At 33.8% G+C, this 144,179-nt stretch overlaps 1 protein-coding gene and 1 long non-coding RNA gene across 6 annotated transcripts; both read right to left on the bottom strand.

Annotated features, from left to right (window-relative positions):
- Nucleotides 1-49,412: 49,412 nt before the first annotated feature.
- On the bottom strand, nucleotides 49,413-126,685 carry LOC123545192 (guanylate-binding protein 1-like). 5 transcript variants are annotated; one of them, XM_053537680.1, is made up of 13 exons: nucleotides 126,501-126,685; nucleotides 71,868-71,926; nucleotides 66,019-66,148; nucleotides 62,395-62,500; nucleotides 57,974-58,039; nucleotides 57,439-57,626; nucleotides 57,003-57,145; nucleotides 56,147-56,256; nucleotides 55,476-55,900; nucleotides 54,954-55,234; nucleotides 54,187-54,405; nucleotides 53,849-53,939; nucleotides 49,413-53,435 (listed from the first exon to the last, which is right to left on the bottom strand). In XM_053537680.1, the coding sequence occupies exons 4-13, from the start codon at nucleotides 62,487-62,489 to the stop codon at nucleotides 52,855-52,857; spliced, it is 2,199 nt and encodes a 732-aa protein (XP_053393655.1). In that variant the 5' UTR covers nucleotides 62,490-62,500; nucleotides 66,019-66,148; nucleotides 71,868-71,926; nucleotides 126,501-126,685; the 3' UTR covers nucleotides 49,413-52,854. The 5 variants fall into 5 exon arrangements, with proteins under 5 accessions (XP_053393655.1, XP_045187465.2, XP_045187467.2 ...); XM_045331530.2 differs by lacking the exon at nucleotides 71,868-71,926; XM_045331532.2 differs by lacking the exons at nucleotides 71,868-71,926; nucleotides 126,501-126,685 and adding an exon at nucleotides 95,438-95,672.
- Nucleotides 126,686-135,346: 8,661 nt separating this feature from the next.
- Nucleotides 135,347-137,726, bottom strand: LOC128552834 (uncharacterized). The gene is made up of 3 exons (XR_008369188.1): nucleotides 137,637-137,726; nucleotides 136,038-137,137; nucleotides 135,347-135,875 (listed from the first exon to the last, which is right to left on the bottom strand). It is a non-coding gene; the product is annotated as an uncharacterized LOC128552834 (long non-coding RNA).
- Between the last annotated feature and the right edge of the window lie 6,453 nt (nucleotides 137,727-144,179).

Here is a 144,179-nt window from a genome sequence, read left to right as displayed (position 1 = left end):
TACAAACCAAATCTCAAAAAAAAAAAAAAACTAAGGCATAAAAAATTTCTTATTCATATTATAAAATTTCCCTTTTTTAAAAACAAATAAAAATTTTTAAAAAACAAAAACTTTTTAAAATCCCAGTACAAAAAAAAAATTTGGGCCCATAACAGAAAATCTCTGGGTAAAGGATGCGACAAGTAAGTTTCGATATTGAAAAAAATTGACGACAAGCACCCATAGAGGTATCAAAACAAAAAAAAAGAGCACCGGGGGATGGTGGGGATGCCGTCAAAAACGTGAAAATTTTTCCGTGTCAAACCCAACCCCGGGACCCCATTTTACGAAGTCCTTTATTCCAAAAAATTAAAGCAAAACGGAAAAGAAAAAGACAAGAGTGTCCTTTCTTTGATTTTTTGGTTTCGAAGGAAATTTAATTTTGTTTTTAATCAAAAAATTTATAGGATTGAAAGCATCTTTTAAAACAAAAAAGTATTTTCCAAAAAATCGGGCCCGGAATATTTTGCGAATAATCCTTCGCCCGTAGGTTACCATTGGATTGTTCGTTTTGGAAGGTTTCGTTTAGATGTCAAGGAGTAAAACATTATTACAATTTTTTTTTGTATTGTATGTATTAATATTTTTGTAGCCTTTTAAAGTAGAAATTTTTGTTTTTGTGTTATAAATTACATTAATTTTTCGTCATTTTCAACTTTCATTTTAATGGTAAATTAAAGATAGTTTAAAAAATATAGTTTTGTCAGGTTGAGCTATTTTTATTAATTCATAATCTTTACAAAGGGAACATACAGGTGAGTTTTAGAACTGAAAATTTAAACTATCGATTTTATTTTTTTTCTTTTTTTTTACAAAAAGGGAAACGTCCATGTCGAATAAAATTCATTTTAACACAAAGTTTATGTTGGCAGTCAATGTATGTGCACTTCAAATTAAACAAAATAGGGCAGTCATTTTTTTAAATAAAGTTGTTAAACAAAGGTAAAAAAATAACCAGTTAAAAAATAGTATAATTTTTACTTTTAAAACTTTTGGACTTAATTCAAGCAAAGATGGATATGCTTAGTTTTTAAATCTGAAAAACGGCAGTGGGTTTTGTTATTTATTTTTCCCAGACTGTAGAAAATTTTGTTGGAAACCCTGGAGACTAATTTTTTATAATTTAGGAAAAAAGGATCAATTTTAAGCCGTTCAAATTTTAAAAAAATAGAAAAATCCCGTTTTCCTGTTTTCAGTCAAATGTTTTTTTTTTTACCCTTTTGGAGATCTGAAAGTTATTAAAAATTTATATTTTGGGAAAGAACTCGCGAGTAAAATTTCCTTAGCTTCAAAAATTTTCATCTTGCAAGAACTTGAATAAAATATAATAATTTCAAATTTTGGCCAAGATAAAAGGGAAGTTTGTTTAATCCGCGAATGCGCACACACATATCGGTAAGAATATTGGATCAAGAAATTGTTACGAGCGCGCTTAAAAAATTAGGTTATTTAACAGGTTTGTACAATACGAAGATTATATGGCGAGTACCCCGGAAGAAACCCCTAGGTTTTCCCGGCGTCGGGCCAAATATGCCCGTTTTTTACAGTGAGGGTTTAAAAAACCTTTCTATTCTAATCTATTTTTTTACAGTTTAAATTAAAATGATTCATGAAATGTATTTTTGCCTTTTTTGATTTTTAAAAGCATAATAAATTGTAAAGAGCGTCTACTTTTTTTTCAAAAAGTTAAGCTGAAAGGTTTTTAATAAATTTGGGATTTTGGGCTGGAGTTCTTGAGATTTTTTTCATAATTATGATATAGGAGATAATTGAGGAACCATATTTTTAGCCTTGAACAAAATCCATCACATAATTAGGACAAAGGTATCAGTAAATCGAATGATGCTCCCCGATGCATGTGCTTGTCCCAATATGGGGGAACAATGGGCCTCTATCATTGTGTGAAGTTTCAATGAAATGCCATTAATACTTTTCAAGTAATGCCCGGGCATGCCTTATTTTGTATAATAAAGGGAGATAAATCTATGTAAGGTTTAGTTATGGTTCTTTGGACATCTGCCTTTGTTCTTAATGGTCTCTATTGGATTATGTAAAGGGGGGGGTTTTAATCAAATGCCAATAATACAAAGTTATACTCTGGACAAAAGATGTGACGGTTGGACAGACAAGCCACCGATATGAAGGAGGGGGCCATTTCTTTTGTTATTTTCTTGTATTGTATTGCGGGGCTTGGTCCTATAATCGATTGTAAAACGAATTGAAGCTATTGTTCTTCTTTTGTGCCATTTACATTTAGATGTCCCTCTCTCTATCTTTTAAGTCGCCGGACAGGACGGTCGGACAGACAAAGCGACAACTGTTAATGCTCGCCCTTCGGGGAGCATAATTTAAAGTTGACGTCCCATCAAAACCTTTAACCAAGAAACTGGATAAAAAAGTGATTTATAAACTTTGTATTATCAAAGAAAATTTAATTCAGACATTTAAAAAAGCAGATACATAATGTTAAGGATAATAACTAGAGACAGAGAGACTGATAGAAGGACAAACTGGAATAAACAGCGTATCCTATAATCTCCTATCCACTTACAAGGCAGGGGATAGGATACCAAATGTATTGTACAGAACGTTGCATTTCCCATACTTTGCACACTAACTGCCAAATACAAACGGGAGATTATGCATCTAGGGGACAGTCACTGTGGAAAACCCACTTCTTGACTTTATCATTGGTGTTCTTTAATATAAGACCTGACGGAAGCCTTGACTAGATTAGACTCACAATAGACAGTAAATAACCAAAGAGGCAAAGTTGGTGACTTTAGTTGGTATAAGATAGATATAATTTCCAAACACTCTGCCTCAAAGCTTTACTCCTTTCCTCTGTTGGGTGTCCAGTGAAACATTTTGTCATTCTAAATATGGGACACTTGTCTTAGAAATATATTATCTTGATTACATGGTACATGTACCTGAAAAAGAAAACTTTTTTTATACTTTTTGTCATGAAATAATTTTTATTATTTAAACAGTTTTCTTTGTGTATTAACTAAAAAAGTAATTTTTCAAGATTTTTCATGTTCGAATTGGATTGTGCATTATATACCGGTACTGTATTTAGTGAGTATTGTAAAAACAAATATTTTACGCTGGTATATTTAGGGTATAACAGTAAACATGGAACCACTGTTAGGACATAGAACCCAGGCTTCCTATCACACAGGTCAAGGTCACAATTTTGTCAAATATTATCGTCTGGACCTTGCCCCTCCCGTTGTAAATTTAACATGCATGCTTGTAGTCAGCTCCTAAATCCAGCATCTTTAAGCTGCATCTTCTGAATGGGGCAAATTACGTTGTTTCGGGTTATCTTGCCCTCATGAGATCGAGTAATTACATTTAAATAAAGAACAAAATTCTAAATAACTTTTTCAATAAAAAAAAATTGCTAATGCTAATACTCTCGGGGCACTTTTGTACGATATAAATAAATGTTATACTAAATGATAACTTTACACAGATATGTTAATAACGATGAAATAGCTACAGTTCAAAAGATATAGTAAGGGTAGCTTTCTCGGAAGCACAGGCACCTTTAAAACACAGCCTCAGAACACAAGTGTGGAGGGATCTTTTTGTGTAAAAAAATGATTAAAATTATTTAGTAATGACTTTATTGCAGAAATTCGGAACATGTATTTTAAATTGGCACTAGACCTGATAACCAATATTAAACTATAGTGCGGCCTTATATCATTTTGATATGTAAATGGTGTAAGGTGTGGACCCACGATTTTAGTTTAGAGTGGGCGCTCTGGGGCCTATAGAGACACGAATTCTCAGAAAAATCGTTAGCAAATATACAGTTAGTTCAAACTGACCTATATCTTACAAATATGAAGCTTAATATTTATAATTTGTAAATTCAAAAAAGCAGTTTGGTCAAAATTTCTAATCCTTGTTTATTTATTTATTTTCTTTCTTTTTTTTAGCTTCAAAGCCTGTTGTATGCTGGAAATGCATGTCTTCTTATTTTCTTAGAATCAGCCAAGTTTAAAGGCAATGAAGGACAACAAAAAAGAATGATTTAGGTATCCGGAAATACCCTTTTTAAGAAAGCTTTGAAACTTTAATTACTGACCGACGATATGTTATTGTAAACACATGAGAATTAGTTGATTTGTTATTTTAATTTTTTACATGAAAGGGAAAAGCATTTGTAAAGCTTTACTCGAGGCAATAAAACAACTGCCGTAATTTATAAATATATAGAGGATTATTACATGAGTGTCTTTTCATATTGAATTATTTCATGAGTTGACTAAAAAATTAATAAATGCGAGGCTTTGTCGAGATTTTATCATTTTCATTCAACGAGTTTATAAATTCATTGTGGGAAAGTCACATATGTAATATTCTTTTATCACATGTTAGCCTTTCCTGTCAAATTATCAAAAAAATCTACTTTCTTTTTATATAATAAAAAAAATCTACTTTCTTTTGCTATATGAACGAGTCAATTTGACCAACGTTTCCTACACTATAAACGACGTCGACGTTCAAAGCTACGTCAAGCTGTGATAACGATATTCTAACAGGTGTTGGGAATACTTGTTCCTCCAATGATAGCTCGCAGGTCAGTTGAAATCCATTATGTTTATTTATTGTTATTGATTTGGGTAGCAAATTTTGACAATTCTTACAAATACTAATGTGCATTTTTTTTACTTGTTTAGAAGATCATTGTGTTGGTAACTGTACTACTCTTGCATAATTTCATAGGGTCGGAATGTTTTATCCATTACGTTTTGGACGTAATGATTTTGTTTACTATTATATCTGGTCAGTTATTGCTCAGGAAAAAACATGTTCCTCCAATGTATGCAATGATAGCCTCGCAGGTTAGTTATTATGTTTATTCTGTTTGTTATTGATTTGGTTTTTTTTAGGCAGAAATTGTGACAATTTCTTACAAATACTTACTCTGCATTATTTACATATTTAGAAGATCATTGTTGGTAATCTTTACTACTCTAGCGAATTTCATAAGGTCGGAATGTTTTATTCATTACGTTTTGGTCGAAATGATTTTGTTTAAGAAATAATATATCTCATCCAGTGTTTTTAATTTGTCGTCGAATAATTCATTGTTGGGAGTTCAGATGCGAAGTATTATTATCCGAGGCGCAGCCCGTGTGTTTATAATATATACGCATCTGAACGTCAACAATGATTTATTCAAGAGCAAATCACTAAATGAGATATATGATTTCGATTCTTACACGTTACCAAGGATTTTTAGTACATCCTTGACGACATTCATTAATATTTGCCCGTTTCGGATCGGGTTCTTTTTCCAGTTTTCTTCCTTCTTTGTGTAATAGGAAAAATGAATCGGATCGTGTTAGAATTTACTTTATAACTGGTCCAGATATTGCGAAGTTTCCACAGATTTTGAATAGTATGTTAACCGTAATCTTTTGTTATTGTTTTCGATGGAACTTTCATTATTGTTCAAAAAATGTATTTAGATCTACTTTGTTTTTCTGGTAGCAATATTGTTGTTGTTTTCAACCTTAGATAGTGGAATCACAGTATCAGATTTGAACTTAATTATTTTGTTTATTTCAGTAGTCCAGTCATTTATTACGAAAATGATTATTAGGCTAATGATAATTTAATTTGACGATGATTCTACACCTGTTATCTTACGGTTATTTGAGTCCAGAGATGCCGTTGTTGATTGGCATGAGTTTTTTTTAAATGCTATGAATATTTTGAAAATACTTGTAAAACATGTTATTGCGATGCAGTTGTGAAAGAGGTATAAATACTCAGGAAAAATGCCTAAAAAGGAGAGGACTGAATTTAAGTAGTGGACGGAATCAGGAGGGATGAAATCAGAGACTTAGAATTGTTTAGGATAACTGAAACGGCCCAAAATTCAGGTTAGACAGAGGGTTAAGGATTATGGAAGATTTAGGAAGGGTTAACAGGTTAGACAGAGGGTTAAGGAATATGGAAGATTTAGGATGGGTTATCAGGTTAGACAGAGGGTTAAGGAATATGGAAGATGTAGAAGGATATTCGGTTAGATAGAGGGTTAAGGAATATTGGAGATTTAGGAAGGGTATTAGGTTATTGTAACATTTTTTTTAAAAACTTTCGGTTAGAAGTACAAGTTATTTAAAAGTTTGACGTGAGACACCACACTGTGTAAAATTGCGGATATATTTATACCTGGATCCATTCATAGATATTGTTCGTCTTGTAAATAAATCCTTGTTTGTTAAAAACTGCTGACTTTCTTAATCTATGCAACCTACCAAAGGAGGCGTGTGGTGTTACATGGATCGTTTTCAGTGGTTCGTTTTGGTGCAATGTGATCAGGGAATTTCCAACAGAATATTTTGAAACGATCAAAAATTTGTTCGAGGATATCCAGCGAAGTAACTAAAATGGAAAAATGGCATGAGAGCTACATTTGAATTGTATTGAAGCATCAACGTAGAGAACAGAAATTATAGGGGAAAATATAAAATCTGAACTGTTTTTCTTGCAAAAATATTAGAACATCAATGACGGATAGAAAAATAACAAAAGACGTGATGAAAATCAAACAGTAATATCATTACATGGGTAATTTTTTGTCTCAACATGAACAAAAAGTTCAGAAGCAAGACAACGCTGTTTAAAAGTATCAGGCAGTCTGAAGACAGCTAAATCCCCCGCCACTGTTATGGATGGTGAATGGGTAAACCTTTGACCCTGAGCTGTGACCATTGACCTTGAACTGACATGGCTGACTCTGAATTCTGCACATTGTCTTGATGAGGTGATCATTTGAGCCAGTTGATGAAAAATCCTTCAAGGGGTTTAGAAGATACAGAGAGGACACAAAATGGAAGGCTCAAACTTTGATCCTAAGTTGAGACCTTGACCTTGAGCTGACATGGCTGATCATAAATTCTGCACATAGTCTTGGTGAGGTTGATCTTTGACCTGAGGTTTCATATGAATCCTTCAAGGGGACTTAGGAGATTACAGTGAGGAACAAATGGAAAGCTCAAAATTTTGTCCCGAGTTGTGACCGTGACCTTGAGCTAACATGGCTGACTCATAAAATCTGCACATCGTCTTGTTAAAGTGATCATTTGACCCAAGTTTCATGATAATCCTTCAAGGGGTTTAGGAGATACAGAGCTGGACACAAATAAAAAGGTTCAAACCCTTTGACCCTAAGTTGTGACCTTGACTTGAGCCAGGCATGGCTGACTCATGAGGTTTGCACATCGTCTTGATGAGGTGATCATTTGACACAAGTTTTTATAAAATTCATTAAAGGGGTTTAGGAAAATTCAGAGGGACACGAAATGAAGGCTAAAACTTTTGACCTTGAGTTGTGACCTTGCCCTTGAGCCGGCATGGCTGACTCATGCGTTCTGCACATCGTCTTGATGTGATGAGGTGATCATTTGACCCAAGTTTCATGAAAATTCTTCAAGGGGTTTAGGAGATATGGAGCGGACACAAGTGTTACAGATGCACGGCATTCCTATCACCCCCACCACCACCACCACCACTCATGGCGAGGGGTTAAAAAAAGAAAAAATGGGGGGGGGGGGGAGGGGGGGAGACTATTATGAAAAATATGAAACTACAGTGGGACTGAACAAGGAATAGTGGCAGGTTAGTTAGGAATTCTTTTATTTATCATTCTCCATTCAGTATTATTTTGAAATTACTTGTAAACAGGTTATTGTTCAATGCAGTTTGTGAAAAAAGGTATAAATTACTCATGATAAATGCTTAAAAAAAAAGAGAGATTGAATTAAAGAAGAGAGGGTGTAATCAGTAGGGTAAAATCAGCAATTAGAAATGTTTTTACAGAATGGAAGAGGGTATAACTGAATAGCCACGAGATCAGGTTAGACGAGGTAAAGATGCGAAGTTTTAGAAAGAATTGTTAGGTTATTGTAAATAAATTTTTTCGGCTTAGAAGTATAAAGTTATTTAAATAGTTTGATCAGGGACAAAAACCACTGTTAAAATTAAGTGGACGTTATTTACACCTGGATCGATTCTTTTAGTATAGTTCATCTTGTAAAGAAACCAGTGTTGTTAAAAATTACTGACTGTCTTGTCTATGCAACCTACAAAGAGGTGTGTGGTGGTTACTTATATCTGGAGTTCAGTACCTTTATAGCATGGATATGATATAAGGTTGCAAGAGTTCTAGTCTTCTCAGATTGTTTTATTAAAGATAGAGAAATTTTTGGAAGCCGCCACATTCTTTAAGTTCTTGCAAAGTTGTATCACCAGAGTTAGAGCAGGTTCCAGAAAAGTGACAAATTAGTTAGTATAAAACCAATAACAATTGTTCAAGATATATAAAAAATAATTATAGATTACTCAATATCAATACAGAAACAGTTAGTATCCTATCCAAATGTTTATGAGACAAAAGACAAATCACAAAGAATAGAGATCTATGAAGATTTAGTTTCAACACATTTTGCAATTTTTTGCGATATGTCATTAATTACTGAATTAGTCTTGTGCAAAAATGACACATTCTTCAATGATTTATCGCAAAATATTGCTGCATTTAATGAATATATGTGACTGCAAAGATCTTAGTTTGTGTTATTGTCTTCCATCTTATAAACCATTGGGATGCGAATATCACCAAAGGGAGTCAGTCCACGGGTGACACAGTGGTTAGCAGGTTGGACTACAACGCCAGCGGTCCAGGTTCGATTCCCGGTCGCGGCTGATATCCTGAAGAGTGTTCAATGCTGGATGATTTACTTAAATTGGTAGTTTCCAGCAGTATTCGCCTTAACTGTATGCTGCATGGGAAGGTAAATATGACGCCTGCTGTGGGCTCTGAGCTGAAAATAAGTTGTTCCATCCATTCTAGGTAGGGATTTTCGTCGACTACCAGCAAGAAACTAACTTTTACATATTTTGCATTATTGTTGTTGGTTTTATAGCTTATTCTAGCTATGTATAGCTAGGTTTAGCTATACAGCCACTGATAGCTATTTGTGACTTTTCTGGGGCCTATATACTAAGAATGCTATTAAGATTAATAAGCAAAGAGTTTGAGATAAATTTCATTCATTCCTGACTAAGCTACAGAAGCTTTCTACTTGACACTAGAGGTCAAGGGCAGTCTCTCGTAAAATTGCTAATGCCATTTTGCTGTATCGCCTGAAATATTTCTCCGCCTAATAAAATCGACGTGATGTGCCACCATTAATAGAGAGAAAACTCTAAATGTCTATTTACTTACTAGCGTTGTGAGATCTTTATCATCTGTTCTTGTTCTTTTCGTTTTTATATCGCTCAACAACAACACACGGTTAATTCCAAACACAACGATTTATGGCGGCACCAGGATGATCCCCACATCTCGTATTCCACGTGATCATGCACGGACTTCATGCGTGAACGCTGCTAGTAGCGCATTGTTAGCCAAAACCACGCTGCAAGGAAATTTATGGTGAAAGTCCAAAGAAGTATAAAATATTTTTATAGCTCTTTTGGAAGTTCTTAAGAGAGAATCACATGCATGGACTATCAGACCTAGGACGTGAAATATGCCATTTGATCAGCGACAGGACTGATTAAAAATGATTAAATTAATAAAAGCGCCGTTTTCATAAAAAAAAAAAAAATACAAGTGAAATTAGTCTAATTGTACGGGAGCTCGCGATATTGTGTTTTTTTGCAATGTTCATTATCTCTTCTCCGTAGAGGTCAGTCACAAGGTAAATGTCTGTTGACTGCTGTCGGAAAATTGAGACGACAGTGAAAAATATGCGACGCATTCTCATTCGGTAATATGTGGAATTATGATATCTTTAAGATAAATCGTATGCGTAGCATCTCGTTCAGTAGATTGGAATCGGTATTATCTCACTATTATATTTTCTTTTTGTTTTTGTGAAGAAAGCAGGTTTTAATAAATCCAAGGACTTTATATCAACCAATCAATCAGGCTAATCCCTTTTCATCATGCCATTCTTGTGGATATATCAGCATCTTTTCGCCCCGAAGCGGAAGCTTTTTTGTGGGAGGGGTGTTTTCCTTTTTCGATCTGATCATATTTTCATCTTCAATTCAATATTTATTTACTGTCGGTAAATAATATAATGCGCAAGAAATAACGAAATACACTAGATCAATTCATGCTAGTGCTGGGCGAGGTGGTACCGATGATATTTCAATGCCTTTCCCAAACTCAGTCAAACTGAGTCTGTCATTAAATGTATTTTGCTTGCTTGCGTTCTGTGTTTCCAAAGAGTCTTGTATTCCAGTGACCATAACAACATTCTTTGACGGCTGTACAAAATCTTCCCATACTTGACTACTGTTTGTTCTTTCAGGTCTTATCACTATATCATTCATGTATATCTGTATAATAGAATACTGCTAAAGTCTGATGCTAAGGTTGATTATTATTATTATTTTTAATTTGCAATTACATAGATCACAAACATTAGCACATATTATATACATAGGATCTTCAATTTATTTGATGCTAACATGAATCAATTTAAACAACTTTCTAACTGAATTGATGCTAAATGTTCGTATACCGGTTATTTCTTCCGAAGGTTAAATTGATTAAGCTCTCCAAATAATGCGGATCTCTGAAGATATGACAGCGAACAATTTGTTGTTATTGTTATTGATGTTGATTACTGAAGTCAAATAAAATTCCTTTTCTTTTCTGAAATGTGTTTATAAGCGTTCTACAAAGTTTCCCGACAGAACGGCAGTCGGTAAAAATTGATAGAAAATAATCGAATTGCATTCAAGATGATTCAGCGGCTTCGGCTGTTATCATTGCTGGCGCTTTCTACACTATATACTGAAATAAAAATCGCAAAAATTCGGCCAGAAGTCTGAAGACCGTACTAATGAAGGAAACCAGGAAGTCTTAGTTTGAGTAAATTTTAACTTTTCTTCAATAGATGTAGCAAAGGGCAGAATCTGCGCTTCATCCAATGGTGACTCCGAAGTTCGAATCTGGACGCCTAATCGGGTCCTGTCCGAATCTCAATCTTTTAATGAAATGTCTTACGTTATTGTCAGAATTTAGATAGTAAATACTCTTCAATGTGGGTTTGAGGAGAGAAGGAAGGGCGTGCGGTCTGTCGGTGTGTAAGCATGTAAAAATGCTCATTTGCTAGTGGTTATAATTAAGGTAGTATCAAAGAAAAAAAGTAACAAATTAATTCTGAAAACATTAGCTTTTTATCTTATTCTTAATCACTGCAGCGTATAATTGAAGTATTTATTCAGCCATGTTGTTATAAACGTTAATTCTAACTGAGCTGAACAAGGTTAGAGTTTAAATAAGTTTCCCGGTAATCATATAACTTTTTCCGCATTTCCACATCCAAAATGACCGGTTTTGGTGCCCTAACTGAATCTATAGTAATGGTGAAAGCATTACTTTTGTAAGGCTAATCAAAAATAAATTTGATGTCTTAATATCATTGGCTGTGTAGTGATTGTATAAAGGTATTTCTGTTGAGTCAGCTTTTTAAAGATGTAGTTAAATCGAAGACGAGCTCACATGCACAGAAAATGTTCTAAGAAGTGAAAATCGAACATAAGCTGCCTTTAGGACACTGGACAGTACTAAGTTCCATTGATGTCACTGTGAGTGAGTTAGAAATAAATAGTACGTTCCACTGACACACGAGACTAGAAATTGTTAGTATGTTCAGTTCATGCTGGAGACTAGAAACTGTTAGTGTGTTCATCTGATGCTGGCGACTAGATCGTGTTAAGTATGTTCAGTTCATGCTGGGGACTAGAAACTGTTCATATGTTCAATTGATGCCAAATACTTGAAACTGTATGTTCAACTGACGGTGGATACTAGAAATTGTTAGTATGTTCAATTGACGCCAGAATCTAGAAACTGTTAGTATGTTCAATTGACGCTGGATATTAGAAACTGTTAGTATGTTCAACTGATGCCGGATACTAGTAAAATTGATGACGGACATTTGAATCTGTTTGTATGTTCAATTGATGCCAAATACTAGAAACTTAATATGTTCATTTGACACCGGATACTAGAAACTGTTAGTATGTTCAATTGATGCCTACTTGAAACTGTATCTTCAATTGACGGTGGATATTAGAAACTATTAGTATGGTCAGTTGACGCCTAGATCTTTAAGGTTTAAGAGAGAAGAGTGTAGTGATTGTTCCTGGGACACTACCAACTGCCTTGCAGTTATAGCTTTTCACTGATGTGGTTGTTACGGGTTTGGAAGTTTTATGCGTACCTTTTTTGTGGTTCATGCCTGGATAGTGTCCTTGTTGCACACCCCAGAGATGTTTCAGCTCCAAAAATACTATAGCAAGTGAACAACAGATTTTAAATAGAGTACATTTACATGATAACCTACCCGACTTTTAGCACTGTACCAGATATCAAGCATTGAACAGGACCACCTTGTAGGTTACAACCCTTATTCTTGCAACAGAACTGACTGCAGGGAGGTGTGTTGTACATTTCATTACCTCACATGAACAGACTAAATCAAACCGAGTTTGCTAGTATTTTGCTGGTTGTGTTCAATAATTTCAAAAGAATCTATTGCAGATTTGATTAAGGGGAGGTAATAGCATAATTTGTTTGGTCTACTTAGTTGGTTTATGATAATTATCCTTTAAAAGACTGTAGCAGGTATCAGTAAGTATCTTCTAGTAGCATCAATTTTCATAGTAATACACTGGTCAAGAAAAAGCCATTTTGATACATTTACCAGGTGAATACATGTTACAACTTCAACTGCAATTACTTTATTAATGACGAGATAAAGTTTGTGCGACCAATGCACCAACATTGTTTCTCTGTGTAAACTTCATGAGAATCATTTTCACAATTCTGGTTTTGGGAATTATAAGATGTTCCATTAAACTGACATACAAATCGTTACACTTCTATCCAACAAACTTCTGAATTCATATTCTCTAAAAATTCTTTGATTAAGAAGTAATGATAAACAGAACCATACTTTAATTCATTCAGCCAGAAAGAAACTATACAGCCTGCATAAGAATTATTCAGTGCAGCTTATAACCAATTTGGCGAGTTTAAATTAATTGAAATATGCTTCTGCTATACATCATTTTCATTCTAATACATATTATGTAAAATACTAGATTATTTAAACATTGTGGCATTATTCCTTGGACCCTGTCAAACAGGTAAGTAGATGCAACCTCATATTTAAGGTGGTGTATCAATAATAACAATGGGCAGTTTCTGTGCGAAAACATATTCTTGCACGATATTTCCACATCCATCTGATAATAGGTAAGGGTAGATTTCTCGGAAACAGCCACAGAGCCACACATTTGCAAAGTAGGCCGACAACAAAAAGAATCCGTAAAGGAAAAATATAGACGAGCTGCTTCAAATATCCAACAAGTCTACATATTAATTTTATGCAAAATATAGAAAAAGGGGAATGAAGGGGTAGGGGGTAGAAAAGGGGGTTGGGCGGTGAAGGGGAAGTGCAACAAGGATGAATATTCAAAAGGGAATGCTACGTTCTTTAATTACAGTTACCCTACAACGTAAACCAAAGCAGCGCAGACACTCATGTATAACAGTGAACTGGAAAATGCTGAAATCGCATACTAGGACTGGAAAACGGAATAATTAAGGTGATCCATGCACGTATTTTTGTTATAAAAACTTTACAACTATATACAATTTCTTTCGTTCTAATCTCTTTTATACTTGTGTTATGTTTGCATACATGTGAAATGATTTGATGTATATTTACGAATAAAAGACTTAAGTCTAAAGATTTCCCAATACGGATTTTCTGTAGCAATACCTAGAACAAAGTAATACTGTTTAAGGTAAATAAGCCTGTCTGAAGAAGGTGCTCTCTTCTATAATATGCACTATAACTATTTCAGTTCAAACAAATCTCATTCGTTTTCAAAATGTTTAATTATCTTCGATGTCAGTTAAACTTTTATATTTACATTTGTATAGAAAGAAGTGTGTTTAGTTTCGTATAAACAACATTTGTGAAATAATAATGGCGAAACTTTCAGCAAGATTACATGCACCATCTGACGTCATTTACAGAAAAAAATGGTGACAAAAAAGTTTTAAAAGTGGACACCAAAATTTAAAAAAGAAGTAAGTATTAAAACTGGGGACTTTGTGCTACTCAATGAATCGCGCTAGCTCTTCTTTTATTCTTTGCAAGTAGCTCCAGTGTGGTTTATAATTGTATGAACGGACAAAAATAGCATTTGAGTCTTAAGTAGAACCACCGACCTTCCGTCAGCAAGCTGGATGACTTCCTCACGTGAAGAATTCAACGCCCGTGAGGCTTGAATCCATATCGGTGTTTGGCATGTGATTCCAAGTCAGCAATGTTAACCACTCAGCCAAGGAGGACCCTGCAAATGTACGTATAACGAAACTTTTCAATTTATGATTGAGCATCTCATAACAACTTGAAATGATGTTTGTTTTGCAATTATATGATTGAATGAGAAAGTACAATAAAGCAAGATATGGACAATAATGATTGGGTAAAACTTAGATATCTAGATGAGATACTGAACAATAACTCCAGATGATAGTTTGTTGAAGATTATGAAACAGAGATTTATGGCACACAGCCATCTTAGTACCTAGACAAAAATATCTCTCATACATGAGTGTATTATTAACAAATCTTCACCTCTTTTTCCTATGAAACAACATGCAAAGGTTTTGGTACGCATTGTGTTGAGGTGTAACTCTGGATATACTACAGTCTAGTAGCTTGTGTTTGCCGCGGATTGTCAGGTTCTGATAGGATAACACTGCAGTCTAGTAGCTTGTGTTTGCCGCGAGATTTCAGGTTCTGATAGGATACACTACAGTCTAGAAGCTTGTGTTTGCCGCGAGATGTCAGGTTCTGATAGGATACACTTCAGTCTAGTAGCTTGTGTTTGCCGCGAGATGTCAGGTTCTGATAGGATACACTACAGTCTAGAAGCTTGTGTTTGCCAGGAGATGTCAGGTTCTGATAGGATACACTACAGTCTAGTAGCTTGTGTTTGCCGCGAGATGTCAGGTTCTGATAGGATACACTACAGTCTAGTAGCTTGTGTTTGCCAGGAGATGTCAGGTTCTGACAGGATACAACTACCAAAGAATCGATGACTATAGGCTTGAAACATGGTGGGGGTAAGAGTGAGGTTAGGTGCACTATAAACCGGTTTAAACTCCCCAGTGGTGGTTTTGCTACTGACCGTTCGAAGGCGGCGCCCAACTGTGTAAATTGTATTTGTTTGTTTTGTCCTTGTGTGTGTGTGTGTGTGTGTGTGTTTGTGTGTGTAGTGTGCGAGCGTTGTTCTTGTGTGCCTTTGGGGAGGCTGCGTTTTTGGAACATGGATTTCCCTGTTGGATATTCTTCCTTGTTGTTTTTTTTTTTTTTTGAAATAGGTGTTAACAGAAAGCTTTGGCAAATGAGCACGGTCATAATGGTTACAGGTAGTGCAAGGGGAAATTATAAAAAATCAACGCGTATTTCATATGAAAGGGGGCTTAATGAGTGTGACGTCTTCTTATATAACACACCAGACTGAATAAGGTCATGAGCAAACATGTCGTAAGCACGTAGGTTGTAGATCAACAAGATTAATGGACATAATCTGTCTTTATAATGATAAAACAGTTCTCACTCTATTTAATAGTATATGGAATCCATAATTACTACAATGAATGTAAGAGGCTTAGGAAACTCTAGTAAAAGAAAACAAGTTTTCCAATGGTTAAAGTCCACAAAAGCATCAATATTTCTGTTACAAGAAACTCATTTACCTGAAAATAAAAGTAAATTTTTGGACTTAGACTGGAATGGAAAAGCATTTTTCAGTGGAACTAGCTCTAATAGTGAAGGTGTAGCTATCCTTCTAAACATATCAGAACCATACAAAATTATAATCTATAAAGAAATAGTCAAAGGTCGTCTTGTGGCACTAGATATAAATTATAAAGATCAAGATATTACTATTATCAACATATATGGTCCAAATAATGATGATGAGCATTTTTTTCAAACAACTTGAACACTTTTTACTTGAAAATGGCGACAAAAATTTTATTATTGGGGGAGATTTTAATGTTGTCTTAGATCCGTTAATAGATAAAAGGAATGGCCGCTTACATACACATACTAAATCTAGGAATAAATTGAAAGATATCATGAGGAATTGTTGTTTAACGGATATATGGCGAAAATTGAATGGAACCTCACACCAATATACATAGACCTCAAATACAAAACCCAAAGTATACTGAAGACTTGATTTCTTTATTGTTTCAGAGTACCTTTCAAATTTAGCGAGCAAATGTAACATAATAACAGGCTTTAAAACTGATCACTCTTCAGTTAGTCCAAACTTAAAATTGGAAAAAAGTAGTAGGGGACCAGGTTATTTTAAGCTGAACAACAGCATTCTACTAGATAATGAATTTAAGACAACACTCCAAAGAAATATCATTAAAAAAGCTGCAATAAACTCAGAGGCTCAGCCAGACACTCTTTGGGAAATCATAAAGGGAACAATAAGAAACACAGCTATTAGATATTCAACCTTCAAAAAGAGAAATGATAACATACAAGAAGTGACATTAATAAAGGAAATAAATGAATTAAAAGAAGAAGCTGAACAACTTATTGACAACAACAACAATAATAATAATAATGACAATAATAATAATGACAATGATAATAATAATAATAATAATATAACGGATAGAATTTCAGAAAGAGAGAATGAACTGGAAAACTTGTATGATAAAAAAGTTAACGGTATTCTATTGAGATCCAAAGCTATCCATATTGATGGAAATGAAAAGAATTCAAAATATTTTGCAAATTTAGAGAGAAGGAGAGCTGAGAAAAAAATATTTCAAAATTGATTATAGATGGAGAGGAAATTACTGACAATAATGCAATACTGACACAAGAAGTTAAATTTTATAGATCACTATATAAAGAAAAACCTCAAATCCAGTCAGATATAAACTTCTTTAAAGAAGATATTATTAAATTATTTAGATTATCTACGGAAGAACAAACTTCATGTGAAGGTTAACTCACAGAAAACGAATGCAAACTTGCACTCTTTCAAATGAAAAATCAGAAATCTCCTGGGTGTGACGGATTGACTACTGAATTTTTTAAACTATATTGGAATGATATTAAAACCTATTTTTTGAATGGTATAAATTTTGCCTATAGGAAAGGTGAACTCTCAGAATTACAGAAACAAAGTATAATAACACTCTTACCCAAAACAGATAAAGATCAAACAAATCTCTCGAATTGGAGACCAATAAGTCTACTAAATATTGACTACAAAATAGCAACAAAAGCAATCTCTAATCGAATAAAAAAAGTTCTTAACAAGATCATTACTCATGAACAAACAGGCTTTATCAAGGGACGCTATATTGGAGAGAATGTCCGTCTAATATTTGAAATCATAGAACATATTGAAAGCAAAAATGAATCTGCCTTACTCTTTTTCTCAGATTACAGAAAAGCTTTTGATAGCTTAAATCATGAATTTATCATACAATGTTTGAATCATTTTAATTTTGGTCCATTACTTATAGACTGGGTAAAACTCTTCTATAAAAATATAAGCAGTATTATGATAAATAACGGATATCTGACAGAAAATTTCCCTATAAAACAAGGTGTAAGACAAGGATGCCCTTTATCTTCGTCCTTATTCATAATATGTATTCAACTTCTTACAAATGAAGTAGCCAGAGACACAGAAATTAAAGGAATAAAAATAAATAATACAGAGATAAAACAAACCCTTTTTGCAGATGATGCTACATATATAAATAATGGAGAAAAAACTTCTTTTGAAAAACTTATAAAAGTTATAAATGAATTTGGTAAAATATCTGGATTAGCATTAAATACATCAAAATCAATAGTATTAAAACTGGGAACCCTTAAAAACACTAAATTGAACTATGCAGAAAATATGAATTTTACTTGGACATCAAAACAAGCAAGAACCCTTGGTATAATTTTTCATACAGATTTAAAACGCAATACTGAACTTAATTTAGAACCAAAATTACAGGAATTTACAAATTGTTTAAAACAATGGCAGCACGGAAAACTTACTCTGATGGGGAAGGTAACAGTAATCAAAACATTTGCTTTACCTAAACTTATATATCCCTTCACAGTACTTGAAAATCCACCAGAAAGTATTGTCAAAGATATAACAACAAAAATTTTTAAGTTCTTATGGGATGGAAAAAATGATAAAATCAAAAGAAACACTCTCTTCAGTAATTACAGTTAAGGAGGCCTTAAGTTAACGGATATTAATACTTCCTAACTTCTATTAAAGCATGTTGGGTAAAGCGCATAATTTCGAATGAAAATAATGGTTACTGGTCTTTTATGGAAACGTACTTAACAGGTTTGGTAATACTTTCATTCTACAATGCAATATGAACCAGAAAGTTGTATCAAGAATATGCACAGGTCACCCTTTTCTGAAAGATGTACTTGTTTCATGGTTTTTAATAAACAGTTATTATGCTGAAAACAATGAATTACAAAAACATATAATATGGAACAATAGCGAAATTAAACTTGGAAATGATGTAATCTTCTGGGCAAGATGGCATGAAAAAGGTATACAATTCATTGATCAACTTTTTGATCTTAGAACAAATACATGGTATCAATTTAAAGACGCAAAACAAATACTTGATCTGAATGAGACTGACTTTTTGAAATATCATCAGTTAGTATCAGCAATTCCGAAAAATCTTAAAGACCTTATTTCAATGCAATTTCTTTATGGAAGCAAAACCAACCACCTTACTGAGAAACTGAAATCAAGTAAAACCCCAAACAAGTTTCTTTATAACCGTTTAATGAGTAAGAAAACATATGAATAACCAACAGCTATATTCAAATGGGAAAACATTCTTGCTGATAAGGAAATTGATTGGAAAATAGTTTTTAAAAACCCATTCAAAGCCACAATGGATAACAATCTTAGAAGTTTTCAATATAAATTGTTAATGCGATTGCTTCCGACAAACAAATATCTTTATAAATGTAAATTGTCTCAAAGTAATTTATGTGATTTCTGCTGCATGAGTAATGAGAGTAAAGAACGTTTAATTTGGGAATGTCCAAAGGTACAAATTAGCTGGAACAGACGACAAGTCTTTCTGGAAAATAAGGGATACAATGAGTTAAAACTAAATATAAAGAATGTCTGTTTTGGTTACATAGGTAACACAGATAAAGAATATATCCTAAACTTTATCATTATTCTTGGTAAATTTTTTATCTTTAAAATGAAATATACAAAAAATGTTCCTTCTTTTGATAACTTTTTTTACATTTTTTAAGCAGAGAATTAGAATTGAAAAAGAAATAGCAATGATTAATGCCAGGCTCCATAAATATGAAGAAAAATGGTTACATTTTACTGAAGTGGACTAATAATGCAATAAGCCAAGCCTCTCAGCTATACAATACAGTACCAAATTATCAATTATGAAAAACAGGAAATGAACAACACTATCCTTTAAAAATATCATTCTTCTTGCTTTTTAGGATCATGATTCCAAGTGACATAACTCAACTCTTACTCTTCTCACTCTCCCTTCTCATCCTTCCATTCTTGCCTGAATGATTATTATCTTTCCCACTGTCCTTTCACTTCTAAACTCGTTAACATTTATTTAAAACTCTTAGATATAAACATGTAAATCTAGTTGTATTATTGTAAATTCTGTCTTCTATGTACTTCTTTTTGTGCTTTGATACTTAAAATAATGTTTCAGTGTAATTTGAAATATAAACGATTTGTATGTTTGTATTTATGTTTGAAAAATAAAAGAGAAAAAAAAGATTAATGGACATGAAGGTACACATTACAATGACAAGTTGTACGTTACATATATGCAAGTTGTAATATGTCGGTATTGAGTATTCGATGCCTTGTTACTTTACATATGAGCAGTATGCGAGTGAGTATTTCACAACGTAGTGTTTTGAAAATCACGTATGAACTGATAACAAAGCGATACGACGAAGTTGCTAAAAGACATATTACTTTGCAAATAAGCAAAATGTACAAACACAGCAAATGTGTAAATGGCACTATGTTGTGCTTACAAACAGAGCAGGTTAGAAGTGACAAAAATGCTCGCTGACAAATGATCTAAAGATACTGCTCTGTTTTCCTGAAAATATGGTTGATGATGAATGAACAAATGTCACTGCGCTACGTTGATGAAGAAATACTTCATTGAAAATGAGTTTATGAAATGCCAATATTAATGTTTTGGTAAGTTATTACAAACACATATTATCGTGAAAAGACCAGACGGCTGAAACGAAAAAAACAAAAAACATATCGTTTCTGCTATGATTTTATGGACGTGAGTTGCATAGGTAGCTAAAAGTTGTATTACATTTACTACAACGACCAGAGTATCTTATCAATAATGTAAACGATATGTCTGATTGGAGAATATTTCTTATGTGTTCGGATATAATTACAATATCCGCTGTCTTTCCTCCTGAACATTTATCATATTGAATATCTTGTTTTTTATAAAAGGTCTAAAATAGAACAGTAAGTATCCTTCATTGAACGTCTATACCAAAGAACAACTGATTGGTTTCAAGACTAGTCCAAACAGAATGACGGCAAATCACATCCATAACGTCTCCACCAGGCGAATATCATAAGAATAAGTTGCGTACCAAACTTCCATTAAAACATTATGGCGTGTATGACCTTCCATGAATCTAAGATAAATATCTAATAACAAGTGTTTATTAAGAACTATCTCCGTTTCACCAAAGTAACCGACGAAAACACATGACTAGTAATTTTTGCTCGAATGTTATGACCATCTGTTAACATCGTTCGCATGGACACGTGTTAGATGTACTAAATAGTGTCATACATACATATGAAAATACTGTAGACGCAAGAAAAACGATCAGTTTTGAAAAGAAATATAAAAAAACACTTTTGTTGTCTTAGACAAGCCTCAAGCCAAGTCACATGCCTAGTTTTAAACCCTATCGTTATTTTATTTCAATTCTTCGCAAAGGTGACGCTAACGTAAAACATTAAAACAAAGTATGCTCATTTTGAACATTATTAGACACAACAGGGAGGACGAAGAGTCTTTTTTGCTTTTTAGAAAAACAGACTGAAATAAGCAAACATGTGGAAAGTCTGGCCCAGAATTAAATACATTCAAATTTCAACCTTAGTGTTGCATGAAAACGTGATTTTTCATAATTCGCAAAAGATCTGTGACCAGTTTCACAGAGTGCGGTATCCTCCGAGAAAAGTAATGTTTTATCTGTTACATCAGCTACAGAGCACACAAACTGTTTTCAAATATATTTCCATGTTGTGGCGTGTACGATCTTCCACGAATCGACACGTAACTATCTAATCATATTTTGTCCGTGAACTTTCTTCGTTTCATCAAATTACAGACGGAGAATGTATGAAAAGTTATACAAATGTACTTTATTGGAGTATTTTTCCCGTTAATTATATGACCCCTTGTTTACATCTTCACGCTGTTAGCATGTGACCCCCTTGTCTACATCTTCACGTTGTTGGCATATGACCCTTTGTTTACATCTTATCGTTTTTTGGCATATGACACACTGTTTACATTTTTACGTTGTTGGCATCCGACTCCTTGTTTACATCTTAACGTTGTTTGCATATATCCCATTGTTTACATCTTCACGGTGTTTGCAACCGAGCACTTGTTTACATCTTCAGGTTGTTGGCATATAGCCCCTTGTTTACATTTTCAGGTTGTTGGCATATGACCCCTTGTTTAAATCTTCGCGTTGTTGGCAAATGACCCCTTGTTTACATCTTTACGTTTTTCAAGTGCGCATGCTCAAAGGAAATGTACAAACAATTTCATTTTCGTGGGAAAAAAATAGAAAAAAGGGTTTTAAAACGTTTTAAAGGATACTTTTACCTCATAGACTTACATGTTTTAGTGATATGAGACAGTTTTAATTCATCAAAACCTCAAGACTACTGAACAAACTGTTTTTTTGAAGTTTTTCAACAGTGATCTGGATCTATAAACGCTTGTACATTTGACATAAAGCGCCTGCGCGAGTGCGAGTGTAAACAAAAACAAAAATGAATCCGCTACAGTTGTTTATATGGATCTACCTCACAATCGGCAAATGTGACATTAATCCCGAACTGAGACACGCAAATCTGCAAGATGCTATACACCTGAGCACGCACGTAAGCAAATCAAACATTGACTGTTATAACATTTATACACATGGGCCTGGGGAAATGTACTATCATACTATTAGACTAAGAAAAACGATGCGCTACATGCATTTTAGAAAAATATACAAACTGTCCCTAATGCTCTTAGCAGGGGACATTGCAACGAACCCTGGACCTGTACAATTCCCCTGTGGAATTTGCAGGCGACCTGTGGCAAAAAACCATCGCACCCTCCTATGCGACACATGTGAGATATGGCACCATATCAAATGCGTTAACATATCTCCAAAGGAGTACCACTTGCTATCAAACTCGGAGGAACATTGGTTCTGTAAAATTTGTAAGGAACAGGACCAAGCCCCTCATAGGGGCTCCATCAGGGATATAAACTGTTCAAACGGGCATACCAGTTCAAACTGCTCAATTTCCTCAACCAGAACAGAAAACCAGCCAACAAACCCTGAAAAATAGACATTCATGAAAACGATTATACAAAACACTACGATGCTGGTGCCACAGAGGCTCAGATACATACACTCTCAAACGTGGAAAGGGAGACAACTTGTACAAACTATACAAATACAATAAATGACAGTTACTGCCCATCGACCGATGAAGAGGAGGATTGGAGTGATCTCCCCTCGGCGTCACAAAATGGCAGCGCCCACAATTCAAGTGATTCGTTTACTCGTCAACTGTTTTGAACGAATCTACTGACATTTTTCAGGAGGAAAAAATCTTCAGAAATATTAACAGAAATAGGCCAGTGCTGGGTCATCTAAATATAAACAGTGTTAAGAATAAATTCCAAGAAATAAGACCATTATTTGACCAAAAACTTATTGATATGTTCTGTATAACTGAAACGAACATGGCATTCCCTGTTTGATATTTTCTTTGTTTTTTGACACTACTTTTAGTGATAATCTCTTTTCAGTGCCAGGATATAAACTACATAGAAGAGACAGAAACTCTAAAGGTGGAGGGCTCATGACCTTTGTAAGAGCAGATCTACCTATAAAACATAGACCAGATATGGAAAGTAAAGGTTTGGGGTGCTTATGCTTTGAATTAAATCTCCAAAAAAGAAAATGGGGGGTTCTGTTTGTTTATAGACCACCATCACAGTCAAATGTTATTTTTGATACAGAGATGACAAATATGCTAGATAAATCATTATAAATAAATTTTGATCATATTATCACGGTTGGAGACATGAATTATGATATGAAATCCGATAAAGGCAAACCAGTAGGAAATCTTTTAGACACTTTTAACTTAAAAAATATGATAAAAACACCAACTTGCTATTCCAATACTGAAAACCCGTCAGTTATAGACCTTATTTTATTAAACTCACCAACTTTACTTTGTAACACTACTATAATAAATTCAAGCATAAGTGACTGCCATAGTATGATTTTTACTAGCCTCAAGGAACAAGTAAAAACAGTTCCTAAACAAAAAGTAATCTTCCGTAGTTACAAAAACTTTGACGAAACAGCACTCAAAAATGACCTACTTCAAGCTCCATTTCACATAGCACATATTTTTGATGACGTAGATGATATATATTGGGCACACAACACCATGTTTGTAGACATCCTTAATGAACACGCACCCATAAAAACAAAATACCCTAAAAAGATCCGCCACCATACATGAACTCACAATACAGAAAAATTATTTACATTTACAAGACACGCCAAGAACACAATAGATATTTAAAAAATAAAAGTCCAACAGACTGGGAAAATTACAGAAAATTAAGAAACCACAAAACATCTATAAAGCGAGATTCAATAAAAGTATACTTTGAGGGAAGGTATGGCGGTGGACCAAAGACTAAGGACTTCTGGCCTACAGTCAAACATTTCCTGTCAAAGAAATCCATAAATAAAAACAGTAACGACATTATCATAAATTAAAACTACACACATATCAGACCAATCAAAAGTATGTGAATTATTCAATGATTTTTATGTAAATATTGCAAAAAATATTGGAATAAATTCAAACTCTAAAATAGATGACAACCATAAAAGTATTCAGGAAATTCACAATAACATCCCAAACCCGCCCAACGTTAATTTCAGTGAAGTAAAACCTGAGAATATCGAAAACCACTTAAAATCTGTCGACCCAAGAAAGGCTACAGGATATGACGCAATACCACCTAAAATACTCAAATGCTCAGCTAATGCAATTTCAAAACCCATCAGTAATATAGTTAACATCATGATAAAAACAAATGATTTTCCAAATAGTCTTAAGGCAGACCAGGTTACACCAATTTTCAAAAAAGATGACCCATTTACTCTTAAAAACTACCGTCCTGTAAGTATACTTCCTACCATGTCCAAAATCTTTCAGCAAATTATCAATGAACAACTAACTGAACATTTTGAACAAATATTTCATGACTTCCTTAGCGCCTTCCGAAGAAAATATGGTTGTCAGACAACTCTATTACGTCTTGTGGAAGACTGGAAGGAGGCACTGGATAGAAACGAGTACGTAGCAGCAGTACTGATGGATCAACTGTCTCCCACATGACCTCATCATAGCAAAACTGGAAGCATATGGCTTATCAAAAGATCCATACAGTCTAATAAATAGATACCTTAAAAACAGGAAACAAAGAGTAAAAATTGGTCCAACCAACAGTTCCTGGCTCGAGACCATTAAATGCGTTCCCCAAGGTTCGATCCTCGGACCCCTAATCTTCAACATCTTTATAAATGATATATTCTATTTTGTGGAAAAAAATCAAACCTTTATGATTACGCCGATGACAATACCCTTTCTTTCAACCATCCGAACCTAGAAATTTTAAAAACTACCTTAGAACAAGACAATGAACAATTAATAAAATGGTTTGAATTAAACAAATGCAAGCGAATCCAGAGAAATTCCAAGCCATAGCTACAGGTAAAAACACAAATTCTAAACTATCAACTATTACCATTGAAAGCAACAACATTACATGTGAAGAATCTGTAAAACTTCTAGGTATTGATTTAGATTATAGCCTAAATTTTGATCAGCAGATAAAAATAATGTGTAAAAAAGCTGCAAACCAATAAAATGTTATACTAAGACTAAGCGAATTCTTAAACTTTGAGTGCAAATTACTTATAAACAAATCCTTTGTAAGATCTACTTTCAACTATTGTCCAGTTATCTGGCACTTCTGCAGTAAAACAAATACAGACAAACTAGAAAAAATACAGCACAGAGCCTAAAGGATCGTCTATAATGATTCTGACCCATCATAAAGTGAACTCCTCAATAGAGTGAATATGCCAACACTTCACCTTGGCAAATTAAGAACTTTAGCCATTGAAACTTTTAAGTGTTTGTACAACCTTATCTACATGATTTAGTCACATTCAAAAACTCTAAATATTCTTGCAGGTACAGCAACACAGTCGAAATTCCAAACGTAAGAACAACTACCTACGGTAAGAGATCTTTCCGGTTTGAAGCAACCCAGGTCTGGAATAGTCTGCCAAACAACATACGCCAAGAAGACAACTACAAGGAGTTTGTTAGGCTGATCTGGACATGGGTCGGCCCAAGCTGCAAATGTTCAATGTGCCACTAGTTATTTATTCCTGTATTTTCCATCCTCAGTTACATTTCATCTTAATGCCCTATTGCATGCTTCCTTTTTGCCTGATTTTTAGTCCTTTGTTGCAATTTTCAGTTCCAGTTTTGGTTAGCTAGCCAGCATGCCAATAGACTATGTATTTTTTAACCTTGTCTTATAATGACTCAGTCTTTAGCTCCAGCTTTTGTCAGCTAGTTAGCATGCCGCTAGACTATACTATGTACTTTGACTCTCTGTGAAATATTTGCTGATCAGTTCTTCACAAATGTAATTTGAGGGGATATTTGATTTCTTAAAACTATTTTTTTTCCTGTCGCACTTTTGTGCTGGTTTTGCAAATTCAGTTTCTTATTTACATGTAGTTTTAAAGCAGCTTTCAGGCCATTGGTCAGGATCAGCAGCTTTCCCACAGATTTTAAATTTTGAATGTGCTTAAATGTGCTATATGTCATGTGCTTTTAGATTATATGTGTATGTATATTACCGGTATATGTGTGTATATGTGTAGGTAAGTGCATACATGTATACGTATGTACGTAAATATGTATATGTATGTATGTATATATGTGTATGCATATGTATGTGTATGGGTGTACGTGTAAATATGTATATAAAAATAGTGTCTTATATGATTAATTTTAATAATTTATTATCTTACTTATGGACCCTTACTTTGCTTGTCATGTTTCTTTTAGCCCTTATGCAATGTTTTAAATGTATATGTATATGTATTCTATAATCATAACTTAATCTTTTAGTTACAGGCTGTTTGTTATTTCAGATGCTTCTTATGTTTTTGTATCATAGTCGGCAAATAGCTTATTACTAATGCTAATGTTATATTGTTAAAACATCCGACTCAAAATAAAGATTCTTGTATCTTGTATCTTTTTGTCGTATGACCCTTGTTTACATCTTTAAGTTGTTGGCATATGACCCCTTGTTTACATCTTTACGTTTTGACATGGTGGGAAATAAACAATAAAGCAACGACAACATTCTTTGATCAAAAGTATAAAAAGGTTCTAAAACAAAATGTTGTCGTCAGCCGTTATCTAAACCTCGTCAATGAAAGACGTTGAGACGTAGTAATGCATCATTCAGAGATTCTAGACCTCTCAATATTTTTGACTTAGATGATGCAAAAAACAAAAAAAAACAAAGACAAATACACACGGTACTGGAAAAGGTGTACCGAAACGGCACTTGATGTTTCTGTTTTACTTCCAACCATGTCAGCCATGCAAGATGGACAATGGTATGAGTATTACCCGATTTCGGCTTTTAATAATTCAGCTCCCATTAAATTTATTATTCCTCCACAAACAGAAAAATGGACTGATTTGAACCAATCCTATATGTACATCAAATTCAAAGTGCTCAAAGCTGATGGAGCATATCTGGAAGGTGACACTGAAACTTCTCTTGTCAATAGCCTATTTCACAGTTTGTTCAGAAGCATTGATCTGTATTTGAACAATAAACTGATTTCGAGCAACTCGCACACCTATCCGTATAGAGCATACATTGAAAATCTCCTGTCCTACAACAAATAATGTAAAGAAACATAATCTCTGGGATAAAGAAAACTCAGGAAAAAAAACCGATAATCAAAAGAAAGCATCAGAGTATGCGAGACACTTTAAACAATGGTGTTGTGGATGAACTTCAAACACTCATCTTTAACTTAGTATATAAGAACATTTTTTGGATGATAAGTAGACCATCCCCGTCAATAACAGCAATGTTTACATCAATCAGATCCACCTGTAAGCTGGATGAGTATATGGGCAGAACAAGTGAAAGACGCCTGGAATCATGAATACCCATGCACTTCAATACATCTTGGATAAATCGTTTGAAATGGGAACACTCAATGGAGAAGTGTGCCCCAAGGATAATCTACCAAAACAGAAACGCTGTCATGTTAAACCTTACATAGGGAGATACCTGATTCGGATCAACCAGATGAACATTGGGTGGTAATTTACTTCAGAGAATATACAGCCATCAACTTTAACTCTTATGGACTAACACACTTTGAAGAAACTTTTCGACCTTTCTCGGACACCAACAGTTAGACTAGGAACAAAATATGACTTCAAAGTGGAATATGTTTAGTGTTAACTGTAATTTTGCTCTAGGCGCTTTAGTTAGATTAGCGATTTATAGACTACACTGACAATCAAATTTTGTTCAAAGTCTAGATATTCGCATCTCAATGACAAAGACGTTGAAACTTGTATGCAAAAAGCTAGATAACTACCTAAACAGGAACACCATCAGTGTAGAACAGCAGATCAATCTGATAAACTTGCATGTGTTAGATCATGATTATATGTATCCTTAATGTTTTTATAATACAGTTACTTGTTAAAAAACGTGTACGCACAATATTCATGTTTTATTATAGTAGTTATAGACTTACCGATTTTAGCGTTTTGACCCCACTTGACCTCTTATCCCTATTTTATAAGTGCACTTTAACCTTACCCTAAACTTATAATACTAACTCGGTACACTTGTACCCTGAAAATCTTTGGTTAAACCAAATGAAAACCTCCGGTTAAACCAAATGAAAACATCTGATTTGATGGACGTAAGGCTGAAGGGACCAAGATTTACTTACACAATTAAAAAAACCCGGAAGAAATATTCATACACTGAAAAACATTTATAATAGTCTTGTCCTTATTGATTAATTACGCATGGTGGTGTTATATTACGCTTTACTACTTTATTGGATTGCACAAGTGCAGTGTTAAACATATAAGGAAAATTTTCAATACGTTTAAGTAGGTTGCGACTGTTACATGCTACGTTCAGGAAGGCTTAGTATGACTCCTGCTTTGTCTGTTTAATGGCAGCTTGATTGATTCAGAGGTTCGGTATTGGGTCTGTTCCACCCGCTTGATGCCAGCAGCTGTGACTATTACAAATTGAAGGTTGTGCGCATAATAGATATCTTCCTATAATCTGTAATAGCCACCGGGCTTGTCTTACCTCGTTCTTGTCTCTAATTTCTAAGGTTTCGAGAGACAACAAACAATGGGGTTAAAGACGATCCTGCTGCGAGCCAACAGGTGGGACGGCTTAAGAGGAACCAATGCTTCACTTCAGGTGAACCAACAGGTGAGGTGGCTTAAGAACGGCCGAATGTTCACCCCGGCATCGGGCGCGCACATAATTGATATTACCCGATGTCGGGGTTAAAAGTAATGTGTAGCAGACGGGGCTTTTGCACTTTTTTTTTTTATAATTTTCTACTTTAGCTCAATGTAAAGCGACACTGATGTCGTTTTATTGGTATTTACTTTCATTCATATAGCCGATATGTTTACTTTGTAGTACAATCCCGTTTAAACTTCCCTGTGATCACTTTATGTTTTACAGCTGATTTAATATAAGTGTTCTATTAAATCTTTACGTTTTACAGCTGATTTAATATAAGTGTTCTATTAAATTTAAATACATATAATATAATGAGTTTGCAGAATAAAATATATTGTTTGAAAGAAAGAAGATTTACTGATAATATAAACCCTCATTATGCTACAGCAAAAAACGGGAGAAAAATGATAATGGCTTACTGTTCGTCTTGTGGAAGAATGAAATCAAACTTTGTTAAAAGTACAGGAGGTGCAATTGATATTCACAAAGCAATGTTACCTTTATTACCTAAAAAGGGGTTAACAATTCCAGGATATAACTATTGTGGGCCTGGAAACGCTTTAGATAATGGAGAACCCATAAATGAATTGGATACAGTATGTAGGGACCATGATTATTGTTATAGTTCAAGAATAAGTAAAAACAAATGCGATAAGCAAATGCTTTCCGACTTAAATAACACTAAATCAAAAACATTTGGAGAAAAGATTGCAAAACATTTAGTTGTGAAACCTATAATTAAAACGAAATACAAACTTGGGTTAGGACGAAAGTCAAAAAACGGGAAAAGGGGGTAGAGTATACCCCCGAAATCACATGGAGCGATGAATTAGCAGAATAATTACACAAACCAATTAAAAGAAAATTTAGGAAACGAAGAGTGGTTGTCCATGACATTGATGATACTTGGTCAGCTGATTTAGTTGACATGCAAGCTTTTTCAAAATATAATAAAGGAGTAAAGTACTAGTTAACCGTTATTGATATATTCAGTAAATATGCTTGGGTTATTCCATCAAAGAATAAAACTGGAGAATTTGTTACTTAAGCATTTAATAAAACAGTTTCAGAAGGTAGAACACCAACAAATTTATGGGTAGATGAAGGAAAAGAATTTTATAATAAAAAGTTTGAATCATTTTTGAATAAATATAAGATTAACATGTACCATACATTTAATGAAGGAAAAGCTGTAGTTATTGAAAGATTTAATAGAAGTTTAAAAAGAATAATGTGGAAATATTTTACAGCAAATAATACTTATACTTATTTAGATAATTTGCAGGAAATGGTTGATAAATATAACAGAACAAAACATTCTAGTATTAAAATGACACCAATCGAAGCCAGTAAAAACTTAAATAAAGGTACTGTTTACTTTAGTTTATACGGTAATTTAAAGATACCAAAGAGCAAAGCAAAATTTAAAATTGATGATCGAGTTCGCTTAAGCAAACTGAAAAGACGTTTTGAAAAAGGATATACACCAAACTGGACAGAGGAAATATTTATAATTTATAAAATTGATAACACAAATCCCAGAACATACACTATAAAAGATTTAAATGATGAAATAATTCAGGGTTCATTTTATGAACAAGAACTTTTACCTACTAAATAAGAGGTTTTTAGAATAGAAAAAGTTATTAGACGAGACTATAAGAAAAAACAAGCTTTAGTAAAATGGAAAGATTACAATGAAAAATTTAATAGCTGGCTACCATTTAGTGAATTGAAAGAAATTTAAATTGAAAATATATTATATAAATGAGTGATAAAAATCTAATCTCTAATAATGGAATAGGAACAATAGATCAATTTATTATCCACTTAACTAAACTAGTTGCTGCTTACACAAAAAGTTATAAGTTTTGTGGAAGAGTAAATACAGTATTACAGATTACAGCAGGTATTTTTGGTTGCTCGGCTGCATTAGCACTTGTTCCAGTTATTCCTATATTTGTAGCAGTTGCTGGCGCTGTTCCATCAATAATTACTATTTTTATTAATAGACTAAAAGTTGAAGACAAAAAAGCTATTTTAAAATTGCATCACCAGAAAATAAAACAACTAATAACAAAAGCACGGATCGGAAAAGTAAATAAAGAAGATCCAAATAAAGTTATTCAGGACATTTTTACAATACTGTTAGAAATGCAGAAAGAAAAAACCTATTCAATGCCTTTTGAAACGTATATGAAAGAATTTAAACTTAACGGATATAAAAGTAAAAAAGAAGAAGAGTAGTATTAAATTTTACGTGCGTTTTTAGAGATTTTTTTATATTATATATAGATGGTTAATAGAAAAGTAGATAGAATGATTATGCCAAAATTGTCTAGTATTTTAGGAGAAAAAAGGAATCCAGACAATAATTCATATAAAAAAGTTCTTAAAAGAAGAAACGTTATTAAATCAAAACTTAATCAAATAGTTAGCGATGAATATAAAATTCATGTCATTGATAAATAACAAAATGTTAAAGATCCTTATCTATTAGAAAGGAATTTATTTGAATGGGACTGTGGTTGTTTAATGTCAGTACCTCCGGTAGTGCCTTTAGCAGAAGAGGAAAGTAATGTAAGATTATGTGATTGTCCCAGATCAAATAATCATCGAAACAACCCTAAAAGAGTTATTGCAACCGATTGTGACACTAATGAAGAAAAAATATATAGAAGCACTTACGCAGCATTTAAAGATCTTGATATTAATTCTGGATTAATAAAAATGTGCTGCGAAGGGAAAAACAGAGTAAAAAGTGGAATATCAAAAACTAATGGAAAAAGATATAAATTTAAATATTTTATTTCTTCTTAAACTTTATTTATTTTATTATTTTTTTAATCCTTTTTGCTTAACGATTTTTTTTCTAAATATAATATATAGATGGAAATTGAGTGATCAAAAAATCAATATTATAAGAAATTTGAAATTAAAATTACATATAGACAAGATCCAAAAAATCAATTATATTTAACTATAAACGACTCATTTGATATACTTAAATCTGAACTTAAAACTTTAAAAGGTATAAAAATAAACGTTGTTTTAAAAATAACTTTTGTAAAAATGGATAAAACAGATACAATATATAAATCAGCTTCTTTTCAATCAAAGGCTTTAGAAATTATTAATACAAACGAAATAAAAAGCACTTTACGTCAAGCTTTTGATGAAATAATAAATAGAATTGGCAACTGGATTTCAGAAGGAAGTGGCTGGAGAATAGAGTCAGTTGATGTTCATTATATAAATAGATATAAATATACACCACTGGCTGCTTCAAGTTATTTAGAATTACCAAACCGTTACAACATCCAATGAAAGGATTAATAAATATAAAGAATGATGATAACGAATGTTTTAGATGGTGTCATTTAGCTTACAAATTTCCTGTTGAAAAAGACCCTCAAAAAATTTCAAAAAATAAAAAACATATAAACGATCTTGATTATACTGGAATTAAATTTCCTGTAACATTAAATTATATTTGGTTATGAAGAACATGCGGGTATTTATCCATTGTACGTATCAAAATATCAATACGAGGAACACTGTGACATGTTATTAATCAATAAAGATAAGATAAATGGCGACTGTAAGTCACCAGGGACCCCGGTCCATCATTATGTTTGGATAAAAACTTTAATAGATTAATGACTAACAAAACCAAAGACCAACATAGAAAATATTTCTGTAAAAGTTGCTTACAACATTTTACTCAAGAAAGAATATTAAATGAACACATACCAAACTGTTTAGCTATTAATGGTACCCAAGGCGTAAAAATGCCAAAAGAGGGAAGTAATGTACAATTTAAAAATCATGATAAAGGTTTAGCAGTACCTTTTGTTATTTATGCTGATTTTGAATCAATAATTAAGAAAATTTTAACTGCTTTACCATCACCTGAATCTTCATTTACTGAACCATATCAAAATCATATACATAGATTGTGGTTACGGCTATAAAGTTGTATGTTGTTATAACGATAAATATACTAAACCAACCCAGATTTATAGAGGACCTAATGCAGTTTATAAATTTATTGAACAAATGCTTGAGGAAGAGGAATATTGTAAAGAAATATTTAGAGTTAACTTTAACAAAGAACTAAGAATGTCTAAAAAAAGACGAAATTGAATTTAAAAAACAAAAGTTTTGTCATATCTGTGAAAAAGAATATATAGAAGATTCAATCAAAGTACGTGATCATTGTCATATAACAGGAAAATTCAGAGGAAGTGCTCACTCAGAATGTAATATTAATTTTAAACTAACACACAAAATTCCTGTTATTTTTCATAATTTAAGAGGTTATGACGGTCATTTTATTATGCAACAAATAGGAAAGTTTAAAAAAGAAATTTATGTTATTCCTAACAATATGGAAAGATATATGGCATTTATGATTTCCGACTTGGTCTTTATTGATTTATTCGAATTTATGTCTCAATCATTGGATAACTTAGTAAAAAATATTCCAGAATTTAAAATTTATCTCAAGAATTTGACAAAAGTAAACTTAATTTATTAAAAACAAAAGGTATTTATCCATATGATTACATGGATTCATTTAAAAAATTCAAAGAAACAAAATTACCTCCTAAAAAATGGTTTTATTCAATTTTAAATGAAACACACATATCTAATGAAGAATATGAACATGTAAAAATGTTTGGAATAAATTTAAAATTAAAACAATGGGAGAATATCATGATCTATATTTAAAAACTGACGTATTACTTTTAGCTGATGTATTCGAAAATTTTAGAAAACTATGTTTAGAGTACTACAAATTAGACCCTTGTCATTATTTTAGTAGCCCTGGTTTAGCTTGGGATGCAATGTTAAAAATGACTGGAATTCAGTTAGATTTAATAACTGATATTGATATGTATCTTTTTATTGAAAAGGGACTGAGAGGAGGAATAAGTAATATTTCAAACAGATACAGTAAAGCAAACAATAAATATATAAAAGATTATGATCCTGAATTAGAATCTAAATACATTATGTACCTCGACGCCAATAATCTTTATGGTTGGGCCATGTGTCGACCTTTGCCCTCTGGAAACTTCAAATTTATATCCGAAGAAGAATTCAAGAAATAAATTGCAAAAGGTAAAACTAACTTTATAGTTGAATGTGATCTTGAATATCCAAGGAATTACATAAAACCCACAACGATTATCCTTTGGTTCCTTAAAAAATTAAAATACCAGACGAATGGCTTTCTGAATAGTAAAAATATTAAAACAGAATTTGAAATAGGAAAAAGTAATGTAAAAAAATTAGTTCCAACTTTAATGAAAAACAAAATTATGTTGTTCATTTTAAAAATCTTGAACTATATACACAAGCCCGCCCGCTTAGCTCAATAGGTAAGAGCGTTGGTCTACGGATCTCGGGGTCGCGAGTTCGATCCTCGGGCGGGGCGTATGTTCTCCGTGACTATTTGATAAACGACATTGTGTCTGATATCATTAGTCCTCCACCTCTGATTCATGTGGGGAAGTTGGCAGTTACTTGCGGAGAACAGGTTTGTACTGGTACAGAATCCAGGAACACTGGTTAGGTTAACTGCCCGCCGTTACATGACTGAAATACTGTTGAAAAACGGCGTTAAACCCAAAACAAACAAACAAATGAACTATATACACAATTAGGGTTAAAAGTAACAAAAATACACAAAATATTAACTTTTGACGAAAGTCCTTGGTTAAAAAATATATTGATTTTAATACTCAAAAAAGATCTAAAGCCAAAAATTCATTTGAAAAAGACTTTTTTAAGTTAATGAACAATTCTGTATTCGGTTAGACGATGGAGAATTTACGCAAGAGGGTTAATATTACATTAACTCATGATGAAAACCTTTTATTAAAATATATTGCCAAACCTTCATTTGTTAGTTCAACAATGTTTAACAAGAATTTATTTGGTATTCATAGAATAAAAAAAAGCTTGTTATTAAACAGACCTTGCTATGTTGGAATGTGCATTCTAGATTTATCAAAATATTTAATGTATGATTTTCATTATAATTATATTACGGAAAAGTATGAAAAATCAGCAAAGCTTTTATTCACTGACACTGATTCATTATGTTATGAAATTAAAACCAAAGATGCATATGAGGATTTTTATAAGGACAAAGATTTATTTGATAATAGTGATTACGATAACAACTCAAAATTTTATTTCGACAATAATAAAAAAGTAATTGGAAAATTTAAAGATGAAGCTGCTGGTGTTCCAATCGTTGAATTTGTTTGATTACGTAGTAAAATGTATTCATATTTATTAGAAAATGAAGTTAATGTTAAAAAATGTAAAGGAATTAAAAAAAATTAAAAAATGTTGTTAAGAAAACAATAGTTCATAAAAATTACAAAGATACTTTGTTTAATTCAACTCAAAGTAATCACACCTTTATGTTATAAATAAAACATCTTTATCATGTTATGACGATAAAAGATATATTCTTGATAATGGTATTGATACATTAGCTTATTCTAAATTAAATCTTAAATTAACTCTTAAATTAAAGACCCATAAATTGTTAACTGAATATTCATAACATTTAAAGAATCAATATAAATTACATCATTCATTTTAAATTCATTAGCATAATTAAAAGAAATAGATTCATTTTTTCTGTTATTTTTTACATGGTATCTTTGAAGAAATACATTTTCTTTATTTTTTAATTCTAATTTAGCTTCTCCTTTATCTAATTTAATTGCATCAATAAGAATAATTAAAATACAATTAAAATTAATTCTTACATTATTACCATTTTGAACTAAACCAGGACTAGCATTTACAGTTTTCCATTGAAATAATCCAGCAACATCTTCTGTTGCAGATGTTAAAAAAATGGAGGTTTTCTTATTAATTGTCTTTCTATTTTACTTACTTTTTCGTTTATATAATTGAATATTCCCATTATATTAATTATTCCAGTTAAATAAAAAAGCAGAAATTAAAGTTTTAATTAAGGTTTTAATTCAAAAGTTTACTTTCTTTATAATTCATATATTCCTCCAATATGTAGAATTTGACATAACTACCCGGCAAAAGATAAAATCCTACATCATCCAATAATGGATCGCTGTTATAAGGATTAATGTCAAACATTGTCTTTTCTGTTAGATAAATTTTGATTTTTTTCTCATACACAGATACTGACGGATTGTTGTTATTGAACATATATACTATATCAATGTCACTATGGTCACTGATGTTACTGATGTCACTAACCACGGGTGTTATATTTACACTCCCGGAGGGAAATTCACCAATAAAACCCTCTCGCCACCACCTAAAAACTAAATGTGATATTGGGCATGTTGCTTCCCCCTTTCATTTGACCTAAGATAAAACCTAGTATCTATTATATAAATTCCGGCTTTTTTGACTGAAAACACATTTTTTAAAGGTACATTCGGTACAGCTAGATTATATTCTTGGTTTATGTTTATAAAATCTTTATAATCTACGATATTTCCATATTCCAAATTAAATAAATCAAAATAGCCAACATTAATCATGTATTTCCTTTCGGCATAATCCAAATCCAACAAATTATATAATGATAATATCCAGACACTGTGGTTATCATAAAACTTTCTCATTGATATTAATATGCGGGTATATATTTTAAGGCCACTGTATGATATAACATGATCATCTTTACTTTTGTATTCATAAAGAAACACTTCACGTTTTACCTTTTCTATTTCTTTTTCCAATTCTTTTATTTTTTGTCTTTCATTTTAAGTTTAAGAATTACTTCAGCTAAATCATCAACTCGTTTTGTTGTAACTTCACCAGAACTTTTAGATTCATGATATAAATTCTCTATTCTTCTTTCAAAAACAACGTCTTGTTTATCATATGCACCCAGCTGATCATTAACTGTGTTAATTGCTTCAGTATTGGTAGAAATTGCTTTGGTATTAGCAGTAATTGATTCTCCTTGTTTAGCTGATATTTCAACTGCAGAGTCCAGATCATTTATTATTTTTTTAATTTTATCATTAAATTCATTAATATATTTTTGTAATAAACCTGTAAGTGTACTTAATTCCGCGTACTTTAAATTGTGACGTGTGTCAACAGTACTAATTAAGGTTCGAAGTTGTTTCTTAAAATTTTCTAGCTGATCATTAATTGTGTTAATTGCTTTAGCATTAGCAGTAATTGATTCTCCTTGTTTAACTGATTTTTCAACTACAAAGTCCAGTTCATTTTTATGTTCTTCAACTTTAGCATTAAGCTGCGTCATATCTTCTTGTAATATTTTTGTAAGTTTACTTAAGTCTGCATACTTTAGATTGTGACGTGTGTCAACAGTACTAATCCAAATTCGAAGTTGTTTCTTAAAGTCATCTATTTTAGAATTGAGCTCTTTTATAAAGTCCTCTAATGCTGTGTCATGGTCATCACCTCTTTGTGAAGCTGCCTTTTCCAGTTCAGATTTATATTCTGCAAATTTATTTGAAAATGTATCGAGTAAATCTTGATTCCCTTTTGCCATTTCAGTGTTTAATTTATTTATTTCTGTTCTGATTTCTAACTAATACATATTTTGTAACTTTTTCTCAGCTTCAATAATCTTGTCTTTTAGTTCTTCGTGTTTAATCATACTATCATTTATTTCCTGAACTTGATTGTATAACTTTTCAACATTGGTTCTAAATACTTCTTTTATGTTGTCATCTGTCGAATCAGATTTTTCTTCAAGTTCTTTAATAGAATCAACCATAGCTTTCATTTCTTCACCAATTTTACCTTGTAATTGAATTATTAATAATTCACTCTTTTTAAAATCTTTTGTTAATTCTTCAATATTCTTTACTTATTCTTCTAATGTCTGTTTTATAGATTTGATGTCTTCAAGATTATAGTCATCTATTACACTTAGAACTTTTTTTATACATAAACAGTCTTGAAACTGCATCGTTGGGTTTATCTGGATCTCCTAGGTTTATAAGGTTATTACCTCCCATATCTAATGCTCTGTTCATTGTGTTATCAAGTTCCTTATTTCTGTGAAGATATGATTCCGTTTCCTTTTTAAGCTTTTTAAATTGTTTTTAGTAGCATAATCACTTAAATCAATATCAAATTTAACTTTACTTATACTGTCAGGTTCACTTATTTGTTCTATATTATTAAAAACTCCCATTATATAATTATTATATAATTCCTGTAAAGTTTTTTCTTAAAAACTTCCTTGGTTTATTTACTTCACAACAGCGGGTGTTAAGTGCTGTGTGGCGGCCGTAAAATGTCGCCCCGACTTCATCTCAGTGTTATTATATTTTCTGGTCCTTCGTGATCATTGATTTCAACTCATTTAGATTTGAAGATTGAATACTGCTTTTGAATACTGCTTAAGCCGGTGCTAGGGGGCGTGGGCAGTGTTGCATTTTCCATTACTGCCCATGAACAGACTCAAACAAACCGAGTCTGCAATGTTCACTATTTGCCTTGTTCTCTGTGCTTCCGAGGGATCTACTTTCCAGATTTTATTGTTAATATATAAGAAATCATATTTTTGTTTTGTTGCATTAGCAAAAGAGTTAGGGTTGATATTTTGTTCTTTACAAATCATATCATTTTCCCGTTTACTTGGACTTTCAAATAAAATATAATGTGAACAGTTAATCCGAATATCTTTTGGTACTTTATAGTAAGACTGACTTAAATAAATAACACAACAGTTTTTGTGACGTCCTTGAATAAAGTACTTTGTTATTTCATTCTGAACCATTTTACCTTCACATACAAAATCATCAAATATTACTACTTTTTGTTTTTCTGATTCAAGATTCTCACAAGGTTCAGTTTGGCTGGGATCAGCCGAATATTCGAGTATTTCATTTGGATCTACTTTAATTTTTCTTTTTGCAATTTGACTTAAGTCATTTATTAAATCCTGATACTTAGATTGTTCTAGGTTTTTAGCATATAGGTATAATTTATCATAATATATAAGAGGTTTCCGTATCATATGCATTAATGTATTTGTTTTTCCAGATCCAGAAGATCCACATATTAACATTCTAAAACATGAATCCGGCATAAAAGGATAATGTTGTTTAAAGTTATTGTGCTTGGCATTACTTTTTGTATCATAATTTGGAATTTCCATTATATAATAATATTACATTATCTTACATTATTTTACATTATCTTACATTATCTTACATTATTATATAAATGCAATCAAAACTTAATTAAATAAGAAAAAAATTAGTCGGGCAAAAGAGGAGGGCTCTTAGAGAAGAAATAATGAGAGAAAAAATTTAAAAAGCTACAAATCGGGATATCTACACTGAAATTTATAAACCAATTACTGAAGGAATAGAAAGTCACAAAGAAAAATTAACAAGTCAATTAAAAGCATTACCTAGAATTAAGGAGCAATTAGCATTACTTCCAAAAAGGTTTGTTGATAAAATGCAAGAACAAAGATTGGCAGAGTTATTGGAAGAACCACCACCCCCGGAACTACAACAATCATTATTACAACCATTACCACAATATCTAAAAGAAGATGAGTATGATACAACTGAAGAATCAGAAGAAGAACTGGGAGCAAGACCAAAAGAATTTACAGTTGATCTTAATAAAGAAATTGATTTAGATCTTTTAGATGAAAAATATAATACACCACAAGAAGTGTTCGAATTATTTCACAGCAAATCTAAAGAACCAGATGAAATAATGACTAGAAAAGAAGTAGAGAAGGTCATAGAAAGAGTATCAAAAGATATATGAAAATTGGGTAATGACTCTGGTGCAATAACTCAAAAGAAAAATCCCACAGATCTTGAACTAAAGCAAAAGGAAGCAATTATAGCTAAGTCAGATAATTATAAAAAACATAGAAAAGTAATCGGTGATATTCTAACACAAGGAAAATATATGGGAAAAGGAATAAGATATCATAATCAAAAACAAAGTTTTCTTAAAGAACCAAAGGTTCTGAATCCGTATAAAGTTTCACAAAATGGACATTATGGTAATTTAATTATTAACTTAAATAAACTGTACGGACAAAACAAATTAATTGCTAAAGATAGAATAACTGGAAAAGAAGTAATTAATACTAAAGTAGATAATGATTTGATTGATCTAATTAATAAAAGATATAACAATTATAATAAAAAGCATTCAATTCATTCTAGAAAAATATTTAAAGAATTGACAGAAAAGTCAGGATTACCTATCAATAAAAGATCTATGAAATTTAAAAAATGTAATTAGAGGACAGGGTTATGACGTTTATCCATGTAATCCAGAAGAATTGGTTAATGGCTTGGAGTTAATTTGTGGTTCAATTAATGCTGGAAATAATAATGAAGAACTAAAAAATGAAGGTATTAGTATAATTGATGAATTATTAAAAATGAATGAATTGTTACCAAAAGAACATGAAATGTTATATAAAAAATATTTTTCTTGAATTTACACTTCTATTAAAAATATTAATAATTATATAAATGGAACAAAAAATAGTATTAAGTTCTGAAACAGTTAAAGATGATAACAAAAATACTGCAAGAGATTTTACAATTAGATTTAGTCGTTCTTTAATTTTAGATAAAAATAAAACTTATGCTGTTGGTTTGGATAGTATTAACACTATGACCTATTCTTGGCATAATATTAGTGATGAATATGACAATAAAAGAATTCGTTATAATAATGGTAAAGAATGGAAAGATATTATATTTCAAAATGGTTCTTACAGTTATACAGACATTAAAAATTATATAAGGGAAACACTAAAAAATAATGATGATTTTAAATTTGATAAATCAGACATTGCTCCAATAAGTTTAGAATTTGATTTAAGTAGTTTTAAGATTTTGATTTCAATTAAAGATAATTTTATGTTGGATTTAAGAATGTCAAATTTTCATACATTGCTTGGATTTGAGAAAAAAGCATTGAGAAATACTGAATGGGGAACTACAACACCAAATATAACGAACAATTTATATTCATTGTGATCTTATTGATAATTCACTTGTTGATGGTAATTTTAGTGATATTATCTATGCTTTAAGTACTGCAGATTTAACAAGAGCTTATCCATGTACAAAAGAACCACAAAGAGTTGGATATTCTGAAATTAATAAAAATATTATAAATTCAATAAGAATATATATTACAGACATATTTGGTAGAATAATTAATTTTAACGGGATTGAAACAAGTTTTACACTAATATAAAAAGGAATATGAAATTATAAATTTTAGTTTTATATAATGTACAAAAAAGTTTATGATAAAAATAAAGGAATATTTATTTATGTTGATGCTCACACAGGAGAAGAAAATATACATGGTAGACCTGAGGTCTCCGAGGACGCAGTCCTTGGCACGGGTATCTTTGAAACTTTAACGAAATTGCTTTCAAGTAGAGTTGCATCTTCAATTAGCACAGCTGGAAAAAAAGGCTCTGGAAACAGCAGGAAAAGCCACGCTAGAAAGTGGAACAAAAAAGGTTGGAACGGAAGTTAGAAATTTAGCTGCTAATAAAATTGTTGAAAAATTTAAAAAGAAACCTGCTCTGGCAGTTGGTAATTTAATTGCTAAAGAATTACAAGAAAAGAATAACAGTAAAAATAATGAGAAGGAGGAGGATATTAATATAAGAATAAATAAAATATTGTCAGGATCGGGGACGCGTAAACGTATTAACAGATTAATTTATAAAAAATAAAATAATATATAATATACATGTTTAGAACAAAACAATATTGTGAAAGATACGAACTAACTCCTATTCAATTAGATACAGCTTTAATATCTGCCTTGGGAAATAATGTTAAGCAACAAAAAAAAAACGGATATCACTTTACAATTAATGATAGAAGCTCATATTTTGATTGGTTTAATGGTTATTTTGAAGTAAGTTTTAAAGTTAATAAGCTTGCTGATGATGCTAATTATGCTGACGGAGATCAAATTGCTTTAATTAATAATGCAGCTTCAATAATTGATCATTTAGTAGTTAAACAAAATGGAAAAATTGTATATGATTGTAACAATTTATATAAGGTAGTAAATATAAAGGGTTTGGTTGAATTGTCTAAAGATTATGCAGAATCAACTGAAACAAATGAATTTATCTATTTAGACGTTAACGCTAGTGCTGAAAGCAGAATAGACCAAGCTGGATATAATAAAGGTTTTGCTACAAGGAAGTTATTAATCCAAGGTGGTAATGAGGTAAATGCTAAAATTCCATTAAATAATCATTCATTTTTTTAGGGTTTAGAAACTAATATTTTACCTCCAAGTCAAATTCAAATAACACTGCAGCTGACGGATGATGATGAATTAATTTTTAGAGCTAATGCTGCTGATGCTGGTAGAGTAATTGTAACAAAATTAATTCTATGCGTTCCGCGTTTAATTCTCAATGATTATGGATTTAATTTAATTTCTGAAAGATTGACAAAAGCAAGATGGTCATACCTTCGGGAAATGATAACACAATCAACAGATATACGCCAGACGGACATAACCTTTAGAATAACAGCTGGTGTAACAAAACCACAACATGTATTTGTTTATTTACAACGACCTGCCAAAAGTAATGCACAAAGACTGAATCCGCATTTATTAGATACATTTTAAGCTAATTCAGCAGATAATGATTGCACTTTGAGCTTCTGTCGTCTTGAAGTTGGTAATGGTGTTTTTTATCCAGAAACAGAATACACAAGTATATCAAGAATATATGATGATGTAATTAATTATTATTTTAAACAAAACAATAAGACTACTGGGAGCCTCTTAAATAGATTTAATTTTCAAAATTTGTTTGGATTTGTTCATTTTAACTTGGAATATAAAAAGGAAGTAATTACAGAAGATCCTAAACACATTACATTAGCAGCTAAATTAAATGTTCGGCCGACAGAACATGTCCGTGTTTATGCAATTGTATTGTATAAAGAAACAGTTGAAATAAGTACTATTGGAAATGAACTTGTTATTGTTTAAATAAAATTAAATTAAAATAAAGTAAAAATTAAAATAATTTTTTAATATATAATGACATCAAATTATATTGAATATAAAGTTAACCTTACAGATGGACAAAAGAAAAATTTAGCACAGGCTTATAATAATAAGATTCCACATACGTTTAGATTAAAACATGAACAATTACGTGGGAACTTCCCTTTACTTTTAACAAAAACACAAATTCATCAAATTGAAAAGTCTATTAGAAATAACAAGGGATTAGAAATTACAATTTCAAAAAAAACAAATGTCCAGTCAAGGTCAAAATGGTGGATTTTTAGGAGCTTTAGCTGGTTTGTTAGGAAAAACAATTCTTCCAATGGCAGCAAAAATAGCTCCAAAAATATTAGCCCCTCTAGGCATCGGCGCTTTGTCTGGGCTTGCCAGTACTGGTGTAAGTAAAATACTTGGAAATGGTATGATTTCAGTAGCTAATAATAAGAGAAACATAATATCACCATATCTTACACCTAATCAAAGAAAGCAACTAGTAGGATCTGGAGTGATTAAATTAACACAAAAACAAAAACAAGACGGTGGGTTTTTAGGCATGCTGGCCGCTAGTCTAGGGATACCTTTGATTATATCTTTGTTAAGTGGTAAGGGACATGGTCAGGGTATACAGATTGATTCTCAACGGAGACCTTACAGACGAATTCCTATAGTAAAAAAAAATAAAATTTATAAACAAACCAATATCTAACTTTGAAATTGAACAATGGGTAAAACAATTGAAAATTAAGAACTTTAAGGGTGTTTTCAGCAGGAATAATTTACCAAAAACGAAAGAAAAGGTTGAATGTGGAATTATAAATTTAAATGATTCTGTTGGGTGTGGAACACATTGGGTTTGTTACTTGAATACTTTGTACTTTGATCCATTTGGACTTCCTCCACCAGAAGAAGTAATTAAATATATACCCGGAGTCAAGTATAACAACATACAATAGAGAGTTTGAGATTTCAACCTTCGCCTTCCCCTTCAACGTCTCTTGCGAAGTTAACGTATGAAGTTGAAGTTCGATTAAAATTCCTTGAGATTTCAAACTTCAGAATGAACCTTACTTCTTTTAATCCGCCCATTCAATTTATCCGTAATTATGATCGTTTTTTTTCGTGCATTTTGATACTAATTGTCCGAAAGGGCAGGAATTTTACAAGAGATTTTAAAAAGTGAAAAAATGAAAATTAAATATAAAAAAAACATTTCAGTTAATATAATCATCGCATGGATAATAGAGCGATTATCAAAAAACAAATAAAAATAAAATAAAACGATAAAACAATGTGAACAATGTAAAAACTCGTTAGTGTTGCTCCAAACATTTAGGTTTTATATAAAATTATGTCAGTATAGTCAGTATACAATGCACGGTTGTAAATCATACATGAGAGGAAATAAAAATGATAATTACATACCTAAAATTATTTTCCATTGGGTTTCAGTGGACCGCGATCGTGCAATATTTTTCCATATCATGGCGTTGAACGCTTTCATATCGGACTAGTCCCAATCCGTTACTCTAGTTACCTCCCCTGACGTTCTGTCCATTGCGGATCTCGTTTCTTTAGATTTTTGATGCTATTGTGTGTTTGTTTAATTTGTAATTTATGCAAAATTTTGTTTACTTTTACACTTTGATTAATCTAACCTATTAGATACTGTCACGCAGTAATTTATCAGACTGAAATGAAATGAAAGTTATAATTACGTCATGAGTTGGACTAATATAGGACGTGGAATGTTTTCTTAACGTTGTAATGGAAAGAGTTGCGTGATGTCCATGGCGTCCACGCGCACGTTGCGACAACAAGTTGACGTCATTTTCGCGGAAAATATTAATACGCGTCAGTTTGATTTGTTTATTGCGTTTTCGGAGAATATTTTTCCGTATTTTTTCCTGTCTTTCGTGACAGAACGATAATTTAGATATAAATTAATCATTTGATTGTGGATATGTAATAAAACGGTTATCAATTTTGTATGTAGATATATGCACTCGTTCTTTCGCGGACAATATTGCGCTCCTAAAGTCGCGCAATATTACCGCTGCAGAACTCGTGCATATATCCACATACAAAGTTAATAACCTATAATGATCATATCAACGTGATAATGACACTCTGTATGACTCTGTTTAATGCCAAACTCTCAGACAGCACAATATTATTTTAAAATACTATTTTATAAGTAAAGCATCTGCGGATCCAGGAATTTTGGATAGAGGGACACCAACATTAAAGAGGGGGTAGGGGTAGGGGTAGGATAGGGTCACGCCTAGTTTCAAGACCGACTTTCATTGTAAAATGTAAGAATCAAAGGGGGAATTAACCCACAATGTCCCTCTGCCAGGCTCTGGTTCCGTGCATTTAAAGAATGGAGTTATCCCATACGGCAAACAGGAAACGTCTCTCATCATGATATCATAGATCTGAAATTGTCTGATACTTCAGAAGAATTTTCCGTATTACTAGTACCATTTTATGTTTATAATTAAAATGCAATTGTCGTATTAAGTGTCCGAAAATAAAATGTTCTACCAAATGATAATCGCGCGTAATTATTTATTTTTCAAGTAAAATGACTGTCATGACATGTGCCTCCATCCAGATTTCAGTCTTTGGTGCCGAGTATGTGGACAGAGTAGATGTAAAAAGAATGAAGTTTCGACTTTCGTGATATCACATCTTCGGACGTTCAAAACTTCACTTCATACGACAAAAAGGCCCATCTGGTATAATCGATACCGCCTGGGGACACGAATATGCCGTAGAAGTTAAAGTTTGAACAAAATCTCAAAGTTTCTCAAAATCAGTTGATAACTTCATACTTTCAGGTTCAATTCAATGTATTTAGTTAAAATCATTAGCCATACAAAACTTCATTATTCTTATACCTATTGATAGTGTTTCGCATCAAATTTAGTCTTATTATATATATGAATAATCAAATAACTTAATAAGCAGAAATCCTGAAACTAAGCATTTTATTTCGCATAGTAATAAAGAGAAGTTTTAGGCTTACGTGATATTACATGGAAAACTTTAGTAGCAACGTGTGATATAAATAAAATACACGCGTATCGGTGACGTTTTACCCAAAATATATATGAGAGACGTTGACGGGGAAGGCGAGGTTTGAAATCTCAAACTCTCTATTATCAAGACAAAACAAGTACACTCTGTGGTTACTATTGTTTATGTTTCATTAAAATGTTACAAGATGGAATAAACATTTATGATTTATTGTATAAAACACTGAGAGTAAACAATGTAAAACAATTATAAATTATTTTAATAAAAAAGGACATGTAAATTTTTCTTCTGTCTTTTTTTTTCATTTTTAAATATATGTTTTTTCATTTGGTTAAACCGGATGTTTTCATTTGGTTTAACCAAAGATTTTCAGGGTACAAGTGTACCGAGTTAGTATTATAAGTTTAGGGTAAGGTTAAAGTGCACTTATAAAATAGGGATAAGAGGTCAAGTGGGGTCAAAACGCAAAAATCGGTAAGCCTATAACTACTTATTATTCTTTTTCTTATCTAGGGGTAGTATTAAGGTGCCATTAAATCGTCTAAAAACATAGAAAACTTTGTTCCTTTTTTTTTTTAACTTAGCCATGTATATAGATGTCGACAGTAAAAATTAAAAAAACTCATTGGCAAAAAATTGATTTTCTGTCTGGTCCGCGCGATCCCAAGATAAGCAAGAACATTGACCAACATTCTGTCATCAGTTCGCAATGGAGTCCATTCCGAGCAAATTTAAGACAATTGGAAACGACTTGAAGCCAGAGCTGCTGTTCTTCAAAAAGAACCGTTCTAAGTACACTTTGTAGAGAAGAAGATCGGTGGAGGGAGACACAGCGAATGACGAATAAGACGATCCTTAAACGATAGAGAACAACGGAGGAGGACAGAAAGGCAGAGAATGGATGAAAGATATATGGGTGGACGCTACGTAAAGGTTGTACGACTTCACCCCTAAGTCCGAAGTGTCCCTGCGGATAGCACCACTAACTAGAGATACTACTCAAACACAACGACCCTTTTCAAGTCCACTTCATTTCTTAACTAAAAAAAGCACCTTCCTTATTGTCTACATTTATAAATATGTCACTTCCGATGAGCTAGTACCGGTTGATTTTGTCCTGGGTGGCGATCTGGTGCTGGATGGGGACCAAGTACTGGATGATGAACTGTTACTGGATGATGAACTGGTACCGACCAGGATCTTGAGCTGGTATCATCCTGGATGATGATCTGGTACCGCATGCAAAAACTCGATAGGATACTGAAGACTCTGCAGTAATCTTTTTAAAGTCACGGTACAGGGATCATAAGTCTTTACTACTCTCGTTATTGGATCCCAAAATTATACAAAACTCTAATTTAAAGCTTTATACATTGCTTATTCAACGCTATGTACTACAAAATATTGTCTGCTTTGACTTCGTATGTGACAGCAAGAAAAAGGTCCACGTGCAGAGGTATTGCTCTAAAGTATATACAAGTTTTGGTGTTAATCTGTTTCGGTCCTGCTATTGCGGAACCATCCTTTTGTTGCGAGATTCTGTGAAGCGTTTCTTTTAGATTTTACAAACTGTATTTTTGTCTTGCAACTTGCCTTATTGTGTTTTTAAAAGCTATGCTCTTAGTGCTTTGATTTCAGAAAAGTTTTTGAGTGTACTGATAAATCGGACTGACCCTAACAGCTTGGTATTTTGTCACTTCTGTTAGAGGTTATCCAGGCGGGGATTTATTTTAAGTTTATTGTCTTGTCTAACTTGTTAAAAATAGTATAAGTGCGTGGTTGGCAGGTCCTAAACAGGTTAAAAAGCCCGGTTACCTCTATATAGATTACTGACCATTTCCAAGTTTTGCTCTTTTTTAAAATGCTTTTTGTCCTCTTCTTTTATATGGTATATAGCCTTTCTTCACCCCCCTTTTTTACTTACCCTTTTTCCTTCAACCCCACCCCTACTCACCCCCGCTCTCCCAACACAGACACACTTTCAGCCCATTCCAACTTTATATCTAAAATATGATTAAGATTTATTTATTGATGTTTATTCGAAGTAAACCCACTACAGTTTCAATCTGTGGATGGCTAATTTTAAAATGAATGGCTTTGGCTGTCTTTGCTGAGGTCAATGTTTCCAAAGAGTCTCTCTTCTCCTTCAATAAGACCTCCTACACGGAAATGCTAAGGAGGCGACCATTTGAATTGTGCGGGTTGGACGGGGATGGGGAATGGTGCTGATATTTGTCTTGGAGCCAAAGGTTTCCTTTCTTTTCAATGAACCCTTTGGTTATAGAACTTGAAGGCCAGACATGGTTTTTAAGTGTAAAGCAACGACATGTTTTTTTTCAAAATATTTATTTGCTATACATTTGATATCTAAAAAACTAATAAGCGAGATACAGATATACATTCCATACTGATTAGATTGCTTGAGTACATGAAATAGCTTTGTAAACCTTTTGTCTTATATTTCTTTGATTTAGTTTTCAAAATGAAATAGATTGTGCATGGGTGTACAGGCGTACATGTGCAGGTAACCCTTCTTTTTCTTTGGTAAGCGAAAGGTTACCCAAAGTCACTGTGAAATGGTATTATTTTCTGTTAAGGAGACTCAGTTTTTCAAAAAGTGACAGGTATTTCATCTATTCTTTGGTGTCCGAATGATACAAGCTGATACACTACTTTTATCTCTATTTTGTGTCAGATATGGTATAACAGTATCATATCATTTGCTTAAGAAAATAAATTCCTTAACAAAACAAACGAACATCAGTATAGAACAAATCTGACTCAATAAAATATTAAATTTTTGAATAGGTCATCTGATATCACTATTCAAATTGATATAGATATATCAATGCATATTCCTAAGCCCAAATACAAAGCTGATAACTAAGACATGCATATTTAGAATACATGATTAGTATTTACAAGCTAAAGCAATAAGGCTCTGATGTACATATTGTATTTAGAATCACATTCTTAAGCAAGAGTATATCATATAAGGTAAGAGAAAACAACAATTCAGTTAGAATTCTTACTTTGGATCATCAAAAAATTTCGAGGATTTCAGACTAATAATATGTTAAAGACAAAATGATTCAACAAGGAAAAGCAGAGTTACGAATAGCAAATAATGTAATCCGTAATTAGGAACAGAATATTTACAAATTAGTTATCTAGGTAATGGTCACAGAATACAATTATAGGTACAATATAAAAATAAAAACGACAATATATATTTCTAATAACAGTTATGTGTATCTCCCCTGAGCCTACTTTTTGCAATATCGACAGACAGCTATTCGCAAAAGAAATCAAGACATTCAAGCAAACTTTTACCCCTTTCATTCATATCAGTTTTATAAAACTCTCCTACTTCCAGAAGCAAGCTCAAAATATCTAATTTCAACGAAATTTTTCTATCATAAATGAGGGAATGCTTTTCACACGGATACATTTCCTTAGTCGGGTAACGAGGGACAGATAACTGTAACTAATTAGCTAATTATAATATTTCATAGTTACTGTTAATAAGTTGAATGTAAAGAAATGTTCCATATATAATATTTGTTACTTGTATATACCAGAATGCGTAATTATTTGTCGAAACTACTATGCCCAAGCGATAACTTGATGTTAACAAACATGACTTTAAATAGATTAAAAAGGAACGTAGGGAATTCAACATTTTTCTAACATGTTAAAATATAGATATAGCAATTACAAATTAGCTCAGATATAAAGCATACTGTCCATGTTAAACAGATCTTTTGCCGTGTGGCAAAATACAAAGCATCAAAGAAAGAAAAAAAGATATGGGAACAAAAATGAAAACGAATAGGAAAAACAAAACAAAAATCTGAAAAAAATCATAATGATGGTTCGAACTCACAAAACGATTTGCTTATATCCAATTGTTATCTTCATTTTACCCGACTGTTGTTGCAGTATACTAACTGAATAGTTAAAATGAAACAAATACTTATATTTACTTGTCAAGTAATATGCAAGCATTATGAATTGTTATTTTATCAGTTATCATGGAATGAACTTGTCCTCGCGTTTCGGCGGGAATCAGGTTATTATTGGGGATTAGTTTTTAAATTGAAAATTATCATATATGTGTATTTATTTTTGTGTATCATAACATGAAATTCGTTTTTGCTAAGTAGCCACCGGCAACTTATTGTCAATTTCGTTAATAAACTTGTTGTTGTTGTTGTTAACACTTTTGCATCAAGTCTATCTTTTACGACTTCCAGTATTAAAGTCGGCTGTGAGTTGTTTATAGTGCCATTTATAATATTCAAACGTACAAGGGCGTTCAATATGTCATGTTACTCCGTATGTGGTTCCGTAACCGCTTATCATTTTTAGATGCGGTTTTCGGCATATTATAAAGCAATTTATTGGAAACAAAATGCTACATACATTATAAAAGTCGGCATGTTCAAAGTAAAAATATAATAATTTTAGTGAGGTGTGCTCAGGTATACTGGATCATAATTATAATTTTGGTTTGTCCTTGGCATCCAGAGTATTAGAAAAATAGAATAACTTGTACAATCACAAAATTCTATCATTTTTCTACGAGGTACAACAATTTGTGATGAGTTTGCGTTTGTTTTAAACTATTTATTGCATTTCTAATTTTACAACACAACTAAAAAATCTAAAACGCGAGGTTGATTCCATCTGGAATGGGTGTTGAGAGAGACTAATCAAAGTTGTAAGAATTAGTTTTGCAATCGAGAATTAAGATACTAGTATTAACTTAAAATACAAGAATTTTTTAAACGATGACTATCGCGCCTGACAAAATTGCAGAGGCTTATTGTACTCACCTTATCATTTTTCGAGTAATAATATACACACTCGATTTAAAACTGTTATAAACTTTTTTATTTTAGTTTTCATATGTTTATGTGAAGGTCATGATTTGTTTTATCTGTTTAAACTGAAAAATGAACTAGAGTTCTAGTTGTTGAATAGTAGAATCAAGGAATTTGTATATTACAATCTTAATATTTTGGACATAAAATTGTCCAGTATACCCGAGTATACCTCACTCAAATGATTATATTTTTACTTTGAATTTACCGATTTTCATAATTTATATAGCATTGTGTTGCTAATAAATTACTCTATAATGTGTCGAAAACCGCATCTAAAAATGATAAGCGGATACGGAACTACATACGGAGTAACTTTCATATTGAACGCCCCTCGTATTTTATTCGTCGCTTATCATTTAGCACGAACTAAAGAGGCATTCCACAAAATGAATCATCATTTTTATAAAATATCAAAATTTAATATAAAAAGGCATAAACAAGTATTACTGATTTATAATAAATACAACTAAACAGCCTTCTATTGTACTACATTTCTACTTTGCGACTAACGATTTAAAAAAGACAGTAACTTATTTTAAACACTTTACGGGTGTTTTTAAGCAAATATAATGCATGTAGCTTTCTGAATCCCTTTATTTTGACTAATATTCACCATAACTAAATAATAAAAGCACTAATTAGAAAAAACCTCTTAAATCCACTTCTAAATACAGGTTCTAGTGTAATCATATCTTTATACAAATGTTAACATGTCTTTTAAATAACACGTTATTTGACATGAAAAAGGTACGAGGGGCTTTGTAGGAGATTTCACAAACTCTGCAGTGTATGTCTTTATACTTTTTTCTTAACTTACTGTTAATTATTATTATTAGACATGGGTTGAATAATCTTAAAAAGAATGGAGTGGAAACATGTGATTTCTTTGCTAAAGGTTGTTAATAATTTACGGACATTTATTTTACAGTTTTACAGATCGAAGTAAGCATAAAAAACCGCAGAGAGAGTAAGAGTAGAGAGAATTTATATGAACTATTCACCACCATAATATACATACAAGACCATTTAAGGCAACGCACCTATCGTCTTCATGAAATCAGTTTAGAAGCTTTATTTCAAATAACGTTCTCAAGACGTCGTTAGGAAGAAGTTAGAAGTACACGAAAACACAAGATGATTACGTGAAGAATTACATCGGCATATTATTGTTTCTTATATTCTTCTTTTTTATCCTTTCTCCTGAACGTATTTTTAAAAATAACATTATAATATCTACGTATCAACATTATTAGGATCTTAAACCCCGGTTGGAAGAGATGAGTTGAATTGTTATGTTTAATTTGTACTACTTCAACGTAAATTATAGACTTTTCAAATTTAATAAACATTGAAAATATCTGAAACGTCATCTCTAATCGACCCCATAATTAGTATTCATTAAGAATATGCAATATATATTTCGACAGAAAAAGTTGGAACATTATGAAGACAGTTTCATAAGATTTTATTGAAGACTTCACAAAATTATTAGACATTAGAAATGTTATAACAACAATAGCTCACCTTAAGCACATTGCTCTGGTGAGCTAAAATGCTTTTTGGCTGTGTGTACCATAATTCGAAACTGTATTTTATACCGAAAAGAAAACAACAAAAAACAAAACAGTAGCTCCTAAATACTTAAATTACCCTATAAAAATTTGTTGTTAAGTTCAGTCATGCACATCTTTGCTCGATTTCTCCAATAATCGATTACATTTACATCATGTTACATTTGTGGGATTTTTTTCGTTCTTTAACAGTTGTAACAGTGGCCGGGTCAAAATAAACTGGGTTATCTGATATCCCCTCTGGTGGTAATCTGTCAGGCAGAACAGTTGCACCACTTGCAGACTTTTCTTGTGCATGTTTGTAATTTTCCTCATCAAAAGAAGACTGTGATGTGACATCGTCTTCTTCTGTAGATTCATCCTTCTTGAGCGCTTTCTCCCAAAGCGGTCCTATAACATCTTCCCGAGGCTCATTATAAACTTTGCCTTTGGGTAGATTAAATGTAGCTTTGTCAAAAATGTCTTTCCAATGAGCCGTTTCTTGACACAATTTACGGTAGTATGAATTGCGCTGAGTGAGCTCTTTCTTCACTCTCTCTATTTCTTCAATTTTTGTCTTCAGCATGCCAAGGTATTGTGTTCCGATGTTCTGTAGGCCATTGACTTGTAACATTTCAATATCAGCTCTTATTAATTCTTCAACTTCTTCTGCCTCATTTAAAAGGTCAGTGTCTTCTTCTCTCCACAAACTCAAGCGTATGGTTTTTCGCTTTTCTTGCCCTTCTGCAACTACGTAAATGAAAAACATTCAGTGAACTCTCTTACAGAAATCATTTCGAACGTTTATTTTAATATTTACGTCATACGGCTAAATTTTTCATTCGTATTTTGCATTTTGTGGAATAATCTAATACATCTGTTACCGAAATTGGAGTAAATCACATACTAGTAGTAACACAGCAAACAGCAAAATTCAGAAATTTGTGTACAATGTGGCACATTTCGTTTATGGCTTATTATCTTCAATATTGAACAGAAACAGTGTATTCAAATGCATTCTATAAAATGGATACAAGTTTTAATCTTACAAAGCAAAACAACGATTGAATAACTGGTCTTGATTTCACATAATCGAATACATTAACTGTGTTTTATACTATACGAATATTCGGATATCTTATTACAAACTTGAAAAATCTTACCTCGTCCACCTTGTGCCTCTAGGGACATTTTGTACACAGTTTCCTCTTCTTCTACTTTTTTATCGAGAAACTCTTGAAGAACCATTCTGGACTTTGAAAAATAACAATATGAATCAGTTCGATTAAAGTAGTCGCGAATGGTTAAATGACCAAGAAGCTATCGCAGCCTTCTGTATTATTTAAGTGTTGTAGCAGGAAGTCGATTTTTATGCTCAAACAGTTCATGTATAAATAATATATTAATCCTATACCTTGGCTTGAAATAAGTAATTGAAAAGTATCATATAGAGGGAAAGAAATTTAGTTTTATCTTCAAACCCTTCAAATACATTGCTTACTACGGATCCCATGTAACCTGCTTCTCTATTGAATTGCTGGATCAACAAGTCTGTATCTTTCATGTAATCATCAAAGCCTGTTGGGGTGCAGTATTTGCGATTCTTTATCTTCACTTGTATTTTCGTGGTATCAAGTCTTTCCAGTATAACCAAACATTTTGCTTCTAAATCTTTCTTGACAATATTCTTGAATTTGTCAAACTGTTCTTTGAAGCAAACCTAAAATTATTCATTAAAATACACTGCGAAGCACAAAGTTACTGCTATTCAAAAGAACGCACTAACTTTGGTATAACAAGCGATGAATTAACAAATAATTTATAACAAAAAATGTTTTAACACTATTTATGCACGATGGGCGGTTATACGTCGGGCTCAATAATTTCACGAGGGCGCTGCCCGAGTAAAATTATTTGTACGACGTATTACCGCCCGAGTGTATAAATAGTGTTAAAACACTATTTTGCTATAAATTATTTCGATTCTTATATGCCCTTAATCTAAAACAGTAAATAAAATACAGAAACGCTCATTCTTGGTCACAATAAAAACACTGACGTCACCGCACGTTAACGTGCCGTCATTCTAGCGTAAGATTGTTTTTACTGAGAAAAGCATATTAGAATATCAAGTAAATACTTGCCCATTGGACAGAAAGGAGAACGTCGCAGTCATTTATTGCATGATGACAACAGAATGAAAATATATCCTCAAAAGTTTACACTTTATCATTATTAACTGCTGATTCAAAACATATTTTTATTTACCACAGCCTGCTTTTCATAGATTTGTTCATCGTCAATAATTAGTCCAGACTTTAAAACTTCTTGAGCTACTTGCATACTATCCTTGTGGTAGTTAACAAGACATTTCTCGCTCGGTAAATAGGAAGGTAGGCGTTTTTGCATTTCAGCTTCATATATTTCCGAAGCTTTCTGGACTACATGTTTATTTTCCTCTGCTGCCATTGATATCATTGCGCTTGTCAAACATAGAGACTCTCCAGCTCGTATGGAACTGATATAGTTCCGTAATAGAGAACAAAACACTGTAAATACAACATTAAATGTCACAAATAGCGTCTTAAGATACTTAACAGATAAATGAAAGAATATAAAGCATATTGTAGATGTAAACAGTAAGTATATTTATGAACGAAAAACGATTATTATTAAAGAAACAAGACATAAAACACATAACAAACCAGAATATTAATAATTAAGATACAAGTTGACTTGCGAATCCATTATTGTTCAGTTAGAAAATTATCATATATAAGCTGTACTTACTCCTGCCATTTATTGCTTTTCCTGATTTCAGTAACTTCGGATTACAAGAAAATATGTAATTCCGGAACTTGTCCAAAGTTTCCCGAAATTCTCTCTTCAATGAATTCTCTGACAGCGTCATCAATTCTTTCAGCTGATCTCGTTTGACCGGTTTTCTGAACCGGAAGCATTTTCTGTTCTTGAAATATCTTCGGATAAGTATTCGAGGAAGGTTGTATTCATCGAGTTCATCTTGTTTACCTTTTTTCACCTTTTTGTGTTGTTTCAGCTCTAAATTATTTTCAAGAAAGGTATCATCGTCCTTGATAGTTTCAAGAGTAAAATCCCTTAATGTGAGAACAAAGTTCGGGAAAAAGAAATCAAGGATAGAATCGTCTTCTTCTGAACCGCTTACAAATATTGATGTTTTAATCTTGTTTAAAAATCTGTATACGGTCAAAGAAAAATGTGAGTATAGTGTGTGTTACTACCTAATTCATATACTTTTTAAAGTCATTTGCCGAAATATACTTAAAATTAGAACTTGAATTAACATAAAGTTCAGCATTATGGGCCTGTACAGTCGGGGTTCGTTTTTATTTTATTCCTCGAACCAAACTGAATGTAGTCTTTTGGCTTGTGTATTGTTTACACGTAAGTTATCTACTCTTAAAGCATAATAAAAAGGATACTTAAATTTATCAATTGCAGTTTTATCAAAGTTCCCTCTTGTATTGTAAACCATTGTGCTGGATAAAAGCGTGGCAAGTACAAACAGGTTTTTGTCGTCTTCTATATTGACCTAGATATAAATTATGTTGATAGTATTAATAATGTTGCACATAAAGCAAGTGAATTCGATATAACAGATGTTAATGCAAATCACAATTCAGAATATTTTCCGATCTAAACAAAGGAGACAATCTACAGACTGACTTGTCGAGTTCTGAAGATCTGACACAAATAAGGTTTAGAAAATTATGATTTAAACATGATTTAAATTAGGATTAAAACATGATGTCGCTTAGCCATTTGTCTCACAAAAATATTTGATAGTCAGAATATCTCGTCATAAATTTTGTTATCATTAAAGGTAGCTAGATACATTAGTATAGGTTTTATAAAACGAATTGTGACAATGTTTACAAATTATAAGATTTCTTTAACATATCTCGCTTCGAATACATTTTTAGATTTTGATCTAACGATTGCCTACTGCTAAAATATATATGTTCGTTTTTGTTGTTTATTTTTTCAGTATAAAGTCTTATGCTTATGTCATGTGTACATAAACAGTTTCACAAATTTTCTTTTGATAAAATTCTGTGGTGGAGTATGTCAACATGTATATCCGATACATACATTCTTAAAACGTTTTAGAATTATTGCTATAATGCTTAGACTGATCAGCTTAAAATACATTATAACATTTCAAAATGAGTGCTTTATTACCAAGACCAATTATCTTAAGATATATTATAAACTTTTAGTATGATTGTACCCAGTAATCTTATAGCATTAATGCTCTATTACCAAGACCAAAAATACCTTATCAGGATCATCAATTCCTTCTGTATCTAGTAAAACAAGAACTTGGTCTTCCTGTGTAGGGTGTGGCCGACACATTACCCAGATACCTTTTGTCACAGCTTTCGTTGTGTGACCAGTCTCAAACCAAGATTTATCACTGGCTGAAAAATACACACTAATTTAAGAATCAATATTTCAAATATAGTATCAAAATTTAAAAGAAATAACATCAGTAAACACTAGAACTTTATAAGACAAACGATTATTGCAGTTTGTTTTAGCGTTATATCTGTATAACTTTTGCATTTTATTTGCTGTTTCATCAAATGCAATGAAAATGAATGCGAGTAAAAATTCTAAATCTTATATCTTATTTGCATATATGTCATAGATAGCAAATGCATGTATGCGATATACATATTAGTCTGTGCGATGGCGTTGTAATGACATGTACCTGGGTCGTGTCTTGCAAGTTTATTTAAGAGGAAGGACTTTCCAGTTCTCAGTGTTCCAACTACAGAAACTATATTCAGTGGTTTCTCTATTTCTCCCAGTTTGTCTAAGGTTGACTGGTCGTATGTCATTTCGCCATCAACAGGTGATACCAGTATCATGGGTGAATGAAATATTGGGTTGTCAGGCCTGAAGATAAACGTAAAATGTTGTAGACCTTATTTGTAGATCTAATTAAGCACTACATACTGCTATCCTAAAATCACGTCTGATTAATGGAAAATAAAATCAGTGTACAAAGTGACAAAACATAGAATATACATTTAAGCAATCTTACGTAATTATAATATTACATACAAATGTATGGTAAGTAAAAGCTATATTCTGGTTTACAAATGGAAATACGAGCAAAATGTGTGATTAATGTCTTAAAAAATGAGTGATTATTTTGCTCTTATTATCAGCAGGTGTTAGCACAACAAAGCTTTATATTGAAGTTTTATCCGTACATTATTTACTAAATCGAAAATACTTACATAGTCACTTTCGACTCTGATCGCATAGGTTTAGAGTTAGGATTCTTTGCCGAAAAATAGATTTTCCTGTAAAAATGCTTCAAATCATTAATACCAAAGAAAACTGTATCAGGAACTGTCCAGAAGGCAACGCTCTCGACTACTCGAAAGAAATTATCACTGTAATAATAACACTAATACATATTTGATTCCAAACTTAAATATATTCTTACATATAACTTTCAAAGTATGAATACTGATCATGATTTGTAATTGATTCAACATAGAGTTATCCTTGCGGTCTATTTTAATCCAATATGATTTATGTAGCTATGTCTCTCTATTTCACGGGAGACATTTTTTGTTTTGCTTTGCCATCTGCTATTCCGTCCGTGTTTGAAAGTATGACAGGAAAGGCCGTACCGGCGACAGTAACCATCAGAACAAATCGACACCCTTTACAATATTTAAAAAATTATTTACATAAGATGATTATTAACAATGAATAGATGATATGAAAAAAAATATGTTTATAAGAAAGAAAAAAAAATTCAAAGCTCCATTCCTATGTGACGTGGCACAGTTCTTTAATTTAATTGCGAACTTTAAGTAGCACAAACACTATATAACGTATCTTTAAATCAAGTCCCTTTAAACCGTGAATACGTTGATTCCGTTTTGGCTCCCTATGGTGGTAAGTGATTGCATCCCTGAGCTGACTTCAGAGGATAATAAAAATCTGCGTCTTTGCGGTTTACGGCACAACCATGGGACGAAAGTTCTGCGCTGGGAATATCACATCCAGGCGAGTGAAGACAAGTGAACCACGGGCATTGTACTTCCGGGTTATGACATCACCAGGAAAATTGTCTGGCGGAAGAAGCTAAAATATATAACATATGGTAAGCACCATAGCAAAACAAATAAGTCAGGGCATAAACGTGCTCCTTTGGGTACACCATACGTCCGTAGACTCCCATAAATAATACGTGCTACTTATACAAAATATATGTGCTACTAAGTTCAGACGTCACGTGATTAAAATACGTCACTTATTACTTCTGTTATTACAAAAATTAATTACTTAAAAGACTAAAGTTAAAGTATGAAAAGATATGAAAAGTTTATGATGAAAAATATAGATACGGAAATGATAATCTGCAGCTATTATTTACATCTACAAATTAACAGAATTCAATGCAAATCAAACGTTATACAATACTTGGTATCGATATAGCATCAACTGCCATACAACAAAACGGACATTGTATGTATATGCAATAGACTGGCACACAATTTCATATTACAATAATATAAATTACACACATGGTATTAGACTTGCCACATAGATTTAATCATTACAATGCAATGCAGTAATGGCGTTCTATAACAACGAAATGTTTGACATATGTTTTTGAAACAGTGCTTTACAATTATCATGTTACAAATTTCAGCAGAAATTTTACATCTTCTATAAACGAAACATTTTAGAATCCTCTTTCGAAATAATTTACAAAAGTCTGAAAAAATTAATAAATTATCCTGACATACCGAAACTAGCCAAAATCATATGCCAAAAAGTAAATGTTACAGAATTCTGTAGGATGCACAAAAATTTACCAAATAAAAATCGTAATGCAAAAATCATACAAAAATCTAACAAATAAATTTCTTACCTCGATCGAGCATAAATTTCTAGCAAGAAAAAACTAGAAAATGCTTTTGTAAAAAGCGCATGTCTCCCCCAATGCAAAGTCCTATAGGCAAGAAGTCAATAGGGGTCAGGAGCAAAAGTCAAAGAGACACTGATGGTTGGCTGCAATAGGGATCATCTACTTGGCATGTCCAATCATCCCGCTAAATTTCAACACTCTTGGTATAGTGGTTCTCAAGTCACTGTTCAGGCTTCTGTGACCTTGACCTTTGATCAAGTGACCTCAAAATAAATAGGGGTCATCTACTCTGTAAGTCCAATCATCCTATTAAGTTTCAACATTGTAGGTCAAGTGGTTCTCAAGTTATTTCCAAAAAATGATTTTACATGAACAGGCCACTGTGGCCTTGACCTTTAATAGACTGACCCCAAAATCAATAGGGGTCATCTACTCTGCATGTTCAATCATCGTATGAAGTTTCAACATTCTGGGTCAAGTGGTTCTCAAGTTATTGATCGGAACTGGTTATCAATGTTCAGGCCCCTGTGACCTTGACCTTTAACGGAGTGACCCCAAAAACAACAGGGGTCATTTACTCTGCATGAACAATCATCCTATGAAGTTTCAACATTCTGGGTCGAGAGGTTCTCAAGTTATTGATTGGAAATGGTTTTCCATGTTCAGGCCCCTGTGGCCTTGACCTTTAACAGAGTAACCCTAAAATCATTAGGCGTCATCTACTCTGTATGACCAATCATCCTATGAAATTTCATCATTCTGGGTCAAGTGGTTCTCAAGTTACTGACCGGAAATGGTTTTCAATGTTCAGGCCCCTGTGACCTTGACCTTTCACAGAGTGACCCCAAAATCGTTAGGGGTCATCTACTCTGCATGACCAATCATCCTATTAAGTTTCAACATTCTGGGTCAAGTGGTTCTCAAGTTACTGACCGGAAATAGTTTTCCATGTTCAGGCCCCTGTGACCTTGACCTTTAATGGAGTGACCCCAAAATCGATAGGGGTCATTTACTGTGCATGTACAATCATCCTATGAAGTTTCAACATTTTGGGTCAAGTGGTTCTCTAGATATTGATCGGAAATGGTTTTCCATGTTCAGGCCCCTGTGACCTTGACCTTTGACAAAGTGACCCCAAAATCAATTGGGGCCATCTACTCTTCATGATCAATCATCCTGTGAAGTTTCAATATTCTGGGTCAAGTGGTTCTGAAGTTACTGACCGGAAATGGTTTTCAATGTTCGGGCCCCTGTGACCTTGACCTTTGACGGAGTGACCCCAAAAACAATAGGGGTCGTCTACTCTAGCAGCCCTACAACCCTATGAAGTTTGAAGGTTCTAGGTCAAATGGTTCTCCAGTTATTGCTCGGAAATGAAGTGTGACGTACGGACGGACAGGGCAAAAACAATATGTCTCCTGGGGGAGACATAATAATCAGACATAGATTCGTCTATAATGTCGGAAGGTGGTGTGCGCAAGGCATATCTAGTCCAGTCTATTTGAAGGGTAATGTCCCGCCAAATACTAAATTTCATGGGATTCACGGCCTATGCGTGAACTCTTGACTATTTTTATTTTCACGGGATTCACGATATAGCCGGGAAATCTGACTACTTTGGCGCGGATTGAAATTGACAATTTGAGGCCCGTTATAGTGGTTTTGGGGATAAAAACATAAATTACTGAAGTTTGTAAAATATCAACTTTCTTATTACTGAACCGAATTTAATAAAATTTACATGGAAATTTAAGTTATGAAATACAGAAAAATATGAGACGTATTTCATGCGTGAAATCTGACATTTACCTCATTAACTCAAAAATTTACAAAACGATGATGCAATACCTGCATTTACACTACAGATAAAATAAGGCCCGTATGTCAATTTGTGACAGAAAGCACATGCTTCTTTCTAAAAGCACTGCCTGGATTTCATAGAAACTTCCTATACTATAAATAATCAGTAGCAAGCCTGGGGAGGCATTATATTAACTATACATTTCTGTGTAATAAGTTAACAGTTACTTCAACGTTCTATTTGCTGTACACGTGCCTCCTAAAGATCAAAATCATTTGGAAACTTTTTTAACTACCTTCTAGTGTTTTTTTTTCTGAGATACAGTTTTATAGTTACTTGCCAGTAAGATAGTAATCAAAATTTCAAAAAGTAAGAGAAAACAAAATAAGCCAGTAGTTTTCTGATTTGGTTATGTACCTGCGTTGCATTGGTACTTGTCGAGCTAATGACATATATTTCAGCATATAAACACAAACACATGAAACATTCCAGTGACAATCATGTGTGTTTATATCTATATGTATTCTATATCAACTTAAATTGCATATACAACGCTAAGTGTTATAATCAATGACTTTGACAAATAAGAAGCTATATTTTGTAAAATGCCAACTTTAATAAACAAGCTGATGAGCATTTCTGAACACTGCTTTAAGCAAAGGAAACATATAACAAATAACACTGAAAGGAGACGTTTAAATAATTTCATGCGAACAATACTCTTTCGTCTATAATATTTTTCCGTTACAGCTTCTTTTTGTTATGGGCCTACTTTGAAAATGCGTTGTTCTGAGGCTGTGTTTTGGGGCTCTGTGCTTCCGAGAAATTTACCTTTACCTATTATCTTTTATACCTTGAAATAAAACTTTATCAATCGATGTAAGTTATTTGCAACACCAAAATAAGCAATTTATATCACATTTTCTATGTCACATTAAAACAGAGGTTGAGAATATTTTCATACTTACGGAATAGGCGGTACACCCTTTCTATCAAACTTGCCTATTATACTTTTTGATAGCTTTCCGGGCCCGTGCGGCTCTGATGGACTTTCGCCGCTCATCTTTATTTTGTCTGTAATTGTTAAACAATGACTATTCCATGATACAAACATTCAACATTTGTTTTGTCATATAATGCAGCATGAATTCCATTCCAATGACAGTATTTATTAATTCAACATAACTGCATTTGTGCGCCACCAACCATATCATTGCAGCAAAATAATATCTCTATTCGATGACAGAAGTTACTCTTGCGTAGAATAAAGAATGTTTAGCTTATTATGTTTTGTAGGTGAATAGTTTTTTTTCCGTAGTAATGCTTAATCATTCAATCGGCAACCTTTTTATGAATCTCCATGAATGGTTGCATTGTTATAGGCAGACGTTGACGAGACAGTACTTCACTGAAAAGCTTGGAATGTTTTGGTGAATAACTCGTTGAAAGTAATGTGGTGTTTTATATTTTAGACTCATGATCAATTTGACTGTTTTATCTTGATAAAGGGGTAAATACAGTTAACTGTTATGGTGGTAGCCTTGAGATAATTTTGTACGAGGTTACTGCTACGGCAATTACTAAATTAGCGAAAGGAATATGTTCGTCCGTCAAAAAAATAAACTACATAGCGATTTTTTTTCATATTTTTTGCATACCCGTATGTCGGCTAAATCAGGATCACGCTGAAACGCTTATATTATTTTCGTAAATGAAACATTATTTTGCTTCAGGGACTATATTAACCGAGTTTAAGTGGTAATTCATATTACAACGTCTGTAAGAAGCAAATAAATCATTTTCAGCCCTTTACGTCGTGAATTTCCTTAATTGTTGAGACCCTTGTCCCCGTTTTTGTGAGCCCATCAAATTTCTAATCCGTCCGTTGTATGGTCGGTCGTTTTCGGTTTTTCAACGAAAACCTGAGTTATTAGATTGGGGTACATGTCGGTCGGGCGGGCGGGCGGCGACGGCGGTGGCGGCTGCGGCGGCGGCGTCAAACTGGTGTTTCCGGTCAATAACTTTTGTTTCGGTAAAGATATTTGAATAAAACTTGGTATATATGTAGCTTATATCAAGACAAAGGCTGGGATTGATTTTGGGGTTTCTTGGGTCAAGGTCAAGGTCACTGTTACTTAAAATAGAAAAAGGGTTTCCGATCAATAACTTTTGTTTCGGTAAAGATATTTGAATAAAACTTGGTATGTATGTAGCTTATATCAAGACAAAGGCTGGGATTGATTTTGGGGTTTCTGGGGTCAAGGTCAAGGTCACTGTTACTTAAAATAGAAAAAGGGTTTCCGGTCAATAACTTAACTTAGGAATGAGCTATCATGATGAAACTTGGTGTATAGAAAACTTATATAAAGTTGTAGCTTGGGATTGATTTTGGGATTTCTGGGATCAAGGTCAAGGTCATGCATGGAGGGATTTTGATGAAAGTTGGCACAATTGTTCACCATCATGAGACGGAGTGTCATGCACAGTTCCCTTCTTTAGAATTACTTCCCTTTGTTGTTATTTTCATTACTAGACGTAGGGAAAAATCGAGACCACTTTTCTGTAGTACAACATGCATGTTACATCCAATTTTGAGGTGTATTTTGACCAATCTCTACCTGGTTAGGATTTCTGTGTGGACTTACAATTTTTTTTTTTGGATTTTTTTTTTTTAAGATTAACTTCCCTTAGTTGTTACTATAAATAACTTACATTGTAACTTTTTATAATTGACCGTAGGGAAAAACCAAGACCACTTTTCTGTGGTACAACATAGTTACTTTCTAATTTTAGGTGTATTTTAAGGTATCTCTACCTGGTAAGGAGTTTTTTTGTGGACTTAGAAAAACAAAAGATCTGCAAATACAGGTGCTAGAGTAAAGAAATTTGCTGTGACGGGCGTATATTGTGACATTCTGGCACTCTTGTTTATTCTTATGAAAAGTGTTGAAAACCTGGTTTCGTGGCATTCCCGCGTTTCTTGTTTGTCTTTATCAGACTTAATTTTGCGAAATACATTTCCCTTATCAACATATATTTCCAAAACCTCATATTGTTTGTGAACAGCACCTGTTAACAAATTGTATTTGTAACGATTGATGCATTTACAAAATTCAAGTTACCTACCTCTTCTATATCAAATTATAAAATGAAACTTCTTCTAAGAATTTAAACTAAACGTAGTATTGTACCAATTTAATATTTATGTCGCATTTTATCAGTTTTAACAAATTCAAAATAAACGTTTTAAAATTGCTACTTCAAAACTTTCATAAACAGTTCAAACAGATTAAACAAGATAAGGATAAAAAAATAATTCAAAATGTTAAATATTAGATTTTAGGAAATAAGTTAGATTTTACGAAAGAGTAACGCTACAACGTCCATTATTTTCTGGCATAGAATGCAACTTATCGAAATAGTATCAGACTCGGTTTGACTGAATCTATTTTGAGAGATAGTGAAATACGCTTTGACAGAATTCTATTATTTATGACTCCATGATACCAAAGGACCAGAAAATATAAAGACACATACTAAACTATGTTTTAGATAATGTACCAACATTTTACAAAATATATGCCAATCTTTTTACGCATATCTTCTTGACCCCCTTCTAGACATTGTTACAGCAGGAAAGATTCTAGTGTTGCATGTCTATATTCTAATATCCAACATGAATTAAGACCTGGGTTACATTTACACCCAGAAGAAATATCTCCACGTTTCGTCCTAAAAACAGCGAAATTAATTCTAATGAATAATTCATTTTACTTTAAGACGTGCCACTAAAAAACTGTATTCTTTTCTTTTTCCATGACGGTAATTATACATGATTTGCATGAAAAAATTGAGAAATGCAAGTATCTAGTTACAAACTGCAGTAGCAAATATAAGGCCAAGCAAGACAGATGTGTTTAATGACAAAATATAAGATTAATGTAGCAGTATGCACAGTATTTGTTACATTAAGTGGCCTCGCCGAGTGAAAACACGAGGATCAAGATGGTTAAATTGCGGGCTGGGGGAAAGGGGGGAGGGGAGTGATTCGAAAACTCGCTATTTAGCAGGGACGTGGGGCGAAAAGACGAGATATAGTAACTGGAATGTCAGGGCCGCGGTGCGAAAACTCCAACAGGGGCGCAAGTAATAAATATTTACGCGAACATCGTTTTAAATAATCTATTTGCACGTTTTTTTTTTTCATTTTAATTGTTTATGGGCTATCAGTGGTAGAGCGTTGAGGTAGCGATTCAAGTTTGGGTTAATTATTATTGAAATTATACTAATATGCTTTATTAAACAATAGTCTGACACTTAATGGATGAGAAATGTACAAAATTTACTGCATTTACAAATAATAACCAGTCAACTAAATAAGCCCATCCGCTTAGCTCAATAGGGAGAGCGTATATTGTGTCTTCATGCTCGGTTTGATACATGTAGGGAAATTGGTGGTTACTTGCGAAGAACAGGTTTGCACTGGTGCAGAATTAATGAAAATTGCCCGCCAATATTTAACTGAAATACTGTTAAAAAATGGTATTCCCAAAACAAACATAAAAAGGCAACAAAATCAAATAAAACATTACCTTGTGTTTTATTCCAGTTAAATCTCTGTATATTGCCACTGATGATTAGTATGCATACGACAGGGTTTATATTGCCGCGGCGAGTAATTGTCAACTGCTTGTAGGAAACGCCAAACACTACCTGTTTCAGCTGAAAATCATTAACGATCGGTTTTTTATCCAGAACAGTAGGAAAATGATTTACTTGTGAGTGTTCAACTCTTATCAGTACTCACATTAAGGCATCAAACAATTTTCTATATTATATAGACAAAATTTTCCTACGGACAGAATTTCTTTAAACTTTGTGTACTGACTGGGAATCAAGTTTAAAACGGAAATATGTATTAAAAATCATATGAACCTGTGTTTGATCTTAAATAATCTGCCCTAGAAAATAAAAAAATACTAAAAAAATCTAATTTTCAAGGGCAGATAAATCAAGATTAAGTCAAGGAAACTGTGCATTTTAATTTATATTTCTGTTTTAGTCATCATTGCATTCAGTATACACAGATTAAAGAAATTCGGTCTACGGGAAAGACCAGGATTTTGAGGTAACATTTTGTCATGTTCATAATAAAGAACATTTGCCACAATGTCTATTCTGACATGGGGCAAACTTTTCTTACAGACAGAAATTCTTCTTTAAACTGTGTTTACTGACGGAGAATCAAATCAAAAACAGACATATAAAATAAAGCAAATGATAGGTACCCAGTCTTGGTCATGAATTGTCTGCCCTGAAAGCCGGAAAATACTGAAATATCTATATTTTAAAGGGCAGATAATTCAAGATCAGGCACCAGTACCTATAATTGTAAATACATATTTCCGCTTTAAACTTGATTTTCTGTCAGTACACGAGTTTAAAGAAATTCTGTCCGTAGAAAATATTGTTTCCTATATACAGGTAGGAAACTGTCGGATGTGTCTTTTACAGGTATTTCAAGATGTATTAGATGATACTGACTCTATAATAATGTATTTGCATTTCATGGTATATAACTAAGAAAATTCAACCGAGGTTTAAAGACTTTACCTTTAAACATTTGAAAAACCGATAATCTTGTAGCTATGATTGTTTACTCCGTACATTTACGTACATTTTCAAAATTAAGTGAGACCAAAAACCATGTATATTAAATTGCCTTAGACTATCTTTAATGAATGTCAGAACCGACTATCTTTTTTTGAAATGCTAGTTGTAAGTTAAAATAATAGTTAAAGAAGGAAAACGTCAGTGAATATCTGGGCAAAAATATTATTATACAACATTTGTACGATGAGCATTTTAATGTTCTCTTAATACAATGCCGAAACATATTACCGAATTGTTTTTACATGTTTAATTTAGGATAATTTGATTATTAGATTGACTTACTGAAGCCACGTTAATTTATCGTATAAAATAACTATTGATACCTTATTGTTAAAGCTTGTCTAAAACACGCTCTTTACATGCCTATCTTTTTTATCTGTTAAAACGCATTCTACTGAATTCTTTTTCTGTATTAAGCACTAAAACTGTCTTGAGTACAAATGAAGGTTTATCACGTTCTAGATTTTGCACAAAATAAAATAACTTTCATAATTTATTGTGAATACAGTTTGTTTTAAACACGATTTCTGTTTTATGTTTAACTGGTGTTTACGTTGTAACTGTGATAAGGGTACGTAGCATTCCCTTTGTATATTCATCCTTGTTCTTTTTTCCCCTTCAACCTCCCCTACCCACTTTCTACCCCTTACCACTTCTTCCTCCCCCCGCCCTCTGTCTATATTTTGCATGATATTTAAATGTACTTGTTGGATTTTTGAAGCAACCCGTCTGTAATATTTTTCCGTTACAGCTTTTTTTGTTGTGGGCCTACTTCGCATGTGCATGACTCTGTGGCTGTGTTTTTAGTGTTCTGTGCATCCGAGAAATCTACACTTACCTATTATCTTTTTTAATTAATTAGTTTCCTTACTATGAGTAAACAAGAAATATCTTTACAAATGTTACTCAGCGTTGGTTGGCAAGTTGTTTACATAAGAAATGCATAATTTCTTGACAAAATTATGCACTTTACAAAAGAGTTCGAAAATTCCTGTATAAGTCTAAATTTCTGACACTTTTCGGTAGATATGCAAGCACATAGACGTTATTTAGTGATTCAAAGTCATTTGAGATAGAAGTAAGTTGGAGACGTTTAAAGTTAAAGAAACATATTAATTAAGAAATAGTATCGATGTTGGACGGTCGAAGCGGGTTACTTATGATCTGGTATGGACATTTAGAATAATACCAAAATCGGTATAAGAAATCAAAATATCATTAGGAAAATACGTTTAAATAGAATTTTGGAGTGATTTTGTTACAAAGTATTTCATAATTTTTCGTCTAAAGGTTTGATGAATTACAATTCAATTAAAGATACATTCCTTCATTGCTCTATATTTTTATAATTTGTATTTGTGGAAATTGTACATTCACATGAACATGATGATTGTGAGTTTTTATTAATTTCAAGATTGCTTTAGGGAAACATTCTGAATCTATTCATTATATTAACTATTTTATTTTGTTGTGTTTGAAGACATTACAGTAAATAAAATTATCATCTTGATATTGGAATTTAAGCAAAATTTATATTTTTTCACCAGATACCAATCTTAGATATTTTTCTCTACAACTGCAAATACAGTTTTCATAAAGTGCCGTTGTAATGAATTATGCTATACATTTTGTACCTTTTTTTCCTGAAAAGTCTGGTATTTGTTGATCTGTTTTCACTAATATTCACTAAATCAAGTCTTAAATAAATAAGAAAAGGCCGGGCGGTACATGCTAGTACAATAGAGTATACAATGTTTACTGTAATAAAATAGGATTATTATAACAGTACCTTGATCTGGGATGCAGTATTCGGCTCGAGTGGATTTTGCCAGATCGGATCTCACGAGGCGCGCAAGCGTGATCCGACCTTGCAAAATCCACGAGAGCCGAATACAAAGTCCCAGATCTAGCTACTGTTATAATGACCCTTTTATTATATAACTTTACCATTTTGATTCTTGTTTTGTTCTTGAACGAAATCTTCAATGTTTATCGATATCAAATGGAACTTAGTGAAGTTTTTATGTGCGCTATTTATAGAAATGTGTCGGGTCATGCATATTAATGAAAATAGTCCGGCAGCATACAATACGGAAGGTACAATACGGAATTTAAAAGGTACAATACGGAATTTTTGTCTGTCTGTTAATATTTAATTGTGAAATACCAATTTTTACAGAATTTATATAGGTATATAATAAAGTGACTTATTCAAGAACATGTCTCAATCAATCATGAAAATCCGGATAATAGTGACTATCCGAATACTGTAACACTTTCCGTTTTAGTTTTTTTACACTTCATCTACATATTTTACAAATCAATTTTTCTTATTTATGGACTAAATTGATTTGATTAAATGGAAATAAAATGTTAGCCATATGCATACACCTGAATTAAATACACTATCAGTAAAAATAGTGTTTAAATGTGATTACCCCACCCACATTTATTTCGCATGATTCACTAAAAATAAGATCTCATTAGCTGAAATAAGTGGTGTTTTTCTCCAGATATAATCCTTATTGACATATTCAGTAAAAATATCAAGGTAAGTACCATTATCAGTATATCTAAAATGAAAAAATATACTATTTTGATGAAAAATTATGTTGTTGTTGTTGTTGTATTAATTTATTGCCACAGAAATTCAATTTTTTAAAGTCAAAATGTTGTTTTCTTTGTAATAATGTATGTAACACATCAGTAAATGCTAAAAACTATCAAGAATATGTCTTTAGACATTAAGAGGTAGTAGGTAGGTAGAATATAAAAATAATTTAAATTTTCAAATAAATGGCCGCCATTTTGGAAGCCATTTTGAAATCGCTTGATTTCAGACCTTAAGCTGTGTCGTAGACAGCCCCCCCCCCCCCCCCCTGATTTTTTTTAGAAATGCACATATATATCTTTCAAAAAGTGACATACAGAATTTGTCAGAAAAATGGTACCAATTTTTTGTCCAGCTCACGGCCTATATATCAAACACTTGCATTATTATGCCACCCCACGCCTTCAAAGAAGGAGTTATATTGTTTTGCTGATGTCGGTCGGTCGGTCAGTAGACCAATCGGTTTCCATAACTCAGGAACACTTTGGCCTAGGATCATGAAAGTAGATAAGGGGGTTGGTCATGACTAGCAGATGATCCTTATTGATCTTGAGATCAGAAGGTCAAAGGTCAAGGTCAAAGTGACCCAGAACAGTTAAATGGTTTCTGGACGATAACTTGAGAAGACTTTGACCTAGGATCACGATACTTTATAGGTGGTTTAGTCATGACCAGCTAATGACTCCTATTGAGCTTGAGATCAATAGGGCAAAGGTCAAGGTCAAAGTGACCCGGAACAAGTGAACCGTTTCCGGACGATAACTTGAGAACGCTAAGGCCTACTATCACGCCCTTTAATAGGGAGCTTGACGAAAGATGGTATATTGTTTTGTTGATGTCGGTCATCCGATCGGTCTGTCTGTCTGTCGGTTGGTCCGTAGACCAATCGGTTTCCAGATAACTCAGCAAGGTTTATAAGCCTAGGATAATGAAAGTTGATATAGAGGTTAATCAAAACCAGCAGATAATTTCTTTAGAATTTGAGATCAGAAGGTCAAAGGTCAAGGTCGCAGTGACCTTGAACAGTTAAACCGTTTTCGGATGATAACTTGAGAACGCTTGGGTCTAGGATCACGCCAATTAATATGGAGGCTGAGAAACGAAAGGTCTAAAACAGCTCAATTGTCGTGTGTTCGCCTTTAGTCTTTCGAGGCGAATACACGAAGATACGACAAAAGAAGGGCGGCAGCACGAAGTTTAAATACCTGCCGACACGAAAAGTGATTAATACAGAAGTTCGTGTTTTCGCCTCTAGAATTTCATTATTTCGCATTTAGTATTTCGTTACTTAGTGTATTCGCCTCGTAAGTCGAAAGGCGAACACACGACAAGTAAGTATTAGGGAAGGTGGGAATAAATCATTTTGAGCCTTTCAGGATTTTGTATTTGTCTACATAAAATTGTTAAGCAATACAAAATTAGTAATGCTTTATTGAAGTACTTAATTTTAGACGCCACGTTTTTTAATGAGTTTATGCACTAAGTATGTAGAAAACAATGATTTTCAGCTCATCTGACTTTTTTATACCCTAAAGGTATTTAACTCCTTATTTATTTTTAAGCCCTTTATCTTTTTTATGTCTTAAAAATGTGTTTCTTTGTAAATCATGTCGAATGTCGGGTACTATGTACCCTAATTAGATTTTACCACCTGTCACACTTAATAATTTTGCTAAATTCGACTTACCTACTCTCTCTATAATCACTTTATCAAAAATGAAACTTCTTCTTGGTATTTAAACTAAATATAGTACTTTATCTGTTAAATAACTACGACATGTTTATACATATTACTGCTACTGCTATACATTATTTCTTCAATCAGAGTTAAATAGATTGTACTAGATTATGATTTCTAAATGTTTTACATTGATCAAACATGAATTATAACCACCGAATGTCTTATTCATACTGGGCATTAAATACTGATCCCGTTGAAAATAGACCCCATGGCCTTAAAGTAAAGGATGAAAGCCGAATCTTATTAAGTATAATTATTCTTATAATGGGCTTCGCTTTGTGCGAACAGTATCTTGTCATTTATCTTTTTGAAAATGTTAGTTCTAATTATACGGTAATACAAAAATGTTTAAATACAGAATAAAATCTATAAATCCTAACAAATGATTAAGTCAAGTAAATATAAGTAAAAATTACCTTGTGTGTTGTTCCAGTTAAATCTCTATATTTTGTCTGCTTTCTTCGGCGTGCACATGCTAGTTATATATATATATAATTGTTGCACAATGAAATAATAAAACTGCAGAACATGAGACGGCGGTATGCAAATAAGCAAGTTTCAACAAAACACTGATAACTGCTTCGCGGAAAAGACCCGGCAAAGTTTATTACCATTAGCATAATGAGATTTCAATCGTGACGGTAGTAAACTAGCTCTATCGATCAGTACTTCCACATTCAGTTCATGGAATTACAGCTGTTCTAGTTAAGTAATTGTGATAGTGGACATGTATTTTATGATTTTATGATAAATCATTCTGAATTTGTTATCTTGCATTGACATGCAGTAGTAGTGACTATGATGTGCTTGTTTAACTTAGATACTGTTACTCGAAGTTTATAAATAGACTTTATATTTTACTTGTATTTACCTATTTTGATTCAGCTCATCTTTATTTCATTTTCTATGTGGATGTTGTACCCAATCTAGGGATATGCACAATCTCAAGATTGAGCAGGTACAATTTAGGGATCCTCAAGTAGCGTACGCAATCTCGAGATTGCTCAACAGATTTTTCCGTGTAGAAACTGGCGAACTAATACACTGGATAGGGATGTGAATTGTCTGAGATTCAAATAAGTTCTCGAGTAGTTTGAAAGGCATTAGCCGCTCGTTAATTGCATTTTGGTGACTATGCAAATTCAAATCCTCTTTTTCTCTTCTAGCTGTGCCTCGGTTTAGAGTGTAAAGGTATAGACAGTTTACACCATGGTCAAAGGTCCTCCATCGAATCTGATTAAAGCAACTTGTATATTGTTTTTAGATTTACCTTAGAGGTCCCAATCCTTAACTTGACTAAAAAGGAATCACCTTTATTTATTGTCAACATATCCAATTTAAAATTGCAAGCATTTTCAGTTTAGATAAACGTGGATTTTTTTGTAATTTAGTAGGACCTAATTCTTTATGTACACTTAAGCGTAAACACTATTACACTAATTATAATGCTTATAATTTACTCTATTAGAAGCCCTATCTGATGGCACAAAGGGAAATGAACATAAAGTTTTAAACCTCTCCAGATAACAACTTCATTCTAAGTAATATGTACTTTAGATAATTCTTCGGTTAGTTCTTGAACGTTTATGCTGTCTTGTTTTGAGACTACATAGTAAAATCCATCTTTAGACATATCACATTGTTTGAAACTACATAGCAAAATCAATCTTTAGACGTATCACATTGTTTGAAACTACATACACAAGATGTAGTAAAATCAATCTTTAGACATATTATCACCTTGTTTGAAAGTACAAAGTAAAATCAATCTTTAGACGTATCACTTTGTTTGAAACTACATAGTAAAATCACGCTTTAGACATATCACATTGTTTGAAACTACATAGCAAAATCCATCGTTAGACATATCACATTGTTTGAAACTACATAGCAAAATCAATCTGTAGACGTAAATGAACATAACTTTTTAAACCTCTCCAGGAAACAACTTCATGCTAAGTTATATGTACTTTAGATAATTCTTCGGTTAGTTCTTGAACGTTTATGTTGTCTTTTTTTGAAACTACATAGTAAAATCCATCTTTAGGCATATCACATTGTTTGAAACTACATAGTAATATCAATCTTTAGACATATCACATTGTTTGAAACTATATAGTAAAATCAATTTTTAGTGTCAAATCCCTGAAGATATCCTTCTGCAAAAGCCTGTCAATGAGTAAACATTTAAAATAATGCTAAGGTATGATGCAGATGTCACGTGTACCGAACGTTACTTTATAAAATGAATATATATAATTTTTCTCAAGCTATCTTCTTTTGATTAGTATAAAACTTGTATAATGAAATTTTCTAAAGCTGCCTTGCTTCTGATTAGTTTGACAAATGATTTGTAAATGATTATTTATAAATCAACTTAAACCAAGCGGATAATAATCAGTTCAATTTGTGGTCCCTATTGTTCACTTACTGGTATCAAACAATTTAAATTTCTGACCTTTAACCAGCTGTTTCGAACACCTAACACCTTTCTCCCCAAATCTATGCTTCAAACCTTGTCTTATACCTGTCAAGGTTCAGCACTTTCATGAAACCATCTGCTTATACTGCGACCCGGACCTATTTAATACTATAGCTATCAAGAGGACCCAGCAAGGATGAGCCGAAGCTGCAAATATGATTATTATGAAATTATTTCTTACCAAAGTCCCAGTAATAATTATGGCTTATTATTAATTATATTTCTACAATTTCTCTTCGATGTGCACTCTTTGAACTCTCAGGACGATCTGCTCAAACTGGATGCGCTGTGTGTATTTATATTGCCATATGACATCACTTGCATACGGACTTACCTCTGAATTTTACACAGACCGCCTTAAACCAATAATCTCGATACAATTTTAGCGGTAAATACTTACACTTTGGCCTTGGCATATATTTGGAGGTAAGATTATGAATTTCAGATCATATCTAATTCAGAAACAACTTAAACTTCTTAAAACCTCTAGTATTTTGTAAACGAATCAGACGAACATTTCCGGTTTAATTAAGCGAAACTCATGAAAAGCGCGAAATGGACCAATTTCGCGACACAGATATCTGTCGAAACTACAAATGACATCAAGTCACTTTTCGACTACATTAGCCTTCCCCAGGGTACACAATGAACATAAACAATGATAAAGAAAATGACGTCAGCGTCAGATGATGTTTGAAACATTATTACATGTTACATTAAAAATGTATAAAACAATTGAAATGCGTGACAAATCATGACTTATAGTATAAAAAGATGAATTTGTGGTCCTAGAATATCAGTTAGATTCATTTATATTTAAATAGTGGATACAACGACATCAATAACATTCACATACCCCACCTTTTCTATTGTTCTTGTTCAACAATAGTTTTTTATACAATTTTCTATACATACAATGCGTTGATGCAGGCTTTTGTTTTGGCAGGGCTCTTGGAGCGTGACCTTCCTCAATCAGTGGCATATCAACATTAAAATGACAGTTTTAAATACATTGAAGATGAAGGTCATAAATACCTCTTAAACCGCTGAAGTACCTTTAAAACCTCGAGTAGGTTCTGTTTTATAGAAGATAATGCATTTATGAAAAGTGAATAGTGTCGAAACTTAAACTTGTTGAATTATCAGCGGTATGTCGATCTTATTGAAACAGACGATTTTACTGTTGACATAATTCTTGGATGTTTGTGTTTGTTTTAAGACGTGCACGTCTCAAAACAGACGATTTTATTGTTGATATAATTGTTGGATGCGTATGCTAAAGACGGGCACTTCTCAAAAACAGACGATGTATTGTTGACATAATTTGCAGTTGTTGTTGTAGAGAATGGATTTGAGACAGGATATACTCCGAAAGCAGTCACCAAAGGTATTTGGGTAATGTGTAGGCCACATCTAACACACGAGGAACAAGTTCTTGTTCTCCTCGATACTGAGGGCATTGATGATCCTGATAAGGTTGATTATTTTTTTTTTTCATTTTATTGCATTTTCTTTTCATTGAATAACGATGAAAATTTTAAACTAATATTAGCATTCTTAAAATTATTGGCCAATTAGGATAACGCGTAAGTTTAACGGATCGATATAAACACGTGTAATATTTGATATGTTAGAAGCAATTAGTTATCAAAAAACTACATTTTTCCATTTACTATAAGTTTTGACCATTGACCTGCTAGCCATTCAAGAAGTGTTTTATTACTTGACGACAGAGATGAATTTTCATAATTTTGTGTTCAAATTTTAGCCAGCAAAATTTTCTGTTGAAATAAAGACTGGTCCCATAAAATAAGGAGATACGTACTAAAAATACTGTTAATCCTAGAACTAAAAAGAGTCGTTAAGGGAAATGATTCCAGATATAAGTACAAAATACAAGTGTAAATAGTCTTACGATATTGCTGATTTTAATGTAAGCCGTAAATGAAAATGTTAAAAAATACACTTTCAAAATGAATTATTTTATTATTTTTCAAAAAAAAAAAAAACAACAACAACAACAAAAAAACACACACAAAAAAAGAAACAAAAACAAAAAAACATGTTCTATTTTCTAGAACTCGTCGAAAAAAAAACGCTTTGCCTTTATTTTTCAATTTCAATTACTAACATAGCTGATAAATCTTTAAAAAAATTATTCTGGAGGCATTCCCTTAAAAAAAACTACAAAATGTAGACGAAAAGTTTGAAATATTCGTTTTCAACTTGTGTCGCATTTAAAACCATCCGAATTTTACTTTTAAGCCTAATCTCTCATAATAACCGTTTAATGTGTCAGCATAATAACTGATAACACTAGCATGCATTTCATTAACAAATTTCAAATACCACTTAACATTCCCGGACGCTTTAAATTTCTTAATCTGAAACTGCATTTACGAAATAGAATATTTTTCTTTCTAAAGCTTAAGAGACTCAAGAAATTTTTATATTTCTATTTATTTTCTGTTACAGGTTGAGATAACAGACAACCAGTGGCTTTTTATCTTGTCTACCCTGCTTAGCAGCACAATGGTTTACAACACAAGGGGACATTTCGACAGGCCAGCTATTGAAAAATTTATGAATCTTTTTAAGCGTTTTAACTTATCTAGTATCGGTCAAAAACATAACCATTTTATCAATAATTTAAATGTTTCAACTAATCTAATTGTTGAAAATAGATCGATCTTTGCTGTACGAACATGTTTAATCAATGAGGTTTTTTATAAATAAACAGCAGGCAGGCAACTTTATAAAGAAAGCAATATACCTGGTACATGTTCTTTGATCTGCTTGAAATTAGATCGATCTTTGTTGTACAATAGGATATTTTTAATCAATGAGGTTTTTAATTGCAATAATAAACAGCAGACAGGCAATTTATTACAGATAGCAATTTATCTGATACATACACTCAACAAAATTCCTAATCGGTCACTTTATATTGTATTACTATTTTGTTAATAATACATGCATGTATTCACACGAAATTTTACATACCGGCATTTGAATAGGTACTGCAGTTAATTATTAATTTATTATTAATTTATTTTAGCAACTCACGGCCAAGTTACCGCATTAGGCGTTTTGACCAATATTGCATATTTTGCACGTACAGAGCATGTGCACCAACATGCACGTGTTTGTTTACACTTTTGGCGTTACTGACGAAAGTCCTACTAGAAAAAACACGTATCATGGTGAAATTGACACAAGAGCAACGCGATCGAGCTGTCGGAATGTTGTTAGCCGGGACACGTTTACGACATGTGTGTAATTATTTTTGCAATTTCAAAAGAATTTTGATATAATTTGTTTGTAGCTGTTACTTTGATGGTTATATCTATTTTTGACTTTATTTCCGTTTACATGAACCTTTAATCGTTGGTTATCTACCATCCGCGCTCTTTTGGCGAAATTCAACTCAACTGAGTACAATTCATTGAAGTGACCGATTTTGAATTTTGTTGTAAAAATCCGACAGCTCGAGCGCGTTGGTCTTGAGTCAATTTCCGATAATATGTGTTTTTCTAGTTGGCAATGCCAAAATTCTTCATTAACATGTGCATATTGGTGCACATGTCCTGCACGTGCAAAATATGCCATATTAGTCAAAACTCCTAATGCGGTTACGTTGGCCGTGAGTCGCCAAAAACAAACCAATAATTAGCTGCAGTACCTATTCAAATGTCTTGTAAACACATTCATTATTAACAAAATAGTAATACAATATAAAGTGACCGATTAGGAATTTTGCTGAGTGTACATCCTCACATTTAGCACACGTTCCACAAACTTATAGCTTCCTCATATCAAGAAATTTTACCTTTAACACATGCCTGGAACCAACAGTAATGATTAGTATAAAACTCTAATCATGACATATTTTATTGTATTTATGGCTGGAATATACTATAATATGTAAACATATATTCTTAACAAAGCAAAAGATTTCTTAGAGAAATTAAGACATCAATAAGTGTAACTGCTGCGACAACCGATTATTCTATACTAGTTAGAATTCTTCTTTCCCAACTTCGTTCTTGCATTAAGAGATTTCACTCTTATCATAGAAGAAAAGACGTTTTCTTAGAAGGTAAATTAACGTTACAGCGTGGAAAGACGGGCAGCCGGAAATATAATGAGCCAAGACAACTTATCAGAAGATATTTCAAGAAAAGGAGATGTTTTATCTTCAGAAAACCCGCAAAACAGAAACTTATTTCCCAGCTGATGAAAGTCCCAGAGGCTGATTTGAAACCAGAGTTCCTTCAGACCCTTAACTCTTTTTGAGACTACAGTGAAACACCGCTCGCTCGAGGTCGCAAGGGGATGAGCAAAATGCTCGAGTTATTCATGGTTTCGAGCGGCCCAAACATTAACCAACGAAGAAACTTGAAGTTTTATTTTACCAATTGTCATCGGGACAACCTTTCATCAATAATTATCTCATTATCAGATCAAATATTCCCCGACTATCTTAAATGTTTAAGATAGTCGGGGAATAGACCACGCAATTCTCACGGCGTGCGAAAATTTGAAATTAATCGATACATTCTGATCGCTGAAGCTGCGAAAAATTTTGACACCTCTGCTCGAGTTACTCAGAAGCAACAAAGAGTAAATTAATACACAGGGACCAGGTGTCATGCTCGAGCGATCGAGTTATCGATGCTCGACCCAGCCATGGTAATTTCACATAGAAAATAGAAGGAAATCGGCCGGGACCACATGAATTGCTCGAGCGAGCCAGGGTGCTCGAGTCATCGATGCTCGAGCGAGCGGTGTTTCACTGTATATCTTTTCTTGTGAACCAAAAACTTTAAAGTCCGGGAGAGGAATTAATGGAAGAAGTATGTTAATATATGTGTTTGTTCATTATTACTTGTTTAATATTCGCAAATGTTTAAATTCTGCCTGAATTAGAGCGGTTAAGGTGAATAATTTGTCAGTCTACATGACAGCTGACAGTCTTACTGTTTTATGAGCAGAAAATATATCATATTTCAACCTAAACAAACGATTCTTAGGACATGTCAGTAATGTAAGTTCCACCCTATCATATCATTTGAATATAAAGGTAAGTGTAACAGTGTGACGAAAATGTGCAGCCAGATTGCGACTAAAATATGGAGTCTCGGGATACGATTTCTATGCCCTGTCGGCGAAGCTAGCGGACCATTTTCATGTTTTATCCCTAAATTGCTAATTGCTAAACAGATGCTAATCATGACCTAGTCCCTAGAATTTGTCAACGAACAAAGAGAATTATTTGCGTAATGAATCCTTAAATATTTCATTTCGATAATTGTATTTTCTTGTAAAAAGTATTTCATGTTTCTTATTTCACAGTGCTTGCAACACTTCTTACAAGCTACGTCAACTCAATTCAGGATGGAAAACCCTCGTGTCTCAGCGAGGCCATGGCAACAATGGCTGACATTGAAAATGCATGTGCTGTTGAAAAAGCAACTGAGGTTTACAACACAGAGATTAAAATACGTATTGCGGTACACAATATGCCTACCGATACTGGTCTCGTTACCTTCCACAGGGATAGCATGAAAGCATCCACTGAAGTTTTGAAAACTGGACTTGTGTTTGATGACGAACAAGTGTACGAAGAACAAGCTCTTGTAAGTAGTTGTGTTCGTATAAGTTATGTCTACATTATTACATAATTGAAATTCTAAAATAATGTAATATAAGCTACAAGACAAAATTTTGGGGAAACCAAGTTGTAGAAATCTAGAGAAGATCCCTTGGAATATAGAATGCAACCGGTCAGCATTATAAGTTCGATTGAGTCTGTTGACATGTGCTTTACAACCATGCCTGATAGCATCGGTTTAAGAGGATCTCTTATATCCCAAAGGATTAGAAAAATAAAAAAAACACTTGGTCACTGCATTTACAGGTGAAGTTCAAAGAACTACTTAGAAAATTCAAATCAGCTGTAGGCAAGAACCCGAGAGCTATCTGTCAAAACAGGCTTGAAATTATTAATTTGAAAGTGGTGTAGAAAATCAATAACTGTATGTACTGTCATCCTGGTTACGACGAGTATTTGAAGGATATTGATTGGTTGATAAAACAGTACAACAAGGATGCACCATATCTTGGCATAAAGGTAAGATAATCAAATAAATAAGAAGATACATTGAAAGCATACCATGCAACCAAGCAAAGATACAGTGCTCAGAGTCGCTTTTAGTTTGTTAAGAAGAGTAATTGAATATGCGAATCCCACCCCCGCCCCCGTACCTTACGTAAACAACTTTGAAACAGTAACAACATCCAAATACAAGGCGAACTTGAACGGCCGCCCGCGGTACAAAAATACTGCCACTGTGAATATAAAACAAATAAGTCAAAAGCGCCTTTGGAATAATAAAACACATGAAAGCAAAAGAACAGCAGACACTATTTGATCTATTTATGAATTGTGCTAAACCTTCACGCCAATATCCATTTGAAGGTGAGTGATGGCGTTTTATGGTATTATGCTTAACTGTATGTATGTTATATTTGAGGCATACATTTATTGTGAATATTCATGAAGAGAATATTTCTAAAAAGTAGGGGTAAGTTTAGAGACCAGTTCATTAAAAACTGGGATGTTGGCAGAATTTGTTTTACAAATACAAGAATGCAGACTGTGGAGTAAATCGAAATGCTAAAAACTGCCAACTTTCCTTTGTTTTAAAAAATTAAAACGTTTGATGTCATACTGGAGGCATGCCCCTTGAACTGAACTTTTTTCGTAAATATTTAAATTATTCAAACTCAAAACTTCTGTACTGTTAATACTTAACAGGGACTCAAGAAAAATCTCGTCCGCGAATACAGCGCTTACGCACTCTCACTTAAGAGGATCCTCAAACTCTAGCTGAAAACGAAAAGAAGAAGGCGACTGAAGAGGAGAAGATAGAAATAGAAATCAAACGAGATATTGGAAGACAATACTAGAAATGCTCGAAATGAAAATTAAAGAACTAGAGCGCGTGAAAGATGAATTATCGTCTGATGATCCGTATTATGAATCACTGCTGCTTGAAACGGAGCTCTGGAAGAAATTGTTGGAAAAGGCACCTTGCAATATGCCACAGTACAAAAACAAATTGCAGCCTATAACAGAATCATCATCTGAGGTAACGCACTTGACAACAAGTCAAGTTTCAGAATCATCTGAAAAGGTTAACGACAAGCAAGATAATGATCTATCGAAACAAAAAGAAAGAGCACCGGGAGATGGTGGGGATGCCAGGCCAAAATACGATGAAAATTATTTCCGCGTCAAACCTAACCAGGCACCGATTGATCCTGAGTCCATTGATTCCAAATTTATCATAGATCTTGAACGGAGGGAAAAGAAAATGACAAAAAAGACGAGTGTCCCATTCTTTGATTAGGTGGTCTCGAAGGAAATTTTAACTTATGTGTTGTTAATCAAAGCATATGGATCAGGCATTGAAATGCATACTTGATATATAACAAAGGCGTTTTCCAAAACATCAAGACACGGACAATTTTGCAAATATAACCTTCGTAAATTAGAATTACTCTAATGGATTGTCTCAAGTTGAAAAGTGTATTCGTTTAGAATGTGTGTGGTAGGTAAAACATTATCATACATTATACTCTATTATGTATTGCTATGCTACTACATATTCAGTTGTAATCTTATAAAATGTAGGCATTACGCATGTTTCTTCGTGATATAACATGAAAAGAACATGCGCTAACGCTATTCTACTTTCGTGCTTTTTCGTGTAATTATAGAGAACTGCAGAATCCCGAGAGATTGGTAACATGAAAAGAACGCTATTCTAGCATAAAACGCGTAAAATAACAAGTAAATGAATATATTATTCCTAAATGTTATTAAATTTCCATGAAATGCGCGGTAAAGTCTATGTTGTTTTTTCACGTTGACGTCATTTGCTTTTTAATTATCCGTTTTTGGGCCGTAATATATGTTTACGCTTTGCCACGGAACGCACATATATAAAAAGGTGTTATAACAGTACGTGAGCGCGATAATCTCTCTGTTAGCACACATTTTCTCTCTTGTTAAAACACCCCCAAAAAGTGACAATAACAGCAGTTTTATGCTTTAATACGTTTCTTCCGCGGACCGTGGATATATAAAAGGTGTTTAAGGCTTTAGGACCCTAATAGAATCGGCAAAAGCCGGTAAATATCGACATATATCTTCAACGTCCGTAGAGATAACGGAGACGAATCGGCTACTTTCGGTTTTTCTAAAATGAGTAACGGTGCATGTGTTTCCCCCAGCTATGACGTCAGTTTTGGATTTCCTAATGACCGGCGTTGTCCGAGATCAACGAGGTCGCTTTGCTAAAAAGGACGAAAATGAAGAGTTTACTGCTGCGAAAAATATTGTTACTGATCATAATTATGGAGTTGGTGTTATGTGTGACGGTGATGGCTGTGTAAAAACAGAATGCGGTGCATTTTTACACATAGAAATTGGTAAACACGTGAATCGTGATGGATGGAGACACGGACGAAGAATTGTCGAATTTGACACTCTGCTTTCAAGCTTGAAAACATGTAAGAAATGTAAGCTAGGACATGTGCCTTTGACGATTAAAGTGTGATCGGTGAAATGAAAAAAGGGCTGAGTGGATACCTGTATGTACAATGCCAGAATATAGAGTGTGGATATATAAACTGTGTTCCCTATGGAAAGACACATCACATGAAACAGAAAGGAATGCCCTGTTTTGCTGTAAATACAAAGCTTGGAACTGGTTAGTAAAACCTTGCATTGATTGTTTACTTATCTGCTTTATTTTATTGTCGGAATAATTCACTGATTAGATTGTTTTATATGTTTGACAGCCATCTAATGTCAAAACTTCAAAGTACCAAAATAATGGAGGATAAACACAGTACACGGTCATGTAAAGTTATTGGTATTTGTTGCTTGTGCATACAGTGTGTAGACACGATAAACATTAATCGTGTACTGTACACACAGATTTAAATCATCATGGCTGCAAAGAAACTGCTCAATAATTATGTTTTTAATAATTTTGAATTTATTGTCAAAACAGATTTTGAAGAGGTATTAAGGATAAGGTAATTCAAACAGTAATATTTCTATTTTTTAAGCATCTAGTTAACAATACTGTTAAGTCATAAATATTCACAGAAAGCTAATTTGTGGTGTTTTATGTTCAAATTTTGAAGTCCTTGAATTCTAATACCCTCAAAATAACCATTTTTACCCAAACCATGAAATTGAATGATTTCACATTATACACATTTTTTTTAATGTTTCAGCCCTGATTGACAGCATTGGTGGTCCCGTGCGGGTGAACAATTTCTTGTCAACATTAAACATCCAACCAATTGTTAACTCTAATTTGAAAAACAATGGAGAGAAGGGCTGGTGATGTTGTAGAAAAAGTTGCCCAACAGTCTGCTGCAGCTGCAGCAATGGATGCTTTCAGGAAAGAGATGGAGTAAGTAATTTATGTATTTTAACAGAGCTTACGGATTTGGGTGTAGTAACATTCTAAATTTGAAGCTATGTAATATGATATATTTGCTATTCATTCAAGAAAAGATACTTTTAAAAAAATCTGATTATAGGAAACATGGAGAACCAGGATATTTTGTTTAATTTGTATGAATGGTTTTCTTTTATAAACTGAGTATTTAAGTGACAGACAGCAAAGTCTATGAAAGGTGTAATTGATGACCTGGGCGTTGCTGCATTTCTAGATTCATCTCCAAGTTTGAGGTAACTAAATAAGTATCAATATATAATATTGAACTCTTCAGTGTATTGTATTTACTGGCAAGACATTAAATAAATTTTTATTGCATGTAATCTGAATTGAATTTTAGTATTTTTTTTCTTCAAGTTAATTTAATTCTGCGGATGTCTCTAAATTGCTTTTTGTACTTTTAGCATTTGTAAATGTTGAGTTCTGCTCAACCCGGTGCTAGAGGGCGTGGGCGGTAGCATGCATTTCCACTACCGTCCATGAACAGGTGCAATCAAACCGAGCCTGCAACATTTTCGTTTTTGTCGTGTTGAGCGACCTGTGAAGTTTCTGCTTTTCTTTATTCTATAGACAGGTGATTTAATTAGATGTACAAACAATTGACAGAAGTAAGAGATTCAACTGCCTAAACAGACTTTGAATTTCATGAACAGAAATCAACAAGAGATTCAACAGTTAGCAGACGCCAATGTGGATGCCGACACCAAACGTAAATTGATACTGAAACCAGGAGGTAGTGGATTTCTTGGAGGTGTTATGATTCGAAGTCTACTTCGTTGGGACGGACAAAAGACTTTGAGAAAATTTGACAAGGCTGTCAAGAAAAGATCAGTGCCAGCAGCCAAGAAAGGTAAAAAGAGAACTGTGAAATCGCCAACAGTCAAGAAAAGCAGAAAGAGATCTGTCAAAAAGAGATCTGTTAAAACACCAGCCAAGAAACACAAATCACCGTTGAAAGTCAAAATACAAGTCAAGAAATCATCGGGCAAGACCACAGGCAAGACACTTCCACCACCCATGAGAAAACTCGATGATCGGTTTGTGACTGTCAGACGAAAATCTTCACCAAGACAAAGCTCGCCAATGAGACCACTCAGTCGTGTCTCTGATGTGATTGATCAGACAACACCAGTGAGATCACCTCTCTCACCTATCAGTATCATGTCTGGATTTCAAACTCCAAATCCCATGCAATCGAGATCAAGGAGTACCATCCCATCCTCTGTTCTTAATACTCCTAAGTCAAGATTTGATAACGTGGAGGTGAATCAACATGATGGTTTAACCTATTTGACTCCAACCGGTAAATGACTGCAAGCAAATTAACACCAGGAGAAACTTCGTTCTCGTCTCCGTCCCGAAACTCAACCCCAAGATCGTTCTCGTCTCTATCCCGAAACTCAACCCCAAGATCGTTCCTGTCCAGTACTTCGTCTGGAACTCCATCTTGGGCAACCTCACCTTCTTCCTCACTTACAGAGTATCCAAGTGGAATGTTAGCCCGATTTTCAGCCCTGAATCGACAAGTATCTACACTTAGATCAGGTTCGATCAGTGATGCTGCAAAAACAGCCTTTGATGCCCTGTCGCCTATATAAACCCAAGTATTCACAGAAACAACATCATTTTGTTGTTGGGACAGTCACGAAGATGGCATGCAAAAGAACTGCAAAACGTAAAACACCGTTGATCAAGAAACATGGGGCAATGATGTTAGCTTTAGGCAAAGCACAGCCTCAGTTTAGGAAAAAACTAATCAAGGAAGCGCCTAAAGATCTGATCAACTGTGTGGGGGAGTGCTGTCAAAATGTTTTAAAAGGGAATGTATCTCTATCAGAAGCTCAGAAGCGCCAGTTGCATCCAAGGCGTCAACAACTTCGGGACTTGGCAAACAAAAAGATTCCCATCCAGAAGAAGAAACAAATTTTAAATCAGAAAGGAGGATTTTTACCACTGTTAGCTTTTGCGCTAGCACCTGTGCTCAGCAACAGTCTTGGAAAATTGATAGATAAAATATGAAGAAAATGGCCATTGTTCCGTTTAAAATGCTGGAAGAGATGAATCGCTGGAAAGCAGAGCAACAGCAACGTCCAAGATTACCACCAAACCCTAACATCACACAAACATCGGACCTGCAGAAAGACATGGGGTCTGTACTTCATCGAGAGGATTTGTCTGAAAGTGAAAAAGCTCAATTATACGGGCAAACGTTACAGAAATTTCAACTGGCTCATAAAAAGGCAGTGCAACCGTCATCAAAATTTCAGCAACAACAACAACACCAAACTGTACAAACAGAGAAAAAGCCTGAGACTTTGCATGATCGTATTATTGATAGTGTGCCAGTTACCATGCGTCGTAAAGCCAAACTTCTTCTTCAAATGTTGGAAGACCATCCGAGCATGAGTTGGAATGCTCAGGGAAATTTAGAAGTCAATGGAAAACCTATTTCTGGATCTAATATGATTGATTTAGTCAATGATGTCCTAAGACAACGTAAAGGATCCAACCCCAGAGGATGGCAAGAATTTTCTCGAGGTCTGAGAGAATCTAATGTCCCTCAGGAATATGTTGGCAACAGACAGCGCTGGTTATGGATGCAGAGAGACGGGTCCGAGGATGAAGAGGATGGGGATGAATTTTTTGAGACCAGTTCCTACTTACCACCTACACCAACTATGTCTATAAAACGTGAATCCAAAGCTTCAACGTCACAGTCGTGGGAGGATTATTAACATGGACAGTAAAAAGGAGGTAGTGCTTCATAAAATTTACTACGATCCAAAACATCCTGCAGGATTTTCGGGCATACAAAAACTGTATCGGTCAGCTCGAAAACATACCAAATCTTTATCTTTAGATCAAGTCAAATCATGGTTGCAGGAGCAGAAAACCTACACGTTGCATAAACGTTCGTCGAAAATTTAAAAGACGTCAAACAAAGGTGGGAGGTATTGATCATTAGTGGCAGGCGGATTTAGCAGATTTACAAAGGTTAATGAAAGACAATGATCAGTTTCGTTATTTGTTGTGTGTCATTGATGTGTTTTCAAAATACGCTTGGGTTGTTCCAATTTATAATAAAACAGGTCAAACTTTGATTCAAGCGTTTGAGTCTATTTTGAAAACTTCAGGTCGATCCCCAAAATCCTTGCAAACTGACAAAGGGTCTGAATTCAAAAATAAAGACTTTCAAAAGTTCTTAAAGTCCAAACATATTCATTTTTTCACTACAGAAAATCCTGAAACTAAAGCAAGCATTGTTGAAAGATTTCAAAGAAGTTTGAAAAGTCGCATGTGGAAGTATTTCACACATGAAAAAACGCGACGTTACATCGATATTTTAGATGATTTGGTTCATGCCTACAATCATAGTTTTCATCGGAGTATTCAAACAACACCCGCATCGGTCACTGAAAAAACAGAACCTGAAGTGTCACAACACTTGTATGGATTAAAAACAAAATCCAAACCTATCTCGGTCAAAGTGGGTGATTTAGTTCGCATCAACAAAACAAAGCGAACTTTTGACAAAGGGTATCTCCCGAACTGGACGAAAGAATTATTCAAGGTCATTCATATTCGCCATTCTTTGCCACCAACCGTTCAGTTAGAAGATTTGGGTGGGGAAAAAATTGAAGGATCCTTTTATTTGCCTGAAATCCAGACTATAAAAGACAAAGATATTTACGAAATTGAATCAGTCCTTGCTCGTCGCACAAGGAAAGTGGGTGGAAAAAAGATCAAAGAAATTAAAGTTCACTGGGAAGGTTATCCAAAGAAATTTGACAGTTGGATTCCAGAAAGTCATTTGGTATAAAAGACACTACATATTGACAGGATGTCTCAGTCAGATTCGGCTAGCGTGGAGGTGACAGACAATACTACGACGCTTTGTAAAACTCGTGAACCAAAAAATCGTCTCGCTTACATGTCACAGATTTTTGCCATTTATTTCGTGCTGGTGGTTTCCATCATTCAACTCTGTCTGAAATCTGAAGATAGGATTTGGTTAATTCTGCTCAGTAGCACACTTGGTTACATTTTACCCACCCCAGGTTTGAAATTCATAAAACAACCTACGTTGCAAAATCTAGCTATTGGTCACCAGCGATGAATTCGTTTTACATAACGGTGCTCAGTGACAGCTCTATGAGCATGTTTTCTAACAATACCCAGAGTGAATTCAGGACAAAATTACCCAAACCCATTCATGTCAATAAAGATGATTATGAAATGGCTTTGGTCGAACTCATCATTCCTTCTCAAATTGTCAATGTGACAGAGGAGGAATCTCAATTTCAAGTTGTTACCACCCATGCCAAACTAGGCAAGGAATTTAGTAAATTTCCTTCCGCTAAGTGTAGGAAAATCAATGATCAGTACACCTTTCATTGCTGTATCAAATCTGGGGTGTATTCTTCCCCAGAGCATCTCATTACTGAAATCGACAATACTATTCAAAGAGAACTTGGAGACATTTTCCATAAAATGTCCATGGTGTTTCATATAGGTTATTCCCAACCAAGGAGACGTATCAAATTCAATACCGATACACAGCATGTAGGTATACATTTCCATCCTAGTTTATTACTTAAGCTAGGGGGAAAAAGTCAACATCTGGGAGATGTTTATCCAGGGGATGAACATCCATTTCCTTACGGTGTGGATTTGAATGTGGGCACTAATCATTTATTCATTTATTCTGATCTGGCAGATTTTACTTTTCTGGGAGATATTGAGGCACCCATCCTTCGTGTGGTTCCATTTGAACCGAGCAAGAAAGATTCAAATCATGTTCACGAAGAATTTGTCAATTTGCATTATGTCCCCATCTCCAAATCCAGTTTGATGAAATAGGCATAAATATAAGGGGTGACACTGGACAACCCGTTCAGTTTGTTGGTGGCATATGGTCTATGGTCTATGGTCTATGGTGAAGCTGCATTTTCGAAAGAAATCACGACTAAACTTATGATCACAATGTATCCCGTGTATCGTGGTGTGCCTCGCCAGTACTGTCATGGACTTGGGTCTATCTTTAAATCAGCTATCAAAACAACATCTCCTTTGGTGAAACCCATGGTTAGATCAGCACTTAGGGCCATCAAACATGAAGGCCTGGGTGCAGTCAAGGATATGTTAGGAAGAAATCCAAGAACTGTGATGAAGTCTCGTGGAGTGAGGGCGTTGAAGTCTGTTGGAAAAGCAGCAGCTTTATCCTTGGGAAAATCTTTGATCAACACTATAAAAGGTTCAAAACCAAAACATAAGCCTGCATCCACGCATTGTATAAAGAAAATTGTATACAAACAAAAGACCTAAGAATTTTCAGGATGTTTTAGTTAATTATACGCTGAGCAAGAACAATAGAAATGGTGGGGTATGTGAATGTAATTAATGTCGCTGTATCCACTATTTAAATATAAATGAATCTAACTGAATTTCTAGTACCACCAATTCATCTTCTAATGATATAAGGCATGATTTGTCACGCAGTGCAATTGTTTTATACACCTTTAATAACATGTAATAATGTTTGAAACAGAATGTACCAGAAACAACTATAAATGTATGTGAACATTTCTATTCTCAAGGAAATACTATCACGGACATCTTTTTCATGCGTGTTGATGAAGTAACGAAGCCTTTAATAAAGAGAATTCCTGGATGTATCGTTTGGTATTGTGTCTCCATAAGGATTAAATTAAAAGACTTTGTATCAAGACCTTTCATAAATATCTGTAAAATGCTAATATATTAATGCTGTTTATGTTTCCCGTTATTTTTCTGGTTCTTATCCATAACCAGTTCAAGTATGTTTTTTACAGCAATATTTATGTATCATACTATGACCTGTTAATGATTTTGTCGCAAATTACTGTTAAATTTGACGTTCTCGTCACTGACGTCGTTTGACGCTGACATCATTTTCTTTATCATTGTTTATGTTCATTGTGTACCCTGCGGAAGGCTAATATAGTCGAAAAGTGACTTGATGTCATTTGTAGTTTTGACAGATATCTGTATCATACCTTAGCATTATTTTAAATGTTTACGCATTGATAGGTTTTACAAATGGTATCTACCGGGATTTGACAAAAATTGTCTAAAAATTGATTTTACTATATAGTTTCAAACAATGTGATATGTCTGAAGACTGATTTAACTATGTAGTTTCAAACAATGTGATAATATGTCTAAAGATTGATTTTACTACATTTCTGTATGTAGTTTCAAACAATTTGATATGTCTAAAGATTGCTTTTACTATGTAGTTTCAAACAATTTGATATGTCTAAAGATTGATTTTACTATGTAGTTTCAAGCAATGTGATATGTCTAAAGATTGATTTTACTATAGTTAAAAAGACAGCATAAGCGTTCAAGAACTATCGAAGAATTATGTAAAGTACATATTACTTAGCATGAAGTGGCTTCCTGGAGAGGTTTAAAAATGTATGTCCATTCCCGCGTGTACAATCAAATAGGGTTTCTAATAGACTAAATATTAAGTATTATAATTAGTGGCATTGTGTTTAAGCTTACGTTTATCCTAACTGAAATGTGCTTGCAATAATAAATTTGATATGTTGATAATAAATTAATTTAATTCTGCACGTTTGTTAAACCGGAAGTGTCTGCGTAACGTCATTTATCCGGAAAACATAGAATAAAGCCTGGATTCGGCGTACGGAAATGAAAATCATTCTATGTATTAATCGAAACCTGTGAGTAGATTTATTATAATGGCACTGATGCTATATTTCTAAAGCCAAAATATGATATTAAAACATATGACGCGTTGAATAAGTCAAAATAATGTCTTAAATTATCATGAAATGTCCGGTTCACTTTAATCATGGTCAAATATTTTTAAAATAAGCACACCGACCTATACATTTTATCTCATCAAATTATATAGGCCATGTCTTTTTTCCACAACTGTGAGAAGTTTCATCAAAATCTACATTGTAGAAAAGATTCTATTCGCGAAAATGTTATAAGTTATGATTTTACCATAGACTCCCATTATGAAATATTACGTGAGGTCCATATTTCTCATAACAGTCTAGCAAAAATCAAGCACACTACCCTATTTTTTGTTCGCTAAATTTTCTAGGTACAATCTGAAGTTTTGAAAAATCAAAGTTTAATCAAATTCTACATTGTAGAAAATATTTCGATCCAAACGTGCAGAACTACCTTAAGGTGATTCCTTTTTAGTCATGATAAGGATTGGTAAATCTTAGGTAAATCTAAAAACAATACACAAGCTGCTTTAATCAGATACTCTAAATTCGTAAATTCGATGGAGGACCTTTGACCATGGTGTAAAGTGTCTTTACATTTACACTCTAAACCGAGGCACAGATAGTAGAGAAAAAGAGGATTTGAATTTACATAATCACCAAAATGCAATTAACGAGCGGATAATGCCTTTCAAACTATTCGAGAACTTATTTGAATCTCAGACAATTCGCATCCCTATCCAGTGTATTAGTTCGCCATTTTTGTACACAGAGAAATTTGTTGAGCAATCTCGAGACGCTATTTGAGGATCCCTAAATTGTACCTGCTCAATCTTGAGATTGTGCATATCCCTAGATTGGGTACAACATCCACATAGAAAATGAAACAAACATGAGTTGATTCAAAATAGGTAAATACAGGTAAACATAAAGTCTATTTATAAATTCGAGTAACAGTATCTAAGTTAAACAAGCACATCATAGTTTCTACTACTGCATGTAAATGCAATATAACAAATTCAGAATACTTTATCAATCATAAAATACCTGTCCACTATCACAATTACTTAATTAGTACAGCTGTTATTCCATGAACTGAATGTAGAAGTACTGATCGGTAGAGCTAGTTTACTACCGTCATCGGTGAAATCTCATTATGCTAATATGCAAGATATAGAGATTTAACTGGAACAACACACAAGGTAATCATTTGTTAGGATTTATAAGTTTTATTCTGTATTTAAAAATTTTTGTATTGCCGTATATTTAAAACTAGCATTTTCAAATAAATAAATGACAAGATACTGTTCGCACAAAGCGGAGCCCATTATAAGGATAATTATACTTAATAAGATTCGGCTTTCATCCTCTATTTTAAGGCCGGTGTAATGAAGTATTTCGACCCCCATAGAATAATGACCCCCCGGTCATTATTCTATAGAAAAAGTAACCACCCGGTCATTGTATTATGACCTCCAGATCATAGTACTATGACTCCCCCACGTGAAGTAAACTGAACCTCACGAGGAATATTGACTCCCATAAAAAACGACCCCCGGTCATTTGGTCAAATTTAGGATAACTCATGTATCTAAGGCCTAATTGCTGCATTTTATGCCCCCACTCGGCGGAGGGGGGCATATAGATTTGCCCTTGTCCGTCCGTCCTTCCGTTTGACCATTAGCCCCAGATACCATCACTTGACACAGAAATCAGAGCATTCCGCAACGGGAAAAGGGATTCTATTTCTAGACGCTGTATCTTGGCGTATACATTTTTTTCAGGAAAAAAACAATTCACAATACGTTCACAAAACACACCAGTGTCAATAATCCCTGCAAACTTCGGTATGAAGTAATTCTTCAGAAGAAAACTGCACAAGAAACTGCTAGCATAGAACATAGTATTAATAGAAGTTGCAATACTTAGCAGTGGCAGTAAAGTACGGTAGCGGCAACAATAGAAAGTAGTAGTAGTAGTAGTAGTAGTAGTGGCAGTGGCAGTGGCAGTGGCAGTTGCAGCAGCAGCAGCAGCACATATTTAGAAATCGTTACATGTTATACGTCGAACACATAGATTTACTTTCTTTTTAATACATGAAACATCAATGCTAACATATAATCTATATACAGAAAAGAAGAAACTGTCTGTAAATAAAATAAATATTCAAGAATATGAATATGTTATCTAAAATATTTAGTATATACTTCATCTATACGCGCTTTCTTTCACATTTTATGAACATTAGAATATGAGCTTTTGTTTCTAAAATAGTTTCAAAATTCTCAATCGCTAACGCTTTTCGATTATCATCGTAAAAGGTAGTAAAAACAGCAAATTCTCATGTATTTCCGTAATATAAAAGCATAAAGTTTGTCAGTAATTACGTTTTGAAGCCTTCATAAGAAATATAGCTTTTTCTTTCAAGATATCTAAAAGGTATTTTTGTTGTCGAACGATCTGGAGGCCAGTCGCTTTAAAGAAAAAGATCTGCACTGTCTGCCATTCAGCCAGTAACTTTTTGGTATGCACCCCTTTTCATAATTAATAGTACTGTCCAAATTGAAAGATAGACAAGTTCATTATTGTAATTTAGCATGGTAAGGATTAAGTTTCTTATATCGTGCCTAAATAGAAATATCATATTTACGTGACCTGAATAAGTACTGCTGACAAACACTACTACTATAGTATACTTTAACTAAAGATATAGTGTTACAGGAAAAAGTCAACATTAAATAACAATAACTTCATCAATATCTCAATTTTAGAATAGCAGACTTAACTAAGTAATAACTTAAGTTTTTCCGTGAAATTTGGGCCAGGATCTTTACTCAGTAAATATTTACTTACTAATGATGTGTACTGATTCTTCCTACTATCATACGATTCATGAAATAAGGGTAAAAATCGTAAAAACAAAATTCCTGAAAGAAAGGGAAAAGACTATATAAAGACAGAAGAAAGTATATATTACAACGCAAAAAACATAAAACCATAAAAATACCTATCATTTGTAGTAAGTTTTATCACCCGGCTTGAAACAACACTGACCGGATATTGTTTGCCCCCTAGGCAATATTGTAATACACAATAAAAGGCAAAGGGTAATTTTAAGATATCTGTTACAGTTAAATTATTTTATGCTAAATGTGATTGTGTGCAATCTTGGGACTAAAACAAATTATAGATATCGCAATTTTTTTACACGAATGATTAAAGAATGTACAAAAAATATGCATTAATTTAAGAATACAGAATAATATATACAAAGGAGGTTCGGAAAGAAGCAGAATTATCAGTTCATCAAGGCTATCTTTCAAATTAAAGTTTGATCATAGTATGAATAATACAAAATAATTTTTTTTTGTTTCAAAATTATTAAAAATTCCCATATGAAAATAAAAAAGATGACCGCGTCGAGAATCGGACCTGGACCGCCGCGTCAATAAAAAAGTCTCCAGATCGTTCGGTAAAAAATAATATAGGTATCTGGAAATTAATTAACGCTATATTTAAGAATACTTTGAAACTCAATTACTGACAGACTATATTTTACGGAAACACATGAGAATTAGTTGCTTTAAGTATTTTTTGCGATGAAAATTAAAAGCATTTGTATATTTAATTCGAATTGAACACTTTATTTTTAAATCCTCCATAGCGTTATTTTAAATGACAGCGGATATAGGTTTCAGCGTTTCTGAGTTCAACAATTAATTTGTTTTAATTTGTCTGATTACAATCTCAGTTATTTTTTATCTTTTTGTTAATGTGAAGTTGCCTACAATTCATAGGCTTTGAGCTATAACAATTTGTACCGACAAAGTCAGGTTAGCAGACGATAATATTTTCCGTAACAGCTTCCGAGTACTTACGGATAACGGCGGAAAAAGCCGGAATTATTTAAGAAATGTTCACTGTACACACTAAAATGCAACAAGGACCAAACAAACCATTATTAAATTTAAAACAAATTACACATAACGAAAATTGAATAATTTTTCTACATTTTTAGGGGTATCGATTTTTTGATTATTTTCTGAAAATATCTCATTTTATCTGTTATATTTGAAAAAGTCAGTCTTTTTTACCCGTTTCCTACAGAGTGTATATGAACTAAGGTGGGTCAATTTAAAGTAAAAAAGGACCAACCAAATATTAAAATATTAAAAAAAAAAATATTCATAATATCCGGAATAAATTAAACTTTAATTTGTGGGGTATCGAATTTTTAATTTTTCAACAGTATTTCAGTCATGTAACGGCGGGCAGTTAACCTAACCAGTATTCCTGGATTCTGTACCAGTACAAACCTGTTCTCCGCAAGTAACTGCCAACTTCCCCACATGAATCAGAGGTGGAGGACTAATGATTTCAGACACAATGTCGTTTATCAAATAGTCACGGAGAACATACGCCCCGCCCGAGGATCGAACTCGCGACCCCGAGATCCGTAGACCAACGCTCTTACCTACTGAGCTAAGCGGGCGGGCTAGAAGAAGAAGTACATGTAGTAATAACAATAGAAGTAGCGGCACCAGTAGTAGTAGTACAATCAAAATGTTAACTATTGGCAATGGAGGGTATTAGAGTTGTAGATCTAGTAAACTTGTCCGTTAGGTTTGGTGGGGATCACTTTAATAGATATTATCGTCGAAAGTCTTTTTAGGAGCCGGTGTTTTACACGGAAAGAGTAACTTTTTTAAATAGAATAATGTCCGGGAATCGATATTGTATGAGAGTTCGAATGTAGTAATTTCGGCAGTGAGTATTTTACATGGAAGGAGTCACTTTTTCTATAGAATAATAACCGGGGTCGTTATTCTATGAGATTCGAAGGGAGTCATCTTTAGGGAGTATGTATTTTACTTGGAGGGGTCAGTTCTTCTATAGAATAATGACCGGGGGTCGTTATTCTATAGTTTTCAAAGGAAGTCAGTTTTTTATAAGGGGAGTCAATATTTTCTATAGAATAATGACCGGGGGGTCGTTATTCTATGGGGGTCGAAATACTTCATTACACCGGCATTGTTACGCATGTTTTATTGTTTATCACCACAGGTTTCAATAATAATACTTAGAAGGAGCCGAAATAGCTTGACTTCAGTTGACTCTTGTTCATAACTGTTGTTTTTTAATGATAATGAATACTAAAAGAAGAAAAAGAACAAAACAAATGACATAGAAAATTGTAAACAGTTTACCTTGAAGGATTTTCCGTATTTTATCCGCTGCAGGCACTGTCCTTACTTAAAGGTCCAATACTAAGGAAAGTGAACATTTTAATTTCTTTTAAAAAGCACAGAAACTATTTCATTTTATTGGAAAATGAAAGTTGGTATGTAGAAATTCGAAATAAATCGCAGTATAAGTACAATTATTTTTCTATGAAGTATGAAGAAAGTTAAAAAGACCTGGGGGGTCATTCTGTCGATTCATTAAAATTTCAACATAATACACATACATTTCTTTGAGTTCCAAAGACCTTCTATAATTTTGACCTGCCAATCTTCATTATTTAGTGTCTTGCAGAAGTCTATGCACTGGCTATGAAAACAATTGCCAACTCACTTTCCCTTAGTAATGGACCTTTAAGTACTTGATCTTCTAAACTGACTAAGCGTAGCGTATTTGGAGATGTACTTAATCAGATTGCCATTTATCAGACAATGCAAAATCATTTACTATTTTTATGATTGCATGTTGGAAGTAATTACCTGAAAGACTGCATGTATTAAACAATGTCCATTACGTATAAGACATTCGGTAGTTATAATTCATGTTTGATCAATGTAAAACATTTAGATTTCATATCTAATCTTGTACAATCTATTTAACTCTGATTGAAACATTAAAGTATTAAATGTAGTAGCAGTAGTATGTATAAATTTGTCGTAGTTATTTAACAGGTATATAGTTCTATATTCCGTTTAGATACCAAGAAGAAGTTTCATTTCTGATAAAGTTATTAAAGAGAAAGTAGGTAAGTCGAATTTAGCAAAATTTTTAAGCATGACAGCTGGTTAAAATTAATTTGGGTAGATAGTACCCAACATTCGACATGATTTAGAACAAAAGATCGAAATACGACAGACAAATTTTGCAGACTTAAAAAAGATAAAGGGCTTAAAATGAATAAGGAGTTAAATACCATTAGGGTATAAAAAAGTCAGATGAGCTGAAAGTCATTATTTTCTACTTACTTAGTGCACAAAATCAGTAAAAAAAACGTGGCTTCTAAAATTATGTGCTTCAATAAACCATTTCTAACGAATTTCGTATTGGACAACTATTCTATGTAGACAGATACATTTCTTCCAAGTTTTTTGAAGTTAATAGTGTCTAAGATGGAGTTTGTTTAAAGCTCTATTAACAAAGTTTTACTTCAGGCGACTCTCGAGGTGATTTTATGTCAAGGCTGCCTTTGTAATAAACAACTATATTAACCCATGTATAAAAAATAGTCGGGGTGCTTTATCACAATATTACTTTTAAGCAAGAGTTTCATTTCTGAAATATATAAACAATGTATATATATATATATATATATATATATATATAGTTGAGACAATTTATACGAACTAAATCACCACCACAATATACCAGAATAATTACGGCAAAGCGCCTAGCAGTACAAACGAACACGCACATGCCACAGCAAGTCCACTAACCCAATAAGATTAGTTTCGATGCTGCTTTATATACGAGCCCGAATTGTACTACACAAATCGTACTGGTTCAACATTGACATATATATACTCAAATCTCTGTTTTCATGTCTCACAAATCAGTAATGACATTTTAGTCTTTATAACTGATTGGGACCAGAGAAGCTATATTTTCTCTCTCTGAAAGTTAACTGGATCTCGATGATACATTGAATATATATATATATAGATAATTTGCTACTTGTGTGGTGTACAAGTAGCTAAACGTTGAAAAAATCACTGTCAATGTTTTGTTTATTGTTTTTGTTGCATTTAACGTCGATCCGGCACAATTTTAGGTCATATTCCTTCACGATTTCATGCTTGAAAGACCCCAGGTGCCCCTTCAAGCATTATTCATCACGGACGGACGCTTTGTAGAACCATCAACCTCCCGTAAGCCAGCTGGATGGCTGGATGGCTTTCTCACACAAAGAATTCTATGCCCCAATTAGTGAGGGGCAAGTGATTTTAAGTACGCAATCTTAACCACTCGGCCACGGTGTCTACCTAAGTCAAGGTAGTTTATGCTAATTTATTTATTTTGTTGGGTTTAACGTCGCATCGACACAATTACCCAACCAGCATGACTATATCGGCCCGATATAGGTATAATGTTGGAATGTCTGCAAAATGTGCCGATGTAGGGCCGACGTCGGGCCGTTATGAGAGAGTGAGTTAGGTTTTACGGCGAATCGACACAAATTGATCATATATCGCCGAGATCGGACCGTTGAACTGCCGCAAACTATTGAAATCGGTAGATCGGCATCAATCAGTGTAACTATTTCATAAGTCGGATTGACATCGGGCCGATATTGGATTCTGTAATATAGCTATATTTTTCAAAATATTATTTATAAACGTGAAAAAGTAATCTAAGTGTTTATGTGTGCTAATCTATTAAGCAAATATGATGTATGCCAGAATTAATCAAACTAGGTTCCAAACAAAATTTGTAGACGGTATTTATCAAAATTTTATATGTAATAAAGGGAGGTTATAATTAAGATGCATTTTTATTTTATGTAGAATGCCGCCATAGAAATATTTATATTTACAAAAAAAGATGAATATATAAATATGTTTAAATTCTAACTGAACAATTTTAATAGTGTTAAGAATATACAAAAAACTTACATAACTGTATAAAACATGTAGTATATAGTTGTAAAAAATATTATATCAATAAAATCAAAAAAACCCATCATACACATGATGCGAGACACATCTGTTCTCAAGTAAATTACTCTGAAGATTTATGAAGTGTATATTTGAAGAAAACTTTGATGAAGCACTGCGTGTCACACTATTTCGCGACAACGATATGATCTGCCAATATCAGGCCGATATCATTTTGATGTTGGCCAAATATCGTTTGCCAATGTCGGACCGATGTCATTATGATGTTGGCCCGATATCGTCTGCCGACGTCGGGCCGACATCATTCCTATTTGCAGCCGAAATTGAAGCCGATATCGTGCCGTTATAAACAACGACGTCGGTTTGATATCGGGCCGATATAGAATGCTGGCTGGGTATAGGTCATATGGTGAATTTCCAGCTTCGATAGTGGAGGAAGACCCCAGGTGCTCTTCTGTGCATTATTTCATCACGAGCGGGGACCTGGGTAGAACCACCGAACTTCCGTAAGCCAGTTGGATTGCTTCCTCACAGGAAGAATTCATCGCCCGAGTGAGGCTAGAACCCACATCGATGAAGGTCACGTGATTGAAGTCAGCGACCTTGACCACTCGGCCACGGGGGTCCCGGTTGATGCTAAATTTAATGACATAGCATACGGCATTTTACAGAAATGCTTTGCTTAATTTAACTATCGTAATTAAGATTTGGTTTCAAAATGTAATAGTGATTTAAAGACACTTCTGCGAGAAGGTATATCAAATCTGCTTTAATGGGGATTTTGTTTACAAACTCCGTAAGATTTTTGGCAGATTTTCCAATTGTATTTTGTAAAGTTATTTAAGAAAAAATATATCTCATCCAGTGATTTGTCGTTGAATAAATCATTGTTTTGAGTTCAGATGCGAAGGAATTATATCACGAGGGCGCAGCCCGAGTGATGTAATAATAAGCATCTGAACGACAAACAATGACTTATTCAAGATCATATCAGTTAAAGAGATATATCATTTCGATTCTAACATGTTACCAAGGATTTTTAAGTCCATTCTTGACGACATTCATTAAATTTTTGCATGTTTTCAATCGGTTTCTTTTCCAGCGCGCCGCTATGCCGTTTGACGCCATGATGTAATAATTGTGACGTCAGAACAGTGATTTATTGTATAATAATTCACTGTGTTTTGCCTTCTTTGTTAATAGGAAAATGAATCGGATCGTATTAGAATAAACGTTTAATTATGTCCCCGAAGGTAGACATATCAAGATCACTGTCTGTGTGCATGCGTGCGTTCATGCGTGCGTTCATGCGTACGTGCGTGCGTCCGTGTAAATTCTTGTCCGGGCTGTAACTTCAACATTCATAGAGGCATGTAAAAGTAATCTGACAATAAAAACATATTAAGAAGGTGTGATACGCATATCGCGGGTCTTTCAGGTCAAGGTCAAGGTCACAAAATGATGTGTGATTTTTTGCTTGTCCGATCCATATAACTTGGACGCATTTAAAAATAAGTTTGCACATATGTCCATCTAATCTCAAAATCCCATCTCTTGGGTCAAGGACAAGGTTACAATTTGACATATCGGGTTTTTGCATGCAGTCATTATTTTTGTTTTTGTTGTTTGTATATATCAACGTGGTTAGTTAAAGGGTCATTTGTAATTCTGGGAGGAAAAAGATGGATCCGAAATCAATTGTTGTGTCGAAAAGTGAATAATTTGGTCTTTGGCACTCATCTGTTGTTTTACCACTTTCCCAATGGTCTAGGGGGTACCTCTATTAAACTAGCCTAATGGTTTAAAAAACTGACAAGTCCGTCTCTTTGATTTTTTTATTTTAATCGATTTGTGGTATATATATTAATATATATAAATATATATTACTCTATAATCGCACGCCTCCGCAAATCTGGACATATTCTTTTGAATTCCAATACCGTTAGTCTGCCCACTTTTACGGTTGTATTTGAATAGAATCTACCCACATTAACGGATTGAATCTCTAGATCAAACGTATATTTCCCCACTTCTAAGGTATAGTAAGAATATTTTAGGCTGAGAATATGCTATGTGCATGATCAGGGCTCTCGGGAAAAGGTCAAGGTCATTATTTAAATGTTTATTTATTTTGCGCAAACAGCTGTAGCATTCTTGGTCACGCTTTCGGGGCATTTGTTGCTAATAGTGACAACTCTTATTAAAAGAGGTTTGAAACACATCGCATGTTCGGTGTTCAGCCTTTTTAGAATTGGACGCTATGCTTTCCTCTTTGATTGTTTTGAGAACTCCACGATAGGCAGTTCTTAAATCTAGCTGGAACTGAACTATTCTGGCCTGTTATGGTTGTTTCCCGTGTTGCTCTGTCTTCTGCAAAGGCATTGAGTACATGCATTAAAGGTACATAAGGATTGCTTTTTTATTAGGTCGTCTGATTTTTGAAAAATATCTACGAGGTATTGTCGTCACTTGATCGTCGACGTCGGCGATGGTTAAATATTTTTGTTTAGGTACACTTTTTCTCAAAAACTATGAGCTGCAGCTTTGAAACTTTGCACAATTGTTTATCATCAGTAGTTGACAGTGTAGGCCAAGAACGATATACATTTTGTTTGAAATCTAATTATTCATCATTAATAAACATAAGTCAAATTTTGTCTCACAATACTTTTAATGATTTTATGTTAAAATAACTGTAGCGAAATATGCAGTCTTTTAAATGGTTTCACATGACATTGAGATTGAAACGACTAAGCGACATAATTCGTAATTAAAATCTTCTAAAAGCTGTTTGTTTTAGATATTGGCAGTCTTTAAATTAATCAAACTCATTTTTACATTTTCCGTTTTCTTCTGGCGGTATAAATGTTATTAGTTTCTAAATGAAATGCCATATTTGATTTGTAGTTCTATAATAATCTGTTATATTGAAATCACTGTGTTTATGCCCAACAGTATACATACTATCAACGTATATCTAGGCCGATATAGAAGACGACAAAAAATTGTTTGTACTTGCCACGCTTTTATCCAGCACGATGGTTTACAATACAAAAGGGAACTTTGACAGAACTGCAATTGATAAATTCAAGTATCCTTTGTCCAGTACTATTAAATACTGTAGGCTTACTTATTTTAGCGGTGTACTAATAACAGCGCTTTTAGCGCTATCGCACGTGCGCTAATTCATGTCCGCACTTTAATTTGGCCAAGCATTTTCATGTACATTTTCTTTTGATGATGTTTTCTTCGAACGTTTGCAAATAAATACTCTTGAAAGTTTGCACTAGTTACACTGCTTGCTAATATTTTAAGGTTCGTATGATATTCCTGTTCATATTATTATTTTAAATATATGATCATGCAAAATAAAATATTTAAGCTTGTAGTTTGTGTTTTTTTCTCATTTGACCAAGTTGTTTCCGTATCACCTTCGGGCATGTCCGTTGTGCAATCGTTCGTACCCGCCCGCTTAGCTCAGTAGGTAGAGCGTCGGTCTACGGATCGCGGGGTCGCGAGTTCGATCCTCGGGCGGGGCGTATGTTCTCCGTGACTATTTGATAAACGACATTGTGTCTGAAATCATTAGGCTTCCACCTCTGATTCATGTGGGGAAGTTGGCAGTTACTTGCGGAGAACAGGTTTGTGCTGGTACAGAATCCAGGAACACTGGATAGGTTAACTGTCCGCCGTTACATGACTGAAATACTGTTGAAAAACGGCGTTAAACCCAAACAAAGCAATCGTTCGTTTACGGAAAGGTGTAAACGTTTGTATTAAGACACAATGCATGTAGGACAAAGGGGATTCAATGATTAAAATATGTGACAATCTCGTTTTATTTCAGCAATTATAACTAGTATACAGAATATAAAACACGCAGATTATTATAATTAAATGCAAGAAGACAATACAGTTACGTAGGCAATATTACACTGGGAGCGCGACAAAACATCGACAGACTAAACATCGACACGACAAAGTGCCGACACGAAAAAACGCCGACGCGGCAAAAGCTCGACAAAAAAACATCGACACAAACATCGACAAAACATCGGCACATAATTTATTTACACTTTTTCTTCATTTTCAGGGGTTAAATTACCTTGAACTTTTTACACATATCTGAAAGGTTCGGTCTAAATCTTCAGACAGTCAAGATTTAAACTCGAACATTTACGGTTAATGTTCAGTTAATGGGTCGTGGTATTAAAATGTGCAGTTGTGAAAATTGTTGTCAGGTACTGACCAAACTTACTCAGCTAACACAAAATTTAATACCAGTTCGATTAAGTGCAACACTGATATCTTTTATGTGACAACAACTCAATTTTGATGACAAAGAGCTTAGTTTGGACATACTAGGACATACTAGACAAGTTTCGTGTCAAATAATATCATTCTATGTCCCAGATAACGGCTCATTTTGTTCATATTCGTAAGATAATATCTGTAATTTAGTCAATAATGAAAAGAAGTTAGCAATATGGTTTAAATTCATTCAAATTAATTGAAGTATGACAAAAAATGATATACGTTCCCTTACCCTGCAAAATAAAAGACATTATTTAGGTAAAGTTTAAGATATTGGCAAAACAACAAACTATTTAGTGGAATATATATGTCAGTATCGACTCGAGTTATGCGATTTCCTTTGATCATAGTAAACTTTATATAAATGGTCTTCATTGTACTGTTAAAACCGATGTATTTGTCATTCATAAGTTGTTGAACTGTATACATTTAGTAATTGTGAATAAAAACATAAAACAATAAAACAGAGATAATTTGACAACTCTGTTTACAATACTAATATTATTTAATTATTTAGAAGGAAACATTAGCCTTAGAGTTATTGTTATAAATCAACGCTATTAATGCTTACCACCGGATACTTACTGTAGTTAAACTATAGAATTTCACGCCGCGCCAAATTGTGAAAACCATTTACTTTTTTGCAGAAGGGCCAGCAAGGAGAAAGATCAAGGGTTTGAGTTTGTTCAGAGAAGAAGATGCTAACATTTTAAAGGGGGAAGAAGAAGTTGAAAAAGCAAGTAGAGCTGATATTGATATGTTACAAGTCAACGGCTTACAGAACATCGGAACACAATACATTGGCATGCTGAAGACGAAAATTGAAGAAGTAGACAGAGGGAAGAAAGAGCTCACTCAGAGCAACTCATACTACCATAAATTATGTAAAGAAACGGCACACTGGAAAGACATTTTTGAGAAGGCTACATTTAATTTGTCCCACTATACGAAGCAGCTAAAACCAGTAACTGAGCGAAAAGAAACAGATATGCAAGGCACAACTTATAATGAGCCTTGGGAAGATGTTATAGGACCGCTTTGGAAGACAGCGCTGGAGAAAGATGAATCTATAGACGAAGATGATGTCACGTCACAATGTTCTTTTGATGAGGAGGATTTTATACCTGCAAATGAAGAGTCAGCCAGTGGAGACTGTTCAACAGTTCTGCCTGACAGAGTTCCGCCGCAGGGAATGTCTGATGACCCTGCTCCTGAGAAATTCTCATAAATGTACCATCATATAAAAACTATTGCTATTGGACAATTCTGCTTGGCAGTGACGTGCTGATCGAAATTAGAAGTAAGATTTTATGAGCTATGTTTCATTTTCGGAAAAAAACATGATGCGCCTGAATGTAAGTACATGTGGCTAATGGAAAATTACCAGTACGGTTGTTGGTATATGCTTATATATGTACTTTGTAACTACATGTATGCATAATTTTTCATTTCAGATTCGTTGCATTACACTGTACAAATATATTATATTGTTGAAAATCTTCAAAAGCATGATTGAGAGCAAAATTTCAACAGTGATTGCATCGCAGTGCATCCGGACAAAGTTAGCGAGTAAGATATAGAACAAAAAATGGCAAAGATGTTCCTGTTTGTGAAGAAAGCACCAAATTTTGCATGAAATTACTTTAAGGTATCCAAAATCCTACAAGAGGAGGAGACACGCTATATCTGCCCTGGAACCTCCTTTTAAATCAATTTAAAAAAGGGAGGTAAAAATATCTCGGAAAAAAATAATTTTTCATTTACATTGAAATTTATCTATGAAAAAATGTTTTATATGATCTAAACATGGATAACATATCACTAGCATAGACAAACAACCATTTGGTATTGACAAATATACAAAGTTTACTGCCAGCTACTCTTATTTCTCAAGATACATACTAAAAAGGGAGGTGATCTTATTTTACTGTATGTTTAATTTCACAACTGCGTGTAAAAAGATGTTTCTTATGAAGAAAGCATGAAAGTTTGAATTTAAGTATTACAAAGTATACTTGATCGGAAATGGACTACATATTATTATTCATATACAATTTGTAGGCTTAGATAGACCAAAACATGAGGCCGCAAAGAGGAACCACCTTTTATTTATTTCAATTAAATATATCTAGAACAATTTTAAAAATGTTAATTCATTACCTTTACCAGTTATAACCCTAGACACAAAATTTATCCAATTACATTTTATACACATTCAATATAAAAGACTCAGGAAAAATAATATGAGGTCCTTAAAGGGGAAATTGTTAAAAATCACATTTTAAGGGTAAATTAATTTATTTCAGTCGTTAAATTTTAAAAAATATCGTATTACTGAACTTAACGTAAGTAAAGATACAGAATTCATGGATCTTACGTATAACATATCAAAAAAGTAAAACATATTCACATGTTTAGGTCCACGAGGTTACATATATCTGTAATTATTAGGGCAATAGATTTATATCAAAAAAGAGAGACCCTTCAATAGATCATTTTTGTATGTTATATGTATATGACGTGATCATGTTTTCAAGTCAAATGACTCAAATACCCATAGAATAAACGAAACTGATATTTACATCCTTTTAATATATATCTAGGAATTGTAATAGTTTTCCCAGCACTTCTCTTTTCTCACACTTGTTTGACAAATTTATATTTCTTATACATGAATGTGTTATTGCACTGGCATTTAATTGGTTCTATGAAGTGTACATGTATGTCAATGAAAGTCAAGTGTCATTACTGGTCAATCCAGATTTAACAGATTTAAGCAATGCAAGGGTCACAAGTAAGGTATACAGACACTAAATAAAAAACTGGCACGGGAAAAAATCATGGTAGTCGCAAAATGACGCATTCAAAGAGTCCTCCTTCTTTGCTCTGTAAGGTTTTATTCCCTTCCTTTTTTACATTTTTTTTTTGCTGAAATTACATAACAGATCTATCCTTGGCATACAGGAAGCATTTTCGCAATAATATGATAGCATGACAAATCTATTAATTGAAATGTAGGTCATACAATTTGGGGTATCATTTTTACTTGATATTGAAGCTGGTTTGTTTGACTGAAGTACATTACCCGCAATTTTTTTTGAATGTTTTTATTCAGCACTGACAATTTTCTTTAAGAAAATGTAAAATTGTAAGCTACAGACATTTAAAACGGGTCCTACTCTGTGCTGTAGCCATTTAGAATTTGTCAATTTTATCTAGAATAAAGTAGGCCAGCTATTTAGTATGTTCATACCTTAATGTCTCTCCCCAAACATGGCTTCATATATAAATATTAGAAATGTCAACATGAGGTAATTTAGATGTTTTCATACTGTTTATTTCCTTTAGAAACTAGAATTTTATCTGGCACAATTAACTGACTTATAGCTTGATACCTTTGTTTATAACATGACATGTTGTATTGTACCAAAAGTTTGAAATTACAACATGTGGTGCACTAACTTGTATGCGCCATGGTACACATTTGCTGCAGATGCATAAAACAAAACCACAAAGGGATAATGTTACGAGCAACCAACCTCTTGTACACACTGTTATTTTCTATAGTAAAACAGTTTGCTAGCTGTTAGCTGTAGCTTAATTTGGCCGTTCAAAACAGTTCTGGTTCATGCAGACTATTTCCGTCTTTTTGGCATAAAAACAAGGACAAAAATCCAACAGGAAAAGACACATCAAAGAACGTAGACTTAAAGCTAACATTCTTTATAATGCATTACCTGGTAGTGATACTGTCTCAATACGTTTGCAAGACATGACAACAGGACGGATAGGTTGTTCTATCATGCAAAGAAATATCAAAATGAGGCCAAAGAATACATTTTTTCTTAAGCAATTAGACGTATTAAAAGCAACCCCGTAAAAGATATTCACGTATGTTGCAACTAACATTGTATCAAGCAGGTTATAAACCGGCATTTATAGCATACATTGACATTGCTAATCCTGTCAACTGGAAATGGTCAAGAGAACTGGTACTTGGCTTTAATTATGTAATACGCTTCATAATTAGCTGCTATAAGTTGGAGGAAACTCATTAATGTAACTACAAGAATACATACAAAGGCAGATATAAATGTATCAAGCCGATCCTGTATACTTAAGACATTTTGAAGACATGTGTGCTAGAGAGTGAAATAGACAAACCTGTTACAGTTTTAGTTAAATATGGAAAGTGTTGTTACGCCTAAACTTAAAGGTTGTTTGTTTAGGGTAACCTGATCGTAACTTTTCTTTCAACTTCTGTAAGTTCATGAAAAATGCTTCGGACATTAACCTAAACAAGCATTATAATTGCGCTACTGAGAGGTATTCCTAACACTGTATTGGATGGACAAAGAGCACATATCAGCTATGATTATAACTAGGACGGCCTGCAATAGTCATTTTACCCATGCTAAATGAGCTTCATCGGCTATACCGAGATGCAGAGTATTCTCAACTCTGACCCACATGTACAATGTTCTGAATGATCATTTCTTTATCAGATACATGATATCATTATTTAGGCCGATTTGAAACCCAAGACATAAATACACTATTTCATTATTTGTCCAAAGGCTTAACATGCAAGAACTGTAGCTCAGTATATTTTAAGGAGACATTGTTTATAAACTAATCGATCTTTACCTTAAAAATTTATATCCAACTCTATTTGGCATGACTTTCTTTATTTCTGCCTCATAATGTCATCTTAAACAGGTTTTTATATGTAACTATTTGCGTTCTTGGGGCGTCTACAGTGAATCACTGCAAATGTTTATAGTTATAACTTAAAAGCTCTGTGGAGGGGTTCAGTAAGAGAGACCGTCTAGTGGTAAAGGTGTTGTCTGATCAACAGGAAGGTCGTTGTTTCAAACCGTGCAAAGGTTAATCTATCGTACAATACAAGTGCTCTTTTCAAGAAAGCGGAATTTAGACTGATTCTAAAACTTGAAATCTTAATGAAATTCAACTAAATTAGTATCACTGAATATAGTATAAATTAGCAATAATAAATACAACAATGTCTTTAGTTCATATTCCATTTTCTTTTGTTGTAAAGAAAGCATTAGGATGATCATATGCATATAATTATTATTATTATTATTAGCTTGAAGTCATTAATTGTCTTGAAAAATATATAAATTATGTTTTGTATAATACGTTATACATGACTGCATTTAAATTAGATATTGAAATACAAGAAAAACACAAATTAACCCCCTTTTTTAGCTGCTCTTTTGAATGCTTAATAATAATATTCAAAGGGAAATCGAACTATCGGGTTCATATTTTGCCCACAGATTAATGCAAATGATAGACAGACCTATCATAAATAAGTGCATTTTTGCAGTTTAAAGTATTAATGACAAAGCCAGCATCGTAAAAAGAAAACTTTTTTAAAACTTATTTTCCGTGGAAGTAAAATAAATGTGACTTGCGTAATATGTCATATCTTTTCCTAAACATTACCATTCTTAATTATTTCCATTATACGTCAGTATATAACAGTATGTGGACAAAAAGATCACGAGTTGTTACTTTAGCGTTTAGCCATTTAAAGGCACTGACCTCCAGATTTTCGCTTAAAGTTTACTCATATTTTGAACATTAAAACACGAGATATTGTTTCTAATCTGTCTTAAATACCAAATCAAGAGAGAGGGAGACAGAGAGAGAGAGAAAGAGAGAGAGAGAGAGAGAGAGAGAGAGAGAGAGAGAGAGAGAGTACATGCTCGAGTTGGAATTCAAACCCGGGCCGCCGCGGCAATAAAAATTTCCCTGCGGTCCTGACCTATACACCACTGAGGGCGTAACGGTCGTTAAATAAATATAAAGGCAGTTTACCCACACTATACCGATATTTTGAATGGAAGAAATCGCAAAAACAATTAATTCTTAGGTGTTTCTATAACATAATATGTCAGTATCTAAGTTTTAAAACCTTAAGAAATATAGCAATACTTTTCTGATATCTATTTTTTTGTCGTACAATCTGGAGGTCAGTGCCTTTAAAACAAGTTTACTAAAACATGTACTGTGTGAAATCATTATTCTAAAAACTGTTGACAAAATTTCCATGAATCATGTCCAAAGAAATGACAAGTCTTGTCGGCGTCGGGGCATGATACGTGTATGTTTTAATGATTCGACATGATTCTTCCGAAACCATATTTCAGTAGAAACTGCTAGATCGATATTATACATTTTCGTACATTGTTCGGAAGAATTTCCTAATGTTTGGTTGAACACACCTACATATGTGAACGTTATGATGGAAAAGTGAATAATAAAAGAATGAATATGCGTAAATATCGGGCCTTCTTGATAGAACCGGAAGCATACGTTTCTTCTTTATATTTTGGCGGGAAAACTGCACGTGCCTTCAATGATGCTCCTTCGGTAATGACCGCGTGCTTATAGAAAATTACGTGTTGGCGTTATATTTTCGCGTCACCAGAAACGTTCATGGTTAAACCTTTCATGTAATTGTAAACAAAATGCTCTATAACCAAACGAAAATGCATGCTTAAAAGCTTGAATTTATATCGTGTCTGTAGATCTACGTCCGTGACAGGCTCTTATAATATTTTTCATTCGAGTTCTTAATATTATATTTATGTGTTCAACTTTTAAAAAGAAAGGATGTTTACGTTTAAACACTTACAGGCATTTAATGACAATTGTTTCACCGGTAAACGAACATGCTTTACGGGTGAGCTTATAATAAATCAGGTGGGTGGGGTATAGATATTTTTCCACCTGGAAACGTATTTTATCAAATGTCAGCATCAGCGCATTTTTTGGTACACGGGTGCGCTGGTACTGAATTATTCACTTGAACAGTGAAAAATAGCGAAAATTCATGATTTTTTTTTGGCGAAACTAGGGTTGGATTGCAGCGACGTAAATATTCACATACTGTGGATAGAACTGATCTGGTGTTTTTTATAAGCTGTAGGGTCAGTCTATTTGAAAGAATACGTATATGTTATTTTTTTAAGTATTTAATATATTTGAAATTACAGGGCAAAATAGTAGGGTTAGTGAACTTACCCCTTTGTTGAATAATAAAAGCTCTACACGCGTTTCCTGTGTACGGGACACCTAAATTTCGCGATATAATTTTTAGCTAAAATTTACCTGTTTACCTGTTTACCTGTTGCATGCTTACAGTTGCCTGTCGTCGTCAGCTTGTTTACTACACGTCATTCCTACTGGATTTACTACTAGTTTATCCTATGATGGCCTTTTACTTATACCTGTTACTTCGGTCTGTATGTTGTTTATGTCACCATATGTCCCTAACATTATCATATATACAAATGCTGGCCTAACTTTATTATTATTATTTAAAATAATATTTACTGTCTGTGGTTACTTCTTGATTACTATTATTACATGTTAAAATTGTGTAAAATTTGGTTAAAATTGTTAAAACTAGCTAAAATTTGATCAAATCAGAGTCGGCCTTTGCCGAAAAACGAAAACAAAAAGACTCTTATTTCTGATTTTATTGTGCCTAAAGTTTTAAAATTTTGATATAAAATTATATTTAAAACTAATGTAGTAAAAACAGGTGACCATCATTGCCGAAATGTAAAGTGGGTGCAAGGAAATGCCTCTTAGTTTTAAAATTGTAGTCTTAAATTAGCCTTAAAATTGCGTATGTTTTCTTTTATTTTCTGTTTTCGAAAAATTATTCTAGTTTAAAGATTTTAAGTGATAGTTACAATAAAGGTCTTTAAGCTATTTATTATAAAACAATGTAAGAAATATATGTATATATACATTTATTATAAACTAAATAATATAAGATAAATTATTAAAATATATAATAATAAAAACCTCTTTCGACTTTTCAGGTTACGCTCTATAAATAATCAGCTCCTGTTACTATGTTTAATATGTGAATAGATAAGTAAACAAAAACTTAAGGGATAAGATTAATTGCAGATTTACACATCATCATTAATGCGATGTGAAGACGCCAATTTCAAGAAAGTGTCAAGGCTATTACTTCGGCCGTATGGTCTAGCGTCCCAAGTTTCTCGCAGTCTGTGCTCATCTGCATTCTACTGGTGATTTGTTGACATATCTAATCGTGTTAATCATGTGACGTATGACATGAAGGTCTCTCCGGACCAACTCAATCCCACTGAATTCTATTCGGCAGATTAAATTTCCCCTAAACGCGCATTTGAGTTGGGATTTTCATATGAGCGGATCAATCTTTTTTTAAAATTATATTAGAAAGAAAGTAGTTAACGGATCTAAAACTCAAAACTATGTTTTAGAGAGTAGGTCAAAACTGCTTCCGTTAGGTTTTGAATAAGTGCACGGGTATGAAACGTTGCCTGCGGCACAAAATGTGCCGCACTGAAATGAAGGCATCGCGCTTCCGACGGCGCAGGCATTGCGCAGGATGTTTACAAAAATAACGGGCAAGGTGAGTAAAATTGAATGTTTTTGGTTATTGTCGTTTTACAGTAAAAACGTTTTAGAAATCGGGGAATGCAGCGGGATGTAGTTGTGTCTTGCCAACAAATCCATGCCCAGTTTGTGATGAAATATGTAATATTGTTATTTTGCGCGTGTTTTTCATCGGTTACAGTAACATGAAAATTACAAAAGCAGTGAATATTCCGAGTCATTTCATATCCTGCTGAAAAAGGAATGATGTATTTCTCTAGTATATTATATAAAGACATGATATCTGATCGATTGAGATAAAATACATGTCAAGGAAAAGGCATATCCCCTCGTTCTGCTGACTTTTCAGTCCAGTGCCGCAGGCATCTCGATGGTGCCGCAGACATCTTGAGAGGCGCAGTCATCTTGAATACTATTGTAGTCAGTAGTACGTGTAATTTCAACCTCCTAACATGTATTGAAGTACAAAAATATCAATAACAATGTTGTTCCTCCAGTTATTATAGTAGTAAGACAAATCTTCTCAATCCGAACTTTAATTGTAATATAAATAGCTATTTTAAAAAGTTTGCATTATTTTTCTCACAGATTATGGGAATGGGGCCAGGGAAATTCACGTCATTTTGTATCGATTTGGGATTCATTTTCTCCCGTAAAATAGCAATATTCAATTACTAAACATCCGATTTGTAACAATTATTAATGCTTACAATTCAAAACAAGGTATGAAAACCAGCATCGGAGCACAAAAACTGTCATAACTTTTGTCATTTTTCAACCAAGTTTAATGTTTTTGATTCAGCATCGAGTTTTATTTTCTTTACAGTTTGGGCGTACTTTTTTATTAGCGGCGAGCTGAATTTCACGCACCCCCTCCTTCCCCACACCCCCCTCCAAAAAATAATAAAAATAAATAAATAAATGGTGAGATTCGCAGTTTTGGCATTCCGAGAAAAAGGAACGTAATAAGACAAAAAAGAAACAACAAAACTTGATGTTGAAACAAAAACATCAAAATTGAAAACAAAACAAAACAAAACTTGATGTTGAAACAAAAACATCAAAATTGGTTGAAAAAAATGACAAAAGTTATGACAGTTTTTGTGCTCCAATGCTGGATTTCATACCTTGCTTTGAACTAAGCATCAATAATTGTTACAAATGAGAATGTTTGGTAATTGAATATTGTTTTTTAGGAGAAAATAATGCAAATTCGATACAAAATGACGTGATTTTCTCAACTGGGAGGCACCTGGTCCCATCCCCCAAAAGAGCAAGAAAAAATATTGCAAACTTCTTAAAACAGCTATTAATATTACAAAGTTCGGATCGAGAAGATTTGTCTTACACAATAACTGGAGGAACAACATTGTTATTGATATTTTTGTACTTCAATACATGTTAGAAGGTCGAAATTACACATACTACCGGCTACAATAATATTCAAGATGACTGCGCCTCTCACGATGTCTGCGGCACCATCGAGATACCTGCGGCACTGGACTGAAAAGTCGGCAGGACGAGGGGATATGCCTTTTCCTTGACATGTATTTTATCTCAATCGATCAGATATCATGTCTTTATATAATATACTAGAAAAATACATCATTCCTTTTTCAGCAGGAGGTGAAATGACTCGGAATATTAACTGCTTTTGTAATTTTCACGTTACCGTATTCGATGAAAAACACGCGCAAAATAACAATATTACATATTTCTTCACAAACTGGGCATGGATTTGTTGGCAAGACACAACTACATCCCGCTGCATTCCCCGATTTCTAAAAAGTTTTTACTGTAAAAAGATAATAACCAAAAACATTCAGTTTTACTCACCTTGGTCGTTATTTTTGTAAACATCCTGCGCAATGCCTGCGCCGTCGGAAGCGCGATGCCTTCATTTCAGTGCGGCACATTTTGTGCCGCAGGCAACGTTTCATACCCGTGAAGTGGACAAAATCTCACCTATATCGTATTTCTTTCTTTTTCTAATTTTAAGGTGTTATCAGTAGTCGCACAGTGAGGTTTAAAGGCACTGGCACCAGACCTTATCGCAAAAAAGAACTTATTAGGTATCAGGAAGTTAATGCTATATTTCTTAAGGCACCATCGAAACTTAATTACTGGCACACTATTGTTATGGAATACACGAGGATTGGTTGTTATTTCTAATATTTTCACTGAAAATTGAGAAGCGTTTGTGACGTAAACCGCTTATTTATGATATTAAACGGTCGTTCCGAGTTTATTGGAAGATTTTATTGCCGCTGAGGGCCGGGTTCGATTCCCAATTTCATCCTTCCTGGACACCATTTTTAGATGAAATGAATTTGATATAGGTGTATTGTTTTTATGCTTTATAAATATAAAAAAGATATTTGTCTGCCTTTGTCAGATTATGGAGAGGAGATGATAGTCCTGGAGAATTTATACGCCCCACCTTCCGCACAAGAAATATATATTTAAGTCATATCGTTTAATATCTATTATCAATTTTTTTTTTAATTTTATTTTGATGAAAAATGAACTTGAACATATTCACAATTTCGTTTCGAAGTGTATATGTCGAATACTGAAAAATATTGTAAGTTATTATTTAAAGATTTACACTAAAAATTTAGAGGACCCTCAATTTTCATTATACAACATGATCACAAGCACCGCATGCGGTATAGCACTTTGAACGTCTTTTGGACCAGATATTGGCCGCGTGTCAGCCACAGGGCGCCTGTTCGAAATTAAACAGTTTTGCAAAATGCGAAACAAGGATTCGTTCGTTGTTTTTTTTTATTTGTGTGTGTACTACATATACCTTTTCATTCGTTCTTTATAATTAAAGTGCTTATCTGTTCCCTTTATTCTCAACGGAATGAAATACAATTGTTTTAAATTTCTAGACGATACGCACTCAGACTGTAGTAAAGACTCTGAATAATTGATGCGACTATAAGGCGGACAAAATCCTGCTGCTCTACCCCGTATTTAGTTATCAGAAAAACACTAGATTAAGAAACTATCAACAAAGTTGTAAAATGATAAATTTCATGGAGAGGTGATTATCATTTTTGCAACAGACTGAAATTAAAATTATAAGAAACAATGACAGATCAGTAATAAATGGCGGGAGGTTGTGGGAGGTGGTATGTGTCATAAAACAGGGGGAAAGGGTGGAAAGATGTGTGTGTGTGTGTGTGTGTGTGTGTGTGTGCGTGCGTGCGTGCGTGTGTGTGTGTTACGGTGGCGTAGAAAGCATTTTTTCATTTTCCGTTTTCTCTTATACGTCTTCATGAAGGACGAAAAGTTTTATTTCTTCTATTGAATATATATTTCTTTATTTCCTCCATTGACGAAGAGCATATGAATCATACAATACAATTAAATACAAGTAAGACAACAATATATACAAAATATATGTACATGTGAACAACAAATGCATATATGTATTATAAATTGAATTCAATCCCGCATTCAAGATTTTGAAAAAATACTGAAGAATGAATCTTTTATGAAGATGGGAATATTGGACATATATGAAATTTCAAACTTTGCTGCTGGAAAATGTTTGAGAAGAGAATATCCTTCACGGTGTTGTTATACTGGATGCGCACTTTTTTAGGAATAATGTGTGAACATTTTACCAATATATTAAACATTTTATAATTTTGAAGAAATTGTCAAGGAAAAAAATCATTTCTTGCTTTTTTCTGATTTCATAGGTTTTTTGTGTGTGTGTTTTTTTTTCGCGATTCAAACACATGTTAAAGATTCTGTTTGTCTGGGGAAGTTATATAAACAATTTAAACTATAGCCTTTAAACAAAAGGTTTAGAAAGTTGGAAATGCAAATACTAAAAAATGGTTGCATAGCAACTGTTTTCTACACATATAAACAAGTCATTAAAATGGCTCAATTTCCTTCAATTTTGAACCAGTTTGAACGACACACATACAGTGGCAAGTTAATCGACATAATATATAAAATTGGTTGTATCATTTCATTCATTCATTGTATCAGTTCATTCAAATACTATTTCGAATATATAAATTTTGGTTGGAATTTCGGTCGTATTAAATATATTTCCTCCCTTTGTATACCCCAAATTCTCCCAATTGTCGCCCGAAATTCCTAAATACCACGTGATGTCTAACATCTGTCTGTGCTAATAATAGATCAGGTACATTTGCACTATATGAATTGTAAACTATGTATTTGATAATTATGATTTTTCTTCATTCAAATGCTTCAATACAGAAAACATGTAAATATATAAATCTAGTATCTATTGAAAGTAAGAAATAAGGAATTTTAAAAGCATACTGCCGACGGCGAACTTCAGCGGAGTAAACGAAAACTAGTAATGTTTTAAATACAGCCGATATCATGTCTGTCGTTTCTTAGTCATTATCGCATACCAGAGGTCTACCGTGGTTCCCCGGATCATCATCATCATCATCATCATCATAACATCTTTATTTATAGATGGTAGCACATGAAGATATAAATCAGTACAAAGTACAAATCATATATCTTATTTTTAAATATGGCCTTCTGAATAATGACAACAACCCAATACAATTTACAATATCACAAAACCTAATTAAAATCACATTCATTCTTAGATAAAAACCCCTTAAACTAGATATTGCCTTTAAGTATCCATTTATGCAATTTCCATTTATGCAATCAATAAGTCAGGCATAATTATATTATAATGGCATAGTTATAATTCAGCTAATATTAACATAGAGATTCTTTAGACGGTCAACTGTAAGATATACTTTTTATGCCCCCGAAGGGAGGCATATTAGTTTTTAACTGTCCGTCCGTGAGTTCGTTCGTTCGTTCGTTCGTTCGTTCGTTCGTTAGTCACAACGTTAACTTTTTGCATGAAGGCACTTTACTCGCGAACCACTGCACCCAGGACCTTCAAGCTTCACATGCTGATAGTACGTATTGAGTACACCACCTCTACTGACTTTGGGGTCACCAGGTCAAAGGTCAAGGTCACAGGGGCCTACGTTAAGTTTTTGCATGAAGGCACTTTACTCGCGAACCACTGCACCAAGGACCTTCAAACATCACATGCCGATAGTACTTATTGAGTACACTACCCCTACTGACTTTGGGGTCACCAGGTCAAAGGTCAAGGTCACAGGGGCCAATGTTAACTTTTGCATGAAGGCACTTTACTCGCGAAGCACTGCATCCAGTATCTTCAAACTTCATTTGCTGATAGTACTTATTGAGTATACCATCCCTACTGACTTTGGGGTCACCAGGTCAAAGGTCAAGGTCACAGGGGCCAACGTTAACTTTTTGCATGAAGGCACTTTACTCGCGAACCACTGCACCCAGGACCTTCAAACTTCACATGCTGATAGTACTTATTAAGTACACCACTCCTACTGACTTTGGGGTCACCAGCTCAAAGGTCAAGGTCACAGTGGCCAATGTTAACTTTTTGCATGAAGGCACTACTCGCAAACCACTGCACCCAGGATCTTCAAACTTCACATGCTGATAGTACTTATTGAGTACACCACCCCTACTGACTTTGGGGTCACCAGGTCAAAGGTCAAGGTCACAGGGGCCTATGTTAACTTTTTGCATGAAGGCACTTTACTCGCGAACCACTGCACCTAGGACTTTCAAACTTCACATGCTGATAGTACTTATTGAGTACACCACCCCTACTGACTTTGGGGTAACCAAGTCAAAGGTCAAGGTGCTGTGGGGGCATTTGTCACCATTAGTGACAGCTCTTGTTATATTTATTTTCTAATGCTGGAGTGAATCACATTTGATATCTAATTCAGAATGTGTTTTTTTGTTTTACATGGTTTTCAGCTGCGATCTTAAAGTTGCACATCGAAATGTCCGCATGGTACTGCCTGCTGTTACCAGACTCTCAAGATTCCGGACGACAACCATTTTTATTCCCCCGAAGGGAGGCATATTTGTTTTCAACTGTCCGTCCGTTAGTTAGTTCGTTCGTTCGTTAGTCACAACGTTAACTTTTTGCATGAAGGCACTTTACTCGCGAACTACTGCACCCATGACCTTCAAGTTTCACATGCTGATAGTACTTATTGAGTACACCATCCCTACTGACTTTGGGGTCACCAGGTCAAAGGTCAAGGTCACAGGGGCCAACGTTATCTTTTTGCATGAAGGCACTTTACTCGCGAACCACTGCATCCAGGACCTTCAAACTTCACATGCTGATAGTACTTGTTAAGCTCACCATCCTAACTGAGTTTGGGGTTACCAGATCAAAGGTCAAGGTCACAGGGGCCAACGTTAACTTTTTGCATGAAGGCACTTTACTCGCGAACCACTGCATCCAGGACCTTCAAACTTCACATGCTGATAGTACTTATTGAGTACATTACCTCTACTGACTTTGGGGTCACCAAGTCAAAGGTCAAGGTCACAGGGGCCAACGTTAACTTTTTGCATGAAGGCACTTTACTCGCGAACCACTGCATCCAGAACCTTCAAACTTCACATGCTGATAGTACTTATTGAGTACACTACCCCTACTGATTTTAGGATCACCAGGTCAAAGGTCAAAGTCACAGGGGCCAACGTTATCTTTTTGCATGAAGGCACTTTACTCGCGAACCACTACACCCAGGACCTTCAAACTTCACATGCTGATAGTACTTTATGAGTGCACCAACCCTACTGACTTTGGGGTCACCAGATCAAAGGTCAAGGTCACAGGGGCCAACGTTAACTTTTTGCATGAAGGCACTTTACTCGCGAACCACTTCACCAAGGACCTTCAAACTTCACATGCTGATAGTACTTATTGAGTACACCACCCCTACTGACTTTGGGGTCACCAGGTCAAAGGTCAAGGTGCTGCGGGGGCATTTGTCACCATCAGTGACAGCTCTTGTTTTGCATTTTAAAATGTGATTCAAATGAAAGTTCAAAGGAGCGAACCCACTGGGATTTCTACGGACTAATACACTATCAGTAAAAAATGTTTCATAAATAATGTCTTTCTGAGTCAATGTTTTAAAAACATATCAATACTGAACATTTTTTATACGTACCATTTTGGTATGTAGAGAGTCATATAGGAAAATAAAAATGTCTGTGTCTATTCGTAGAACTATTAAGAAAACAAAACATGTAAAATGACAGGTTAATATACAACTGATGTGACGATAGTTTGGCATTTCAGATAATGAAATAGACTGTTATGGTATTGATGTAAAGGGTAGCTATAAACGTTAATTTACTTTTTATAGCTTGAAAATTAAGAATATATTTATCCATTATCGATCTGCAGTTACAGAAGTATCACTCAAAACGAACGCGATGTACTACCACACGTGCTGGGAATCAAATACTGACACTAAAACGCTAAGGAAAGACTCATTTTATAGGATGCTTTCCAGGTCCGATTCCAGGAAAATTAGGGGCGCCAGCATATCATCGGCGGGATATGAAAGGGTACCCCAACTCCCTCCTGAATTTACTTGAAATTAAGGTATGAAATGGTGGCTTCTGTGCATTTGGATCTCAATTTTAAGTGCAACACTAATGAGTATACTTAACCCCCAACCGGCTAGGATAGGGGGAGGACATGAGCCTTCTGGGACCGGCCCTGGCTCCGAATCTGTTTTCAGTGATTGCCATTGTTTCATTAACTCGGCTCATTACTTTTTACGTCTATGCCTTTTCTCAAATGTCTTTAGAATGTCATTCTGTAGATCCAAATGACATTATATAAATATCACATGGCAGCGTGTGTGACATTGATATTGGCCACCCGAGGGCACAATGTCACCCGAGGGTTGACAATATCAATGTCACACACGCTGTCATATGATATTTATTTTATTATACCAAACAAAATTAAGCACATTAAAAGTTTTTAAAATGTGTTTAATTCATTTAATTCAACAGTTTCATCTTAAGCGCGGTAATCGCCTGTGTACACATTGAATAATGACGTCATTACTATATGACATTGTGTACAAGGGAGGCAATCATTTGGCTAAACACCTAAAGCAGTTATTTGCCCTTATATGGCATTCAAAATATCAGTGTGGTCACATGACCTGACAGTCACTTTCGCTTGGTCACGTGTCAAAAATGTTGAAAATGTTTCTGATAGTCAAAATATCTCTTTTTCGGGTAATGGGATTTTACCATTGTAGACAAAAGTGAGGTATAATAATATCACTTGCCTCTCGCATCTGTCACGTTCATTAACCTTATGAAAGTGTTATCCGAGTGTTGTTAGAAGAGATTAATACTCACTCATTGAACGTACACATGCATTAAATGCACACTGCAAACTTAGCTTAAACCAAACCCTAACCTTATTCACAGTAGAACATATATCAGGATCTTACATTCAAGATTTTGTGACGGGGTAATGCTCAGTTTTCCATCCCACACTGTCCCGAGGGTTGGGAAAGCAGCTATCTTACGAAAACAGACATGTAAGATCATTTTTCTTGCCTTTCATGTTTACTGATATTATTTATATAGCTAATGACGTCATAACAGTGCCAGTGCTATGTGACGTCACCAAAGTGCACGCTATTTTAGACAAGGTTTTTTCCCTAGGGAAAGAAAGGAATAGAATCTAACTATCCCTGGCACGTGCTCGAACAAATGTATACTTTCCCTGCTAGAAAGGCAAGAATATAAGGATCTGACATGCCTGCCTGTGTAAGACGGGGTTTTCCCTACCCGAGGGATAGTGTGGAATGAAAAACCGAGCGTTAGCGAGGTTTTTTATCCATGCTGTCCCGAGGGTAGGGAAAACAGCTGTCTTACACAGGCAGACATGTTAGATCATTTTTCTTGCCTATCACGTTCAAAATAGATCGAGGAGACAAATAGATTTGGGTATTTTTACTGACATTATTTATAAAGTTTATGACGTCACAACAGTGCCAGTACTTTGTGACGTCACCTTAGTGCACGCTATTTTAGACAAGGATTTTCCCTAGGAAAAGACAGGAATATCTATCCCCGGCGCGTGCTCGGACAAATGTATACTTTCCCCGCTAGGTAGGCAAGAATATAAGAATCTTACATGCCCGTCTGTGTAAGACGGGGTTTTCACTACCCGAGGGACAGTGTGGAATGGAAAACCGAGCGATAGCGAGTTTTTTTATCCAAGCTGTCCCGAGGGTTGGGGAAACAGCTGTCTTAAACAGGCAACATGTTAGATCATTTTTCTTGCCTATCACGTTCAAAATAGATCGTGGAGACAAATGGATTTGGATATTTTCTGATAGCTTTCATTTATATAGTTTTGTGACGTCACAATAGTGCCAGTACTATGTGACGTCACCCTAGTGCACGCTATTTCAGACAAGGTTTTTCCCTAGGGAAAGACATGAAACTCTGTCCTCGGCGCGTGCTCGGACAAATGTATACTTTCCCCGCTAGGTGCGTACTTACCGTGGTATGTTTAGGATATGTATTTATTTTGTTTATATATTTAAGCATGTCCCAAAAAACGGTATCATCAACGTGAAAAAACAACGCAGATATTCCTGCGTATTTATTAAAATTTAATGACGTTGAAGTAGAGTGTACTGTAGGCTTACTTATTCTAGCGGTGTACTAATAACAGCGCTTTTATCGCACGTGCGCTAATTCATGTCCGCGCATTAAATTGTCCAAGCATTTTCATGTACATTTTCATTTGATGATGTTTTCTTCGAACTTTTGCAAAAAAATACGCTTGAGAGTTTGCACTAGTTACACTGCTTGCATATATTTTAAGGTTCGTATGATATTCCTGTTTATTGTTCATATTATTATTTTAAAAATATGATCATGCAAAATAAAATATTTAAGCTTGTAGTTTGTGTTTTTTCTCATTTGATCAAGTTGTTATCGAATTCTGTATCACCTTCGGACATGTCCGTTGTTGCAGTCGCTCGTTTACGGAAAGGTGTGAACGTTTGTATTAAGACACAATGCATGTAGAACAAAGGGGATTCAATGATTAAAATGTGTGACAATCTCGTTTTATTTCAGCAATTATAACTAGTATACAGAATATAAAACACGCAGATTATTATAATAAATACAAGAAGACAATACAGTTACGTAGGCAATACTTGGAGCGCGACAAAACATCGACACGAGAAAACGCCGACGTGACAAAAGCTCGACAAAAACATCGACACAAACATCGCCGACAAACATCGACAAAACATCGACACATAATTTATTTACACTTTTTCTTCATTTTCAAGGGTTAAATTACCTTGAAAATTTTACACATATCTGAAAGGTTCGGTCTAAATTTTCAGACGGTCAAGATTAAGACTCGAACATTTACGGTTAATGTTCAGTTAATGGGTGGTGGTATTAAAATGTGCAGTTGTGAAAATTGTTGTCAGGTACTGACCAGACTTACACAGCTGACAAAAACTTTAATACCAGTTCGATTAATTTTAACACTGATATGTTTCATGTGACAACAACTCAATTTTGATGACAAAGAGCTTAGTTTGGACATACTAGGACATACTAGACACGTCAAATAATATCATTCTATGTCACAGATAACAGCTCATTTCTGCATTTCTGTATGTTCATATTCGTAAGATAATATCTGTTAATTAGACAATAATGAAAAAATTTAGCAATATGGTTTAAATTAATTGAAGTATGACAAAAAATGATATACGTTCCTTTACTCTGCAAAATTAAAGACATTATTTCGGTAAGGTTTCAGATATTGGCAAAACAACAAAACGTCTATTTAGTGGATTATATATATCAGTATCGACTCAAGTTATGCGATTTCCTTTGATCATAGCAAACTTTATATAAATAGATTGGTTTTCATTGTACCGTTAAAACCGATGTCATTCATAAGTTGTTGAACTGTATACATTTAGTAATTATGAACAAAAGCATAAAACAATAAAACAGAGATAATTTGACAACCCTGTATACAATACTAGCGCTTTTAACTATTTGATTATTTAGAAGGAAACATTAGTCTAAGAGTTATTGTTATTAATCAACGCCATAACCGCTTTTTACGAGTTCTAAAAAAAACCCACCAAATACTTACTTTAGTTAAACTATAGAATTTCACTAACGCCGCGCCACATTGTCTCAAACGTCGTTAATTTTGATCATATCATGATGGATAGATAGCCTTCAAGTAACTTAGAAGAAATTTGGACCTTGTCATGGCGTTTTATCTCCTAGGAAGGTATTCATTTCATAATAACCAACGTAGTCTTTTTTCAAGTGCAGAAATATACATACATTACCTTTTTAGTTTTGTTTTTTGCCTTCACTTATTGTTCTTTGATAGCTTGTTTAGCGCAAAGTTTGCAATGTTTTTATTTCAGTCCACGAACACAAATCTCACAGGTAAAAACTTTCAGCAGATGTAATTCAGTTAGTATACTTATTAAAATATTATGTATTCGAAAAGATCGTCCATGTATTTTGATGTTTATGATCAATTTAATCAAAAATATATAATACACATTTAAAAAACTAATATTCACTCATGATCGGTTATTTGTGGTGGTACAGGCCTGAAACAGATCGCGTTTAAAAAAATTACAATAATAACGTGCTTATTGCCACTACGATTTACTTCCAGAGTAAGTTCTTGCTTTCTTTTTCAGTTTGTTTATTAGATATTGATAATTCTAAGGGCCTCTATGATGGTGTAGCGTTTTGTTCCTCGGGCATCTTCGGTATTCTTTGGTTCCCCGATGGCTACAGCTCGACCGGAACATTCTTGTATGACACATCGCCAATACGTTTTTACTACTTTATCCTTACGACTTCTGTCCTTATTAAAAATATATCCATCAAACACAAGTTGTAACTTTCCTTTTTGTGAAGTAACGAACTCCATCACTATGGACGGAGATGAAAGTGTTTTCACTCTTTTGGTACATGTATTCAATTGTATTCATTTTATTGTGACGATAAAGAAAGTCAATACTTGGAGCATTTCATCGTTCGATTATACGTGCTTTTAGACTAATTCTACAAGAACGTAAATATTTATTAATTATAATCGTATGCTCGAAATTATGAATTATTAATTATGATCATAAAATTGTTTTCGGTCAATTTCTTGTAAAGATGTTCAATACTCGGATCATTTAGGGCACTTAGAGCACGTAAATGCTTATGAATGATAATCGTATGATCAAAATCATGATTGTATGATAATCGTATGATCAAAATTATTTTCGACCATAAATGCGACAAAACGCCGACACGACACTGTGCGCCATGTCGATCTTTTGTCGCATCGATCAATTGTCGCATCGGCGTTTTATCGTGTCGATGTTATATCTGTTAATGTTTTGTCATAGACCCATTATACTTTATATACTGTACGTAGACATAAAGCTACATCTTAGTTGAAAGTATCATTGAAAAAATACAAGTATCATCACGGCAAACTATCTTATAGTCATACTTGGTACATGTTCAGGTTGTATAGGGTCGACAGTCAGATTCGTATTATAATAATTACAGCAGAAACAGAGTACATAAAAATTGCCGACGGTTAAGTTTATTTCCGGAAATCTTCGTGAATCTCAGTAATCTCCGAGAGCCTTATCTCGGACAGCGCTAAAATTAGAAATTAGCGGTCTCGCGAGAGCGCTAATTCACGTCCACGCATTACCAAAAATTGCGTTTGCGCTAAATTTTTGCCGCGCTAATAAATGTACGCCTACAGTATTCATTTACTAGTTTTTCGCGCTTTATGCCAGAATATCGTTAGCGCATGTTCATTTCTTTTTATAATATCTTCAGAATCCCTCGGAAGCAGAAAAATGCTTACATGTGATAAGAATAATCTTCCCACATTGAATTTATTAAACTCCTAAAATGTTTGGCAGAGCCTCTCATCTTATCATTTTATTCAATTCGTGCAATAAAGTCATATGTCAGGACACTCGTGAAATATCCTCTACATTGTATATAAGTGCACGTTTATTTTGAAATGTGCGCGTACGCAAAGCAGATTTCGACCCAGATTGTACGCCAAAGTTATGTATGGGCAGTCTGTTAACCCGGTCATCCTCACTTGTCGCAAGACAGACTGACAAAATATGATATATATATATATTTAGCGTTAGTTTTGTATCTTTTAGCGAGCCTCGATTTTGTACCATTTAGCGTTGAATGTATCATTTAGTGTCAGTTTTGTATCGTTTAACGTCAGTTGTTTCATTTAGCGAAGTTGTATCATTTAGCGTTCCCACACCCCTCTCGTTTAGTGTCGATTCCTTGTCCAAAAATGAAATTAACAGCAAGTCGAAAAATTTCCTGCTGCCAGAAATTATACAGACATATCCATGTTCACGTGCACCCACATATTAACGCACGGGTGGACAGGTGGACGTATTATTTTAAGCGTGCACGCACATTCTAGCTGCACTAGATATACGCGTTTTCTTATACATTAATAAGTGTACGCGTAAATATCTACACACGCGTATAATTTAACGCGCGCATGCGAAATTCTATGTGCTTGTATATATATATACGCGTGCGCATATATATTTTGAAAATATTATTTTCCATTATACGCGTTTAATTTTATGCATGCACGCTTTATTCTGAGTGCTTGTATATTTACAAATATGCATGCACATATGAACGTGCACGAGTAAATTAATATATAAGTATGTACCTACATATTTGCAATTACACATACATTTTTATTGATGTTTGACGTCATGTGAATGAAATAAAGCCATAAATAACCCAGTGTAATACAGTTCTGACGTTAGCGTCGTTTTAAATCTGATTTACTTGGTCTCTCGTAGATATTCTAGCATAAAACTGCTGTTCTTGTCACTTTTCGGGGATGTTTTAAGAAGAGAGAAAACATTTGTTAACAGAGAGATTCACGTGCTGTTATAAAACATTTTGATATATACACGTTCCGTGGTAAAGCGCTAAGGTATTACGGCCCATAACGGATAATTCAATGGAAATGACGTCAGCGTGAAGAAAAACAACAGATATCCCTGCGCGTTTCATTGAAATTAAATGACATTGAGGTAGAGTTGATTTATTCATTCTGCATTCGTTTTATGCGCTTTATGCTTAAATAGCTTTAACTCATGTCCATTTCGTGTAATAACATCTTTAGAACCCCTCGGGATTCTGCATATATTGTAACACGGAAAACATGCGTTATCCCTACAAAGAAAGAAGAAATTTTGATGTTTCAGCATAACAAATCTTGCATGTGATAAAAATTCTTCCCATAGAGCCTTTCATTTTATTATTTTATTCAAATTGTGTAATTAAGGGTGCTATTGTTTACTGAATACATGTTTTATACTTAAAATGACATTAACTGATCTAATGTACTAAACTTGTCGCAGTGAGTTAGACTGAACGCCGAACACCATGTCTTTGTTGTAGGTATGGGTTCGAATATAGAATTCAAAACAATAGAATATGATACGTACTAATTGAATTATAATTGCTAATACACTAAAGAATCATCATGGGTTCGAACCTACACGTTATGCGCATTCTGTGTATGTGCGTCAAACACTCTTACCAAAACACTGTGCAGTCTTTGTTAGATTTTCTAAAGCGAATCATCAGCCGAGATGATCCGACTACCAGATCAGTCTTAGTATATGAACTCGCCCAAAAGGTCAGTTTTGAAGGTGAAAGTGTATTTTACCCCAATAGAAAATTTATATCTTTTAGCGTCAACGATTTGTTTTATTTAGCGAGCCTAAAAGAAAGGATTAAATTTATATCACTTCCGCTTTTAGACACAATCTTTATTCAAATCGTCGTGGAGAAGATAGTGCGGATGACGCCTAGCCCGAGGACCGATCACACGACCAAGCATCTGTAGATTTGCGCTGTCCCTTTTGAACTAAGCAGGCGGGCTACATTTTTTTGCATAACTCTTCCCTAGGGGAAAATCCTACAGGAAATATTTCCTATAGGAACGCATTCCCATGGGAAACGTTTCCCTAGGGAACAGTTTCCTACAGGAAAGTATTCCCATGGGAAACTTTTCCCAAGGGAGCAATTTCCTATGGGATTCCCATAGGAATTCTTTCCCATGGGAAAACATTTTTTTTTTAACAAATAAACTAGCCAGTGCCATAAAAGTATTTTTATAAAACAGCTATGATGTTTTTCTAATAGTTTATATAAAAATAAAAAATAAGGTGTTCCCATGGAAAGATTTCCCAAATGTTTCCCATGGGAAAACACCGTTCCCATAGGTAGCCATTTTCCCATGGGAAATGACCGTTTCCCATAGGAAATCGGCCATTTCCCATGGGAAACAGAATATTAAAATAGCAATATCTATTAAAATAATAAGACTAGAATGATGAAAGTTATTGACTGCTATATGATAGATATGGGCTATCATTCAGTACCATTTTAAAGTTCAAAGCCTTTGTAGAATTACTTGACGTTTTTGCCAATTATTGTCCGTGGCAAATTAAAATTGGCGGCCATTTTAAGTATAATTGTCCTTATAATGGGCTGTGCTTTGTTCGATCAGTATCTTGTCATTTATCTATTTGAAAATGTTAGTTCTAAATATACGGCAATACAAAAATGTTTAAATACAGAAAAAAATTTTAAAATCCTCACAAATGATTAAGTCAAGTAGATATAAGTAAAAAATTACCTTGTGTGTTGTTCCAGTTAAATCTCTATATATTGTCTGTTTTCTTCGGCGTACACATGCTAGTTATATATATGTTTGTTGCACAATAAAATGATAAAACTACAGAATATGTGACGGCGGTATGCAAATAAGCAAGTTTCAACAAAACACTGATCATTGCTTCGCGGAAAAGACCCGGCAAAGCTTATTACCATTAGCATAATGAGATTTCAATCGTGACGGTAGTAAACTAGCTCTATCGATCAGTACTTTCACATTCAGTTCATGGAATAACAGCTGTTATAGTTAAGTAATTGTGATAGTGGACAGGTATTTTATGATTGATAAATTATTCTGAATTTGTTATCTTGCATTTACATGCAGTAGTAGTGACTATGATGTGCTTGTTCAACTTAGATACCGTTACTTGAAGTTTATAGATAGACTTTATGTTTTACTTGTATTTACATATTTTGACTCAGCTCATCTTTGTTTCATTCTCTATGTGGATGTTGTACCCAATCTAGGGATATGCACAATCTCAAGATTGAGCAGGTACAATTTAGGGATCCTCAAATAGCGTACGCAATCTCAAGATTGCTCAACAGATTTCTTCCGTGAACAAACTGGCGAACTAATACACTGGATAGTGATGTGAATTGTCTGAGATTCAAAAAAGTTCTCGAGTAGTTTGAAAGGCATTATCCGCTCGTTAATTGCATTTTGGTGACTATGCAAATTCAAATCCTCTTTTTCTCTACTATCTGTGCCTCGGTTTAGAGTGTAAAGGTATAGACACTTTACACCATGGTCAAAGGTCCTCCATCGAACTTAGAGAATCTGATTAAAGCAATTTGTGTATTGTTTTTAGATTTACCTTAGAGTTACCAGTCCTTATCTTGACTAAAAAAGGAAGCGCCTTTATTTATTGTCAACATATCCAATTAAAAATTGCAAGCATATTCAGTTTAGATGAACGTAGATTTTGTTTTGTAATTCAGTAGGACCTAATTCTTTATGTACACTTAAGCTTAAACACAATGACACTAATTAAAATGCTTATAATTTAGTCTATTAGAAGCCGTATCTGATGGCACAAACGGGAATGAACATAAATTTTTAAACCTCTCCAGGAAACAACTTCATGCTAAGAAATATGTACTTTAGATAATTCTTCGGTTAGTTCTTGTACGTTTATGCTGCCTTTCTTGAAACTACATAGTAAAATCCATCTTTGGACATATCACATTGTTTGAAACTACATAGCAAAATCAATCTTTAAACGTATCACATTGTTTGAAACTAAATACACAAAATGTAGTAAAATCAATCTTTAGACATATTATCATATTGTTTGAAACTACATAGTTAAATCAATCTTTAGACGTTTCACTTTGTTTGAAACTACATAGTAAAATCAAGCTTTAGACATATCACATTGTTTGAAACTACATAGCAAAATCCATCGTTAGACATATCACATTGTTTGAAACTACAACGTAAAATCAATCTTTAGACATATCACCTTGTTTGAAACTATACTAAAATCAATTTTTCGTGTCATATCCCTGTAGATATCCTTCTGCAAAAGCCTGTCAATGAGTAAACATTTAAAATAATGCTAAGGTATGATGCAGATGTCACGTGTACCGAGCGTTACTTTATAAAATGAATATATATAATTTTTCTCAAGCTATCTCTTTTGGATTAGTATAAAACTTGTATAATGAAATTTTCTTAAGCTGTCTTGCTTCTGATTAGTTTGACAAATGATTTGTAAATGATTATTTATAAATCAACTAAAACCAAGCAGGTAATAATCATTTCAATTTGTGGTCCTTATTGTTCACATACTGGTATCAAACAATCTAAATTTCTAACCTTTAACCAGTTGTTTCGAACATCTAACACCTTTCTCCCCAAATCTATGCTTCAACCCTTGTCTAACACCTGTCGAGGTTCAGCACTATCATTAAACCATCTGCTTATCCTGCGACCCGGACCTATTTAATAATATAGCTATCAAGAGGACGCAGCAAGGATGAACTGAAGCTGCAAATATGAGGGTGCCTCACCTAAATTATTTATTACCAAAGTTCCAGTAATAATTATGGCTTATTATTATTAATTATTATTATTATTTACCAGATTTTATAGCGCACTTTTCATCTATAAAATAAACGTTCAAAAGCGCTGTACAAACTACATATCACAGAATCATATGGACATACAATATAACACAAAAAATATTGTAATGGCCCGGATAATGAGAACTTACCACATACTTGTCATCTCAGGTGCTAATTCTACTCATGTTTTCCTTGTTTTTCATCTTTAGCTGCAAGTAACGTAACACAGAATTGTACACATATGTGTTGATCTAGATAAAATGACCGATCAAACACATATTATACAGTCCTATGTTCGTTTTAATCTAGATTCTAATCCAAGTTTGTGAAGTTTGTTTACTTTCTGGACTAGATTCATTTCTACATTTATCTGCATTTTACATCGTTTTTCCTGTATGTGAATCACTGTAGCAGCTGCACAATCACTCCATGTTATTTAAATATTTGTTTAAGACAACTGTCATCCTTTTATTCAATCCTATTTAGCGTAAATCAGCTTTATTTTCCTGAGAATTCACTGTAATTGTCACATTTTTCTGACAGGAAGTGTATTGGTTACGCTTCATTGTGGGATTGTTTACTTCCGTTACTAAGCAGCAAACGTAATCGTTGTCATCTTTAAAGATGTATAAAGCTAATAAAAACCTCAGATTTAACCCCCTGGTACATAATTTTACTGTAAATCACTCTTTTATTGTATAAAGTATCCTTTTTGAAGCATTTGACAGAATTCTCCAGTAATTTAGGCTTGTGACCAATTGTTTTTGGTCACTTGGTCACTGTGACCAAATATTTTTGGTCACTTGGTCACTGTGACCAATTATTTTTGGTCACTGACCATTTTTAGTTGGTAAATTTACCGTGTGACCAATTTTGACCAATGTTTCTTGGTCAATTTTCCTGCCTACTATAGAAGGGCCAGATTTGTGACCATCTGTGTCATTCCAGTTCTGAACAATAAGCTTAAGGGCACTTTTTGCTAGTCCTGAGAATTTTACCAATCTTTATCTTAGATTCAAATACAATAGTCTCAGCATGAATTATATTGGTGTAAGCACATTTTAACATAAAGCTGAAGTAATTTTGATATACACTTAGAAGATTTGTTTGAAGGAGCATTTATTTTTATATTACTTTTCAAGTGGATTTAATGTAAAAACAGTCTTATTGAAATGAACGTTACTAAGTACACATGCACCCATCTTTAAAAGTTATGGAAAGCCTATACAGTCTTAATAATGAGTATTTGTACTGATGTTTTACAAGTCCTCATTGCTGAATGGTGAATTATTTAGGCCTTTTGAGATATATTAAGTGATGAATAGAGTTTAATGCTCAAGTTAATACTGCATTTAATTAAGTTATGGAAAGCTAACACTGTCTTCTACATATATACTGTGTGACATTATAAACACAGCGTGGTATCTTGTGAATTGCTGAGTTCCTTTGAAATTTAATGTGATTCGTGTAATATTTTATTCGTTGATACTTTGTGTTTGAGTTATTTGTGTAACTTATAACAAAACACACAAATTAAACTTCATAAACTGTTAGTACAGAGTTCCTAGTCTTTGACCTAATACATTAGAAGAAGCTTTCTCATGTCGATCGGCCGAGTCCTCCCGAAAGTATTTAGCTCCTAACCGAAGGCTACATCTAGACAGAATAACCACCCTAGTGCGTAACAATCTATCAACAATAAAAGGTATTTAGCCTGAATCAGGTTTTACTCTACATTTTTATTGTACTAGATACTTTAAAGAACAATAAACAATAGGAAATAATTTCCAATGCAAAGCTTGTTTTTCAGTGCAAAGTGAGTTTCAATAGACCTTAAAGAAAAAGTGTGTTTTCAATGATCGTTTGAAAGCATCCAAGCTTTTACCGTCCTAATGGTAGCCGGAAGAGCATTCCATAACTTCGGTGCAGCTGATGAAAAACTACGATCACCGTACCTCACAGTTTTGCTTTTTGGAACAACTAATTGTTTTGAGTTGTTCTTGGATCTCATATTTCTTGCTGGCTAATAGAGCTCCAGTAAGTCTTTAACATAGATCGGTGATTGGTCATGCAATGCTTTATATGTGTGAACTAGAATCTTAAAGTCCACTCTATAAGTAACTGGTATCCAATACAGTGTTTTAATACCGATGTAACATAAAATTTTGACAACGTTGAAAATTGACCTCATGGGTCATTATTAAACGTTGAGAATTGACTCTGCCAACATTTTAACATTAAATTTTTATCAAAAAGTCGTTGAGACCTGATCAGTTGTTAAATTTTGATCAGTAATGGGGTCATTTTTCAACGGTTAGTTAAACGTCGGAGATCGTCTGTTTGTAGTAGAGAAACACACTGGAAATAACCAGAAATTATCGCAGGCATGCTGGTTAGATTCTTTAAGAATAATTTCAAAAACAGTAAATTTTTAATAACTATAAAACGGTAGCATTTTAAAAATATAGAGTGAGCAGTGTTGTCAAACAAAATTAATTTCTGTTTAATTACATATAGCTGCATTGTACTTATCGAAAGAAGCGTTTAAAGTTTATAAAGGGGAACGTAGGATTTGGGCCAATTTTGGCCCCCACCAAATTGATGATAAAATATGTGCCGTTTTTTACCAAAATGCATGTATTTTCCAAAAATATACATTAAAATCTGCAAGGACTATTGTTATGGAAAATCTAATGTTCACCTTATGTGCTGTAATGAAAGAAAGCATAAGCGTATCTTGGGGATATACTTAGATAAATTGGAAAAAACAAAATAATAAATGATTACTGTTACAAATGTTTGATTAAATATGAATGCAAACACATCAGGCTATTCAAACATACATAAGCCGGTAACAGAATTGTCATAAAAACGGTCTTAACTAAGGGAAATAACTCTTTGGAATCCTGAAACGTAAAATTTCTTAAAAAATCAATATTTTATTGGTTTAATTTTGTTAACGTTTCAAAGTATGATTTAAAATCATGTACAGAGGTAGAATTCTTGGCCTGGTTTATTTATGAATATAAAACGTGTACTTTTACTGTTGGCTGCCATGGCAACAGGGCTAAAATTTAGCATTTTTTAACTTTTTGCATGTTATAGCCTCAATATTTTGATGTTTGTACATTTAATGGACTTACCTCTGTCACAATTGACATTTCATAATGCTTCTGTAAAGAACGCAGAAAAGAGCCTTTCAGTTGCCATGGCAACGGGGCTGAAATTTAGCATTTTTAAATTTTTTGCATATTATGACTTAAAGACACTGATTCTGGTATGCCAGGTGTGTGGCCTATGGGAATGATAAGGTCTGCGTATTGGCGGTTAGGGCCAATACACAAGGCTGGACCATTGATAGACTTGCTTCTGTTTATCATAATAAGCTACTGTATAGCTACTGTGCAGTACATAAATTACAGGTGATATTTCTCACCTTCATAGCAAATCAGTTCTCACCTTTATAACAAGTTTAGAAACCTTGATTGAATTAGGGCTAAATAAACAGAGTGATAAGATACAACAGTGTTGTTTTTTTTTTTCATATTTTTAATAATCAAGTTTTTTAACAATTAAATTTCATCATTGCTATTTTTTTTAATCAAAATGCATTCAGGCACATAGCTTTTAGAAATAATAAATTATGTGTATTTTGAACAATGATATCTCTTTATTGCTGGATTTTATTATACATAAAAGAATCGTTATTTAGACAACACAAGGGGAATTATGCATTTTTAATATATAAAATCGTTCTGTCCATATTCCATTTTATCTACTAAAAAATGCAACTGAACGCTTCTTTAATTTCTAATAAAATCCAGCAATCATCATTTTTATCATTTTTTTCTGGTTTTATTATGTTACTTTTGATTTTTAAGATCATAATCATTGAATAAACAAACTTTTAATTTCTTTTATTAAGTTTTAAGTAATTCATTAATGGTAAAGGAGTGAGAATTGCTTTGCTATAAGAGTTATTATTTAATTGGCTGGGTCATTACTTAACATCAACTAAAATAATTTTGTGTACATTCTAAAAAAACAACAACAAAAAAACAGCATTTCAATCAATAAAATGCAAAACACAGGAAATAACCAGTTTATCTGTAGGCAATAAAATTTATGATTCTCTGACAATAATTAGGCTACATGTCAAGTCTACAGGGGTTTTATGGACCCTTATCAGATTGGACCAGACAGGATCTTGTATATTGGGGATTAAAAAGTCTGGTATTGGGGGGGGGGGGGGGGGGTCACTTATATAGGAGATTTTCTTTGCCTCTAAATATTTTGATGTTTGGATATTTAATGGACTTATCACTGTTACAAATGACAACTCATAATGCTCATTTTAAGAAAGCAGAAAAGAGCCTTTCAGTTGCCATGGTAACATGTCATTTAGTAATCTGTTTAATAACGTTTCCTTAGGATAAGTAAGTTTTCATTATTTGTTGTCACAACTTTTAAAATTATAAAGATAAATCTGTTAGCAGTAATGAAATGGATTTAATTAACTCACTTTGTTTTGCATGCGAAAAAAAGTATAAAAATATTTCATGGCAACAAAAGTGAAAATGTATGTTTCAAAGGGTTGAGTACTTTTACTGGAGAAAAATAAGTAGAGACTGCACAATTTCGAAGAGGGCCAATTTAAGAGCTGGTCTTATAGCAATGGCAACAGAAACTAGATGTGTGTTCATAGGACACAGGTGCCCCCACTCCTGCCACTGTAACATGGTTTAATGACTCAGGTTAAACAATTTTTAAGATGTTTGCAACACAAACTTTTAAGAACCTTATGTGTATTTTGACTTAGTTGGCTATCACTCTGGCCTTGCTGAGTAATCCTAAAAACACTTCAAAGGCTATAAAACAATCCTCTAATGTTTTATGATTCTAGGTCAAGTACATTTTAAAAAAACATGTTTCACAAACTTTTTTTTGAGTAAGTCTGGACAAGAAATCTGGTCTTGTGTAGTGTAATAATGACTGTAGGTAAAACATTTTCGGAGGTACGTGCGACAAAACATTAAAATGACAATTTTTTCCTAGGTCATGGGCCATAACTCCTACAATACTTAATGAATCAGGATGCGAAACCCCAGGTGCACAACTGCACATGCTGATCAACATTCCTGTAAACTTTGGTGACTCTAGGTCAAATACTTTTGGAGCTACGCGAGACACAACATTAAAATGACCAATTTTTACAAAGTCAGGGGCCATAACTCCTACACGACTGAATGAATCCGAACGCAAAACCCCAGGTGCACAATTACACATGCTGACCAACATTCCTGTAAAGTTTTGTGACCTTTACGTCAAATACTTTTGGAGCTATGCACGACACAACACTAAAATGAACAATTTTTACAAAGTCAGGGGCCATAACTCCTACACGACTGAATGAATCAGGACGCAAAACCCCAGGTGCACACCTACACATGCTGACCAACATTCATGTAAAGTTTTGTGACTCTACGTCAAATACTTTTGGAACTAGGCGCGACACAACATTCTCGGAAAGACGGACGGACAAGAGCAAATCTATATCCCCCTACCACTCATGGGGGGGGGGGGGGGGCGGCACAAAAAGCACAAAATTATATGTCTCCCATGATGGCCTGTCAGTGGTGACTGGGCATGTACCTTGCATTTATTTTCAGTATGGTTTGAATTTGACCTATTTGCCAAACACTATAGTGGCCATCTACTGAACATAGGCATTCATGCTATAATGCTGGATGATCATAATAAGTGAAAGTGTTCTCAAGCTTATATAACCTGAATCAGTCTTTATCTAATTGTCAGTGACCTTTAACTTTGATCTACTGACCCAAAATTATTCATCTCGGTTATGATTTAAAGCCTGATGACCATGGGCAAAATTATTATTCAGCTTTCCATAATAAAATATTTCAGTCTTAGGGTCAGTGTGATATTGACATTTCGCCTACCAGCCCCTTAAAGAAAGAGATCATCTACTAAACTACAATGAATTTTGACAATCATAAGCTAACGCATTCTGCTATTATTGATCAGTTACTGCTTTCAGTCTTCTCCATATTTTGTGTATAATCATACATTCCATTTAATGCCTTCCCTTTCCAGTTATTGAAGGCCAAATATGAGATATGACCAAATGCTAACTATTACTTTAGAAAATGAATGCAATGCATTTTCAATTGTGTACACAATAGACATTAGAATTCATATAATTGTGATTGGCTATCTTATATGAAGTTAAAGAAAAGAAATATGGAGCTAGTTCCAATCATAATTATGCAGCTTACTAGAAGACTCTAGACTGTATATATCAGCTTTTTTTTCTCATAACATATCACCATTCAAAAAATATATGTTTATCATATAGCTGCATCATACCTAATCAATGTTATTGCCAGTAAGTATTTATTGATTTATATTTGTAAGGCCATACTATATTAATTGTTAGATTATTATCCACTCCCACTATATTTATGCATCCCCTTACTATTTTTAGTTTCCAAGATCATCTATGGAATATTTCTATAAAGAATGTTATAAATTATTAACTTTCAGTTATTATTGCTTATAATCAAATCCATTTGACAAAAATTACTATTATAATTATGTCATTTTTTCTCTTTAAAACCTCATTAAAGCAAAAATAAAATATCTGATCTGAAATTAAAAAAAAAACTTCCTTCCCCTTGTGAAGAAAATTTAATCTAGCAATTAATTTATGATGGCTCCAGATACAAGTTAGGAAAACTATACAATGTTATGTATATTCTGCTATTCCATGAACTTGTCATGTGTAATAAATTTTTGACAGATGATGGCCACTGAATGTATCATTTTCATTTTTCAAAAATCAAGATATTTACACGTAAACAAAATTTATTACCATTTAACCTGACATATATTATATTACTACAAGCATTTTATATAAAATAATGATGTAGGAATGTGATAAATTAAACAGTTTGATAAATAATTAGTATTCATCAGTTATTAAAAACACTTGATTATCACAAATTTAGAAATAGCATCCACACTGTAACTTAGATTGAAATGCAACACTGGTAGTCTCTTTCAACACTGTAACTATTACCCCCATGTAAATATTACAAACATGGATATTGCACTTTAACATAAACATTAGTCACTTCTCAGTAAATGTGTATTGTGTAATCATTTATTCCAAGTATGTAATTTCTGATGCTCCAGCATGCGCCTCCAAATTCATTGTCCATGGCTGTTTTCAACCTAGATAGTATACCTAGAATGAAAGAAATCAAAAATATCATTCTGTGTAAAAAATGTGTAAACATGTTGAAATGTAGATGCAAATTACTAGAAAAAGACTTAGTGTCATGACTAATTGAAATGAAATATTCAATCATAAGGTTAAAAAGAGAAATCAAACATTCAAAATACTTACAAGTCCATAGAAAAACAGCTTAGTCTTTCAACATTTTGGGAAGCGATATACTTTGGTCTGTAATGTAATATAAAGCAACTTGATAAATTTTTAATATATCCTTTTGAAATGAAGTTCCTGAAATACTGAATTTTGTTATGTCATATATTGAATGCTTTTGTCATAGTTGATAGAAAATTGATTCTGAATCTTGTGCAAAAACAAATATATACATGAACTATCTTCTCATCTCTATAAAAAAAAATGCAAGGTACAATCTGTGTGTACATCAGAGCATAATTAGTGTTTTGAAGTTTTATTTATCAGATCTTCCTTAGGTAAAGGAAAAGAGATCTAAAATACCTTCTTATCATACTGGTTGTTTTGGGGCATTCAATGCTTCAAGACACACGGAAATACTCCCTGACATAAAAGGGTCAAATAATATTTTATGATATAACCAATATGCATAATTGTGTGATTCATCAATTAATTTAATTACACGGGTCATATTCATAATGTTTCTCATATTTTAAATTAGAAAATATTTCAACTTCAGGTCTTTAACAAAATATTGAATATCTTAGATGAAAATAATCTTAGAAGCTTTATGAATATGACCTCAGGTTTATAGATATAAAGCCACAAAATTGATTTAAAAGCAACTTTCTTGAATTAAAAGGTAATGTTCTGGCAGGTACCAGTATATGTGTATGACTGGTTCCACAGCAGCTGATCTTTCATTGTGTCATGAGAACAAGTAAGTCACACACCACAGCTATATTTTGGGTCTCAGTTGATCTGGTGTTACTCTTGCATAAATATGACAAACATTTTCTTTTACTCTAGAAAATATAGGTCACAGAAATTTCAAAAAGATCATGTGATACACTGCAACCCTGGATATACAGAATATAGAATAGTTATTTTAAAGTGTTTATGCTTTCAGTAGAAACAAAGTAGATAGATGGTAAGAACTGTGGAGATTAACTTGGGAGGCCTGCAATTATCATAAGAAAAAGTATGTAAGGAAAATTTTACAATTATCAAAAAGACATACCTTTTGACCACCAGTTGAAGGTAACTAAATAATCATCTCTACTGTATTCATACTATTATATCTGAAATATAATACAAAACAAACACTAATTAGTGCAAGACATCACAATATGTCAATATTATAATAATGATAATAAGAAACTACATTACTAGCCTTTATAATTTCAATCATATTCTGTTGTCCTTGAAGCATTCTTTTATATCTGAAGGATTAATTGCCTCATTTGTGAAGGACACCAGAAAAATATTCCAATATCTCATTGCTTGTATTTGTCAAATTACTGCTTCATTAATTTCATATACAGTACATGTATTCAATGAGTACACACCATTCATCAGGTTGAATCAGAAAAATAATGCAAAATGTAAACACTGTCACTGTGTCAGTAGATTTTTTGTCTTCCTACTGCAAATTATTGTGAGTGTCACAGATAACATAAACAGTCTGTACCGTTGTGCCACTTGTGTGTCAATAATTCTGCTCTATTTCCATTGAAATAGAATCGAATGAATACTTCCCTAGTTAATGTAACACAACAAAATGGCATTTTATGTATTTACCTTAAAAATTCAACGTAGAAGGGTAAAATGTTGTAATAATTCCTAGATAACAAATCTACTTTCGTTTTCACATGCACATGTTGACAGCGGCGCCACCTATAATATTGCCTGGCAACGAGCACCTTGCTTCAATGGAGGCCACTCTTATACGTGAGAAAGGCCAGACAAATAATACCATTTTTTTTCCAAAATTCGTTTATTAGCAACCCTTGCTTCAGTTTCTGGTTAGGAAAATATTAAATAGAATTAACAAATGTAATAGGTGTTATAAATTGTTAACTGAAGCAAGGGTTTCTAATAAGCAAATTTTGAGTCTGAAAAGGCCGAATTCATCGATTTTAACGCGAAATGCCTGTACCGGTTGTACTTTAAACTAATTTTACATCAATACTGAGAATGTGTTATTATTAAAAACGACACAGTTCGGTAGTTTAAAGTTTATTTAAGTGAAAACAATCTTTTTATTTTTCAAAAAATGGGGGCCATCTGCCTATATAAATCCTACGTACGCCTTTCAAATAAACCTCTGTTCTGAATTTTATTATGTTGTTTTAGTAATAAAAAGCAGGGTATAGACAGTACGTGAAAGTGGCAGTTGTTCCCTTGGATGTTTTGAGTGTGTCAGGAAGGGAAACAGCGCGTATCCTTGTGGATGAAAACGTAAAATAATAATATCGGTTGTTTTCATATAGTTTTGCTTAAAATTCTGATATTATCATATCAAATTTGCTATAGAATTCGAGCTATGTTTATCTTCTAACGGTGCTGAAAGTTTTAGGTTATAATATTACATTATGAATGTACTACGCGCCTTTTCTTGTGTACGTAACGCCTAAATTTCGCGGTGTTTTGATTACCTAATTCGTTGTACTTTACGTTCTTCTTGCCGTCGTCTGGTTTTATACTGTACATCATCACTACTGAACTTTCTGTTGGTGGCCTTTTCATATACCTGCGCTGTATGCCACCATAGGTCCCTAACACATACATAAAAGAATGCTGGCATAATTTTAAATGTTTCTTTTGGAATGTTTTGATGTGGTCCTAAAGTGTTTTTGAGGCCATTTCTATTAGTTTTATTTAGATTAAAGTTCACACCATAAAAATTTGTTGATATTGAATAAAGTTTGATAAAATTGGTAAAATTTGATAAAATAAGAGTCGGCCTTTGTCGAAAACGAAAACACAAAGACTCAGATTCTGACTTTTATTTATGTCAAAATATCTTAAAAATTTTATGCTAAGATCATATCTAAAAAGATTAAGTAAAAACCAGTGACCATCTTTGCCGAAATGTAAAATAGATGCAAAGATTTGTCTCCAAATTTTTAAAACCATGGTCTAAAATTGGCCAATAATTATACAGCTTTGTATAAGGTTTCTTCAGTTACCATAAATCATAATATTCATAATTGTAACAATAATATCAACAATAAGAGTAATCAATAATATCAACAATAAGAGTTTGAAATATTACATCATTTTCTGCAAACCATTTTTTTCGCCGGGGCAGGTGGGGAGGGGGGCGGGGAGCGTGCGGGGGACGAGTGGGGGGGGGCGGGTTCGCTCGCCTGGCTCCCCTACCAGGGATCTGACCTGGACGCTAACCTCTCCATACACCTCGCCTATTTGGTGAAGCCTACCTACGCACCTGGATAGAGTCCATTATCTTCAAGGTGTCTGGTGATGAGTCATTTTCAATATATAATCAAGCCGAGGGTGTCGGCGGGCGGATCCCATGACCAATCCCCTCTCAGCTTGGGGTTTCGTGTCAGCTAGACATTTACGGAATATCTTTTGATGAAGGCCGATTTCTCGTCTGATTCTCACTGGGAAGAAACACCGACCTTTCGTAAGACAGGTGGAAGAATTCAACGTCCCGAATGAGGCTCGAATCAACATCGATGAAGAGCAAGTGATTTGAAGTCATTGATCTTAACCACTCGGCCACGGAGGTCCCTCTGATTAATATTTCAGGATTGTAACTGTGCCCTGTTGGATATGACATTCTTTTTTCAATACATGTAGATCTTTAGGTCTGTAATGTTATGGCTGTGTAACGTTGCACTGACCCAGCAGGTCAATTTTCAACGTTGTAAAATGGCCCCTATGTCAATTACCGACAGAGTTTAAATATAACAACCCCTTTACATGACCGAAAGCTAAACACCAACTGATACGAATGCTTAATATAATATGGATAATGTCAAACCACTCTGTGAAATGAGATAGTATTGCGCTAATTCTGAAACTTTATGCGGAAATCGTACTGCCAAACTAAACAATTAAATTACCAGTAACTACGCATTTCCTTAGCGAGATCCCAAATTGCTTAACAAAAACTGAAATACATGTCTTATCTTACGCTAGGCAATTTTTCTCGTTAAATTCGAAAACAAATACTTTCTTTTTGTCTGATACACAAGTGATACAATTATGTGTAATAAATAAATAATCCGGTAAGTACTGTCACTCGAACCAACGGTCCCAAATCGATGAGACCTTTTGTATTTAATATTGAGATATGACCATACTTGGGCGCTTCGTTCTTTTTTTCTTTGATTTTCTGTGTCCGAACAGAGATAGAATCGCCCTAATGACACGAATAAGACCCAAGAACATCGTTTTCGGGTCAAAACTTCATACACCTCCTAATCGGGAGGACCGCAAACAATGCGAGAACAATATTGCGGAATGAGAAGGTACAACTTCAAAGTCAAAGAAACATTGTTACGAAATACCTATAAGATAAATTTATGACCAAAGACCAAGTAAGATATTATTTGAATGAAGAAATTACACTACTTTTGTAGAAATGTTGGTTTACCCTCGTCGATAATGTAAACAAGAGCCGTAAACAAGGTTATAAAACTCCACTTCTGGTTCCCAGTGTTAGAGCGTTTTGCTCGAGCTACGTGATCCAACTAGACTCAATTTCATCCGGGGAATAAACGCTCAAGGATGCCCTAGTTGATCAGTCCGTTAATAAGCATCCAAAGATGCGTAGCTGGGTTTTAACTTCAGTTTCTGACCAGTATCTACAGTCAGAGTGATTGCCGATGAATAGGGCCTAATGCATTATTAGCCCGTGGAGCGCTAGAATATATAACTAAACGTTTATTACTTAAAAGTTCTGTAAAGATACAGAAATATTAATCTTTCATCTGTATGGTAAAAGGCATATTGCGTAAGATTATTGGGATCAGTTTTCAACGTTGAAATATGACCTGCCTATAGTTGATCATTTTTCAACGAGGGTCAAATTAAATAACGGGAAGGGTCAATTTCAACGTTGAAAATTGATCATTAATCCGTTGAAAAATGACACACACATTTCTTACACATTTAAATGGTTTAATAATCTCTTCTCCAATTTTCACAGAAACCGATTCAATATGTTTTTCGTTTCTTTGAGGTACATACAATGACTTTAGTTTTATCGGCATTGATTTTCAACATGTTGCTGTTCATCCAATATAAGATTTCTACGAGACAGTTTTGAACACAGCGTAAAGCATCCTTTTGAGGGACCGGATTTGTTGGTTTGATAGATAAATAAAGCCGCCCATCGTCGGCGTAAAAAGGATGTTTTAGTCCATGTTTCTTGCATATTGTACCAACTGGTTTAGTGTACATTGTGAAAAATTTTGGTCCGAGAACGGACCCCTGTGGGACACTGTACATGTTTGTCATTTGCACTGGTTTTGACAATTCACTATCTATGGTCACTCAGGTATGAAGTTATCCATTCAAGTAGTTTCCCTGCGATACCAAAATGGTTGTGGAGGCGGTGCAATAGTGTCTTGTGGTCTATGGTATCGAAAGCAGCCGAAAGGTCAAGCACCACTAACATTGTTACATCATTTTGGTCAAGGGAGTTGAGAATGTCATTTTGAACCGTCAGTAATGCAGTCTCAGTAGACTGAAATGTTCTGTATGCAGACTGATGTTCTTCGTGGAGACTGTTCAAAGACAAGTGGCTTTCCAAACGAGCATCGACTACCTTTTCAAGTATTTTAGACACGTACGGTAAATTAGATACAGGTCTGTAGTTCTTCAGAACATTTGCATCTAAATCTGACTTTTTGATGAGTGGTCTGATCAACGAACATTTGAAGGATTTCGTACATATGCTTTCTCCAAAGAATAATTCATTATTTTAGTGAGAGATGGTAGCAGTTCTTCTAAGCATTCTTTCAAAAGCCATGTTGGAAGTGGATCTAGCTCACACGATTTACTTGAAGATTTTGATTTTTTCACTTCATCCTGTGAGACTGGAGTGAATTCAACAAGTTTATCTATTTGCGTGTTTAAAATTTCCTTGGCGGTAACACCGGTTTGTAAGCCTGTTTCTGACCTAATTTTATTTCTTATTCCATCAAATTTATCGATGAAGAAATCGCTGAAAGTTTGCGCTAGTTCTTTGGAAGAGGAAAATGTTGGCAGCACGGCCTCCTCGTCTCTACCAAGAAGATTCTTTGTCACTTTGAATAAAAAACAAAGACAAGTATCAAACAGGGAATGCCACGCACCAAAAACGCAGCCTCACCAAAACGAAACCCACAGCACGCAAACGTGCACACCACAAACACACACACACACGCACGCACACACACACACACACACACACGCACACACACACACACACCCCCACACACACACACGCACACACGCGCGCGCGCGCACACACACACACTATAAGCCAACACATGAGGACAAAACGAACAAACAAAGGAACACAGTGGGGCACCGCCTTGGAACAGTCAGTGGCAAAACCATAAATGGGGAGCTTAAACCGGTTTATGGTGCGCACCCAACCTAACTCTTACCTCCACCATGTTCCAAAGACACGGGACAGTGTAAATAAAAGTAATCCCCTCCAGGTGAATCTCACACACGTAATGGAAACAAAAAGGCACTAAAGTTTTCTGATCTCGTCCGCAGTACTCAATCTTTTCAGAATAGAAATTCACACGTGTTTGTTTCAGCAATTTATTTACAGAAGCACAGCGACTTCTGTATAGCTCACGATTCACTGTCAGATTTGTTTTTCTCCATTTGCGTTCAAGTTTTCGTTCCAAATGTTTGGCTTTGTGTAGTTCTTTATTATACCATGGACAAGTCGGTCTAAGCACTGTTGTTTTAGTAAGCCAAGGGGCGTGCTGGTCAACGAGTGATATCAAACTGTTGTTTAATAAATCCACGTGCTCGTTAACATCAGAAATTAACGAGGTTGTTTCAAGAATCTCCAAAGATTTTATTTCGTTTTTAAATGATTCAGTGTCAATGGATCTCAGAATGTCACAGTTTTCTTTATTGGAGCGGGTTTTTCTGCTTGAATATGAAATACCACAGCGAAATGGTCACGTGATATCTTCCCATCAGAATCAGAGAGTCCTGGGTCAGTAACTTCTATATTTGATACAATATTTTCAGTGTCTCTTGTGATAAGAACATTCAAAGTATGTCCTGCAGCATGTATTGGTCCTCGAACATGTTGTTCCATACCGAATGTATCTAGACAGCTGTTGAACTTGGAAGGGTCACGATCCGTAGGTATGTCTAGATGAAAGTTTAAGTCGCCAACAATAACTATTGGCTTGTCAATTGTAGCGTATTTTGAAAGAAACAGAGGCCATTCTTGCTGAAGGAATTCATTAGTACTGAAACCGTTCTTTTGTGATGGTGGTGGTCTGTATACGACTGAAAGTCGCAAGGAGTTTTTATTTGTAACAATGTTACAATCAGTGTTGAGAAGTGTCCATCACCGGAAGATGTCAGCATTTTAAATTCTATAATGGACTTATAAGTAATAGCGACTCCGCCTCCGCGCATTTTCCCGGGACGAGGGACTTGCTTCATGCGATAACCGTCAGGGACAAGCTCACTACTGCATGTTTTTTTCCACGGTAATGTCTAGTCATGTCTCTGTGATAGCAACAACGTCAAAATCGTTTAAAAGGATAAAATAAAAAGGGGGTATTTTTTGTTTTTTACAGATTTGGGTTATAGACAATTTTTGTTTTTTGACCTTTTTTTATGTTTAAGTTTCCATTTTATCTTTGAATATTTTCATTTTAATTTTTTATAATTTTTCCCTATTTAGAAGCTTGTTTGAATCAAGGGGGAAGTTTTTTGTGGTAAAGTTTGAAAATTATTTTCTTTCATCCTTTTTTTAAACCCCGTCCTTCTACACGATTTGCCCCCTCTTTTCTCTTTTGTATTTCAAACCCGTAATTGTTTGGTTTGTTCTATCACTGAAAAAAAAAGGGTAATATACGGGAGTGGTAGGGCCCCGTTTTTTTCGAAAAATACGGGAGTAAGGGGATGTAATTTAAATATAGGACCTAAATACGATCCTATTCGGAACTCTAGTATACGGGGTCCGAAATTTGTCATGATTAGGACCCGTAGCCGAATATACAAAAGATTTTTCCGATATAAATATAGAACTTTAAAAAAAATCCTAAAAAAATGGTTTTTTTCGTGTCTGCTTTACTAAGTTTCATTTTCAGTTTCAAGGGTCTTGAGATTTTTTTTCCC

This window comes from Mercenaria mercenaria, chromosome 1 (genome assembly GCF_021730395.1).
Source record: "Mercenaria mercenaria strain notata chromosome 1, MADL_Memer_1, whole genome shotgun sequence".
Taxonomy (NCBI): domain Eukaryota; kingdom Metazoa; phylum Mollusca; class Bivalvia; order Venerida; family Veneridae; genus Mercenaria; species Mercenaria mercenaria.
Note: the sequence above shows the minus strand (reverse complement) of the source record. Positions and strands in the feature narration are given on the sequence as shown.

What these genes read in the sequence shown, in the direction of transcription:
- LOC123545192 (XM_053537680.1), bottom strand. Translation starts at nt 62,489, where the DNA reads ATGAGCGGCGAAAGTCCATCAGAGCCGCACGGGCCCGGAAAGCTATCA. An exon ending in AAGGGTGTACCGCCTATTCC is followed by an intron (nt 58,040 to 62,394) that starts GTAAGTATGAAA and finishes GCATTTTTACAG; the next exon opens with GAAAATCTATTTTTCGGCAA. An exon ending in TCTATGAAAAGCAGGCTGTG is followed by an intron (nt 54,406 to 54,953) that starts GTAAATAAAAAT and finishes GAATAATTTTAG; the next exon opens with GTTTGCTTCAAAGAACAGTT.